Source organism: Amblyraja radiata, chromosome 14 (genome assembly GCF_010909765.2).
Source record: "Amblyraja radiata isolate CabotCenter1 chromosome 14, sAmbRad1.1.pri, whole genome shotgun sequence".
Taxonomy (NCBI): domain Eukaryota; kingdom Metazoa; phylum Chordata; class Chondrichthyes; order Rajiformes; family Rajidae; genus Amblyraja; species Amblyraja radiata.
Genome location: NC_045969.1, coordinates 55,910,573 through 56,026,201, shown reverse-complemented (window position 1 = coordinate 56,026,201; position 115,629 = coordinate 55,910,573). Strand labels below are relative to the sequence as shown.

Below are 115,629 nucleotides of genomic sequence, written 5' to 3'. Positions count from 1 at the left end.
GCCCCTTTTCCGGGGTTACGTCCGTGCCCGGGTGCGGATGGAAAGGGAATACGCCCTGTCTACGGGCACCCTGAGGGAGTTCCGCGACCGCTGGGCACCGAGGGGGGTTGAATGTATCCTTGACAAGGATTGTAATATAGTTGTTTAGCAGTTGCTGACATATTTGTTCATCTTGTATTATGGTGGTGTTTTGTTTTATTGTATTGTAAATACAATTTTAATAATTTAATAAATTTTTTTTAAAAAAAAAAAAAAAAAAAAAAAAAAAAAAAAAAAGCTGGATACGAGGTTTCCTCAACACCCTTCGTCTCCCTCCGAGACGCAGGGAGGCGTGTCCTGTACAGGCTCCTCCTCCACACCCTGCACTTCCTCGCCCTGGTCCACCGTCCGGACACCAAGTGGCGGTCGGTGTTGCCTTCCGGTCGCGAGGGGAGCCCCCGGTGGGGGTCCCTCTACGCAGGGATTCTCCCCCTCTACATTGGGGACCTGGGGTGGAGGGTATTGCGCCGAGGAGTTCCCTGCAACCTGTTTCTCTCGCGGTTCACAGACTCGCCAGCCGCCTGCCACTTTTGCGGGCTGGAAGAGTCTGTGTACCACGTGTACATGGAGTGCGTGAGTCTGCAGCCACTGTTTGAATACCTAAAGGGGCTTCTCCTTGCCTTCTGGCTGCATTTTTCACCCACCATCCTCATCTTTGGACACCGTGTGCGTAGGGGAGAGGGTAGGGCTGAAGATGGTTGGGTTGCTCATGGGCCTGGCCAAGCTGGCCATCCACGAGTCAAGGCACCAGGCGGTGGAGGGCTTTACCCGAGCCGGCTGCCTGCCCCTTTCACGTCCGTGCCCGGGCGCAGTTAGAAAGGGAATATGCCCTGTTCACGGGCACCCTGAGGGAGTTCCGGGACCGCTAGGCTCCGCAGGGTGTTGAATGTATCCTCAATAAGGAATGTATCATAGTTGTATAGTAGCTTATTATGGATATATGTCTGTATTGTATTATGGTGGTGGGTTCTGGCTTGTTTTATTATAGTGTAAATATTATTTTTTGATAATTGAATACATTTTTTGATTATAAAAAAAGCTGGTTACGAAACTCACAGAACTGGGTCCCTGCACATCCCTCTGCAATTGGATCCTCGACTTCCTCAACCACAGACCACAGTCTGTTCAAATTGGCAGAAACACTTCATCCTCAGTCACAATCAGTACGGGAGCACCTCAAGGCTGCGTCCTCAGCCCCCTGCTTTACTCACTCTATACTCATGACTGTGTAGCCGGACATAGTGCAAACTCCATTTTCAAGTTCGCTGACGATACCCACTGTTGAGGGACGAATTACAGATGGTGATGAGTCAGAGTAATAATAATAATAATAATACATTTTATTTATGGGCGCCTTTCAAGAGTCTCAAGGACACCTTACAAAAATTGAGCATGTAGAGGAAAAACATGTAAGGGGAATGAAATAAATAGTAGAGACATGACTAGTACACAAAGTAAAGACAGAATTCAATACAAAACACAGTATGAGGCAATTAATGCACAGATGAAAAGGGACGGGGACGTGGGGCTAAGGATAGGCAGAGGTGAAGAGATGGGTCTTGAGGCGGGACTGGAAGATGGTGAGGGACACGGAATTGCGGATCAGTTAGGGGAGGGAGTTCCAGAGCCTGGGAGCTGTCCTGGAGAAGGCTCTGTCCCCAAAACTGCGGAGGTTGGACTTGTGGATGGAGAGGAGACCGGCTGATGTGGATTCGAGGGACCGTGAGGGTTGGTAGGGGGAGAGGAGGTCAGTGAGATATGGGGGGGCCAGATGGTGGAGGGCTTTGTAGGTGAGGACCAGGATTTTGTAGGTGATCCGGTGGGAGATGGGAAGCCAGTGAAGTTGTTTGAGGACTGGAGTGATGTGATGCCAGGATTTGGAGGTGCTCACAGATGATGGCTCCTCTGTCGCGGATCCAGAGAGGATTAGTGCCTTGGTCAGGTCCTTTTATGGATCCCTGTTCTCCGCAGGTGGATTCAGCGGGGAAGCTCAGCAGGACCTGTGGGAGGGTCTACCGATTGTAGATAGGGAGGTGGCCAATCTTCTTGATGGCCCTTTATCTTTGGAGGAGTTGACTCGTGCATTGCATCAGCTCAGGAGGGGTAAGTCCCCCGGGCTGGATGGGCTGACGGTAGAGTTTGTAAGAGCTTTCTGGGGTATCCTGGGGGGTGATTACATGTTGGTTCTGGGGGAGAGCCTGGCGACCGGGGAGATGCCCCTCTCGTGGCGTAGAGCAGTTGTTGTCCTGCTGCCCAAGAAGGGGGAACTCCGCTTGTTCAAAAACTGGCGACCGGTCTCTCTCGTATGCACAGAGTATAAAGTTTTTGCACGGGCGATGGCAAATCGCCTGGGCTCCGTGCTGTCTCAGTTGATTCACTATGACCAGTCCTACACAGTCCCTGGCCGGTCCATTCAGGATAACATCCACCTGGTTAGGGACCTGATTCATCTAGCACAGGGTACTGGTCAGTCAGCTGCTTTTCTGTCTCTTGATCAGGAGAAGGCTTTTGATAGGGTAGAGCATGAATACCTCTTCGGGACGTTGCAAGCGTTTGGATTTGGACTGCATTTTGTGGCCCGGGTCCGCCTCCTGTATGCTGCAGTGGAGTGCCTTGTGAAGGTTAATGGTGCGTTGTTGGCTCCCTTTCATTTTGGGAGGGGGGTCCGTCAGGGGTGCCCCATGTCAGGTCAGTTGTACTCGGTCTGTGTGGAGCCGTTCCTGTGTCTTCTTCGGAGGAGGTTGACAGGCCTGGCCCTACCGGGCCCGGGGGTGGAGTTGGTTCTTTCGGCGTATGCCGATGATGTACTCCTTATGTTCACCAATCCTGGTGACCTGCGGAGGATGCGTGATTGCCAGAAGATTTTCTCGGCTGCATCTTCTGCCAGGATTAATTGGAGCGAGTGCTCTGGACTTTTACTGGGTCAGTTGCAGGTGGACTCCCTGCCAGAGGAGATGGCAATATTTGCGTGGAGCACCACGCACTTCTATCTGGGAGTGTACCTGAGTCCCACTGAGGATGCTTGGCCGGCAAACTGGCAGGAGTTGGAGACGAAAGTGGTTGCCCGGCTGGGGCGCTGGTCAGGCCTGCTTGGAGTTCTTCCTTTTCAGGGGAGGGTGTTGGTCATAAACCAGCTGGTGGCCTCCATGTTATGGTACCGGCTGGCTACTCTTGTCCCGCCTTCCATTTTTGTAAATGCTTTACAGAAGAAACTGGTGGACTTCTTTTGGGGAAATAGGAAGCACTGGGTTTCCGCAGCGGTCCTGAGTCTCCCGTTAGAGGAGGGCGGCCAGTCCTTGGTATGCGTGCGTACCCAGGTGGCGGCTCTCCGCCTCAGGACTCTGAGGGGGTATATGCATATAGAGAACCCCCCCCCCCGATGGCACGCTTTGGCCACGTATTTTTTCCGACGGGGTCGTTGTCTAAGGGGGGTCTCGCGGCTCCCGGTGGCGGGCATCAGTCGACCCGCCCTAAGGGGCTTGCCTGTTTTCTACCGGGATGTGTTAAGAGTAAGGAATCTGGTTGTTTTCAGCCAGCGTGTTGCTCCACGAGGGGAGGGGGATGTTGCGGCTGCGGGAGTGGCCGGTCCTCACCCAGTCATGGCGGGTGTCGAGGAAAGGCGTGCGCCTAGAGTGGTTTTGAATGAGCTCATACCCGCTCCGTCAGATCTGCTCATCGGGCCTCGGTTCCGGGATATATCTCGGGCACCGGCTCCACACAACCTGAGCCGCCTTTCTGAGATGATTAGCGTGCCGTTTCGTGACGCGAAGAGACGCTCACTGTATAGAATGTTCCTGCACATTCTGCACCTCCTTGCCTACGTTTCCCGTCCCGACACACCATGGCGGACGGTGTTACCACCTGAAGGCGGGGAAGGTCCCCAGTGGGGGTCCCTCTACAAGGGAGTTGTCCCCCTTTACATTGGGGACCTAGGGTGGAGAGTGCTGCACAGAGCGGTGGCATGTAACAAACTTTTGAGTTGGTTCACGGGCTCGTCCGCTGCCTGTATTTTCTGTGGCGAGGAAGAGACCGTGTTCCACGTCTATATGGAGTGTGAGAGGCTACTGCCCCTGTACCAATATCTGAAGGGGTTGTTCCTAAAGTTCTGGTTGCATTTTAGTCCTACGATTCTTGTGTTTGGCAGGGTGTGGGGAGAGCCAAGTGGGGGGGTGGGACTTACCTGTCGGTTTACTCCTGGGCCTGGCCAAGATGGCCATATGCGGGTCCAGGCAGCAGGCGGTTGATGGTCAGGCTAGAGTCGGCTGCCTGCCCCTCTTTCGGGCCTACGTCCGTGCACGTGTGTCCCTGGAGAGGGAACATGCGGTGTTCACGGGGACTTTGGAGGTCTTCCGTGGGCGCTGGTCACCGCGTGGGGTTGAGAGTATTGTGAATAATGATTGTAATGTTGTATTAGAAACATAGAAACATAGAAATTAGGTGCAGGAGTAGGCCATTCGGCCCTTCGAGCCTGCACCGCCATTCAATATGATCATGGCTGATCATCCATCTCATTATCCCGTACCTGCCTTCTCTCCATACCCTCTGATCCCCTTAGCCACAAGGGCCACATCTAACTCCCTCTTAAATATAGCCAATGAACTGGCCTCGACTACCCTCTGTGGCAGGGAGTTCCAGAGATTCACCACTCTCTGTGTGAAAAAAGTTCTTCTCATCTCGGTTTTAAAGGATTTCCCCCTTATCCTTAAGCTGTGACCCCTTGTCCTGGACTTCCCCAACATCGGGAGCAATCTTCCTGCATCTAGCCTGTCCAACCCCTTAAGAATTTTGTAAGTTTCTATAAGATCCCCTCTCAATCTCCTAAATTCTAGAGAGTATAAACCAAGTCTATCCAGTCTTTCTTCATAAGACAGTCCTGACATCCCAGGTATTATAATGACACTTGATATAATGTAATTTCTTTTTTGTTTATGACTTGATCTGTTGTATCATTTGTTGTGTCGAATAAAGTCTTGGAATTAAAAAAAAGAAAAAAGAGAGAGAGTGTGTCATGCCAGAGTCGGCTGCCTGCCCCTCTCCCGGGCCTACGTCCGTGGACTCTGGAGGCCTTCCGTCAACGCTGGTCACCACGTGAGGTTGAGAGCATTGTAGATAATGACTGCATCATTGTATTATAATGATTGCTTGATGTATTGTAACCTCTGAATGTGTTTTTGATGCGATGTACTATGCATTTTTGCTGAATAAAGTCCTCGGAAAAGTGAAGAAAAAGAAAAAGAAAAAAAAAGGGGGGAGAGAGAGTTAGGGGAAAGAGAAGGGAGAGGGGGGGAGAGGGGACGAGAGAGGGGGAGAGTGAGGGTGGAAAGGGGGAAGAGCGGTGCCTATAGGGTGCGTCGATTGTCCAATATGAGTGAGACTTGTATAGAGTCTACTCTCTCGCTTTTGTCTTTCATCTCGCGGTGTTCTTTTCTCTTCTGTATGCGCTATTTTGTTGCTCTCTCTGCGCTGCTTCCTCTCTTTTCTCTTCGTCTTCTTCTCTTTCTTTTCTTTCTTCGCTGCGCTCTTTGTTCGCTCTCTTTCTCTCGTCTTCTCTCTTTTTCTTCTCTCTTTTTTTCTCTGTTTTGGTTTTTTCGGGGATCTAGAGGCGGGCTGCCAACTCCCATGCATTGAGCGTGAGAATCACGCATTTCACCAAATTCTCACGCTGATCACAAATTTCTCTCGCTCTGTTGTGAGAAATTCTGTGATCAACGAAAATTTCAAAACTCATATCAACTGCATGGGCCGCGGGTGTTGGAAGCAGAAGCAGCGGCGGGGACAGATGCGGACGGGGAGCGGGGCTGGAGAGTGTTTGCTGGGCTGGCGAGTCGCTCACTGCAGCTCCGGCCATGAAGCAGCCTCAGTGCAAGAGTCCCGGGCCGTCGGAAGCGTCGAAGTGTTGCGCCGCTGCCGTGAGAGTCTCTGTGACCGGCATGGATCAGGCTGCGGCTCGGTGCATCCTGGAGGACAACCAGTGGCTGCTGGAAGTAAGTACCAAGCACTGGGTAGATACAGTGGAAGATAGTGGACTTCAAATGGTGAAAGCATCCTGCCTCTTTTCACTTACTGTAACTGCAGGAAAAATGTTCCCGATGTTGGGGGCGTTCAGAACCATGGGTCCCAGTTTAAAAATAAAGGGGGGGCAGTTAGGACTGAGATGAGAACAAACTTTCTTCACGCAGAGAGTTGTGAATCTGTGGAATTCTCTGCCACAGAAGGCAGTGCAGGCCAATTCACTGGATGTTTTCAAGAGAGAGTTACATTCAGTTCTTGGGGCTAACGACATCAAGAAATATGGGGAAAAAACAGGAAAGAGGTACTGATTTTAGATGAATAGCCATGATCATATTGAATGGCAGTGCTGGCTCGAAGGGCCGATGGCCTATTCCTGCACCTATTTTCTATGTTTCTATGCTTGAGTATATGGCAATAAAACTCGATCACTTGATTTTGAAGCATTCATGCATGGTGGAGGTATAATGTAGTCATAGAGTGATACAGTGTGAAAACAGGCCCTTCGGCGCAACTTGCCCACACCCGCCAACATGTCCCAGCTACGCTACCTGCTTTTGGTCCATACCTCCAAACCTGTCCTATCCATGTATCAGTCTAACTTTTTCTTAAATGTTGGGATGGTCCCTGCCTCAACTACCTCCTCTAGCAGCTTGTTCCATACACCCATCACCCTTTGTGTGGATAAAGTTACCCCTTAAAATGTTACCTCTTAAAAATACTTCATACAAAAAACATTGAAATCATACTTCTACAGTGCACTAAAACATGATTTTAATACATCAAATTTCAAAAAGTTCCTACCCTGGGAGGGGGGACGCCCTTCTTCCACACCCTCTCCCCACTCGGTTGCTCCACTCCCTCACCGGGTACCCCCAATGCCAGTGATCAGTGATCAGTGATCGCACAGCCTCCCCTCTTTCAAAAACGCTCCGATCCAATTTAAAGCATATATATTGCATTCAAGTGTAAGTTAAAAGACTCGCTACATTATGCACCATAGTGCACAATTTCAAGCTGAAAAATGCAAATGTTCCGTACCATCCTCCTCCCCCCCCCCCCCCCCCCCCCCCCCCCCCGTCGCTATGCTCCCTCAGGCTTGGTCTCACGCAATTTCTCAGTCCCAACTCTCACCCAATGTTGGCAGCCCTGGCAAAACCAAAGAACCAAGAAGGTACAGGAGCCTGAGAACTGTAACATCCAGGAACAGCTTCTTAAATACATCCATCCAGCTAATAAACGCTACAACCTCATAAGCTATGAACAACAATAGACAGATAGATAGATAGATAGATAGATAGATAGATAGATAGATAGATAGATAGATAGATAGATAGATAGATAGATAGATAGATAGATAGATAGATAGATAGATAGATAGATAGATAGATAGATAGATAGATAGATAGAGATAGATAGATAGATAGATAGATAGATAGATAGATAGATAGATCCTTTATTTGTCATTCAGACCTTACGGTCTGAACAAAATGTCGTTACCTGCAGCCATACATACAATAATACAATAATAAACAACAGAACAGACAGTAAACGCAAATTAACATCCACCACAGTGAGTCCACCAAACACATCCTCACTGTAATGGAGGCAAAAATTATTATTATTATTATTATTGCACTATCGTTTGGGTTTTTTTCTGAGTTTTTGTTATATTATTTCTTTTGATTACAGCAGCAAGTATGAATTTCATTGTTCTATCTGGGACATATGACAATAAAACACTCTTGACTTGACTCTTGAGCATTGTAGTGCACCCGTTCCAGAGATAAAGTCCAATATCAGCAATGGAGTAGAGGTAGTACCCTAGCTTATGGAAGGACTGTTCACAAGCCTGATAACAGAGGGGAAGATGCTGTTCCTGAGACTGGCAGTGCGCACTTTCAAGCTTCTGTATCCTTTTGCCCAACAGAAGCATGGGGAAGAAGGAGTGAGGGACATATCTTTGAATATGTCGGCTGTTTATCCGATGCAGCGTGAGATGTAGTGGGAAGTCTGGACTGTGTGATGGACTGGGCTACATCTACAACTCTCTGCGATTTCTTGCAATCTTGGGCAGTGCTACTCCCTAATCAACCTGTGATACAAGCAGTATGCTTTCCATGATGCATCTGGAGAAATATCCACGAGTCATTGGGGACATGTTGGATTTCCTCAGTCTCCTGAGGAATTAGAGGCATTGGTTGTTGCTTCAATGTGGTTGGTCCACGACAGATCGTCAAGGAACATGAAGCACTCAACAACTTCCACTTTGTTACCATCGATGACATTCAAGTAAGTGTTGTGGTTTGCAAAGAAAAGTGAGCTTGCCTATTGTCTTGATGCACCAGCTCTTTACCATCAAAATCCAGGCAATGGCGGTAAAACACTTGTTTCTGGCGAAAGGAGAGATCATTCAGCTATGAGTCAAAGAATCAGACTTAAAGACATGTTACAAAACAGCTCTTGTTGGGGAGCAAGTGGGCCACTTCCATGAGGAGATGATGTTGAGGTGTACTTTGCCAGTAACGTCACACAAGGGGAGAAGGCAGGCACGGGTTATTTATTTGGGATGATCAGCCATGATCGCAATGAATGGCGGTGCTGGCTAGAAGGGCTGAATGGCCTCCTCCTGTACCTATTTTCTATGTTTCTATGTAACATAGAACAGGAACATGTCCTTCGGCTACAAAGTCCATGCTGAACTTGATGCCAAGTTAAACTAATCTCTCCGGCTTGCACGTATGAAAAGCCTCTTAAACACCACTATCGTATCTACCTCCACCACCACCCCTGGCAGCACATCCCAGGAACCCACCTGAATCCATCCACAGGCCTCAACTTCTGTGTCTTTATGCGAATGTTAAAGACTGGGTGGCAAGCTTTAAAACATCATAGATAAATGATGCAACAGTGAAGATTGACGTTTTTAATTGCAGGAACATGTCCGTGGTTATTTGGGAAGAAATTGGCAAATGAACTTTAAATCAAATAGGTGTGAGGTGATACATTTGTGGAGTGCGACAGAATGCACTAATGAGAAGATGCTGAGAGGTGCAGCCATTGTCATGTCTGTCCTCAGATCCTGACAGACTAATTAAGTGCTTCTAAAGGGCTCCTTTTATAATCCAAGGCGGAGAATGTAAGAATGTAAGAACAAGGAGGTTATGCAGGAACTGGCAACACTAATTAGGACACAGCTTGACGACTGCACAATTCATCATATTATAGAAACGATGTGATTGTATTGGGCGAGGGAGCAGACAGACATTTCAGGATGTTGCCAGGAGTTGAAAAATTTAGTGGCAAGGAAAATTGGGCAGGCTGGAATTGTTTTCTCTGGAGGCTAAGGGTAGGCTCAATTGAGCTTGTTAAAGTTATTAAAAATTTTAGTTTTAAGGAAAATTGGACAGTCTGAAGAATGGTTGAAAATTGGACAGTGAAGAATCTGAAGAATCCGAAACATTGTCTATACTATTCCCTCCCACAGATGCTGCCCGGCCCACTGAGTTCCTCCAGTTACAATTACCGAAACCGCACACGGGCCAAACTGGACCAGGTTGCAGATTCCATTTATCAAAGGGCATCTGTGAATCGGATTAGTGTTAGTTTGGTCAGTTATTCAATCCTGATGGCCTTAAAAAACACCTGAAAATGTCACATTGTACTCACTCAAGAGTGGTTTGTCTTGTAACATTGGACATAAATATGGATGGGAATGGTTTTTAGGGATATGGGCCAAAACGCAGGCAGATCGGACTAGCTCAGAATTTGCGCAATGCCATCGGCGCCTTCCACCATTGCTCAGTGTAGCTGCCGCAGTCTGAGCTCGATCCGCTCACCAATACCATCCAAGCTCATCATCAAACTCACGGGACTTGGTGTCAGCACTCATCTCTACAACTGGATCCTCAACCTCCTGACCAACAGACCCCAATCAGTGAGGATAGGGGACAAATCATCCTCAACGATAATCCTCAACACTGGGGCTCCGCAAGGATGTGTTCTCACCCCCTTCTTTACTCCTTGTACACCCACGACTGTGTAGCCATGTACAAATATAATTCAATTTTCAAATTGAGGACTCTCTCGAACCTCTACAGGTGCACAGTAGAGAGCATGCTGACCGGTTGCATCGTGGCTTGGTTCGGCAACTTGAGCGTCCAGGAGCAGAAAAGGCTGCAAAAAGTCGTAAACACTGCCTAGTCCATCACCGGTTCTGACCTCCCTACCATCGAGGGGATCTATTGCAGTTGCTGCCTCAAAAAGGCTGCCAGCATCATCAAGGACCCACACCATCCAGGCCACACACTCATCTCTCCGCTGCCATCGGGTAGAAGGTACAGAAAACTGAAATCTGCAACATCCAGATTCAGAAACAGCTTCTTCCCCACAGCCATCTATTAAACACAACTTCTAACAAACTCTGAATTATACCAACCTACTGCACTTTATCTGTTTACTGATGTGCGTATCTATATTACTAAAAGTCTGATCTTGACCGCTTTTGGCCCACTGTGCTGCGATTTCCGAGAGAACGCTGCCATCTACGGCCGTCATTTTTGGCCACCTCGCTCAGAGCCCACCTTTAGAGTCTGCTTTCCTGGACCAGAGGATTTTTCCCATTGATGAAAAATCAGAGAGATATTAATGGGTTTTTTTTTAATCACCATTCTCTCTGCTGCCCCTGCTGGAGGGAGGGGGAGGGACTATAAAACCAGGTAGTGGTGTACCTCACTCAGTCTCTGCAAGATGGAGGTCACATCTTTCTGAGCTCTGAATAACACTGAACACATGTCTACTCAACTGTGAGTGCCCTTAATGTGGTTTGAAAATGAAAATATGGTTGGTTTGAAGTAAAAAGGCACTGCCTGCAAATGGTTGTTTGGGGGGGTTTGGGTTGAAGTAAAAAGGCGCTCTCCCTCTCTCCCCTCCTCTCTCTCCCCACCTCTCTCTCCCCCACTCTCTCAACCCCCCTCTCCCTCCCCCCTCTCCCCCCCCCCCCCTCCCCCCCCTCCCCTCCCTCTCCTGCCCCCCCTCTCCTCCCCCCCTTTCCTCCCCCCTTTCCTCCCCTCCCCTTTCCTCCCCCTCCCCTCCCCTCCCCCCTCCCCTCCCCCCTCCCTTCCCCCCCCCTCCCCCCTCCCCTCCCTCCCCCTCCCTACTCCCTCTTCCTCCCCCCTCTCTCCCCCTCTCTCTCTCTCCCCCCCTTTTTCCTCCCCCTCCCATCCCCTCCTCCCCTCCCCACCCCTCCCCTAAACCCCCTCCCCTCCACACAAACCCCTACACACCCCCTTCCCTCCACCCCCCTCCCTGCTCACACACACACCTCTCCCTCCTCAACTCACCCCCCTCTAAGCACCCCCTCTCTCTCACCACTCCTCAGCACCCCCCCTCTCCAGCCCCCCCCCCCTCCCTCCTCCCCCCCTATTCCCCCCTCTACCCCCTCTCTCTATCTCCCCTCTTTCTCCTCCCCTCCCTCCCCTCCCAGCACCCTCCCTCCCCTCCACACCCCCTTCCCTTCCTCCACACCCCCTACCCTCTTTTCCCTCCTCCCCCCCCTACCCTGCTCCCACCTCCCCTCACGCCCACCATCTCAGCCCCCCACGTCTCTCCCCCTCACGCTCACCCCCCCTCTCTCCTCCACCTCCCCTCTCTCTCTCTCTCCGCCTCCCCTCCCTCTCTAACCTCCGCCCTCACCTTTCCCCCCTCACCCACCCTCCCTCTTCTCCTCCCCTCCACCCCCCTCTCCCTCTTGCCCCTCTCTCTCTGTCTCTCTCTTTGTCTCTGCCCCTTCTCTCTCTGCCCTCACTCTCTACCTCCGACCCCCCCCTCTCTAGATGTGACTGCAAGTTGGGGGCTATGCGTCAGTAGATCGGGTGGTTATGGGGTAAAAGGAGCAAATTAATAATATTAATATAATATCAAGGGGGGTAATTAGCGTGAGTGCGGGGGGGGGGGTAGTTAGTGTGTGTGATGCTGCATGCCCCCTCCCCCCCACCACAACTGCACGTTGGGGGAACAGACCCAACGGGTCTGCACTTGGTCTAGTATATATATATATTCTATGGTACATGGACACACTGATCTGTTCTGTATTTATGACTACAATATCCTGTTGTGCTGCAGCAATGCAAGAATTTCATTGTCCTATCTGGGACACATGACAATAAACTCTCTTGTCTTGACTTGACTTGAAATTCGCAGACGGCACCACCATTGTGGCCCGGATAATAAATAATGATGGAGTACAGGAAGGAGATTGAGAAACTCGTGTCCTGGTGTTGAGACAACAACCTATCTCTCAATGTCAGCAAGACAAAGGAGATAGTCATCGACTTCAGGAAGTGAAACGGTACACAAACCGTTGTGTACAAAGTCCACAATCAGTTCCCTGGTTTTGCTAGTGTTGAGGGCCAGGTTATTGCGCTGGCACCATATGGACAGTTGCTCGATCTCTCTTCTGCACTCTGACTCATCCCCATCAGTGATACGTCCCACAACAGTGGTGTCGTCAGCGAACTTGATGATGGAGTTCCATTTGCATTGACGTCATGAAGTATAGTTGGTTGAAAACTTCAAATTTTTAGAAGTAAATAACACCAACAACTTCTAGACCACCCATATTGAAGCAACGATCAAGAAAGCACAACAACGCCTCTACTTCCTTAGAAGGCTGAGGAAGTTTGGCATATCCCCTACAACTCTCACCAACTTCTACAGATGCACCGTAGAAAACATTATATTCATGATGCATCACAGCTTGGTTTGGGATTAGCTCCATCCAAGACCGCAAGAAATTGCAGCGAATTGTGGACGCAGCCCAGACCATCACGTAAACCAACCTCCCTTCTATTGACTTCATTTATACCTCACGTTGCCTCGACAAGGCCAGCAACATAATCAAGGACGAGTCACACCCTCGCCACTCCCTCTTACCCCCTCTTTCATTGGGCAAAAGGTATAGAAGTGTGAAAACGCACACCACCAGATTCAGGGACAGGTTCTTCCCAGCTGTTATCATGCAACTGAATCATCCTACCACAACCAGTACTGAACTATCAGTTACCTCATTGGTGACTCTAGGACGAGCCTTGATCGGACTTTGCTGGCTTTACCTTGTACTTAACGATATTCCCTCATCATGTTTCTTATGCTGTCAATGGGCGGATTGTATTTCTGTGTTTGTGTTGGTGATCTGGGCTCTGCGGAATTTGAAGTTTTCAACTGTGCCGTGAATGCAACCTGGGGTATGTGTACTCCAATGGCTGTCTCCCCCAACACCACGACCCGTAACCACTGCAAACGCGTGGTCCGTCGTCTCCACCAATCGCCCCTACGCTTCGGTGCACTCCTCTCACTGTGTCCCACTTACCGAGCAGATTGCAAAGCTTTAAGGCGCATTCACAGCCACCAATTTTCCCCTTCATCTTCCACCACTGCCATTTTGGACAGATTGTTTATGATGCACGGTGCACATACTATTATTTAATCGAGTGAATTTAGCTGCACAATCCACCCCTCTTCTATCCTTAACTTACACCTTTCTACCTTTCAACTCCAGCCTTTGTCTGACCATCTAACTATCAAAAACCCCAACACCTGTATCCACCTATCACTCGCCAGGCTTTGTCCTGCCCCATCTCGTTTCTAGCCTTCTCCCCCGCTACCACATTCAGTCTAAAGAAGGGTCCCAACCAGAAACATCACCTGTCCACGTTATCCAGAGATGGTTTCTGACCCGCTGAGTTTCTCCAGCACTTTGTGGCGTGTTTGTAAACCAGCAACTGCAGTTCCTTGCATCATGAATTTCCTTTCTTCTTGTCCTCCTAAAATGCCACTTTTTGTTATAAGCTTTGTTTTTAGTGACTCATGGGCAGTGCTTATCTTTTATTTCAAACAAAATCACATTCATGTGCGTCCAAAAGTGAAATGAGTCAGATTAGCCAGATCACATGTGCAGCCCACAGTAACATTCCACTGCTTACGGTCTGTGGGCATGTGACGTGAAAGAATATATACAGTGTGCTACCAGTATCATGACCAGAGATTGAAAGCAAGCCTAATTGTATTATAATACATGCAAAAGTCTTGGATTGTACTGCTGATTTGCATTTCATTCCCTGGACATGGTGCTGTGAAGTGAGACTGTGTGAGAGGAATAAAGACTAACTATCCTTGCACTGAATTTTTAATTTGTACTTAGCATAGTGTCACAGCCTCTCTTCTCCAGTGAAACGGGTTCAATCCCCAAAGTGGTGCAGTCTCTGCTGAGCTTTTATATTTTTTCTGTGACCACAACAACAACATTTAAAAATCATTTGGGCAGGTACGTGGATAAGAAAAGTTTAAAGGAGTATGGGGCAAATGCGGGAAATGGGACGAGCTTATATGGGGCATTTTGATCAGCCTGGACAAGTTGGGCCACAGGGTCTGCTTCAATGACCCTATAATCACTTTGTCTTCCTCCGTTTGCTCAGAATTTCTCTCAAATTCAAAGATGTTCTCATTTTTTATGTAATTGAGTGTATGGCACAGTGGTGCAGCTGGTAGAGCTGTTGCATCACAACAGCAGAGACCCAGGTACGATCCCAATCTCATATGCTGTCTGTATGGAGTTTGCACGTTCTCCCTGTGACGGAGTGGGTTTCCTCCAGGTTTCCTCCCACATCCAGAGGACGAGCAGGTTTGTTGGTTATTCTTCTCAAGACCAGATCCCGGGCATTCAGGTCTGGCAATGCAGAGGTCTATAAGAAGTCCAGATACGATCTTGGTAAGGCCATCAAAAAGACCAAAAGGGACTTCTGCTCCAAGCTGGAGGATGAGACGGATGTTCGGCAACTGTGGCGGGGCATGAATGCCATCACCTCCTACAAGGCGAAATCAGGAGGCAGCTCAAATGACAGCGAAGCATCACTCCCTGACGAGCTCAAGGCGTATGATAGGGAGAACACTGATGTGCCTTCCCGAGCCCCCATTCGCCCTGACAGTATTTCAGTCAGTCACAGTGGCTGCCGTCAGAGCCGGTGAACCCTCGAAAAGCACCTGGTCCTGATGGTATACCCGGCCGTGTTCCCAAAAACTGTGCGGACCAACTGGCTGGAGTTTTTGCGGACATTTTCAACCTCTCACTTCTGAGGTCTGAGGCTCCCACCTGCTTTAAGAGGTCATCAATAATATCAGTGCCCAAGAAGAGCAAGGTGACGTGCCTCAACGACTATTGACCAGTGGTACTAACGTCGGTAGTGATGAAGTGCTTTGAAAGGATGATCATGACGCAAATCAACTCCTACCTCAACAAGGACTTCGACCCACTGCAGTTCGCTTTCCGCTACAACAGGTCAACGGTGGATGCGATCTCACTGGCTCTCCACCACGCTCTGGACCAATTGGACAACAAAAACTCGTACATCAGGCTGTTGTTCATGACTACAGCTCGGTGTATAATACCATCATCCCCTCCAAGCTGGTTACCAAGGCCAAGCTAGCCATCCGCGAGTCACGGCGCCAGACGGTGGAGGGCTCTACCCGAGCCGGCTGCCTGCCCCTTTTCCGGGGATACGTCCGTGCCCGGGTGCGGATGGAAAGGGAATACGCCCTGTCTACGGGCACCCTGAGGGAGTTCCGCTACCGCTGGGCACCGAGGGAGGTTGAATGTATCCTTGACAAGGATTGTAATATAGTTGTTTAGCAGTTGATTAGCATAATTGTTGATCTTGCATTATGGTGGTGTTTTGTTTTATTGTATTGTAAATACAATTTTAATATTTGAATAAATATTTTTGATTTATAAAAAAAAAAAAAAAAAAAAAAAAAAAAAAAAAAGCTGGTTACCAAGCTCACGGATTTGGCCTCTGCGCATCCCTCTGCAATTGGATCCTCGACTTCCACAACCACAGATCACAGTCTGTCTGTATTGGTGGAAATATGTCATCCTCGATAACAATCAGCACGGGAGCACCTCAAGGCTGCGTGCGCAACCGCCTGCTGTACTCACTCTATACTCATGACTGTGGAGCCGGACATAGTGCGAACTCCATCACCAGTTTGCCAACGACACCACTGTTGTGGGACACAGATGGTGATGAGCCAGAGTATAGAAGTGAGATCGACCCACTGACCAAATGGTGCCAGCATAATAACCTGGCTCTCAATACCAGCAAAACCAAGGAACTGATTGTGGACTTTGGAAGGGGTAGGATAGAGACCCACAATCCCGTTTATATCAACGGTGGAATGGGTCAATAACTTCAAATTCCTGGGTGTGCATATTTCCGAAGATCTTTCTGGTCCCAGCACACTGATGCAATTATTAAGAAAGCACATCAGTGCCTCTACTTCCTGAGAAGATTACGGAGAGTCGGTATGTCAAGGAGGACTCTCTCGAACATCTACAGGTGTACAGTAGGGAGCATGCTGACCGGTTGCATCGTGGCTTGGTTCGGCAACTTGAGCGTCCCGGAGCGGAAAAGACTGCAGAAAGTTGCGACCACTGCCAGTCCATCACCGGCTCTGACCTCACCACCATCGAAGGGATCTATCCTCAAAAAGGCAGCCATCATTATCAAAGACCTACACCATCCTGGTCACACACTCATCTCTCTGATGCTATCGGGAAGGAGGTACAGGAGCCTGAAATCTGGAATATCCAGGTTCAGAAGCAGCTTCTTCCCCACAGCCATCAGGCTATTAAACACAACAGCAAATAAGCTCTGAACAGTAACAGTCTATTTTTACGATTGCACTTTATCTGTTTATTTATTGCGTATACATGGTCTATAGACACACTGAACTTTGATCTCCCATTCTGTATTATGTTTACATATTCTGTTGTGCTGCAGCAAGTAAGAATGTCATTGTCCTATCTGGGACACATGACAATAAACTCTCTTGTCTCTTGAGTTGGCCTCTGTAAATTGCCCCCTGGTGTGAGGGGAGTGGATGAGAAAGTGGGATAATGGTACAATGGACAATAGTATAATGGTACAACGGTACTTTATTTGTCCCATATATAACTGCACAGTGAAATTCATTTTGTGTACATTACACAAGCTGGCACCGCCATTTTTGGCACCATTATTCAGATAATACACAACTAGTGTGAATGGATTTATTTTGGTGGCGGTTCCTTGAAGGTCAAGATTTTCTACCTTGGGCAGGAAGTTACGGACCTACAAAGCTGGCTCAAGCCTTAGATTACCTTTCTAATTTTTCCTCAATGCAGCTAATCAATATGTGTGCTTTAAATTGAAACACTTTTTTTTTAGCTTTTCTTAGTCATCTACGTCATCAAAGATGAGAAATACGCTATTCACCAGATAATTCACGCTAATTATCCCGTTTTCAAAACTACCTGTAGGAAAGTCATTGCACTGACATTTTAAAGGAGTTCCTGGCATTATTCAAACAACCAATCAGCCTGAAATCAATGAAAAATCAATATAGATGCTGTGGGATTTTAACTTTAATTCATTTCTTTATTCAATTAATTTTCCCAGGATTTCACTTTTATAATTTGATTTCCATTTATAATTTGATGTGCGTTGCCAGATCGACCCTTCAACATCGCCAAGTTAATGGGACTTTATGTGTAGGAAGGAACTGCAGATTAGTTTAATTTAGAGATGCAAGCCCTTCGTCCCTCCAAGTCCATGCTGACCAGCGATCCCCACACATTAACACTATCCTACACACACTTAGGACATTTTTTAAAAACATTTATACCAAGCCAATTAACATAAAGACCTCTACGTCTTTTGAGTGTGGGAGGAAACCAAAGATCTCGGCGAAAACCCAAGCAGGTCATGGGGACAATGTACAAACTCCGTCAGGATTGAACCCGGGCCTCTGGCGCTCTAAGGCAGTAGCTCTACCGCTTCACCACAGTGCCGCCCCAGATGCCAGTTTAAACCGAAGATAGACGAAATAAGATGGAATAATTCAGCGGATCGGACAGCATCTCTGGAGAAAAGGAATAGGTGACGTTTCGGATGGAGACCCTTCTTCAGACTGGGACTTAATGGCCATGTTAAGAACTCCGCACTTATAACTACTTGATCTTGAAAATAACACTAAAACCTGGTGACTCTTGAATACGGTATCAGAGTACTATTCCTATACACTTGCGCATAATCTAAGATTGTGCTTATGTATAATTTAGTTTTGTTTAGAGATACAGCATGGAAACAGGCCCTTCTGCCCACTGAGTTCCAACCAGCGATCCCTACCACACTAACACTATCCTACACACACTAGGAATAATTTGGACTTATACCAAGCTAATTAACCTGCAAACCTGTACGTCTTTGGAGTGTGGGAGGAAACCAAAGATCTTGGAGAAACCCCACGTGGTTATGGGGAGAACGTACAAACTCCGTACAGACAGCTCCCGTCGTCGGGAACAAACCCGGGTCTCTGGCGCTGTAACTGATGTAAGGCAGCAACTCTACCGCTGCGCCTCCGTGCCACCCAAATAATGCTTTGATTTTTAAACAATCATCTTTGTTTTCAAGTATCCCTTTGTCCTCCCTATATTCCTCTCCTCCAGCTTCATTGCTTAAAAACATAGAAACATAGAAAATAGGTGCAGGAATAGGCCGTTCGGCCCTTCGAGCCAGCACCGCAATATGATCATGGCTGATCATCCAAAAATCAGTAACCCGTTCCTGCTGTTGTGGAGATGACCGAGAAAGGCAGGGGTGAATTGAGAGCTATGCTCTTTGGTACACGTGGGTATACACACCAACATCAAACAAAATGTCTTGCAACATACAATGCTCCAGGTTAACAGCAACCCCCAGGTATAAGGGTAAATTATCCCTAGTGTGTGTAGGATAGTGTAATGTGCGGGGATTGCAGGTCGGCGCGGACTCGGTGGGCCGAAGGGCCAGTTTCTGCGGTGTATATCTAAACTAAACTAAACTGATTATTGGATCAGAAACACAAACCAGAGCACTGGATGAGGTCAGTGTATTAGACAACATCTGTGGAGGAAATGGACAGATGACCTTTCGAGTCAGGACTTCATCAGACTGAATCCAGGCACATCAGGGAGCATAGAACAGCACAGCACTAAAACAGGCCCTTTGGCCCACAATGTCTGTGCTGTACATGATACTAAGACCAAGTCGCATCTGTCTACACATAACCCATATTTCTCCATATCCATGAGTGTACCCGAGTCTCTTAAATGCCACAGTCGTGATCTTGTGAAAGTATCCATTTTTGTTCCTAATCCTATTTGTTCCTAATCCTTCTTAGTTACATTGGTTTGAAAAAGAGCTTAGTTTCTCCACTTCTGTTATCAAGACATTTCCACACATCCCCTTGAGTTAATGATTGGTTTAATGTTTGGTGTCTGTGTTAGCATTGAGCAGATTGCATGACATCCACAATTTATGCTCTGTGTAGGATTTTCAACACTCTTTCATGTAGTACAAAGCTTAAAGATTAGAGAGTGGCCCGGAATGGGTGGATCTTTGATACAGCATGGTTGAATTTTACCATAGGTCTGTGCTGTTGAATGGGAAGTTGAATCTTTGTGTTACAGACTGTCTACTGTAGTCAGTGAAATAAAAGACACAACGTTTGTAGGAAGGAATTACATCACTGATTTGGATGAGAACATACATGGCAAGATTAGCAAGTTTGCTGATGATACAAAAGTTAATGGTTTTGCAGATAGTGAAGATGGTTGTGAAAGATTGCAGCAGGATGTGGATCGATTGGCCAGGTGGGCGGAGGAATGGCTGATGGAATTTAATACAGAAAAGTGTGAGGTGTTGCATTTTGGGATGTTGAACAAGGGCAGGTAGGCCTCTGGGTAGTGTTGTAGACGAGAGGGATCGAGGAGTAAAGGTGCATGGTTCCTTGAAGGTTGAGTCGCAGATAGATAAGGTGGTCAAAAAGTATTTTGGCACTTTGGCCTTCATCAGTCAGAGTCTGAAGAAGGGTTTCGGCCCGAAACGTCGCCTATTTCCTTCGCTCCATAGATGCTGCTGCACCCGCTGAGTTTCCCCAGCAATTTTGTGTACCTATTGAGTATAGAAGTTGGGAGGTCATGTTGCAGTTGTATAAGACGTTGGTGAGACCGCATTTAGAATATTGTGTTCAGTTCTGGGCACCATGTTATTGGAAAGATATTGTCAAGCTTGAAAGGGTTCAGAGAAGATTTACGAGGATGTTTCCAGGACTAGAGGGTGTGAGCTATAGGGAGAGGTTGAGTAGGCTGGGTCTCTATTCCATGGTGTGCAGGAGTATGAGGGGGTTATCTTATGGAGGTTTACAAAATCATGAGAGGAATAGATCGAGTAGATGCACAGAGTCTCTTGCCCAGAGTAGGGGAATTGAGGACCAGAGGACATAGGTTCAAGGTAAAGGGGAAAAGATTTAACAGGAATCCAAGGGGTAACTTTTTCACACAAAGGGTGGTGGGTGTATGGAACAAACTGCCAGAGGAGGTTGTTGAGCTGAGACTATCCAATCATTTAAGAAACAATTAGACAGGTGCATTGATAGGGCACGTTTGGAGGAATATGGACCAAACGCAGGCAGGTGGAACTAGTGTAGCTGGGACATTGTTGGCCGATGTAGGCAAGTTGGGCCGAAGGGCCTGTTTCCACACTATACCACTCTATGAATTGCAGATGCTAGTTTACACCAAAGACACAAAGTGCTGGAGTATCTCAGTGGGTCAGGCAGCATCTCAGAAGAACATGGATAAGTGACGTTTTGGGTCAGGACCCTTCCTCAGACTGATTATGGTGGGATGAGGGGAAGAAAGCTGGGGCGGGACAAAGCCTGGCGAGTGATGGGCGGATATTGGTGGGGGGCTATCCACCTATCCCTTGCAAAGCTTTGTACTGCCTCAGCTTTCTTCTCCCCGTCCCACCATAATCATGAAACATCACGTATCCATGTCATGCCTCCCACGAGGCCGCAGCCTCAGAGCCCACAGCCGGTCCCTGGATCAACAGAGGCCGCAGCCGGTCCCTGGATCAACAGAGGCCGCGGCCGGTCCCTGGATCAACAGAGCCCACGGCCAGTCCCTGGGCAATAGAGCCCGCGGCCGGTCCCTGGGTTGGCATTCGGTGTGGACCCGGTGACGATTGTCGAGGAGGTTGGTGCGACGGTCGGCGGTCATTTAAGGTGGTGGTGGCGCCTGAGGACGGGCCACGTTGGAGCTGGAGGAACTATTGCCAGGGACAAAGGAACAACTAGCGTGGGGGCACCGCCTTTGGGGGGGGGGGGCAAAGAACAAAGGTGAATCCGGCTTGGGGGTGGGGAGGGAGAGGGAATGGGTGAAGAGCGAACAATGGAGGATTTGGCGCGGTGCTTTGTCACTTTGTCAGAGCCCTTTATGTGGTGACTATTTGCATACCGTGGGTCATGTGACAATAAAGTATTCATCAGAGAGCTGCCTGACCTGCTGAGTTACTCCAGTAATACTCCAACACTATTTAGTGCAAGTGGCCTGCGATATTTACAGCAGTATTAATTTATATCTTTCCTTATGCCAGTTGAAGCTTGAAAATGCGCACACCACCAGACTCAGGAACAGCTTCTTCCCCTCTGTGATCGGGCTTCTGAACGGTCCTTCCATAAGCTTGAGTACTGTCCGATTCACCTCTACTCCATTGCAGACATGGGACTATGTCTGTGGAACTGATGCGCTACAATGCTGAGAACTATATCCTGCACTCTGTATCTTCCCCTTTGCTCGATCTATTGTACTTGAGTTTGACTTGAATGTATTTATGTGTGGTATTATCTGATCTGATTAGATAGCGTGCAAGACAAAGCTTTTCACTGTACCTCGCTACACATGACAACAATAAACCTATCCCATGTGTCATTCTCGAAGGGCTATCATGACAATCAAGGATGCTGTCTGGGAATAGTAAACTTTAAAACATAAGAAAATGTCACTTTAATATTTAATAACAGAAGTTAAGACAGTTTTAAATTTTGTTGGAAAATTTATTGACATTAAATTCAAAAATGGTGTTTAAGTACAGACAAAACTATAATAAATGAAATCCTATTATGATAGGTAGGTAAGGGGTGTACATATTTTAACTTGTGTCTTCAATAAGTTCAGGACAAGGTAAAAGTCGAAGCCTACAACAATAACAACAATGAAAATAAGAAACACTATGGAACAACGGGCAAGTTAATACTTCGTAATGTTCTAATGCAGATGTTGGTGCTGCAGATTATAAATATCTCTCCTACCGCTCTGATCCTTATTTCTTTGATCAAGTTTGGGGAAGAGATGTTTGCCTGGTTTATATCCAGTCAGGTTAATTAACACAGTGAGTCAGTTCCAGAGGATATGATGAAAAACAAACCAACACAATGAAGACATTATCGCCCAGCAATTGCAATTGGCCATAGTTTGTAAACCCAGATGACTTTCCTCACTTTAAGCATCCTCCTCATTACGGGGCATGGTTCTTTGGGATCACCTCTATAGCTCCTGCATGCAGACATCGATTCTGATCCCCTTACACCTCATTTGTGCTTGAGAATCCTGAATATGGGACTAGCTTAGATGTGGCACGGACAAGTTGGGCTGAAAGGGTTTTTTTTCCCATGGTGTTTGACTCTGAGAATTTTTGGAACTATCTCATTTGTTTGTTTTTTCGGCACTGTGATTTTTGCAGCTCGTTCCATAGGCCCACCACTCTGTGTGCAAAACTATGGCAACTATTCTACGTTGACATGCCCACTGTTACTTAACTCTTTGGATGGAGAGGGGAGGCTCTCGACACTAGAGCAGGGAACAGAGAAGTATAACCTTTTCTTAATAAGATCTTCAATTCTGACATGAAATATATTTGGAATGACTTTGATTCTTATCATGTTAAATATCTCACTGCTTCCCACCAATAATAAAACTTGCATTCATTCAATCTTTTATTCTAATCAGTTTAAGGTTTAATATAATGTGGGGTACTCTCTTCCGAAGTGAATTTGAAAGAACAGCTTTTACAAACATACAATTTTCCTTTTCTAGGTTTATCTGTGGGTGGACTTCAACAGGTGTCAAGCATGTTCATACAACGCGGTTCCATCTAGCTGTAATATCCCTCGCTACTGCCGTCACCAGCTACCATAGGATTTCTATCCAGCCTCTCCTCAGGTAAGCAAACTTCTATGTTCAACATCGCAGAGTTTCTTTCTAACATGTAAGTTTAAATAAAAAATAAGAGTCCAGAGGTTATAAAAAAAGCTGCACATATTAAAATTATATATAAAATAAAATGAAAGAAGGAATGTAGCACCTTTTTGAAATTTCAACAGTACTTGTAAACCTTGCGGGAAAAGTGGGTGCAGTTATGTTTCCTCTGCATGACTTACAGACCGTAGGGAAGATCTAACTCCGAGTAACATCTTCTGTGACACTAACTCTAATGCTGACAATAATGGCAGATGTAAAAGACCAGAACTAGAGAGGTCCCATGTTGCAGTCATGGTCAGGTCATGGCCAGTGTCATATCCAAACTAACTGCTGGTAATGCCAGCCCGTTACTTGTACCATGCTGGTACATTGGGATGGTGGCAGTGTTTGAAATATTGACAAGACCACATGGGGATGGGCCGAGGGGTGATTGATGCCACTCTACACATGAACTAGATGGAGCACGGTGGTCTCTTTAATCTGCAACTGAACTCAGAAACTGACGGTGGCTGGGTTTTCCTCATCTCACTCCGCCCTGTGGCACAGACTAGCTCCTTGAAGGGACAAAACAAGATCGACTTCACTTCAGTTGCTTGAGATAGTGAAGCAATTGTCGGGCAAGAAAAATTCCTTCCCACCGTGATGTTGAAGAACCATAAAAACAAGAAGAAACTGGAAGGGTTCTGAACCACAACCACACAGATGTTGCAATTGTTATCAAGCATATTATAAAGTGTTCTATCTTTCAGGCAATGATTCTTACTGCCAACTCCAAATGTTTTCTTCCTGTTGTCACAATTCTGGGTCTATTGAAACCTTTGGTTATCCAAGAGCACTGAGCAACAATTCCACTCCATTTTTAGCTCCATGTCCCTGAACTGTCCTAGATAAGGATAACCATATATGAAAAATTTGTGCGTTCCCATTTATTTTTGACCATCATTCTATTCAACATCACACACTCGTGACTTTAGACTTGCTGAGAGCTTTAACAACTCTGATCTGGAGCCTCCACTACTGGTTGTACATGCAAGGCAGAGGGACAAGGGTAATTAAAATGCTGAAGGGAAATGTGAGAGTATTTCCCCCCCATCTTCCATCGCAGGACTACATAGCTATTACAACTGAAACCAACAGTATATTAATGTTACAGTACATTTAGAAGAAGTCAGTTTAAATAATACCAAGGACTCCCTCCATCCCCAGCAAAAAATGCAAAAAAATACTGTTTGAAATGTGCGTGTGTGTTTATATATATATATTTAGCAGTGATTCTTGAAGTTCAAAGCAGATTGGTTGGTTGGATGTAGAGAAACATGTTGGGGGAAAAAAATCAACGGAAGTTTCTCCACCGATCTCTGCATCTTTAGATGTCCTTTACATTTGACTTCTTGGTCTTCTCAGCAGTCTCCTAAAACAAAGTGGAAAGATAAGCTAAGCACCATTGTGAGCAGCCGGCTCGGAAATACCAAGAATAAAAAATTATTTTTACATGAAGCAAGCACTTTGCTTCGGGGATACAGTTAGATAATCACATCTAACACATAACAGCGATTGTAAATTTCACAGAGAAACACGAGAACTGCAGAGGTAGACAAAAGTGCTGGAGAAACTCAGCGGGTGAGGCAGCATCTGTGGAGCGAAGGAAATAGGCGACGTTTCCTTGGCGGCGGCGACTCACCCGTTGATTGGCGGCGCGACTCACCCGTTGCAGCGGCCCCTACAGCCTGTCTTTTTTTAATTTTGTGTCTAGTTAAATGTAGTGTTGGTGTTTTTTAATACTGGTTTTAAATGTGTATATGTGGGGGGCGGGGGAAACCGTTTAAAATCTCTTCCCTGTCCGGGAGACCCGACCTTTTCGCTGTCGGGTCTCCGTTGTCGTTGGGGCCTAGCACCGCGGAGCGGCCTCCAGCCTGAACGACCCGGGGGCTCGGGAGACTGCGGAGCTGCGGACTACTCACCATCGTGGGGCTGGCTGGCCTCGGAGCGTGGGGAGCGGTGGTGACTCGCTGCTGCGACTCGACTCCTGGGGCTCGGAGGCTCCAGCAACGCAGCCGCAGGTCCGGTGGACTGGGACATCGGGAGCTCGCGGGTCCGGGGAGAGAGACCGCTTCCCGGAGCTCCCGCAACGCGACTTCTCCAGCCCGTGTCGCGGGGTTGGAACGACCCGGAGCGGGGACGTACATCGCCCGGCGCGGCTTCATGGCCGTGGGACATTACAGCGCCCGTGGGGGCTCCAACATTGTGACTTTTAGACCGGGAGCGGGGACGTAAATCGCCCGGCACGGCTAAAATGGCCGTGGGACTTATCATCGCCCGCCTGGGGCTTGGACATCGGGAGAGACATGGAGAACAGGGGAGAGAAAAGACTTTGCCTTCCATCACAGTGGGTCCACTGTGATGGATGTTTGTGTGAATTAAATTGTGTGTATGTCTGTAGGAAATTGTCTTTGTTTGTATGGCTGTGGAAACGGAGTTCCGTTTGAGCCTCACTGAGGCTCAAATGACAATAAATATATTGTATTGTATTGTATTGTTTCGGGCTGAAACCCTTCTTCAGACGGCAGATGCTGGTTTACAAACAAAGACGCAAAGCGCTGGAGTAACTCAAGGGTCTGTGGAAAACATGGATAGGTGGGAATTAGACAGTGAAGGAAGCTTGAGATTGTACGAGGCACCCTGCTGGGACAGAGGAATCCTTGTACAATGTGGTGGCAATAGCCTGTTGCTAACATTACACCCACGATACGGGGTTGGAGGATTTCACTCATTGTAGGAATAGCTATGTAATTTCTTGAACTGACCTGCACAACCCTTAAAAAAAGACACAACATGTTGGAGTAACTCAGCGGTCAGGCAGTATCTCTGGTGAACATGGACAAGTGACATTTCCTGGTTGGGACCTTCCTTTAGACTGCTGAATGGGCGACTAACATGATCTATATGATATTGTTATTATACCCTGGTTTTTTAAACTTCATACAGTAGCATAATGGAGGTCAACTACAACCAGCGTCTCCCCTAAACAACACCAACTGAAGCTGGCCTCCAGATGTGGAAGAACAGACTAGCCCCCGTCCCTATTTCCATCAAGATGACATGGAAGAAGAAGGAATCACTATTTATCTTATACAGCCAGCGTAGAGTTTGGTGGAGATGTAAACACCATGAATCTCTCCTGATTATCTCACTTCAAACGCACAATACAGGACTGGTTCCATCTTGTATTTGACTCTTGAAAACTGGCCCCATTCAAATTGATGGAAGTGAATTTTGGAAGTCAGCTACATGTGAAGCAGCCACCTCATTGCTTGCTCAGCAGAAAGCAATCGAGAACAAATCACCAGGTGATGCCGTGTGGAGAGCTGAGATTGTCTTTAGTGTCATGCTTTGAAAGCAGGATTGAAATATGTTGAGGGGAAACTATTCCTCCCTGGCTGCATGGACACCATCACTGAGCCGGCCCTTATGCCTCAGACTGACAATATACACAATTATTTATTGTCATTTGAACCTCAAATGAAGTTCAAAGGAAATGTGGTTTCTGCAGTCACACAACAAGAAAAGAACCAAGACACACAACCAACACAATTTACACAAACACCCATCACAGTGAATCTCCTCCTCACTGTGATGGAAGGCAAAGTCATTGTCTCTCCCCTGTTTTCCATTCTTCTCCCGATGTAAAAGCCCCCGGCAGGCGATGGCAAGTCCCACGGCCGGGTGATGTAAGGCCCCGCTCCGGGTCTTAATGTTGGAGCTTCTGGCAGGCGATGGCAAGTCCCACGGCCGTTAAAGCCGCGCCGGGCGATGTAAGGCCCCGCTCCGGATCATTTTCAACCCCGCAACTCGGGCGGGAGAAGTTGCCGTTGCGGGAGCTCCGAAAAGCGATCTCCCACCAGGGACCCGCGGGCTCCCGATGTCACTGTCCACCGGACCTGCGGCTGGAGCCTCCGAATCTCCGGAGTCGGGTCGCAGCCACGCGCCACTACAGCTCTCCACGCTCCGAAGCCGGCCAGCCCCATGATGGTGAGTCCGCAGGCTCAGCGACTGGAGCCCCCAGGTCGTTCCGGTTCGAGGCTGCTCCACGGTGCTAGGCCCCAACGACATCGGTGTCCCGACAGGGAAAAGTTCGAGTCCCCCGTACAGGGAAGAGATTTAAAAGTTTCCCCCCCCCCCCCCCACATATACACAGCTAAAAACAATATAAAAACCACAACAAACTATCCATTCAACGGGACAAAAATTTAAAAAAAGACAGACGGACTGCAGAGGTCGCTGCAACGTTGGTCGCGCTGCCCTAATTCCTTATTACACTCACCTGGTGTTTGTTGAGCTCATGAACATACTTTGTCCATTCCTCTTCAGTCATTTCATCATCTGCATTTGCAAATGCTGGCTCTGCAGGTATGTTCTTGTTGCCTTCAACACAAAAGTGAAAATCACTGCTTACTTGAGATGCAAGAGAAGGAAACGGGGGCAGAGGTAAAGCATTCGTGCAAGAATAAGAAAGACACCCAATTAGTGCAATAACATGGCAATGCAGAGATTAAATACACATTTAGTCAACAAAATAGAGAGAGTACAGAGGAGATTTACTAGAATGTTGCCTGGGTTTCAACAACTAAGTTACAGAGAAAGGTTGAATAAGTTAGGTCTTTATTCTATGGAGCGCAGAAGGTTAAGGGGGGACTTGATAGAGGTTTTTTAAATGATGAGAGGGATAGACAGAGTTGATGTGGACAAGCTTTTCCCTTTGAGAGTAGGGAAGATTCAAACAAGAGGACATGACTTCAGAATTAAGGGACAGAAGTTTATGGGTAACATGAGGGGGAACTTCTTTACTCAGAGAGTGGTAGCGGTGTGGAATGAGCTTCCAGTGGAAGTGGTGGAGGCAGGTTCGTTGGTATCATTTAAAAATAAATTGGATAGGCATATGGATGAGAAGGGAATGGAGGGTTATGGTATGAGTGCAGGCAGGTGGGACTAAGGGGAAATAATTGTTCGGCACGGACTTGTAGGGCCGAGATGGCCTGTTTCCGTGCTGTAATTGTTATATGGTTAGTTTAGTTTAGAGATACAGCGTGGAAAGAGGCCCTTCGGCCCACTGGGTCCGAGCCAACCAGCGATCCCCATATACTAGCACCATCCTACACACTGGGGACAATTTTTAACCAAAGCTAATTAAGCTACAAACTTGTACAACTTTGGATTGTGGGAGGAAACCGAAGCACCTGGAGAATACCCACGCTATCTTGGGGAGAACGTGCAAACTCTATACAGACAGCACCAGTAGTCAGGATAGAACCCGGGTCTCTGGCGCTGTAAGGCAGCAAATCTACTGCTGCGCCACCATGCCGCCCTCATCATAGTTTCTTGATGAAATTGTGCCCCATTACAGGAAAGATGTGGAGGCTTTGGAGAGGGAGCAGAAGAGATTCACCGGAATGCTGCCTGGATTCTGGTGTATTAGCTATAAGGACATGGATTGTTTACTCCGGAGTGTTGGAGGCTGAGGGGAGATGGGCTGGAATATAAAATTACAGGAAGAAAGGTATAAAATGGTAAACAATCAGAAAGCTTTTCCCCTGGAGGTGGAAATGTCAAACACTAGAGGGCACAGCTTAAGGTGAGAGGGGTAAAGTTTAAAGGAAATGTACAGGGCAAGTATTTTACACAGAGTGGTGGGTACCTGGAATGTGCTACTAGAGGTGATGATGGGGACAGATACAATAGTGGCGTGTGAGAGGCTTTTAGATAGGTACATGAATATGCAGGGAATGGAGGGATATGGATCACTGGCAGGCAGAGGAGAGTTTAACTTGGCTTCATGTTCAACACAGATACTGTGGGCCGAAGGGCCTGCTCCTATACTGTACCATTCTCTGTCTTGAAACTACATCATGAGTAGCTCATGACACAACAGCTGGATCGTTGGATGTCTTTTGTTAGATGTTTTTACGCCAATGTTCTCATGTGAAAAAGACTAATGGAAGCATTCTGTGGACCAAATTGTTCTCTTAAACCTCTTGGGTTTTAAGCAGAGTCCTCAACTCTGCTCAGCGCTGGGGAATGTAATTTATTTTGTTCCTGTATCAAGGTCCTGAGAAGCCTTGTTGTTGGAAGGGAATGGATAAGCTCCAGTCCTTGCTTAATATTCCTCTTGAAGTTGTAAGATGTTTTATTTCTCTGGAGTTGTTGTGAAAGTTAATTCTGCCCTTGGCTTTGCGATCATTACTTCTTTGTGAGCACAAGCCTAAACTGAGAACAAGATTACTAACTGCATCCTTACACAAGCCCTCAATACTTGTACAAAGTAAATTAGCTGCTGTATTAACACCATAATATTAACACCACAACATGCAAACCACCATAATGACAAAAGGGCCTGTCCCACTTGTCCCACTCATTTGCGCCTCATATGTAAAATAGGTCGCCGCGTCGTGATGCACGACGTCGCGCACAAATCACGCATCAGCACAGCCGTGGGATGTCGACGCAGTGACGTAACCGTGCGTAACCACGCGATACATGTGAGACGCCGGGACGGCAGCGTGCGACGCCAATGCGTCAGTGTGCGGATGCGATACGTCACGCAGGTGGCGCGCGAGGATCTCGTTACACTACGAAACCCTGCGATACCGTGCGCCATCGCATGCGATTCCACGCTTCACCATGCGCAATGCGTGCGTCACCCACGCGCAGTCACGACGTATCAACCTATTTTACATATGACGCGGAAATGAGGTGCAAATGATGGCCAAGTGGGACAGGCCCTCAATTGTCCCCCTCTCACAACTTGCCTGATCACTGATATTATAACACAAAGAGCTGGAGGAACTTAGCGTGTCAGGCAGCTTCTGGGAGGGGATGGATATGCGATGTTTCAGGTCACGAGCCGTCTTCAGGTCCAAAGAAGGTTCCCAGCCATCAAGATCGTCAGTGCATCCCCTCCCACCGATGCTGCCTGACCCACCGGCTTCCTCCAGCTATTTGGTTTTTTGCTCATGTTACCAGTATCTGCAGGTCCTTGTGTCTCCAGTGATATGTCCTCACTCTGTCTCCAGATTTACATGGAGAGAACGATGGCAACTAAAGACACAAAGTCACAAGGGACTCAGCGGATCAGGCAGCATCACTGGAGAACTTGGGATAGGTGACACTGAAAGTCAGGACACTTCTTCACACTCATTGTGGTGGGGGGGGGAGGAGGGAAAGTTGGAAGTGAGGAGAGGCAGGACAAGTCCTGGCAAGGTGAGATAAGGATAATAGTTGTTAATTCTGAAGCCTAATGGCCCTGTCCCACTGTACGAGTTCATTCAAGAGCTCTCCCGAGTTTGTCCTGATTCGAACTCGGAGATTTACGGTAATGGCCGCTCGTCGGTACTCGGGGCTCTCGCGGACATTTTTCAACATGTTGAAAAATCTTCACGAGTCTTCCCGAGCTTACCGCGTTTCCCGAATACCTGCCGTTAACGTTACCAGCCGCTAAGAGACGTCCCCGAGCTCCGACGTACCCGCTACATTCATTCTACGCGCTTACCACGAGTTTGATTTTTTTTTTAAACTCGGGAGAGCTCTTGAATGAGCTCGTACAGTGGGACAGGCCCATAAGGAAGGAACATAGATGAAAGGGAACGAAAACAGGGAGAAATGGGTTCGAGTCCAGGTGGGAGATGGGAGGAAGGAGGAGAATAGGAAGGGGTTGGTTGGAGGCTAGTTACCCAAAATCGGATAATTCAACGTTCATATCGTTAGGTTGTAAGCTATCCAAGCGGAATATGAGCAGAAAAGATGACAAATTGATTCCTGCCATCTCCTTGTAATTCTCTGTGTGGATGTATCAGTGATATTGTTGGGGCTGTATTTGAACTTACCTTCACAGGTCATGGCAGTACACACCCAGTTGCCACAGGCACACACACATCGGTTACACTCCACTGTGGTTTCAGCTCCATCCTTATAGATCTCATCTTCCAGCGCACATTCTATAACAGATCCAACAACAGTCACTTCATTTCAGTATTATGCCCTGTGACTGATAAATAGTACATCTGTGACGTGAAATTAAACCTGGTTCTGCAACTCGAACGCCCAGGAATGGAGGAGACCGTAGGCAAAGTGGTGATAGACACTGTCCGGTCCCACACAGGTACTGACCACCCCACCATCGAAAGGATCTACAGGAGGCGCTGACTCAAAAAGGCAACCAATGTCATCAAAGATCCACACCACCCTGGCCACACTCTCATCTATCTCACTGCTACCATCGGGAAGAAGGTACAAGAATCTGAAAAATGTGACCTCCAGGTTCAAGAGCCTCTTCCCAGCAACCATCAGCCTCTTGAACACTACAACTATGAACTTCTAAGGACTGTGTCTTTGGTTGCACTGATCGTCCGATCAGCTGAGAAGGTTATTGGCTGCAACCTTCCCCCCCCATTGATGAACTGTACACTGCAAGGGCCAGGAAGCGAGCGGGCAAGATCATCTCTGACCCCTCTCACCCTGGCCACAAACTCTTTGAATCACTTCCCTCTGGAAGGCGACTCCGGACTGTCAAAGCTGCCACAGCCAGACATAAAAACAGCTTTTATCCACGAGTAGTTGCTCTACTCAACAGCCAAAAATCTGTAGCCTCCCTTTGATCTGGTATTTTGTTGGTTCACATGCTTGATCAATGGTGTTTTATCATTGTTTTATTATTATTAATGTTTAGTGTTTTCTGAGTCATTCGTAACTGTCACTGTATGTCATGTTGTTACTTGTGGGCGGAGCACCAAGGCAAATTCCTTGTATGTGAATACTTGGCCAATAAACTTACTTACTATGGACTTTTACGTATTTTTTGCTTGAATATTACAGCTATTAATTTGTTGAATTTCTGGATTATTATATTATCTGTGTGTTGCTGTGTGTACGGGCTTGTTAAGCTGCTGCAAGTAAGAATGTTGTTGCTCCATTGTCAGTACATGTGACAATTAAATACTCTTGCGTCTTTAAACACTGCAAACTCTTTAGGGAAAAAACCTATCAAAGTTGGCATGTGTCCGGACACTATGGCTAGACTCTACGGATCTGTTTGTGGAAACAAGAACCATACACAGTATTCTCCACAAGGTGTTTAAGAAGGAACTGCTGATGCTGGAAAATCGAAGGTACACAAAAATGCTGGAGAAACTCAGCGGGTGCAGCAGCATCTATGGAGCGAAGGAAATAGGCAACGTTTCGGCCCGAAACGTTGCCTATTTCCTTCGCTCCATAGATGCTGCTGCACCCGCTGAGTTTCTCCAGCATTTTTGTGTACCATTCTCCACAAGGTATTCAAGTGATTGCTCCAGGAAATAGAAATAGCAATTTATGGCTAAAATTAAAACCAAAATCTTTGAAGAACTTCTCCCCTCTCTGTCAGGGGTTTTGCAGAAAGAAGGGTCCTGATCCGAAAAGTCACCCATCCATGTTTTCTAGAGATGCTGCCTGACCCGCGGAGTTACTCCAGCACCTTGTTTCTTTTCTTTCACACGAATGATCTGTTTACTGTCAACACGGAGACTGGGCGATGTTGGTTCTGGAGTTGAGTCAGTGTTGGGTGAACAGCTCCCCATTGGTTGTGAAGGATGGGAGTAGCATAGTTGGCACAACGCCGCATGCTGTTTCTCCCTCATGTCCACAACAATATCAGGTTCGATCATCACCTTGAACGTGTTGTGCCAATTGTGCATCCTTGCCCGAGGGTGACTGCACTGCAGAATCAAGGTCACCCTGGCCTCAGTATCGACAGTATGGAATTTACATCTTCTCCTTGTGACCGCGGCAGGGCTTTCCCCCTCCCGGGACAAAGATAGGATTGTTAAGGGCTTGGACACACTAGAGGCAGGAAACATGTTCCCGATGTTGGGGGAGTCCAGAACCAGGGGCCACTGTTTAAGAATAAGGGGTAGGACATTTATAACGGAGTTGAGGAAAAACCCTTTCACCCAGAGAGTTGTGAATCTTTGGAATTCTCTGCCTCGGAAGGCAATGGAGGCTTGCAAAAGAGAGTTAGATAGACCTCTTAAAGATAGCGGAATCAGGGGATATGGTGAGAAGGCAGGAACGGGGTACTGATTGGGGATGATCAGCCATGATCACAGTGAACGGCTGTGCAGGCTCGAAGGGCCGAATGGTCTACTCCTGCACCTATTGCCTACTGACCCATTACAAGAACATAGAAAATAGGTGCAGGAGTAGGCCATTCGGCCCTTCGAGCCTGCACCGCCATTTGATATGATCATGGCTGATCATCCAACTCAGTATCCCATCCCTGCCTTCTCTCCATACCCCCTGATCCCTTTAGCCACAAGGGCCACATCTAACTCCCTCTTAAATATAGCCGATGAACTGGCCTCAACTACCTTCTGTGGCAGAGAATTCCACAGATTCACCACTCTCTGTGTAAAAAATGATTTCCTCATCTCGGTCCTAAAAGTCTTCCCTCTTATCCTTAAACTGTGACCCCTAGTTCTGGACTTCCCCAACATCGGGAATAATCTTCCTGCATCTAGCCTGTCCAACCCCTTGAGAATTTTGTAAGTTTCTATAAGATCCCCCCTCAGTCTTCTGAATTCCAACGTGTACAAGCCGAGTCTATCCAGTCTTTCCTCATATGAAAGTCCTGCCATCCCAGGAATCAGTCTGGTGAACCTTCTCTGTACTCCCTCTATGGCAAGATTGTCTTTCCTCAGATTAGGAGACCAAAATTGTACGCAATACTCCAGGTGTGGTCTCACCAAGACCCTGTACAACTGCAGAAGAACCTCCCTGCTCTTATACTCAAATCCTTTTGCTATGAATGCTAACATACCATTTGCTTTCCTCACTGCCTGCTGCACCTGCATGCCTACTTTCAATGACCGGTGTACCATGACACCCAGGTCTCGTTGCATCTCCCCTTTTCCTAATCGGCCACCATTCAGATAATAACAAATGAATTAGGAGACACAAGGAATTGCAGATGCTGGACTCTTGAGCGAAACACAAAGAGCGAGAGGAACTCAGCGTGTCAGGAAGTATCTGTGGAGGGAATGGATAGACAGCATTTTTGGTCAGGACCCTTCTTCAGACTGATCAAATGAGTTAGGACTAGGATTAGACCATTTGGCCCCTCACTATCTGCTCTCAATAAGATTGTGGCTGAACTTCCACTACAATCACTCTTTTCCCACTTTCTCCCACCTATTCCATCAGTCTGAAGAAAGGTCCCAACCCGAATTGTAGTCTGTCCATTCCCCCCCCGCAGATGCTGCCTGACCCGCTCAATTCCTCCAGCACTTTGTGTTTTACTCAAGATTCCAGCACCTGCAGTTCCTTGTGTCTCCATCGCTGTGTTCCTGCACTATCCCCATAGCCTTTGATTCTCTATATCTCCCAGAAGGAGGAAGGGTGGAAATGGAAAGGCTGGGCAACATCTGCTCGATACGAGTGCAATGACTCAGTCTTTGACACATCAAACCAAAGTTGGCAGAGGCTAAATCGTAGGGGAATCGAGAACCACAGGACATAGGTTTAAGGTGAGGGGGGGGGAAAGATTTAATGAGAATCTGAGAGGCAACGTTTTCAAGCAGAGGGTGGTAGTTGTGTGGAAACTACCTCTGCAGGTTCTCTGGATGCTTTCAATGGTACACATTTTTGTGTACCATTCTCCACAAGGTATTCAAGTGATTGCTCCAGGAAATAGAAATAGCAATTTATGGCTAAAATTAAAACCCAAAATCTTTGAAGAACTTCTCCCCTCTCTGTCGGGGGTTTTGCAGAAAGAAGGGTCCTGATCTGAAAAGTCACCCATCCATGTTTTCTAGAGATGCTGCCTGACCCGCGGAGTTACTCCAGCACCTTGTTTCTTTTCTTTCACACGAATGATCTGTTTACTGTCAACACGGAGACTGGGCGATGTTGGTTCTGGAGTTGAGTCAGTGTTGGGTGAACAGCTCCCCATTGGTTGTGAAGGATGGGAGTAGCATAGTTGGCACAACGCCGCATGCTGTTTCTCCCTCATGTCCACAACAATATCGGGTTCGATCATCACCTTGAACGTGTTGTGCCAATTGTGCATCCTTGCCCGAGGGTGACTGCACTGCAGAATCAAGGTCACCCTGGCCTCAGTATCGACAGTATGGAATTTACATCTTCTCCTTGTGACCGCGGCAGGGCTTTCCCCCTCCCGGGACAAAGATAGGATTGTTAAGGGCTTGGACACACTAGAGGCAGGAAACATGTTCCCGATGTTGGGGGAGTCCAGAACCAGGGGCCACAGTTTAAGAATAAAGAATAAAGAGTAAGCCATTTAGAACAGAGACGAGGAAACACTTTTTCTCACACAGAGTGGTGAGTCTGTGGAATTCTCTGCAGGTTCTCTGGATACTTTCAAGAGAGACCTAGATAGGGCTCTTAAAAATAGCGGAGTCGGGGGATATGGTGAGAAGGCAGGATCGGGGTACTGATTGGGGATGATCAGCCATGAACACAGTGAATGGCTGTGCAGGCTCGAAGGGCCGAATGGCCTACTCCCGCACCTATTGTCTATTGATCCATCACAAGAACAAATGAATTAGGAGACACAAGGAATTGCAGATGCTGGAACCTTGAGCGAAACACAAAGAGCGAGAGGAACTCAGCGTGTCAGGAAGTATCTGTGGAGGGAATGGATGGACAGCATTTTTGGTCAGGACCCTTCTTCAGGCTGATCAAATGAGTTAGGACTAGGATTAGACCATTTGGCCTCTCATTATCTGCTCTCAATAAGATTGTGGCTGAACTTCCACTACAATCACTCTTTTCCCACTTTCTCCCACCTATTCCATCAGTCTGAAGAAAGGTCCCACCCGAATTGTAGTCTGTCCATTCCCCCCCCGCAGATGCTGCCTGACCCGCTCAATTCCTCCAGCACCTGCAGTTCCTCGTGTCTTCATTGCTGTGTTCCTGCACTATCCCCATAGCCTTTGATTCTCTATATCTCCCTGCTGCGGAGGTGCGGGTCCGAGGAGCGAGGGGACCGCCCGGAGCCTAGGCATCGGCGGCGGAGCTGCGGGTGTGAGGACGGCGGTGCAGCGCTGGAACGCCATTGCGGGGCGGGCGGTGCCTTGCCTGAGTCACCGCGCTGGAACTCCGGTGAGCTGGGACCGGCGTTTAAAACATCGCGGAGCTGCGGGCGGCGGCGCTGAACTTTACACCGGGAGCCTGGGATCTCGCGGCGAGATCGCCAGTTGAGCTCCATTCGGCGCGGCCTTGTCGGCTCCGGAAGCCACGGTCTCGAGTAGGGAGGCGGCCGTTCCAGGGTTCCCATGCCGCTGAGAGGACTCTCCCGACGCCGGAACATCATCACCCGGCGAGGACGGCCTGGAACATCGGGCCTCCGTAGAGGCAACTGTGGAGGCCTCAATAGGCCCGACTATGGGTGGACATTGGGGATGGGACTGGACTTTGTGCCTTCCCCCATAATGGGAACCATTGTGGGGGGATGTTTTTTATGTTAAAGCTATTTATTATTGTTATGTTTGTATTCTTTTTTATGTGCTGCATTGGCAAAAGGAATTTCACTACATCTAGGTGTATGTGACAATAAATCAACCTTTGAACCTTTGAACCTTTGAAAGAGAGGAAGGGTGGAAATGGAAAGGCTGGGCAACATCTGCTCGATACGAGTGCAATGACTCAGTCTTTGACACATCAAAACTCTCAAACGTTTCCTGCTGCACACCTCCTTATATCAACATAGGTGGAGCACTTGACGAGGGCCAGCACAACATTAAGAAAACACGCATTTCACTGGGTGATAAAATACTGCAAAGTGAAAAGTTGGCAGAAGCTAAAACGTAGGGGAATCGAGAACCACAGGACATAGGTTTAAGGTGAGGGGGGGGGAACGATTTAATGAGAATCTGAGAGGCAACTTTTTCACGCAGAGGGTGGTAGTTGTGTGGAACGAGCTGCCAGAGGTAGTTGAGGCAGGAACCATTGCAACATTTAGACAGGTACATGGATAGGACAAGTTTATAGGGATATGGGCCAAACGCAGATAGGTGAGACCAGTGTAGATGGGCCTTTTTGGCCAAAGGGCCTGTTTCCACACTGTAAGATTCTATGACTCGCTGAATAACTTCATGAGGCACAGGTAGAAGTATGACTTTCTTTCTTTACGTTTGACAACTGAAATTTCCTACGCAGGGATGTAACTCTTGATGCTGTTGGTCACAGACTGAGTGAATACACTGTACACCAGTACTGAACTATTGAAAAGCTGAACTGATTCTGAGTCATAGTCACACAGAACAGAAACAGGCCCTTCAGCCCTACTCGTCCATGCAGACCAAGATGCCTAATCTATTTGCCCATGTCTTCAAATCTTTCCTATCCATGCACCTGTCCACATGTGTTTTAAATGCTTTTACCGTCCCAGCCTCAACCACCTCCTCTGGCAGCTCGGTCCATATACCCACCACCCTCTGTGTGGAAAATGATTCTACCATCTGAACCCATAGCCTTCTTGCCGTGGATTCACTTGGAGCAGCAATTTGGGGAATATGAAACCATCTACAGCTTATGTGAGTGTCCCCACAGAAGCTGAATGAGTTAGTGTTAAGGGGCTGTCCCATTTGGGCGACCTAATCCGCGAGTTCTGGCGAGTTTGCCCTCGACTCATACTCGCAGCATGGTCGACACGAGGTCGTAGGAGCTCCTTGTAACTCTCCTTCATGCTCGAGAGTGGTCTCCGCATACTCGAGGCCTCAGCTAGGTCGCGGCGTATTTTTCAACATGTTGAAATATGCCCGCGAGTAAAAAAAGGTCACCATGGAAAAAATCGATACTTTTTTTACTCGTAGGTTTAGTCGTAGTAGGTCGGCATGTTAGTCGTAGGTAATCGAGGGTAGTCGAAGGCAGTCGTATATAGTCTTCATCATAGTCCAATTTTCCCGAAGTTGGTCGTAGCTCTTCGAAGCTAGTCTTCTACATAGTCGAAGGAGATCTTCTACATGACATTTTTTCAAACTCTCCTAAACTCGCCAATTAGGTCTCCCAAGTGGGACAGCCCCTTTACTGCTCTTCAACTTCTACAGCCCTCCTTGTTGGATGTGAGGCATGGCATAAGTACAAGACCAGGACCGGTTGTGAGAAGGGATTAGCAATCTCCCACTCGAAGCTTGCACATGAAAATGGCCATCAGGACGAGAGCAGGACGAGACAAGTGACCAAAGGTGGGGTGAGTAGCACGGAAGATCATGACGGAGCAAACACACGCAAGGAGAGAGACGGGGAGAGTATCGAAGACTAGTTGGTGGACTCTGTCCATGAGGTGCAGGGTGGTTCCAGTTTCTACTTACTTTTCTCAGGAGGGACAAGGTTGGGATCCAGGCAGTTGAGGAATTCATTGAAGCTGAGTTTCCAGTCAGCGTTCTCATCGGAGAGCTCAATCAACGCGTCCACACACAGACCCCTACAGAAAAGCACACCTTTTATTACCCCGACTGTCTGACCACGCAAGTAGTAAAAATTGCACACATAAAAACAGCAGCAAAAGAAAGTTCCCATCAATATTAAAACACTGGAGGAACTCAATGGGTCAGGCAGCATCTGCGGTGGGAATGGACAGGCGACGTTTCAGGTTGGGACCCTTCTTCAGACGTGCGTCTCTCCACAGATGCCGCCTGGCCTGCTGAGTTACCACAGTGCTTAGTGTTTTACTCAAGGTTCCAGCAACTGCAGTTCTCATCAGTATTAACTTGAGAAGTCTTACATCTCGCAAATAAACCAAATATTCACCAGCCTTTTATCCCCATAGAAGTGCCAGCGCAACTCATTAGGATTTTCTGCAGTTTGCCCAGTCAGCAAATCTAGTATGAGGAGGGGATTCTCATTTCCTTCTATCTATAACTCCAGTGCCATGATAGTTATGTGATAAACAGTGCCAGTGACAACGGTGGCAGGTATGTGTGCCAAAGGCTTTCACTCAAATAGGTGTTAATAGTCCACTGACAAAATGCCAGCAAAAACATTTGTTTTTTAAACTGCCTTCATCCATGGAATGTAGATAATCTAATTCAACTGGCTAGCATTACTGGTTCACACTAGTTGTCCCACTTTCTCATCCCCTCTCAATCAAAGATCCTATAGTGGAGCAAGATAGTCCACTCGACGAAAAAGACGTAGTACGGTCATGGGCAGATTCATGGGTGATTTTCGGCCCCATTTCCGTAACCGGCTTCCGTCTCCGCACCAAAGATCCCATAGCGGAGCAAAGATAACTGGTGCGGAGACGGAAGCCGGTTACGGAAACATCCTCGTAAAAATAAAAGTTCTTTGGTAAAAATCTTCTCCTCATTTTCAGAATTATAATTTATTAACACAAACTGTTCCCCCGCAACGTTGATTACACTGCGAATCGGGTCGGGTTACTGAAATGGATGACAAAAAGGCCCACGTTCCCTTCCGTTGCGTACTACACGTCAGCCCATTGCATTTAGCAGGAGTGGTCTATCTTGCTCCACTATAGGATCTCTGCTCTCAACACACCAGGGGCAATTTACAGAGGCCACTTAACCCACACGTCTTTAGGATGTGGGAGGAAATTGGAGGACGCGGAGGAAACCCACACGTTCACAGGGGAGAACATGCAAACTCCACACAGACAGCACCTGGGGTCAGGATGAAACCCAGGTCTCTGCAGCTGTGCGACAGCTGTGAAACTGCACCGCCCTTTTCAGTTGCCACGAGGTCCCATAACTCTAGACAAAAGACTACTCCAACACCAAGTCGGAGAGTGAGATTCCTCTTGCTTCACGCCTCACCGAAGGAGCTTGGTTTCATCGTCGTCAGAGCGTGAGGTGATGTTGACAGCGGTCTCATTGTGCTCGATGAATTTCAGGAACTCATTGGAATCCAAGTAGGAGTCGCCATCATCATAATTCTGTCAAGAGTATAATTAAAGATTCTTTCAAAATCAGCCAGGATACATGAATAGGAAAGATTTCAAGGCATATGGACAAGCCACAGGCAAATGGGACAGCTTACAGTACGGGGTGTGCGTGCCATGGATCTGAGGTGGCCTCCCATGTCTCCTTTCATCACAATCTAATTAGTTTTAATCGTCCCTGGCTGAAAAGATTGGCGCTCCTCTCACCCCCCACAGGCTGTTTCCTGTTTCATAGTCATATCGCATTGAAACAGGCCCTTCGGCCCAACTTGCCCACACTGAACAACATGTCCTGTCTGCACTAGTCCCATTGGCCCATATCCCTCTAAACCTATCCTATCCATGTACCTATCCAAATGACTCTTAAATACTATATTAGTTCCTGTCTCAACTACCTCCTCCAGCAGCTCTTCCCATGTACCCACCACCCTTTGTGTAAAATAATTACAGCTCAGGTTCCTATTAAATCTTCCCTCCCCCTCATCTTAAACCTATGTCCTCTGGTCCTCGATTCCCGGACTCTGGGCAAAAGACTGCGTGCATTTGCCCGGTCTATACCTCTCATGATTCTGTACACCTTTATAAGGGCACCTATACCATAAGCTCATCCCTCCTGATCGCTTTTGGCCCAATATCCCTCCGATCTTTTACTTTGCTCCATAGCATTTAAAAATATTGATCATAAATAACATGATAAATGTCCAGGCTTCAAGGGTGAAGGACACACTTACCTTGAAGTATTTGTTGAGAATGTTTGTGTAGTTCTTGCCCTTGGAGAACCAGCCATCGGGAACAATCTCTGTCTCCAGCCATTCCATGACATGATGTCGCAGCTGGTCCCGATCCGACTGATAGCAAACAACTGGAGGGGGGAAGGTTTAACAATCAGTGAAAAGACCAATGATCATCCCAGGTAGACAAAAATGGGAGTGAGATTCTTCAGAAGCCTCTGAAGAAGGGTCTCGACCTGAAACGTCACGTATTCCTTCGCTCCATAGATGCTGCCTCACCCGCTGAGTTTCTCCAGCATTTTGTCTACCTTCGATTTTTCCAGCATCTGCAGTTCTTTCGTAAACAATGATCATCCCAGTGGAGGCACAAGGAAGTGCACACACTGGAAGACACGGATAGGTGACGTTTCCGGTCGGGACCATTCTTCAGACTGATGATGGAGTAAGGGGGAGAAAGCCGGAAAAGAGAGGTGGGAGTGGGACAAAGCCTGGCGATTGATATAGGAAGGAACTGCAGATGCTGGTTTAAACCGAAGATAGACACAAAGAGCTGGAGTAACTCAGCGGGACAGACAGCATCTCCGGAGAGAGGAATGGGTGACGTTTCGGCTCATCTGAAGAAGGGTCTCGACCCGAGACGTCACCCATTCCTTCTCTCCACAGACGCTGCCTGTCCCGCTGAGTTACTCCAGCTTTCTGCCTCTTCCTGGTGAGTGATAGGTGGATACGTGGGGGTGGGGCTGATTGGCTGATTGATGGACAAAGGCTGGAGGTGAAAAGGTGACAAGTGGGGACATGAGGATGCCAGATCAGGCATATTTGGAGTGAACTGCAAAGCCTGAGGGAGGGATATAGGTGGAAGGGGATGGTGGGTGGGAGGAATGGGTGCCACTGGGATAGGGGTGGGCCTCGGGAAAGGGAAGAGGTGTGGTGGAAAAGTGGTGAGGGAGGGGGGGGGGGAGTAACCTAAGGTGGAAGGAGTGTCACCTTAAATTGGACAATTCAATGCTCATACCGTTGAAATAATTACCCCAGTAGAATGTCTAAAATCTCAGACAAATTTAATAAATCAGTCTGATATAGGTAATGTTTATGTGTAGTATTGAACTACAACCCATTGTGTGGAAACAAACTAAATGTATAAAAGGACTGGACAAGCTAGATGCAGGAAAAATGGTCCCAATGTTGGGCGAGTCCAGAACCAGGGGCCACAGTCTTAGAATAAAGGGGAGGTCATTTAAGACTGAGGTGAGAAAAAACGTTTTCACCCAGAGAGTTGTGAATTTGTGGAATTCCCTGCCACAGAGGGCATGGAGGCCAAATCACTGGATGGATTTAAGAGAGTTAGATAGAGCTCTAGGGGCTGGTGGAATCAAGGGATTTGGGGAGAAGGTGAAAGATTTAGTTATTACGCGATTGTTGCCATATTTAAGCTTTCCTGTTGTAAAAGGCCAATTGTAATGCATGATGGGATTTCAACAACTCCCATCGTGACAAGGGTTTTTTGAACGTTGAATAGTTCACAGCTCTCTTACAAGGTTATTTATGTAAGTTGAAGAGGTTAATCAGATAAGAAGGTGCCCAGAGGATGCCATTGGGATGACTGGCTTTTGGCAAAGAGTGAAAAACAACTCCATATATGGAGGTGGATGATGGTTTTTGTACATTACATCATGCAATTGGTTTTATATCTGTAGGTATATAAACTCGCGTTTTCTGGTATTTCTTTGTGTGTGCTGCTGGAGATTCAGACGTGAAACTGTTGCCTCTGGGTCTCTAAGTCCACACCAGTCAAACGTTAAATTAAAGCTTTGTCTGGTCTTAAGAATTTGTACTTTGTCTATCTTTTTAAGTGAACTTTTTCAAAGGCAGGCACGGGTTATTGATTGGGGACGATCAGCCATGATCACAATGAATGGCGGCGCTGGCTCGAAGGGCCGAATGGCCTCCTCTGCACCTATTTTCTATGTTTCTATGTATTCTGAACTCAAAAATCACCAGGAAAAGTTTTTTCATCACCTTGAGATTTCAATCTACAGGCCATAAAGGGCAAAATGCATATTTCTTCATAGCCACCAGAAAGGTTGATCCCATAAAGCCAGCTAACATCAGTGGGTTAAGACAAAGAATAAGCATGATTGTAAAAAAATCCTTTTATACTCAGCAATGGTTTCACAGACGTTTTACATGTCCCTTTCCATATACTGCATCTTAGTAGCTACTCCCATCATGGCAACAACAGCAGTGAAGCATAACTAAGTACTGCAAATGCAACATCATGGCAGTGATACAACACTGAGATTCAAAACAAAGAAGTGGTGCCACATACCGCAAAACACAAAGTGCTGGACTAACTCAGCCGGTCATGCGGCATCTGTGGAGGGAATGAACAGGGGACCCTCCTTGACAGATGCTGCTTGACCCACCGAGTTTCTCCAGTACTTTGTTTTTGCTGAGGATTCCAGCATCTGCAGCTTGTGTCTCCATGGTGCCACGTTTATTTGAGTGACAATAATAATTTCACTTCATTACTTTGTATCCACAACAAACTTCTTCAAGCTGGAAGTCAAAGTCAAAGGAATGCTAAATGTCTATAAGCACGTCAGCTGGGACGTGCTATAATTATAATCTTCCTAAACAGGGCTCTGCAGGAATAAATTCTTCTAATATTCACAGATCGAGTTATCATTTCCATCGAAACCGCCATTGCCTAATCTGCAGCTGTGGTTTAGTTTTGTTTAATTTAGAGTTACAGCGCGGATTCGGCCCACCGAGTCCGTGCCCACCAGCGATCCCTACACACTACTCTATCCTACACACACTAGGAACAATTTACATTTATACCGAGCCAATTAACTTACAAACCTGAGGTACACAAAAAAGCTGGAGAAACTCAGCGGGTGCAGCAGCATCTATGGAGCGAAGGAAATAGGCAACGTTTCGGGTCGAAACCCTTCTTCAGACTGATCGGGGGTGGGAGGGGGGTGCGGGGACAAGAAAGGAAAAAGGAGGAGGAGCCCAAAGGCTGGGGGATGGGAGGAGACAGCAGGGGGACTGAGGAAGGGGAGGAGATAGCAAGGACTAACAAAATTGGGAGAATTCGATGTTCATGCCCCCACAAACCTGTATGTCTTTGGAGTGTGGGAGGAAACCGAAGATCTCGGAGGAAAAACCCCACCTGGGTTGCAGGGAGAACATACAAACTCCGTAGTCGGGGTCGAACTTGGGTCTCTGGCGCTTTAAGGCCGTAACTCTACCACTGCGCCACCGTGCCGCCTATATCTGAGAGCCAACTCTGTTGCATAAAGGTTGGGGAGCCGCGAGAGGTTTCTCTGGAATCTAATGGACATAGCTGGGGAATGGTGGTCAGAGCATGGTCGATGGGCTTGGTACTTATGTCATGCATGTGGTCATTCATTTCCCTCCACTTACACTGGGACATGCGAGCAGTTTCCGACTAATCTGGGGACTGTGATGCTCAGAAATTACAATCAATTTGAATATTAAGGGGAAGGATGCCATGAAGCTGGAAACAGTGTGGAGAAGATATTGAGTGACAATAATAATTTCCAGGACTCGAGAGCCTGAACTGCAGAAAGAGGTTTAGCAGGCTGGGACATTAATCCTTGCAACGCAGGAGGCTGAGAGGTGATTTTACTAAAAGCCCTGTCCCACGGTGCGAGTTCATTCCAAGAACTCTCCCGAGTTTAAAAAAAATCAAACTCGTGATAAGCACGGAGAATGAACGTAGCGGGTACGTCAGAGCTCGGGGACGTCTCTTAGCGGCTCGTAACGTAACGGCAGGTACTCGGGAAGACTCGCTAATGGCAAGTAAGCACGGGAAGACTCGTGAAGATTTTTCAACATTATGAAAAATGTCCACGAGAGCCCCGAGTACCGACGAGTGGCCATTACCGTAAATCTCCGAGTTCGAATCAGGGCAAACTCGGGAGAGCTCTTGGAATGAACTCGTACCGTGGGACAGGGGTTTTAGGTTTATAAAATTATGCGGGCAATGGATAGAGTTAATGTACAGACTCTTTTACCCAGGGTAGAGGCATCAAGAATTAGAGGGCAGAGGTTTAAGGTGAGAGGGACAAGATCTAACAGGAACCCGAGGGGCAACTTTTTCACACAGAGGATGGTGGGTGTATGGAACAAATTGGCAGAGGAGGTAGTTGAGGCAGGTACTATAACAACATTTAAAATAAATTTGGACAGGTACATGGATGGGAAAGGTTTAGAGGGATATGGGCCAAATGCAGACATATGGGACTAGTTTAGATGGGGCAAATTGTTTGGCTTGGATGAGTTGGGTTGAAGGGTCTGTGTTTGGGCTGGTATGTGTCTACGTGACAGAGTTACAGTTAAATGTATGCATGCATCAGACATTGAAATCCCACAGAAAGAGATTTCCCTGATATATCCCTCACCTGGACTGCTGGCCGCTGCTTTGTTATCCTTCTTTTCTGTGAGGGAAACACAAAGGAACAGGTAAGTAAGCTGTCGGAAGGAGGCACCATCAAATATTTTTGTAAAGTAACAATAACCCCTGGTTTACCTTCACAATGCCCGTCATGGGAGACCTGGATCTTCATGCCGGTCAGGCAGGCGTCACGGTGAAGATCGCAGTGGTTACGATAGGTCTTCGCATTGCTGCCGCACACCACCCTCTTGTGATGTTTGCATTCCTGGAGCAAAGAAAGAAAGAGAATGGCCGCGTGAGAATGTAGTGCGGTCATTTCCTCAAAGTCTTTGGTGGTAGAGTTGCTGGTGGGAGATGGTGTGGGAGTAACCTGGGCGAGGAACGGATGTGCCTTTCCCACGGCCCAGAGCGGACAAAACAGTCCAAAGGAAACCCATCAGATTCACTACATTTTTTAGAACATTTGGTGTTGCTCCCAGTATGCCTTTCTACACTCCTCATACAACTAGATTAGAAATAACAGTATTGATTCCATATCGGGAGGAAGGTACAGGAACCTAAAAAATGTCACGGAGTTCAAGAACAGCTTCTTCCCAGCAACCTTCAGCCCCTGGAACTCTACCCAACACTAACCTCAGCAACTATGATCTTTTATAGACTCTGTCTTTGGTCGCACTATGGACTTTGGTTTCACACTGTTACGGTTATCTCATTGGATTATTAATTATAATATATCTATCTGTGTGTTATTGCGTTTACGGACATGTTAAGCTGGAATAAGTAAGAATGTCGTTGTTCCATTGCCTGTACAAATGACAATGAAGCACACACAAAATGCTGGAGTAACGCAGCGGGTGAGGCAGCATCTCTGGAGAGAAGGAATGGCTGATGTTTCGGGTCAAGATCCTTCTTCACATCAGCCTGAAGAAGCGTCACGTCCCGAAACGTCGACAACTCTTTCTCTCGAGAGATGCTGCCTCACCCGCTGAGTTACTCCAGCATTTTGTGTCTACCTGACAATGAGGCACTCTTGACTTGAGTGACTTTGTCCAGTCTTAATTCAATGTCTCGGTCAATGCTGTAATGTCCATCTGATTTCATGCATTTTCTGCTTTAGCCTAGAGACTACTGTCTGGCTTGTAAGGCAATCTCAGTGGCCACATTGTTTTAGTTTCAAGTCACAATATAGCAGAGCAGGTGAGGGCAGTGGGCTACCTTTGCTGAATAGATGGGTTGGTTCATTCTTACCAAAAATGACTTGCTTTCATTAGAATTCCTTGCATTAAATGAATTTAAATGCCACTGCTGTCTTGTGGGATTTGAATTTGTAGTTCTAGATTGTTAGACTGGTGGTTTAGCCACTGTGCTCTTTGTTCCTGTTCACAGCTTACTCTCCCATTACATTACACTCAGTCGTTCATCTGGCTCATCAGTACAAATGTAACTCATAAATACATCAACAATAGGTGCAGGAGTAGGCCATTGGGCCCCTCGAGCCAGCACCGCCATTCAATGTGATCATGGCTGATCCACAATCAGTATCCCGTTCCTGCCCATATCCCATGATTCCGCTAGCCCTAAGAGTTCTATCTACTGTAACTCTTTAACCTGGGATGTCAGGACTTTCATATGAAGAAAGACTGGATAGACTCGGCTTGTACTCGCTAGAATTTAGAAGATTGAGGGAGGATCTTATAGAAGGGGTTGGACAGGCTAGATTCAGGAAGATTGTTCCCGATGTTGGGGAAGTCCAGAACAAGGGGTCACAGTTTAAGGATAAGGGGGAGATCTTTTAGGACTGAGATGAGAAAAACATTTTTCACACAGAGAGTGGTGAATCTGTGGAATTCTCTGCCACTGAAGGTAGTTGAGGCCAGTTCATTGGCTATATTTAAGAGGGAGTTAGATGTGGCCCTTGTGGCTAAAGGGATCAGAGGGTATGGAGAGAAGGCAGGGATGGGATACTGAGTTGGATGATCAGTCATGATCATATTGAACGGCGGTGCAGGCTCGAAGGCCGAATGGCCTACTCCTGCACCTATTTTCTATGTTTCTATGTTTTGAATGCATCCAGTGAATCGGCCCCCACTGCCTTCTGAGGCAGAGAATTCTACAAATTCACAAACTTATTTATCACCCTTCACCTTCTGTCCGTTGGCTAATCCTCCTTCCATGCCACTTTATAATTAGTATTGGTTTATTAGTGTCATATGTACTGAGATGGTGAAAAGCTTATATTTGCGTGCTATCCAGTCAACTCAAATCATACTCCACGAGTAACATCAAGCCACAACGTGTAGTGCACAGAGAGAGAAACACCAGAGTGTAGAATATAGGGTTATAGCGATGTAGCGTTACAGTTACAGAGAAAAAAATCCAATATCTGCAATGAGGTAGGTTGGAAGATTAGACTACACTCTAACTTATGAGAAAACTGTTCAGTCGTCTGATAACAGAGAGGAAGAAGCTGTTCCTTAAGGGGCCGTCCCACTGCGGCGACCTAATCCGCGAGTTCACAAGAGTTTGCCCTCGACTCACACTCGCAGCATGTTCGACACGAGGTCCTAGGAGGTCTTTGTAACTCTCCTTCATGCTCGAGAGTAGTACCCGCGTACTCGAGGCCTCAGCTAGGTCGCGGGGGTATTTTTCAACATGTTGAAAAATGCCCGCGAGTAAAAAAAGGTCGCCATGGAAAAAAATCGATACTTTTTTTACTCGTAAGTTTAGTCGAAGTAGGTCGTAGTAGGTAGGCATGTTAGTCGTAGGTATTCAAGGGTAGTCGAAGGTAGTTGTAGATAGTCTTCAACATAGTCGAAGGGAGGTCGAAGGAGATCGTCTTCACTCTCCACTATTCGGTGTTCAATTTTCCCGAAGCTAGTCGAAGCTAGTCTTCAACATAGTCGAAGGAGGTCTTCAACATGACATTTTTTCTAACTCTCCTACACTCGCGGAGTAGGTCGCTGCAGTGGGACAGCCCCTTTAATCTAGTGGTTCGTGCATACAAGCTTTAGTATCTTGTGGGAAGAGGGGAGTAGAGGGAATTACCAGGGTATGAGTGGTCCTTGATTATGTTATATTATTCTTCTCAACACCAGAACACCCTGTCATGTAGTAGTCTTTTTGTGTGGCATTTTATCAAATGTCTTTCAGAAATTTAAAGCCTTTTTTCTATCGGTTCCCTGCTACTTACAGAATATCTTCTAAGAATTCCAATACATTTAACAAATTAAACCATTGATTCTGCCTTAATAATATTACATTTTAGTATCCTGTAAAGGAGGTGTGTGGGGTAAGTTTTATTTGCACAGAGAGTGGTGAGTGCCTGGAACTCGATGCCAGTAGTGACTGAGGCAAATACAATCGGCATCAGGCCAGAGGCATAGAAGTGTGAAGAAAACGCACACCTCCAGATTCAGGGACAGGGTTTCTTCACAGCAAGTGAACCATCCTCTCACCAACTAGAGAGTGGGTCTGAGATAATACCTACCTCATTGGAGACCCTGGGACTATCTTGAATTGGACTCTTCTGGCCATTATCTTGCCCTGTACGTTATTCCCTTTATCCTGTATCTGTACACTGTGGATGTCTCGTTGTGATCATGTACAGTCTTTCTGCTGACAGGTTAGCACACAACAAAAGCTTTTCACTGTACCTCGGTACACGTGACAGTAAACAAAATAAAAACTAAATAGTGGTGTTTTGGAGGCACCGATAGATAGGCATATGGATATATAAGGACTGTGGAGATATGGATTATGTGCAGGCAGAGGAGATTAGTTTAACGGCATCAGGTTCGGTACAGACATTGTCAAGTCACATTTATTTATATAGCACATTTAAAAAACAACTCTCGTTGGCCAAAGTGCTTTACATTTGTTATAAGAATAGTGTAAACAAACAAACTACATACATATATACATATAGCCGTCGCTCAGTGGACGTCAGGAAAGGCTTGGGAGTATAGATAAGATTTTAGTCTTGACTTAAAGGAGTCGATGGAGGGGGCAGTTCTGATGGGAAGGGGGATGCTGTTCCACAGTCTAGGAGCTGCAACCGCAAAGATCTGGTGGGCGGCGCGACTCACGTCGCAGCGGCCTCTGCAGTCCGTCTGCCTTTTTGTTATTTTTTGTCCCGTTTTAATGCAGTTTTTATTTTTTTTTGATGGGGTATGTGTGTGTGTGTGTGTGGGGGGCGGTGGGTGAAACTTTAAAAATCTTTCCCCTGCACGGAGAACCCGACCTTTTCCCTGTCGGGTCTCCGTTGTCGTTGGGGCTGCAACGTGGAGCGGCCTCCAGCAGGAACGACCTGGGCCTCCAGTCGCGGGGCCTGTGGACTTACGTACCATCACGGAGCTGGCCGAGACCGGAGCGGGTGGAGCTGTGGTGGCGCTCGGCTGCGACTCGGAGATTCGGAGGCTCCAGCCGCAGGTCTGGAGAGACAGTAATATCGGGAGCCCGCGGGTCCCTGCTGGGAGACCGCTTTTCGGGGCTTCCGCAACGGCGACTTCTCCCGCCCAAGTCGTGGGGTCGAGGATGACCTGGAGCGGGGCCTGACATCACCGCCCCGCGCGGCTTCAACGGCTGCGGGACTTTGCTAGCGCCCGCCGGGGGCTCCAACAACAAGACCCGGAGCAGGGCCTTGCATCACCCGGCGCGACGTTAATGGCCGCGGGACAATTGCCATCGCCCACTGGGGGCTTTGACTCTGACATCGGGAGGGGAATGGGGAGTGCAGGGGAGAGATAAGTTTTTTTGCTTTCCATCACAGCGAGGAGGAGATGCGCTGTGATGGATGTCTGTGTAAATTGTGTTGTGTCTTGGGTCTTTTTTTCTTGTGTGTATGACTGCAGAAACAACATTTCATTTGAGCCTCTATGTGGTTCAAGTGACAAATAAATTGTATTGTGTATTGTGTGTATTGTGCCCCTGAGCTTATGCCTAGACATAATTCAGTAGCCCCAAGTCGGCCGATCTGAGGGACCTGGAGGTGGAGTGGTGGGTGAGAAGACTTTTAATGTAGGCGGGGGCAAGCCCATTGAGGGCTTTGTAGACATAGAGGAGGGTCTTGAAATGTATACGGAACCGCACAGGGAGCCAGTGGAGAGAGGCCAGGATCGGGGTGATGTGGTCCCTTTTTCGGGTGCCCGTCAGGAGTCTCGCAGCGGCGTTTTGGACCAGTTGCAGGTGGGACAGGGAAGATTGGCTGATGCCAGTGTAAAGAGTTGCAGTAATCTAGGCGGGAGGAGATGAATGTGTGGATGATCTTTTCGAGGTCATCAAAGTGGAGGAATTGTTTTATTTTAGCTATCGGCCGATGCTGAAAGAAGCTAGCTTTTACCACGGCATTGACTTGTTGGTCAAATTTCAATGCTGAGTGAAATATCACGCCGAGGTTTTTGACGTGAGGTTTGAGTAATGGGGTAAGGCTACCAAGGCTGCCTGCTATCGTTTTGATTGAGTCCGAGGGGCCGAGAAGGATGACCTCAGACTTACTCTCATTTAGTTGGAGGAAGTTCTGGGCCATCCAGCACTTTATATCCTTGAGGCAGCGAGTAAGGTTAAGTAGATTGTGGGCTGAATGGCCTGTTCCTGTGCTGTCCTGTTCTATGTTCTGTGATCTAAATAAGCAGAGTACTTCCATGCAAACCCACTGCGCTGCAATGATTTCTGGTCCACATCAGACTTACCGCCAATGTTTTTTTCATAACGCGTTTGTTGCAATCACACCAGGCTCACCATTAAATCAGTAAAATGAACCTTTAAATAATATGTAATCTGTCAGGCAGATATATAGACTGGGTAATATAGACCTTATTTGTTTCCTTCTGTTGCCTAATCTGATCATTACTTGTTCAATCCTTTGAAGCGTTGGTAAATGGAATTTTAATAAACCCCTCCGCGGGACATAATGATCTACAAAAAGCATGAGTCATCAGTTTGGTCCCTCAGGGACTTGATAAGGGTTGTCATGCAGAATACTTATCAACACATTTCTGTTACACTTCATGAAAGGAGCTGTGTGTGCTTCTGAATGTACTCTGAAAATAAAACAGTTTAAAATACCATTTTTATTTCTCATTCATTCACAATATTGAATGGTGTTACTTCAATATTACTGTTTGGAAGCATGAGCGTGTTGGCTTTGCCAAGGACTAAGGAGGTTTAACAGATTTTTAACAGTCTGAAGAAGGGTTTCGACCCGAAACGTTGCCTATTTCCTTCGCTCCATAGATGGTCTCCTAATCTGAGGAAAGACATTCTTGCCATAGAGGGAGTACAGAGACGGTTCACCAGACTGATTCCTGGGATGGCAGGACTTTCATATGAAGAAAGACTGGATAGACTCGGCTTGTACTCGCTAGAATTTAGAAGATTGAGGGAGGATCTTATAGAAACTTACAAAATTCTTAAGGGGTTGGACAGGCTAGATGCAAGAAGATTGTTCCCGATGTTGGGGAAATCCAGAACAAGGGTCACAGTTTAAGGATAAGGGGGAAGTCTTTTAGGACCGGGATGAGAAAAAAAAAATTCACACAGAGAGTGGTGAATCTGTGGAATTAGTTGAGGCCAGTTCATTGGCTATATTTAAGAGGGAGTTAGATGTGGCCCTTGTGGCTAAAGGGATCAGGGGGTATGGAGAGAAGGACAGGATACTGAGTTGGATGATCAGCTATGATCATATTGAATGGAGGTGCAGGCTCGAAGGGCCGAATGGGCCAAACTCCTGCACCTATTTTCTATGTTTCTATGCTGCCTCACCCGCTGAGTTTCTCCAGCATTTTTGACTACCTTCGATTTTCCAGCATCTGCAGTTCCTTCTTTAACAGATTTTTATTTCTTTTTCTATCTTATATTGGTTTCATTTCTGAACAAGAGGTTGTACAATCAAAGAACATGCACACGACAGCACAGGGACAGGTTCTTCCGCCCACAATATCCGTGCCGTACATGATGTCAAGTTAAACTTATCTCCTCTGCCAGCTTATCTCCCTCCATTCCCTGCATATCCCTGTGCCTGTCTAAAAGCCTCTTAAACATGACTGTCGTATCTGCCTCCACCTCCACCCCTGGCAGGCACTCACTAGTGTGCGTGTGTGTGTGTGCATGCGTGCGTGCGTGCGTGTGTGTGTGCATGCGTGCGCGCGTGCGTGTGTGTGTGCGTGCGTGCGCGGGTGTGTGTGTGTGCGTGCGTGCGTGCGTAAAAAACCTGTCCCATACAACTCTTTAAACTTTGGCCCATTTCATCTTAAATCTATGACCTCCAGTCTTTGACATTTCCACTCTTAGAAAAAAAGTTCTGACAGTCAACCCTATTTATGCCTCTCATAACTTTATATACTTCTATTAGTCTCCCCTGCATTCTAGAGAAAACAATTGAAGTCTGTCTAACCTCTCCCAGTAGCTAATGCCCGCTAGTACCACAAGAGGGTACCAGTGAGCCAACTACTGCTCCACACACACGACTCAAGCCTCTGTCAGAAACATTGTCTTCAGACAACATATTCAACTCACTAAAGCGTACACAAAAAAATCCTTTTGTTACCTGTTCAACTACATCTCATCAGAAAAAAAGAAACAGGCTTCCTCAGCTTGAAGAAGGGTCCCAGTGTGAAATGTCCCCTTTTCATGTTCTCCAGAGATGCTGCACTGCCTGACCTGCTGGATTACTCCAGCACTTTTGTGTATTTTTTGTAGACCAATACCTGCAGTTCCTTGTGTCTACATCTATCACAGTATAGGTGAATAATTAAATAATCATAACCATATTTTATTAGCCAAGTGTGTTTAGGAACATACGAGGAATTTGATTTGGCTCCTCCACATTCCTCACTGTGATGGAAGGCAAAATAAAGTTCAATCTCTCCATTCTTTATCTTCCAGCGGTCGGGGGCATCTAACCTTCCGTTGACGGGACGATCCTACTCCCGTAGCCGGTCTCTGCAGTAAGGGCTGGAGACGGGAAGATGTGGCTAGTGGTGGGATCCCGTTGGAGGTGGCGAAAACGCCGGAGAATTATGTGCTGTATGCAACGGCTGATGGGGTGAAAGGTGAGGACAAGGGGGTCTCTGTCCCTATTGCGACTAGGGGGAGGGGGAGCGGAGCTGCGGGATATCAAGGAGAGTTGTATGAGGGCATCATCTATGATTACACCAGGGCTCCAGACAACCAGGAAGTAATTTTACATTCAGCAGATGTAAGACAGTTGTAAAATAATGGGACTTACAGCAATGCACAAGCAGCTGGGCTCCCCTTTCTCTGTCACGGAGCACTCCCGCCCTGCACCGCAGAACACATTGGCACAAACCTTGGACTTGCTTCTCAGTTCCTGTAATTTAAAAAAAGTAAACAACCAACTTGTGAGCTACAGTAACTCGGCAAACATCACATTTTAATAGATTTTCACCACACTGTGTATTACAAAATAGTCGCTCTTGAAAATGGGCACCAAAAGGCTAATGTGGGGAGAGCTCTAGAATGCCACACATCAAGTTTGCTTCTGATAGAAACATAGAAAATAGGTGCAGCAGGAGGCCATTTGTCCCTTCGAGCAAACACCACCATTCAATGTGATCATGGCTGATCATCCACAATCAGTAACCTGTGCCTGCCTTCTCCCCATATCCCTTGATTCCATCAGCCTCTAGAGCTCTATCTAACTCAATGGAAATGGTATCAATGGAAAACATTGCAACAACTGATGAATTAGAGTTACATATTTAATGATATTTTGTGGATTAGCTCATTTTTTCATCCATTGGAATAGTCATTGAATAAAAATCCGTCCTTCTGGCGTTAGATGTCACCCTTCCTCTTCTCTCCTAATCTGACACCCTTTTGTCTCCTTTTCATCTCCAGCCCTTGTCACTTACTCCACCCATCTGCCAATGACTTCCCTCCCTCACCTGTATCCACCTATCACTTGCCAGGCTTTGTTCCACCCCCACCTCTCTCTTTTCCAGCTATCTCTCCCCCCACCTCCATCAGCCTGAAGAAGGGTCCCGACTCCAAACGCCGCCTGCCCATTCCCCTCCACAGAAGCTGCCTGACCCGCTGAGTTCCTCCAGTACTTTGTCTTTTGCTCAAGATTCCAGCATCTGCAGTTTCATGTGTATACAAAATGCCTTGCATTTGTGCAGCATCTTTACCAAGGTCAGATTGTCACAACGAACTTTATCGGCAATCAAATATTTTGTAAGTGTAATAGTTATTAAGTGTAAGTTAAATAGATAAAGAGTGTGTAGGAAAGAACTGCAGATGCAGCTTTAAATCAAATGCAGACACAAAATGCTTGAGTTAAGGGCCTGTCCCACTATACGAGGTAATTCAAGAGTTCTCCCGAGTTTCCCCTGATTCGAACTCAGAGAATTACGGTAATGGCCGCTCGTAGGTACTCGGGGCTCTCATGGACATTTTTCAACATGTTGAAAAAACTTCCCGGTTATTAAGTTATTAAGTTATTAAGTTATTAAATCTATCTTTTAAATTGGTAGCAATAATAATCCAGGAAGTTACAAAGCAGTGTTTAATCTATTGTGAATCACGATATGGAAGCAACTTTTACAAGCTAGATCATGAAGTTTACAGATAAATATAACATTAAAGACAGCCAACAAAGTTTTATAAAGGAGATTTTTATCTATCTAAGGTAGACACAAAATGCTGGAGTAACTCAGTGGGATAGGCAGCATCTCTGGAGAGAAGGAATCGGTAACGTTTTGGGTCGAGACCCTTCTTCAGACTGATCAGTATGAAGAAGGGTCTCGACCCAAAACGTTACCGATTCCTTCTCTCCAGAGATGCTGCCTGTCCTGCTGACTTAAGGGCCTGTCCCACTATACAAGTTCACCCAAGAGCTCTCCCGAGTTTAAAAAAAACCCAAACTCGTGGTAAGTACGTAGAATGTACGTAGCGGGTACGTCGGAGCTCGGGACGTCTCTTAGCGGCTCGTAATGCTAACGGCAGGTACTCGGGAAATGCGGTAAGCTCGGGAAGTTTTTTCAACATGTTGAAAAATGTCCACGAGAGCCCCGAGTACCTGCGAGTTGCCATTACCGTAATTCTCCGAGTTCGAATCAGGGGAAACTCGGGAGAACTCTTGAATTACCTCGTATAGTGGGACAGGCCCTTAACTCAAGCATTTTGTGTCTGCATTTGATTTAAAGCTGCATCTGCAGTTCTTTCCTACACACTCTTTATCTATTTAACTTCCTTTATTGGTGGATGGGCTAGGCAGGACGGGTGGCATATCTGAGGTGAGTCAGACTTTGAAACAATTCCTCTGGAAGAATAGTTTTTAAAATTGTGCTGGAAGGAGTAAAATAAATGTCTATTTTGAATACTGATAGAACCAAGAGATTTATTTACAGAAATTTGGCAATGTAATATTACTGGGCTTCCCAACTTTAACCTGTTGGATGGGAAGTGTTTCGACGGCTCTGGGCCAAATGAAGGCCAATGGGCCTAGCCCAGAGTGTTGATTTGGTCAACATGCACACCGTGGGCTGAAGGGACTGCTTCCATGCTGATTAATGATACGATTTGAAGTTTATCTGCATTCAAGTATGTGACATCTGTGAGTTATTGATCATTTGTGTGAGGGTGGCCCTGCGGGTAGAGCTGCTGCCTCACAGTGCCAGAGGTCCGGGTTCGATCCTGACCTCAGGTGCTGTCTGTGTGGAGTTTGCACATTCTCCCTGTGACTACATGGGTTTCATCGGGGTGCTCTGGTGTCCTCCGACATCCAATAGATGTTTGTAGGTTAATTGGCCGCCTGTAAATCGTCCCTAGTGTGTAGAGAGTGGAGGAGAAAGTGGGATAACATAGAACTAGTGTGAACGGGTGATGGATGGGTGGTCGGCGTGGACTCTTCTATGCTGGATCTCTCTGTAAACACCTCTGCTCCTGACATATCGTGCAACTGTGAGATGGCAGAATGTGAACAAGCATAACCTTCATTTCACTTCCAAGAAACAGGACTCTGGTGTATCCGAAGAAACGTCAGATGCATGATGTGGAGGCAAGTGGACAGCAGCAGTGTACCAAACCTGTCACTGTAGGACAGGGTGTCATCTAATCCTGTTCTCTGGCCGTGGGGTATCAGTATCTGATTGCATGCATCAGTCCAGTAAACCTGATGATCAATATTGAGGGTGAGGTACAAGGCAAGCTCTTTGTAACAAGTGAATGAAAGCAGTCAACAGGAATGTTTGTATTTATTCCATGTTCAGTCAACCTCTATCTCCTGAACTGTCATTCAAAGTCAGAATGTAAGGGGGGTAGAAATGTGAGCAAACAGTGACACCTAGAGTTCTTGAAGCACGGCAAATGCTGAATGTATGGCTGCCATTCATGTCAATTAAGCTGCCAGCTCAAACAACGTGAGCTGTTCTGTCACAGACACCATTCTCCAGATAACTGAAGCATGTTATGTTATAACGGATGCGTCACAGCTCGGTTTGGGAACAGCTCCATGCAAAACCACAAGAAATTGCAGCGAATCGTGGACCATCACACAAACCAACCTCCCTTCCATTCACTCCATTTATACCTCACACTGCCTTGGCAAGGCCAGCAGCATAATCAAGGATAGTCACACCCTGGCCACTCCCTCTTCCACTAATTGTGATCGGACTTTACTGGCTTTATTTTACACTAAACGTTATTCCTTTATCATGTATCTGTACACTGTAATGGCTCGATTGTAATCATGTATAATCATGTGTTGTCTTTCCGCTGACTGGTTAGCACTCAACAAAGGTTTTTCACTGTAGCTTGATGCATGTGACAATAAACTAAACTGAACACTGTATGCCTGCAAAGTGTGGTGTGGTAACATTAGCATTATATGGAGTGGAAGATTAATTTCATTGTAATTCCAGCAAAGTTAGAAACATAGAAAAATAGGTGTAGGAGTAGGCCATTCAGCCCTTCGAGGCAGCACTGCCATCCAATATGATCATGGCTGATCATCTAAAATCAGTACCCCGTTCCTGCTTTTTCCCCATATCCCTTGATTCCGTTAGCCCTCAGAGCTAAATCTAATAGAAGAATGTTCCACCTATGAATTTGGAACTAGAGAATAGGGCAAGAATAATAAGGACATGTTTTGATCTTTATCACATGGTCACCTCAAGCAAGTGTTTTGCAAATTTGTCTTTAATGTATTATTACGTGATGTCATCGGTGCAAGTAATTAAAAAAATCAGTTTTAGATTTAGGTTTCTTATTGGCCTGTGTACTGAGGTACAGTGAAAAGCTTTGTCTTGCCTGCTATCAATCAGATTCTTTAGTCAGAGGGGGGCAAATTCGTTGAAATTAATTGCCACAGGTGGTGGTGGAGGCCAAGTCATTGGGTATTTTTAAGGCGGAGATTGACAGATGCATGATCAGTACGGGTGTTAGGGGTTATGGGGAGAAGGCAGGAGAATGGGGTTGAGAAAGAAAAATAGATCAGCCATGATTGAATGACGGCGTAGACTTGATGGGCAGAATGGCCTAATTCTGCTACTATAACATGAACATAACATCCGAAAATACTATACATAAATAGTTTAGCCTGGAGCTTATAAGCACACAAGACAGTACAGCACAAGAACTGGCCCTTCGGCCCACAATGTCCATACCCAACATAATGTCAAGACCATCTCTTACCTGATGTGCATCATCATTACCATCCCTCCATATCCAAAAGCCTCTTAAACACCACTATCATATCTGCCTCCACCCACCACCCCCAGCAGCACGTTCCAGGCACCCAGCACTCTCTGTGAAAAAATCTTGCCCTGCACATCTCCTTTAAACTTTGTCTCTCTCTCTCCTTAAAGCTATTCCCTCCGGTAAGTTGTATCTAGGCAGAGCATACATCCAACTGCGCACTTTACAACCATGCTCTATAAATGTGGACTTTAGATCATTTTAAGACCATCTGCCACTACACAGCAGGCTGTGCACTTTGACTCACTTTATGATGCTCACATTTCATTGTGAGATGTGTGGATGTTGGCAGCAATAACAGCAGCAAATAGTTTGGATCCAATATAAGTGGCACCTGTACTATTTCAATTCCTGGCCAAAAGAGTGGTGTGTAAAGATTAAAACTGGAATATAACTGGGTACAGCCAACAAAATGGTGCAATCTCCAAATGCAGGTACTCAGTTGTGTAAAGAATACTGCTCTGAGTGATAAAAAACACAATGTGCTGGAGTCATTCAGCGGGTCAGGCAGCATCTCTAGAGAACATGAATAAACATTGTTTTGGGTTGGGACCCTTCTTCAGATGGATTTTAGTGAACACTGAAATATTCCTTTAAAAGTGCCGCAAGAGATGTGAATATCTTATTATTTCTCACCACCGTGGTCTAAATACCTTCATGATGGTGACTGCCTGAGTTGAGAACATCTGAAGTAGTATTAGGTACTGTCAATTAGTTTGCATTCTATCACAAAGTTTAAAGGAGATGTGCAGGGCAAGATTTTTTCACAGAGGGTGGAGGGTGCCTGGAACGCGCTGCCAGAGGTGGTGGGTGGAGGCGGATACGATAGTGGTGTTTAAGAGGCTTTTGTGTCGGCACATGGATATGCAGGATAAAGATTGTGTGCAGGTAGATAAGAGATGGTCTTGGCATTATGTATGGCATGGACATTGTGGGCCGAAGGACCAGTTCTTGTTCTATGTATCTATCAGTTCCAGGCTAAACTAGTTATGTATAGTATTTTCTGAACTGATTGATAGCGTGCAAAACAAGGCTTTTCGCCGTACCTTGGTAAATGTGGCAGTAATCAACTTAAATCTCAACCTTCAAATGGTCATTCCTTGTACCAGTGGTATCACCTCACAGTTCCAGGATGTTCCACCACACGGATAGTGGGCAGTGAGGAGTTGTGTGTTCCTGCTCTCAGCCACATTGGAGAGCCATGTCGGAGTGCAAGATGACCTCCACACCACTTACTGTCACACTCATGCCAGCTCTCTCTTTGCTACCTAGTTTGTCAAATAGTGTGAAAATGCACACCCCCAGATTCAGGGACAGTTTCTTCCCAGCTGTTATCAGGCAACTGAACCACCCAACCGCAAATAGAGAGCTGTGCTGAGGTACTATCTACCTCATTGGTAGCCCTCGGACGCACTAAACACTATTCCCTTCTCATGTAACTGTACAGTGTGAATGGCTCGATTGTAACTAATCACGTATTGTCTTTCCGCTGACTGGTTAGCACGCAACAAAAACCTTTCACTGTACCTGTACACGTGACAGTAAACTAACTGGATTGAACTGAATAATAGCTGCAATCAGGTCACGTACAGTTCCAGGTAAACCAGTGAACTTTATATCCACCTTAATGTGAATTATGCTATATTATCTATCCATGATCAAAAAAGATGTTTAGATAGTATACTTTCATTTGTTTTCCCCCCCAAGTTTCAGTTTGATGATGACTACATGTGCAAATATATTTGAGTAATTCTTAAAGTACAAAGAATGAAACAGCATGGAAACATGCCCTTTGTTCCAACACGTCCGTGCCGAGCAAGATGCCCATCTAAAGGGCCTGTCCCACTTTCACAACCTCTGCCGGGTTTGCCCTTGACTCATACTCGCAGCATGGTCGGTAGGAGGTCGTAGGCAGGCAGTGATGCTAGTCGTAGGTACTCGTGGCATCAAGTAAGTCGGGGCGTTTTTTTCAACATGATGAAAAATGTCCATGAGTAAAAAAGGTCGTGAATTACAATACAATACACAATTCAATTTATTGTCATTTGGACCCCTTGAGGTCCAAACGAAATGCCGTTTCTGCAGCCATACATTACAAACAAATAGACCCAAGACACAACATAATTTACATAAACATCCATCACATTGCTGTGATGGAAGGCCAAAAAAACTTTTCTCTCCACTGCACTCTCCCCCCCCGATGTCAGAGTCAAAGTCAAAGCCCCCGGCGGGCGATGGCGAATTGTCCCGCGGCCATTAAAGCCACGCCGGGTGATGCAAGGTTGCGCACCGGGTCTTGTTGTTAGAGCCCCCGGCGGGCGCTCGCAGAGTCCCGCAGCCATTCCAAGCCGCGCGGGGCGATGCTGTAAGGCCCCGCTCCAGGAGCTCTTCAACCCCGCAACTCGGGCGGGAGAAGTCGCCGTTGCGGAAGCCCTGAAAAGCGGTCTCCCTCCAGGGACCCGCGGGCTCCCGGTGCCGCCGTCCGCCAGACCCACAGTTGCAGCCTCCGAAACACCGGGGGTCGGGTCGCAGCAGCGTCCACCACAGCTCCACCCGCTCCGGACTCGGCCAGCTCCGCGACGGTGAGGTGAGTAGTCGGCACCACAGCCCCCGGTCTTCCTGTTGGAGGCCGCTCCTCGTTGCAGCCCCAACGACAACGGAGACACGACAAAGAAAAGGTCGGGTCTCCCGTGCAGGGAGAGATTTAAAAGTTACCCCCTCCCCCCACACACCACCCCCACCCCCCCCCCCCCCACACACACATACCCCAACAAAAAATAACAAAAACTACATAAAAACATAGACATAAAATAATAAAAACGCAGACGGACTGCAGAGGCCGCTGCTGACGAAAGTAGCGCCGCCCACCGAATTAGGTGGTGAAAATGGGACAGGCCCTTAAGCTATTCCCATTTCCCCGTATTTGGCCGTATCTGCTTAACAATCCTTGATCTTTACATTTGTGAATAGATTTGGTTTACAGACGGTTTATCAATCAAAGCTGATTAGTGGAGTGATAATGGGTAAAAAATGTTACAAAGAAGTTCCATTTGCTACAGGAGAGCTTGGAAGTTGATGAAGTTAGCTCGACAAACAACAGACATTGGAAATCACTTCAATGTCTTCACTAATTTAACCAGATCAGCATAATTCCACAAATTGCAAATGCAGGAATACAACATGCAGGTAAGGGAACAACTGTTCTACAAGGGAGACTCTGATCCTTGCTCTAGACATCACTATTGTCATCACTATTCCAGGACCATGACTGAACACTGCTGCATCCTAGCCATCCAAATCACCAACAACCCGCCCTGTCCCTTCACACTGATGCTGTGATCAAGAAAGTGCATCAGTGTTTTTACTGTCTGAGGAGTCCGAGAAGATGTGGCATGTCGATGAGGGTTCCCCTAAACTTCTCCAGATGTACTGTAGAAGGTATTCCAGTGGGACGCATCCCATCTTGGTAATGGGAACTGCTCTGCTCCTGATCCCCTGCCCAGGGTGGTGAGCACGGCCCAGTCGGTCACAGGCTTGTCTCTTCCTCCCATCTTCACAGTGTGTTGCACCAGGAAGACTGGAAGTATCGCCAACGACATCTGCCATCCTGACCACTCCCTTTCCTCTCTTCTACCTTCTGGGAGACGTTACGGGAGCTGGATTGTTCAGATGTCCAGACTTAAGAACAGCTTCTTCCCCACTGCTATCAGCTTCCTGAACCAAACACCCCCTTCCCAGAGGGGCTGCCACATACTCTTGCTCATATTATTGTTTGTTTGTTTGTGTTTTTATTTACTGAACTTCCTTTTTATTGTTTATGATGGTGTTCACTGAGTAAAGTTTACATTTCTGTTGTGCCGCTCAAAGTAGGAATTTCATTGTTCCGTTTCAGGACATATGACAATAAAACTCTCTTGAACTCTCCTTCATTGGATATTCCGTCATTATCATTTAATGTTCTTTTGCATGATTCAGATTTTGCACTGTACCATTCTACTGCTTTGCACCCGTCACTGTGTTCATCATTATTGTACGTGTCGAATCATCGGGCATGGAAACAGGCCCTTTGGTCCAACTTGCCCATGCCGCCCAAGATGCCCCATCTACGCAAGGCCCACCTGCCAGTGTTTGGACCAAACCACTCCTTACCTTTTCTATCCATGTATACTCTCTAGCAGGAAGCGAGCGGGCAAGATCATCTCTGACCCCTCTCACCCTGGCCACAAACTCTTTGAATCACTTCCCTCTGGAAGGCGACTCCGGACTGTCAAAGCTGCCACAGCCAGACATAAAAACTGTTTTTATCCACGAATAGTTGCTCTACTCAAGTCAAAACTCTGTAGCCTCCCTTTGATCTGGTATTTTGTTGGTTCACATGCTTGATCAATGGTGTTTTATCATTAATCATTATTATTAATGTTTAGTGTTTTCTGAGTCATTCATAACTGTCACTGTATGTCATGTTGTTACCGGTGGGCGGAGCACCAAGGCAAATTCCTTGTATGTGAATACTTGGCCAATAAACTTACTTACTTACTTACTACACTGTGAGCGCCATGTGAACAAGGAATTTCTTGGCACGCTGGTGCATGTGTGGATAATCCTCATCATGTGTCTGTGATGTATTACAGTGAAGAGCAAGCACTATACTGGTGGTGAGATGTGGATCGTTTCCCTCCCCCATGTGTGAGCAAATGTGTAGCGTTGCCAGTGATTGAAGGGTCCGGAGGGAAGCAAGACCTCCAAGCACAATCTGCAATCACGGTGTTGTACAAAGGCAGGGACTGAAAGCCTTTGGTCAAAAGAACCAGTGTCTTCAATGTCACACAGTCTCCTACACTGTAATTTAGGCCCCAAAGCTTGAATTAATAGCCAGTTCTGGGCCTGTTAATGAGGACCTGCAAAATATAGGGCGTATTCGGTTTGTTTTATGTGGGGGGAGGGGGGAGGGGATCGGGGGAACCTTTTTTTCAAGTTCCTACCTTCCTGGAGATGTGATAAATTTTTCGGGTCACATTCTCCGGACTCTGCGGCCTACCACCGTGAGCCCCATCGAGCATCGACTGAACATCGGAGCGGATCCCTTGCCTGGTCAATGCGGACTTACCATCAAGGGCTCGCAGTCTCAGGAGAGGCCGAGTCGGGAGGTCCAACGCCGCAGAAGGTTCGACCAGCCCCGACACGAGGTTCGATCGCCCGGAGCGGGGGAGCTGACAACCCCCCGATGCGGGAGCTGAACGCCTCGACGCGGAGGGCCCAAACGGCGCCGGCTACGGGACTCAAGACCGTCCCGTCAATGGGGGGCTCGAGGCCCCTGACCGAGGAAGAACAAAAGGAAGGACTTGAACTTTATTTTGCCTTCCATCACAGTGAGGAATGTGTAGGAGTCACTGTGGTGGATGTTTATGTTAAAATCTGTTTTTGAATCTGTTGCTTTTAATTGTATGACTGACCGGGCCAATGAAATTCCTCGTAAGTTGCAAAACATACTTGGCGAATAAAGTGTGATTCTGATTCTGATTCTATAATTAAATGAAGAATGGATGGACAATGTTAATCCTGTTTATTTTACATATTATTCCATTCGATTTACAATCGCTGAAATAGAGCACCTATACTTCCGTGAATCTGAGGCACTTTTTCTACTGATTCAGAAGACAAACCATTTGGAACATGACATCAAAATGATCATGAGTCTTCCTTGCTGTTCTCATTTTTTGTCATTTCAAAAGTCAAGGCTCAAGAGTGTTTGATTGTCAGATGCACCGACAACGGAAGAATTAAATTCTTATTTACAACAGCATCATTGGCCTCTAAACACATTGCTTGTAGGTAATATATAATAAACAAGATAATTCAATAAATTAATAACCCCAATACTGGTGCAACTGAAGACAGCCCATAGTATATTGTTTAGTTAGTGTTGTACTGTGTTCAAGAGCCAGATGACTTGGGAACAAGCTGTTCTTGAACATGGAGGTCATGGTTTTCAAGCTCCTGTACCTTCTTCCTGATGGTAGCAGTGAGATGAGAGCATGTCCAGGGTGGTGTGGGCATCTGGTGATACTGGCTGCCTTATTGAGGCAGCGCCTCCTGTAGATCCCTTCGATGCTGGGGAGGTCAGTACCTGTGATGGACCAGGCAGTGTCTCAGATATCTCCCAACACATGTTATTCCATCACTCAAGACTTGCTTTGTTACCTTTGTCATAGAGTCATTCAACAGCACTATATCCATGCCGATCTTTTGAACCATATCCTTCTAATTGCCTCACCATGCGGTAATCATAATCATCATAATCACACTTTATCAAACGTCGGTCTCAACCCAAGGCTGCGAGCTCCTTGATGTTAAAGTCCGCAGGCCTGCAGTTGGAGCGTCGATCCCAGGCCATGGATCGGCTCAAATGGTAAGTCCACGCCCCGTGGTGGGGCTCAAAGTCAGTCCCGAGCAAGGCCTCCAGCTCCTCGATGTTAGGCCGCAGAACGACCGGAGATACGATCCAGAAAACAATCGTGTCTCCGGCAAGGTACGTGATCGAAAAAAAGTCCCCCCCCCCCCACATAAAACAAACCAGAGAACATTAACACAAACTTTTTAAACACTAAAAATAACCCCAAAAAAAGACAAAAACAGACAAACTGAGGCTGCCATGGAAGCACCACCTGGTGGAACAATAGTGTCCAATTTGTCATTCAATGATATTAATAATCTGATGTATCACATTTTAATTTACAATAGGGTAATGACCAAGGCCATTCAAACTACTCAATTTTAGAGAAACTTTTAAGATTATATTTGGTGGAAATCTGATTAGATTAGTATTATCTGATCTAATTGGACAACAATAAGCATAGGCCTAAAGCAGATCAAGTGCGCGGGGCAGGTAGCGAGGCAGATGGCGCTGTTATGCTCCTTCAGCAGATTTGAGAGTCTTCTTCAGATAGACAGGCAGGTGGCAGTGCAGGTTTAAACAGCGTTCACATCACTCCCTGTTCACACACAGCTCACACAGTCCAACGGGCAAACCCCCATTTCACCTTCGCCAACAGTATAAAGATAGCCTGGAAATGGCCATAGGTGGTCCACAGTTCAATTAGTTACTGCTTCATTTCTCACCTTCCACAACACTTTGCATTGATACCAAAACCACTTCCCCTTGTTTCCCAAATATGTGGTTTAACACAAAACACATCCCAGAGGTGTATAAAATCATGAGAGGAACAGCTAGGGTGAATGCACAGTCTTTTCCCCAGGGTAGCGGAATCAAGAAACAGAGGGCATCGCATCAAGGAGAGCGAAAAGATTTAATAGGAACCTGAGGGGCAACCTTTTCACTCATGGGTGGTGGGTATATGGAACGAGTTGCCAGAGGAGGTAGTTGAGGTAGGAACAATAACATTTAAAAGACACATGGACAGGTACATGGACCGTACATGGACACCACCCATCAATCACCCGTTCATCACTAGTTCTATGTTGTCTCACTTTCACATCTACTTCCCACACACGAGGGGCAGTTTACAGAGGCCAGCTAACCTACAAAACTGCAGACATTTGGGTAAGAATGTCATTGTTCCGTTTCGGGACATATGCCAATAAAACACTATAAACTTGACTCTTGACAACGTGCACACTCCCCACAGACAGCACCCAAAGTCCTGGGTCTCCATCGTTGTGAGTTAGGGACTCTACCTGTGCAGACACAGTGGTTCACGGTCAGAGAATATTACCTGAAGATAAAACATCACTTTGTGAAAGAAGTCATTCTTTTTATCCGCTGCATTGAGATATAGTTTTCCACAGAGACTCTGGGCGCTGTTCAATGCAGTAATGGAATGGAATATCTTGTGTTGATCTCACCAGCGCCCCGCCAAGCAAATATACAACAGATGCCAAGGTTTAATCCTCGTTCAGTTCAGTAAGGAATTGAATCATGCAGAACAGAATGGCCCCTGATTCACAAAGTGATCTAAGTCGAGTTATAAATCACATCTGGGGCACTTTAGACGTGCTGGTGTTCTCCTCCTGTGAAAGCCTTTTGTCTCATTACCACCAACGCTGTGGACTATGAGAAACATTCGCACTGGGCCGTCTCAGCTGAGCATAGAAACATGCTTGGGTGCACTGCCTCGCCACTGAAGCGCCTGCTCACATCCACCGTCAACTCCAGACACAAAGAACACTCCAGCATGAGTTACTCTTCAGGAAAGGAAGAACATTAAGGCCAAGAATAAGGTCACTGAAATCTATTCCACCGAGTGCCCCATTTTTATACATTTTGGTTTCACCATGGAGAAATTACAGCTGTGTTTATACATAGTTCCCCCATTTCAGGGCACCATAATGTTTGGGACACATGGCTTCACAGGCGTTTGTAATTGCTCAGGTGTGTTTAATTGCCTCCTTAATGCAGGTATAAGAGAGCTCAGAAAAACAAGGATAAACTACGTATGTATAATTCATTCATCATACAGGAATACATTGACAGATACTACAGCTTTGTCCAAATTTATACAGATGCATCAAAAGATTCAGTAGATAAAGTAGGAGTAGCATTTATTGTACAGGTGCACAACCTTTTATCCGAAATTCCGGAAACCGGAAAGCTCCGAAAACCGGAAATTTTTTCCAGGATGTCGTCTGCACACCAAAGCTCGCGTTTGGCGCCAAACTTGACCCGAAACGACGCACGGTCAACCCAGGTCCGTACTACTGTAGCGGCTGCCTCCTCCCCGGAGACCGGGGAGACACTTACACATCTGTAAATCATTGCTTAAATGTTAGTCAGTTAGTTTGGAGGGCTTTTATGTGGTGGTGGGGGGGGGGTGGGGGGGTGAAGGGGGAAACTTTAATTCTTAGTCCCCTACCTGGTCGGAGAGGCGGGGAGCGGGCAATGCCTTACCGGGTCGCCGTGCAGTAAGCTCCGGAGCGCTGTGGCCGCCGACTCCCAACACCGCGGAGCTGGGGCTGCGGGCGTCCGGCCGCGAGCGGCGCCGTTTGGAGCTCGGACCCTGGCGAAATCGATCCCTGGCTCCGCGGCACTCCAAATCTAGCACGGCCCGCGGTCGGACGCCCGAAGCCCCAGCTCCGCGATGTTGGGAGTCGGCGGCCACAGCGCTCCGGAGCTTACCGCACGGCGACCCGGAAAGGCATTGCCCGCTCCCCGCTGGTATCCCAGCGCTGCGACGCCGCCGACTCCCAACATCGCGGAGCTGGGGCTGCGGGGCCAGGGATCGATTTCGCCGGGGACCGAGCTCCAACCGGCGCCGCTCGCGGCCGGACGCCCGCAGCCCCAGCTCCGCGATGTTGTGAGTCGGCGGCCACAGCGCTCCAGAGCTTACGGCACGGCGACCTGGAAAGGCATTGCCCGCTCCCCGCCTCTCCGACCAGGTAGGGGACTAAGAATTAAAGTTTTCCCCTTCACCCCCCACCCCCCCCCCTTCACCACATAAAATCCCTCCAAACTAACTGACTAACATTTAAGCAATGATTTACAATGATTCCCCGGTCTCCGGGGAGGAGGCAGCCGCTCCAGACTTTCCAAGCCGCCCGCGCTTCCTACCTAATCTACGCTAAAAATCTTCCATTCCGACATCCGAAAAATTCCGAAATCCGAGAAGTGTCTGGTCCCAAGGCTTTCGGATAAAAGGTTGTGCACCTGTACCAGAATTTCACATCAAAGTAGGGAAGAGGATCAATAATGAGGTCTCAGTATACACAGGTGAAATGATTGCAATATTGTTAGCGGTACAGTGGGTCGAGGATACTAGGCCTTTAAGGACAGTTATTTGTTCAGATTCAAGTTTAGCAATAAAGAGTTTACAGCACAGCCATTCAGACAGTAGACCAGACATTTTGATTGAAATACAACAAACACTATTCAGAATTCAAATGATGGGGCTTACAGTCATATTTTTATGGGTACCAGCACACATTGGCATTAGAGGAAACGAAATGGCAGATAAGGTAGCAAAAGAGGTAACAAAAAGAAGTAAGATTGATTTAAGTATTAACATAGGTAAAACTGAAATCAAAGACATTATTAAGCAAAGACTGAAGGAAAGATGGCAAAAGCAATGGGAGGAAGAGCGGAAAGGACGGTGGTTCTACAGAGTCCAGAGGAAAGTGGGAGAAATGAGATGTGCAGGAAAAAACAGAAAAGAGGAGACAGTAATTTCAAGAATCAGATTTGGACACACTGGTCTGAACAGTACACTTTTTATAATAGGCAAACATAATACAGGCAGATGTGAATACTGTGGGCAAGACGAGACAATAGAGCATGTCATTGTACATTGTGAGAGGTATAAGGAAGAAAGAAGACAAATGAGTGAACGATTCAGAAAAGAAAAAGTACAATTTGATTTAATAGATATTTTACAAAATAATTCATATAAGTGCTATCAAATCCTAATGCTTTTTCTCAGGGTAACCAATTTGTTTGGAAAGATATAGGTTATTAGTATATAAGTTATAATGTTATTTGATCCACACTCCATACCAGTTGGTGGCGGTAATGCACTAAAAAGTTGTTTGTCAACCGCCAAAAAAAACTACATAGAAGAAGCAGAAGTATAAGAGAGCTCTCAGCACCTAGTCTTTCCTCCAGTCTTTCCATCAACGTTGGAAACTTTTATTGCTGTTTATCAACATGAGGACCAAAGTTGTGCCAATGAAAGTCTAAGAAGTTATTATGTGACTGAGAAACAAGAATAAAACTGTTAGAAATATCAGCCAAACTGTGGGCTTACCAAAACCAACTGGTTGGAACATCATTAAGAAGAGAGCACTGGTGAGCTTACTAATCGCAAAGGGACTGGCAGGCCAAGGAAGACCTCCACAGCTGATGACAGAAGAATGTCAGTCTTTTAGATGGGCACATTGACATGTAGGGAATGGAGGGATGTGGATTATGTTCAGGCTGATAAGAGTTGGTCTAGGCATCATGTTCGGCACAAGCATTGTGACTCAAGGGGCCTCTTCCTCTGCTGTGCTGCTCATTGTTCCATGCTTTCTGAGCCACAATTTAGTCTCCATTTGACATTTGCTTCATTAATTCACTATAAAGTTATACTTATACGGAACTAATTAACTTCATTATAAGTTATACTACACCAGAAAGTACAACATGTAATGCAGGACTGAATATTGTGCCATCAGCCGTAATCCTTTCTCAAGCCTTGCAAATGCAAACATACAAATGAACAAATACATTCCTCTTCTACATTGCATCAGGCTATGGCACTCTGGTGAACAGCTGCACAAATATACTCTTAAAACACCTACAGCGTGGCCACTTTTAAATAATTTACTGTGCAGTGTTCAGTCACTTGAACAACAGTGAAAGAAAATTGTGGAGCAGATGCATCGATGTCTAAAAGATGGGGTGGTGAAGAAGGCTTTTGGCACACTGGCCTTCAGTCTGGGAATGGCGTACAGAGATTGGGGTGTTGCGTTACAGTTGTACGTCAGTTGGACGTTGGTGAGGCTACACTCGTTGGTGAGTATGGTTAACGTCACCTATTCCCTCGCTCCATAAATGCTGCCTCACCCGCTGAGTTTCTCCAGCATTTTTATCTACACTTGGAGTATGGTGTTCAGTTTTGGTCATCCTGCTATCGAAAAGATGCCATTAAGCTGGAATGAGTGCCGAGAAGATTTATGAGGATGTTGCCACAACTGGAGGGCCTGAGCTACAGGGAGCGGTTGAGGAGGCTAGGAGTTTATTCTGTAGAGTGCAGGAGGTTGAGGGGTGATCTGGGGTGGAAGATTGCAACCTTCACGTGGTCCGCCCTGTTTCGACTAATGCAATCAACTCGACGTGCACAAACGGAAGATCAAAGAGAACAAGTTGTCCAACAACTTTAGGCAGTGCACGCCACATGAAAGAAGAAGGGGTGATCTTGTTGAGGTGTACAAAATCAACGGGGCCTGGGGGGGGGGGGGGGGGGGAGAACAGATGTGAACAAGACTGCTGGTAAAGGTCCCAACTTTGAAATACATTTTTTTTTAATGTTTGGACAACTTTCTTGAGTGTTATTTCAAAATAAGTATTTCACAGGCCAAAAAGGGAAACAAAAACTTCAACTAAAATGTTGCTGTCAGTGCCTCGGATGTCCCTACAGTTCTCAAGCATACCAATGGTGGCAGTCTGCTCCCTCCCCACCATTGTTTTGTCCTCCAGAGTCCAGCATTGATTTTATTCTCTCCCCTCCTCCCAGTGACAACCCACTCTCCAGTCTCCAACATTCTTCAAGTCTGAGATCGCAAAACGTTGTCTTTCCATTCCCTCCACTTCCTGACCCGCTGAGTTCCTCCAGCACTTTATGTTTTGCATTGTGATATATTTTGCTTGCTGCCATACACCTCTTGCCTGATCTCATCTCCAGGTGTGGGAGCCATATCTCCAACATCACTGACACAAGCCTCTCGCCCAACATCAACTGGAGGCTTCAGGCCCTGGTTTCCCAGAGGATTGGGAGGAGGAGATTGTAATTGGATAATTCATTCACTCATTGTTGAAAACATTAGCGCCGCAGTGGTGCTGGTTTCCGACTGGAACGGTCACAGACGCACCACACATCTCTGTCCTCCAGTTCCTGCGGACTTCCGCCACTGGAACTACAGGATTTGGTGTGCCTTTATCATCATTCCTTACAATGCTGTGTACAACAGTGATCGCAACTTCTACTGAAGTGTGGATGGCCGTTGGATCGCTAGAAGCTCATCCGCCCTTTGACGGGTCTTGTTTTTGGTCCTGCTGGGGGTCCACAGCCCCCTCCTCATCTGGCAAACCAGGTGGGGGAGACAGTTTAGTCGCCGACTATCCGACCATGGAGCAGGTAGCGCGGGATTACATGGTACTCTTGGCAGGGGGGGAACTCTCCCCGACCTGCCCCAAAATTGGATACAAGATGGTGTATTTGTAATCAACCAAGCAGAGTGAAGTGGACCCAGTTTACTTCTTAGTAATCACCACCCTGCCTTCACACTGCTGGCCGACTTGCGCTCCGAGAGTTTTGAGCAAGTATAGCTTTCAAGCATTGCTCAGAAGTGTATCATTTACATCAACCTTCATTACAACTAGTCATCGTTTACTGGAGACACGATGAACTGCACTTGCTGGAATCCTGCATTAAAAAAACCAGGTCAGGCAGCATCTGTGGAGGGAATGTGGATAGATGACGATTTGGGTCGGGATCCTTCTTCAGACCGACTCTTGAAATACCTTGAGGAAACACATGCAGTCATGTGTAGAACCTGGGTCTCTGGCGCTGTCGGGCAGCGGCTCTACCGGCTCCGCCACTGTGCCGCAACAATATATTTAAAGGGACCACAAGAAACGGGCCGCCCGTGAGTTAAAGGGGTCACTGGAAATGTGGTCCTAGTGAGGTTGAAGGGAGAGCAGGAAAAGGGGTCTGAATGTGTTTAAAGAGCAAGGGAAATAGTCACGGTGTGTTTATAAGGAGCAGGAAAACACCACCCAGTCAGGCTGGAGGTCATTGAAATTTATGAACAATTAAATTATCACAGGTTTACTTTAACTCTACAATTCCTACCATATTTAAGAACAGACCATATTTCACACAGAAGGTGGAGGATGTATGGAACGAGCTGCCAGAGGAGGTAGTTGAGGCAGGTAAAATAACAACATTTAAAATACATTTGGACGGGTGCATGGATAGGAAAGATCAGAGTAAAGCAGGCTGGTGGGACTAACGTAGATGGGGCATCTTGGTCAGCATGGGCAAGTTAGGCTGATAAGCCTGCTTGCTTGCTGTACCACTCTATAACTGGAACCTTCATTATCATTTAGGAAGAACTTGCATGATTGTGGATTCAATGTTGAAAACCAGTTTCTGAAATGGTTCTGAACCAACTTCTGATTGCCTAGTCTTTCATTTCATTGCTCCAACTACTCATTCATGCTCCCCTGTAATAGGTCCATAGTATTAGTTCCTACTACTGCCAGCCATTCACACTTGTAATTAATGTGAAACATACCTAACCTGGAGCCCTGGGTAATGATTGTACCACCACACCCACCCTCTCTACTGAGACTTATTTTAAAGATGTTGAAGAGGTATATTCCTGACTGAAACATTACTTCTGGTCTGCAGTAGCTAGGGTTCCCAACTTTCTCACTCCCAAATAAGGGACAAAAGGTCAAAATAAGGGACAAATTCCCGATAAGCAATTCGTTGACCGACTCGGCCGTGGCTGGGTGAATGATGAGTTGGCCCGGGTGCTAGACTACACACAAAGCCCAGCCGGCGGGCCAGCTGAGGAGTTTTGGCCCGGGCGCAACGTCGCGCTCAAAGTCCGGCGCCCCATCCAACTCATGAACTGATGATGGAGGTGGTGGTGTCGGCGGTAAGTGACGGTCGGACAGCTGGCCGGGCTGCCGACCGACGGGGCCACGGGCGAGGTGCTGCTGCTGCACTCCATGGGCTGTACTACGTCGGGACAGGTCAGGCGGGGACGGACACGGTGCTCTGACCCGACAGTCCCATTGATCCGAGTCGTAGCAGTCATGTATGGGACAAGGGCGGTCCCGTATGGGACAAACCGATTTAGCCCAATATTCTGGATGTCCCGGCTAATACGGGACAGTTGGCAACCCTAGATGTAATGCTGAGTGACAGTAACACGCAGGACCTCGAAAAGGTTGTAACAGTACATATATGCTCAGTAAATATTTTAGTGAATGCTATTTTAAAAATAGGTTTACATTTTAATATGTGTAGATTTTGTACCTTTTGGATATTAGTTTATTAAATTGTAAGTTTATTAATCACAAAATAATAGAACATTTCCAGTGATTCCTTTAACTCATAGGAACCTTGTTTCTTGTGCTATCTTTACATATGTATATACACATATATATATACACACATACCAGTGGCGCAGCGGGTAGAGCTGCTGCCTCACAGCGCCCGAGAGCCGGGATTGATCCTGACCTTGGCTGCTGTCTGTGTGGAGTTTGCACGTTCTCCCTGTGACCATGTGGGTTTCTTCCGGACGCTCCGGTTTCCTTCCACATCCCAAAGACGTGCGTGTTTGTAGGTTAATTGGCCGTCTGTAAATTTCCAAAAGTGTGTAGGGAGTGGATGAGAAAGTGGGATAATATAGAACTAGTGTGAATGCGTGATGGATGGTGGGCATGGACTCAATGGGCCGAAGGGCCTGTTTCCATGCTGTATCTTTAAACTAAATTGTATCCATTGGGATTGAATGTGCTGAAAGCACAAAATATGCGAGCCTTATTTCCACAGCTGAGTGTTAAATGGACTGCAATAAGTATCAGATCCAACCAAAACCAAATGTAAACAAACAGAATGGAAAAGAAATGCCATTTGGCAAACTAAAACATTTAGTGTTGAGCCTACCCTTACTGTGAGATGCTGGCAATGTTGGGAGTGTTGGTGGATGCAGCACTGACACAAGTGATACAGGAAGGCATTAACGTGGAGCTTAGAGTGACCTACACTTTGTTCCCAAGTCTCAGTGATCTTCATAAATGATCACAGGACCCCCAGTAATGTTTAGACAGAGCCACATAGCAATGGAAACTGCCTCTCCAGCCCAATCTGTCCACGATGAACAATATACCTCATGTAATAGTCCCATTTGCCCACCTTTGGGCCATATTCTGCTAAATCTTTCCTATCCGTGTAGCTGTTCATGCTATTACAGTACCTGCCTTATCTACTTCCTCTTGCAGCTCGTTCTATATAACCACTACGATCTAATGAAAACGTTGCCCCTCAGGTTCCTATTAAATCTTTCCCCTCTCACCTGAAACCTATGTCCCCTGGATCTTGATTCCCCTACACTGGGTAGAAGACTCGGTGCATTCACCCTATCTATTCCCAGGGTGCATTCACCCTATCTATTCCCAGGGGGGGGAATGCATTCCCCCCCCCCCCCCATCACCATCAGTCTGAAGAGGTAACCCGACCCGATACGTCACCTGTCCATGTTCTCTGGAGATACTGCCAGACGCACTGAGTTACTCCAGCACCTTGTGTCCTTTTTTGGTAAACCAGCATCAGCAGTTCCTTGTGTCTCCGTTACATGGATGTAATAAGGTCAAAAGTGATAGGAGAAGAATTAGGCCATTCGGCCCATCAAGTCTACTCTGCCATTCAACCATGGCTGATTTATCTCTCCCTCCTAACCCCATTCTCCTGCCTTCTCCCCATAACTTCTGTCGCCTGTACTAATCAAGAATCTATCTACCTCTGCCTTAAGAATATCCACTAACTTGGCCTCCACAGCCTTCTGTGGCACAGAATTCCACATCGACTAAAGAATTTTCTCCTCGTCTCCTTCCTAAACGAACGTCCTTTAATTCTAAAGCCATGACTTCTCGCCTTTCACTATCCTGTACATTTTAACAAGGTCCCCCCTCATTCTTCTGTACTCCAGCGAGTACAGGCCCAGTGCCGACAAACGCTAATCATAGGTTAACCTACTCATTCCTGGAGTAATATGCTTCTGGAGATGAGATTATTACAAAAAAAACATTTGTTGCAATCGAGATCTTTCGTTCTAAATCCCCACACAGTACAAGCCATTGAAATGGAGAGTGTTAACAATGACATGTGCAATAGTCTAAGTCATTGCTTGCCAGTACACCCAGCCGGTTACTATGACAACTGAAAGAAAAACCGTGCGAACATACTTAAGCTGGGAAGTGCCAGGAATTGTTTACTAATGATAAATTCTTTGAACTTGCAGTCATATGTTTTTGATCACTTCCCTCTACAACAAGTTAATTTGTCCTCCGCAGCACCTCTGACCTTGTGCCTGTTTCCAGGGCAACATAATTAACATCGAACGAGGCGCAATAATTAAACCAGGTTTCTTCCCCAACCACAAGATTCTTCTTAAAGGGCAACTTGAAGCTGCATCCATTTTATTGGGAAGCTCGTGATTCAAACATTTAAATTCTTTCTCACTGTCAAAGCTAAAATGAGTGATTGTTCAGATTCACATCGGGCTGAATGCCGAGACTCAAGGGGGAATTTGAATGTTTTCTGTCTAGTGAAGTAAAGTGGGGGAGCAGTTACAATCACCAGAAATACCGACACACACACAGTTCTGAAAGCATTAAACCTCCCCTACTCTTCTGTCACCCCAATGATCACCCCATGTCAGTCATGTCCTTCTCAAGTCAGGCTGGACTTGGGAGTATTTAATGTGTTCTGTTTTGGAATGATGCCGTCAAGCTGGAAAGAGTGCAGGGAAGGTTTGCGAGGATGTTGCCAGGACTCTAGGGCCTGAGCTACAGGGAGAGGTTGGGCAGGCTCTCTGGAGTTTATTCCCTGGAGCGCAGGAGGATGCGGGGTGGTCTTACAGAGGCGTAAAATATCATGAGGGGAATAGATGGGGTGAATGTACACAGTCTTTTACCCAGATGAGGGGAGTCAAGAACAAGAGGAGTTTGGTTTTAGGGGAAAGATTTAGTAGGAACCAGAGGGGCAGCTTGCATAGAACATGGTGGGTTTATGTAACGAGCTGCCAGAGGAGATAATTCAGGCAGTTAATATTACAACAATTAAAAGGCATTTGGACAGGTACATGGATAGGGAATGTACGAGGGATATGGGCCAAATGCAGGCAAGTAGGATTAGTGTAAATTGGGCACCTTGGCCGGCATGGACAAGTTGGGCCAAAATACTTGTTTACGTACTGTATGACTCCAGTATAATGCAGGAACAAGCCTTTCAGCCCTACAATGTCCATGTTAAACATGATGCCAAGTTAAACTAATCTCCCCTGCGTGCACATGATCCATATCCCTCCATTCCCTGCATATCCATGTGCCTATCTAAAAGTATCTTAAATGCTACTATCACTGCCTCCACCACCACCCCTGGGCACCACCTTAAAACTTTGCTCCTCTTATCAAGTCTCTGACATTTCCACCCTGGGGAAAAGGTTCTGACTGTCTACCCTATCTATGCCTCTCATCATTTTATATACTTCTACCAGGTCTTCCCTCAACCTCCAATGCTCCAGTGAAAACAATCCAAGTCTGTCCAACCTCTCTTTATAGTTAATACCCTGTAAACCTGCCCGCATTTAGGTCAATCTATTCTGTGCCCTTTCCTCATCCTTCCTGCGATGGGGCGGCATGGTGGCAAAGAGGTACATTTGCTGCCTTACCGCCACCAGAGTCCCGGGTTTGGCAGCAAATGACTCACCTGGACAGACAGGGCACGTACGTGAGGATGCTCTTCATTGACTATAGCTCTGCATTCAATACGGTCATCCCCACCAAGCTCACCACCAAACTCCACCAGCTAGGCCTCAGCTCGCCGATATGCGATTGGATCCTGAACTTTCTGACGGAGCGACCGCAGGCAGTGAGACTGGGCCCGCACCTGTCCTCCACTATCACCCTGAGCACCGGCACACCACAGGGCTGTGTACTAAGCCCCATGCTCTACTCCCTCTTCACTCACGACTGTGTTCCTACATTCGACACCAACACCATCGTGAAGTTTGCAGACGACACAACAGTGATTGGGCTGATCACCAACGGTGATGAAACAAAATACAGAGCGGAGGTGCAGAACCTGGCGGACTGGTGTGCACGTAACAACTTGTCCCTAAACACCTCCAAGACCAAGGAGCTGATTATTGACTTCAGGAGGTCCCACAATGGAGAATACGTCCCAATCTCCATTTACGGGGAAAGTGTGGAGAGAGTGTCCAGCTTTATGTTTCTGGGCACTCACATTTCAGAGGACCTCACATGGTCCACTAACTGGTCAAGAAGGCACAGCAACGACTGTTCTTCCTGAGGACATTAAAAAAAGACTGGTCTGCCCCAACAGCTGCTGACAACCTTCTACCGCTGCACCACAGAGAGCATATTAACGTATGGCATCTCTGTGTGGTATCTCAGCTGCACGGAGGCGGAGAGGAGAGCTCTTCAGCGCGTCGTCCACAGAGCGCAGAGGATCATTGGGACACAGCTACCAGCCTTGGAGGGCATCTACCACACACGGTGCCTCAGGAAGGCCGTCAGCATCCATAAAGACTCCTCACACCCTTGTAATGGACTGTTTGAACTACTTCCCTCTGGCAGACGTTACAAGGCCTTCTACGCCCAAACCTCCAGACTCAGAAACAGCTTTATTCCCAGAGCTATAGCGGCTCTGAACCGGCCCTGCTGAGTGCCCCCCACCCCCCCTGGACTGTCTCCCTCGGATGGTCACGTCACACAGCTTATTTATTTATTTTACTCTTCTTTTACATCGGTTGGAAGCTGCATACTAAATCTCGTTGCACTGACGTGCAATGACAATAAAAGATATTATTATTATTATTATTTAATCCTGTCTACAGGTGCTGTCTCTATGGAGTTTGTATGTTCTCCTCGTGACCTGCGCGGGTTTTCTCCGGGAAGTTTCCTCACACACTCCAAAGACGTGCAGGTTTGTAGGTTAATTGGCTTGGTATGTGTGTGTAGGATAGTGTTAGTGCGCGTGGATCGCTGGTCGGTGCGGACACGGTGGGCCGAAGGGCCTTTTTCTGCGCTGTGTCTATAAACTAAACTAAACTAAACGCAATACTGTCCCTTCGATGTGGAGCCAAGGGAATGATCTTGCTGTGAGCTTTGTAAAGAAAGCAAAGGCTTCTCTTTCACAAACCTGCCCTCTGCCCCAGTCCAGTTGCTCAATGGTCAGATGACTAAAGACACAATATTTTTACAACACCTACTCAGACAAGGAAGGAGGAATTTGAAATGCAGGGAAAGTTTCCCTCAAACTGGCTATCAAAATGTCGCCCCTTCTAATTTGTGTAATCCACCTTCATAATACTGATCACATAGCCTGTTCCCAAAGAGCCCGTTTTAGTTATGTATATATGTTTCTTCCTCAGACCACCATTGAGTACTTTGAGATAACCGCATCCTGTGAACTTTGGCTGTTGCACAAGGCCACACTGGCTATGATAGACCAAGCTAAATATTGTGTGATTTTTTTTGCTCATATCAGTTCATTTTCATTTCAAGTTCACTTATGGGCAGCAGAGTGGCGCAGCTGGTAGAGCTGAGGGAACTTGAGTATGAAGAAGTTTCCCCTCCTGAACAAGTTCCCCGGAAAAGTTACCTATCCATGTTCTCCAGAGATGTTGCCTGACCCTAACTGAGTTACCCCAGTACTTATTTTGTTGCTCAAGATCCCAACTGCATTTCCTTGTGTCTGCAAATAAGAATTTCGCTGCTCCCATGCAGTACATTAAATAATGAAAGTCTTGGAATCTCAAAGGTATAACAGGGAGTGAGAGACAGACAGACAGAGGCAGCGAAAGGGAGAGGGTAAGAAAATAATAATCAGCGTTAATATTCCTGGGTTGATTTTTATGTGTAACCTCCCCCCTCACCCCCAAATAGAAACAGATCTTTTCTATCTTGAATATATATTTTCTTTGCACGACACAAAGCTTTCAGTTTGCAAGGATGCAGCTGTAGTCTCGACATTGGAGACTCTTGTTTGGAGACTAAATATTCCAGGTAGTGTGGGCAATGAGGTGGAAAGGCAGCCCAGGGGCTGTCCAATGGGAAGGTGCCAAGTCTGCTGCTGAAAGAGGCCCTGCTTCAGTGTGAGTCTAAACCCAGACCGCAGCACAGGAAACTCCCGAGGAAACACTCCCACACCCCAGGGCCGGGGGGAGGCTCTGTGTTACAGTGACGCCTGTACACCCTCCACCACAGCACCAGTATTGTATGCAGGCAGCAACATTGGATCTGTTACCACTTACACATGATGTCATGTTCAGAAACGGTTCCTTTATGTGTGAATAATTTAAAAAAACACTCATAGACCAGGACGACATCATTATTTATACTTATCAGGCACCTTTCCTGCAAGCACTATGTCAAGGTGCTGCATTGATGAGTGTGCGTGGATACAAGTGTGTGTTTGTGTCAATGAGTGTGCGCGAGTGAGTATGCGTGACTGTCAAGATGCTGCATTGATGTCTATGTGATTTGGTGTGAGCGTGTGCGAGTACGTGTGTGCACGGGCAAGTGTGTGTGAGTGCAAGTGTGAGTGAGTGTGAGCATGTGTTTGCGAGTGTGCGCAAGGGGGTGATAAATTTGCTCCTGAGGTTCTTCATAAATCTCTCTCCACTCACCTTAACCTTATGCCAGGAACGGGGATTCACCTCCTCCACCATAGATGAGGCTCGCATCAGGGTCTCTTCCATACCCCGCAACACTGCTCTCTCTCCCCATCCCCGCACTCGCAACAAGGACAGAGTCCCCCTAGTCCTCACCTTTCACCCCGTCACATACAACAAATAATCGTACGTCATTTCCGCCACCTCCAACGTGACCCCACCACTCGCCACATCTTCCCATCACCCCCCATGCCTGCTTTCCGCAAAGACCGCTCCCTCCGCAACTCCCTTGTCAATTCTTCCCTTCCCTCCCGTGCCACCCCCTCCCCGGGCACTTTCCGTTGCAACCGCAAGAAATGCAACACTTGTCCCTTTACTTCCCCCCTCGACTCCATGCAAGGACCCAAGCAGTCGTTCCAGGTGCGACAGAGGTTCACCTGTATCTCCTCCAACCTCATCTATTGCATCCGCTGCTCTAGATGTCAGCTGATCTACATCGGTGAGACTAAGCGGAGGTTGGGCGATCGTTTCGCCGAACACCTCCGCTCGGTCCGCAAGAACCTACCTGACCTCCCGGTGGCTCAGCACTTCAACTCCCCCTCCCATTCCCAATCCGACCTCTGTCCTGGGTCTCCTCCATTGCCAGAGTGAGCAACACCGGAAATTGGAGGAACAGCACCTCATATTCCGCTTGGGGAGCCTGCATCCGGCGGGCATGAACATTGAATTCTCCCAATTTTGTTAGCCCTTGCTGTCTCCTCCCCTTCCTTAGCCCTCGAGCTGTCTCCTCCCATCCCCCAGCCCTCGGGCTCCTCCTCCTCCCTTTTTCCTTCCTTCTCCCCGCCACCCCCTATCAGTCTGAAGAAGGGTTTCGGCCCGAAACGTTACCTATCTCCTTCGCTCCATAGATGCTGCTGCACCCGCTGAGTTTCTCCAGCATTTTTGTGTACCTTCGATTTTCCAGCATCTGCAGTTCCTTCTTGAACCCCTTAACCTTATGCCATCTAGTTTTAGAATCCGCTACCCTGGGAAAAAGACTGTAAGCTTTCACTTTATCCGTGCCCCTCATGAGCTTGTACACCTCAATAGGGTCACCCCTCAGCCTCCTGCGCTCCAAAGAAAAATGTCCCAGCCTATCCAACCTTTCCCTACATCTCTATTAAAGCAGATCTGAATTTGATTGGTGGATGTTTTTGAAAATGCTTTGGTAAGTATTCCTCTTTCAATTATTCTTTTGAAAAAACAGTGGTTACTGCTCACAGCTCCACTCCAGCTCAGCTGGTTATGGGAACTAAACAAATACTGAAGAAGGGTCTCGACCAGAAACGTCGACTATTTCCTTCACTCCATAGATGCTGCCGCACCCACTGAGTTTCTCTAGCATTTTTGTCCATCTTATGATATTCCAGCATCTGCAGTTCCTTCTTAAACTAATACACAGATGTGAGTTCTTACCATTCCATTATGACGCTCTATACATTGGTGGCCATTGCATCCAATGTCTTGAGAAATCTTTCTTGCATTTGTTATTAGCCACCATGTAGCAATCCTCTCCTTATGGAAAGAGACTTAGAATCATACAGCACGGAAACAGGCCCTTCGGCCCAACTCGTCCATGGCCACCATGATGCCCCATCTACGCTAGTCCCATTTGATTTAATTGTGTATGAAGTAACCGCAGATTGCTGGTTTATACCCAAGATGCTGGAGTAACTCAGCGAGTCAGGCAGCATCTCTGGAGGAAAGGAATGGGTGACATTTCTGGTCGGAAGTGCTCCCTCCGAATCCTTTTCTCCAGAGATGCTGCCTGACTCGCTGTGTTACTCCAGCATTTTGTGTCTTTCTTCCCATGAGATTTAATTCCATTATTAAAAAAATACAATGGATTTCAAAGATGACAGCCTCCATTTAGACCAGCCCACCTCAGTTGGAAGATCTGATCCTACATTTTGATATGGTTGTAACAACATGAAATGAATCAACGCCAGCACCTGAAGGTGTTCTGGAGAAGCTAAATGTAAAGAATGCACGTTATCTCTCAGCCTCTTGCCCAGCTAAAGGATCTGCGCATCATTGGCACAGCTATAAATAAATAATTCCCTACACAAATCCGTTGCGGGTAACGCCATTCTGACTATGAAACTTGAGAATCACTGAGACATGAATTTATCTGAAGCCAAGCTCATTAAATCCTGCTGTTACACCAGCGATTCAAAGAGGAATTAAATCAGGTGTTTGGTGTGGGATTCGGTGAAGTCTGTCAAATGTGTGCCGTGGGCAGCTGTGTTTTATCTCCCTTTGTGGAGCTCAATGCAAAGCTGTTTCCTATTCTGCAGTAAGCACACATTAGTAGAAGATAAAACACAACGTGCTGGAGGAAGTTAGCGGGCCAGGCAGCATCTGTAGAGGGAATGGACAGATGATGTTTCAGGTGTAGAGAGGAAGCTGTTAATGATACGCATTGATGTGGTGGCTATGACAAAGATTTTAGTATAGTGTAGGAACTGCCGAGTTTAACCGAAGATAGACACAAAATGCTGGAGTAACTCAGCGGGACAAGCAGCATCTCTGGAGAGAAGGAATGGGCGACGTTTCGGGTCGAGACCTTCAGACTGAGAATCAGAAGAGAGGGAGACATACAGATATGAAAGGGTAAGGTGTGAAAACGACAGATCAAAGGAGATGAAGTTCAAGGAAAATGTAGAATGGATCATTGTTCGGTCGGTGGGAGCGCTGCAAGCGCACAGCCCTGCTAGCAGAGTGTTAGTTCTTTCTACTTTTTTTGTTTTTTTTTAGTGTGTTTTAATCTACGTTTTTAATGTCTCTCTGTGTGTCTTGTGTGGGGGGTGGTGTGGGGGGTAAGGGGGAAACCGCTTTAGTCGCTTCCTCCACGGAGAGGCAACTTTTTCCATGCCGCCTCCCCCGTGGCCTAACAGCGAGGATTGGTGCAGCCTTTCCCGGAGAAGCGCCTGGGGCTTCAGCTCTCGTCACGGAGCGGGCGAGCCCTCGCCGGGGGTCGCCGGAGGTGAGCGCTCCGTTCGCTGGCCCACGGCAGCCTGAAGCCGTTGTCTGCGGAGCTCCAGCTGATGTGGTGTCCGGAGCCTGGGATCCCTCGTTGGGGAACCAGGAGGGGAAGAGCTCCGACCGCCGGCCTGCGGCCAACTTCTACCGTGGGCTCAGCGGGGACTTACCATCCGGAGTGGGGTCCCTCGCCGGGGACCCCCGACTGCCGGCCCTGCGGTCTGCGGTGCTTCCGACTGCAGCGCGGCGGGAACTTTAGATCTTCGACCGCCGGCCTGCGGCCTACACCAACCTGAAGCCGCGGTCTCCGGTGGGGAGGCACCGATTCCGGACTTACCTGGACTTTACCTTGTCTGCACATCGGGCCCGCAGCGACGACTGCGGAGGGTTGAGGTCCCGACCACGGGGGAAATGGAGGAGGACTGGCCAAATTTTGTGCCTTCCACCACAGTGATGAATGCTGTGGTGGATGTTTGTGTTACATTTTTATTGTGCTTTTGGGTGTTCTTTCTTCATTGTACCGCTGCTGACAAATTCATTTCACTTGCACTTTATGTGCAAGTGACGAATAAAACTGATTGATTGTGATTGTTAGCTGAGGGAAGGTGAGAACGAGGCATACAATCAGCAATATTTAATCAGGAGGACATTGAAACTAGTCAGAGGACTAAGGTGGGGGAGGGAGGGACTGAGAGAGAGAGAGAGAGAGGGAAAGCAAGGGTTACTTGAAGTTTGAGATGTCAATATTCATGCCGCTGGGGCGTAAGTTGCCCAAGCGAAATATAAGCTGTTGTCAGTCAAGGATAAAAAAGATGTAAGGTCTCAGCTATCTGAGGTCAAATTCCTCTTGGCTGCCTGTATGGATCTGATGAGAAATAAACTCAATTTGTACGTGGGAAGACATCCGTAAACCATTCGGAAATGGTTTGAAATATGGACAGTGACAGGTTGAAATATTTTTTCTTACCTTAATCTCAAAAGTGCATGTGTTGTCTCAGGAGTAGGGGAATGTGTTATCGACCGGTTTCCCTTGGCTCTTAGTGGGGGAGGAAGATATTGAATTTCTTTCATTTTCAAATTTTATATCCCATCCTCCCCCTTCAAAGGTGGGACCGGCAACCTTCAAGTATTCTTCCCATATCAGAATGGTTGTAGTTTAAAGATACATCATGGAGACAGGCCCCTCAGCCCACCCCGACCATCGATCACCGTTCACACTAGTTCTATGTTAGCCCACTTTCATATTCACTCCCTACCCACTAGGGGCGATTGACAGAGGCCAATTTGCCTACAAACCTTTGGGATGCAGGAGGAAACCCGGAGCACCCGGGGGAAACGTGTTCATAGGGAGAACATGCCAACTCCACACAGACAGCAGTCGAGGTCAGGATCGAACCCGGGTGTCTGAAACTGCGAGGCAACAGCTCCACCCGCTGCGCCACTGGTACGTGTCACCCGTTAATTGAGAAAAGTAGATGCCAGCAAAATTATTCTGATTTGCAGAAGGTGAGAAAGATTCTGCCCTGGTTGGCTGGTTTGCCTTGCATATGCTGCACCCGCTGAGTTTCTCCAGCATTTTTGTGTACCTAAAGATTCTGCCCTGTTGGTTTAGACATGTCCCACACTTTCCCAGTGCATGACATTGCGGCTAATTTTAAAATGAAAACAGAGGGATATGGGCCAGCAGCGGACGAGTCTGTACGGAGTTTGTACGTTCTTCCCGTGACCTGCGTGGGTTTTCTCTGAGATCCTCGCTTTCCTTCCACACTCCAAAGACGTACAGGTTTGTAGGTTAATTGGCTTGGTAAATGTAAAAATTGTCCCTAGTGGGTGTAGGATAGTGTTAATGTGCGGGGATCGCTGGTCGGCGCGGGCCAAAGGGACTGTTTCCGCACTGTATCTCTAAACTAAACTAAATAACGACATGCTTGGATGGGGCATCTTGGTCAGCATGGATGAGTTGGGTCGAAGGGCCTGTTTCCGTGCTGTGTGATTCTATGACATATTTTGGGTCGGATGGTGGATGGACCAAGCTTGTTTTCTCCCTGAAAGAAGCAGCTGAAGCTTGAATCATTCTGCAAGCAATTCTCATTTAAATTCTTAAGATTCTCCATTCCTAACTTCTCCAAAAACTTAAAGTTTTTGGAGAAGTTAGGAATGGAAAATATTACAGCTGAAAGTCCCCAATGACTTGTACAACTGTGACATGAAGCAAGCGTTCAATGGTACTTTATTGTCTCATTTACCTAGATACAGTGAGGTTCATTGCTTTGTGTACAATCTTTGCCTTGTATATGATCCAGCATAGATAGTCACATTATACATTGGCACAATCGTACCCAGGTACAGGGTGCAATGATTGTAGTGTAAGAATAGTAGACTTAACTGAGGCACTTCACAAACAGTCGCCGCAAACAGTTTCTGGTCTCATCTTGTACATTACTGGGAAAAAGGCTGCGAGCATACATTTTATCCGTGCCCCTCATGATCTTGTACACCTCAATAAGGTCACCCCTCAGCCTCCTACACTCCAAAGAAAATTTTCAAGTTCTTAAAAATGAGTTGGATGATCAGCCATGATCATATTGAATGGCGGTGCAAGCTCGAAGGGCCGAATGGTCTACTCCTGCAACTATTGTCTATGTTTCTATGTTTCTAGTCTTCTCTTATCCTTCTTGGCCTGTGTCCTATTTGCCTACTTTGCCACACTGTCTATGCATGTTACCATTTCCAGTACCCCCTTGAACCCCGATAATAAATGAAGGAATCACTTACTTGTACTCCCCAGGACCCTGTCATTCACTGAAACATCAACTTATCATATAGTACAAAGTCTTCAAAGAAAGACCACAGGATATATTTACAGTGCAGATGAGCATTTTTTGATATGGCTTTGAGGGGAGAGGAGAATTAATCTCGGTAGACTCTCACCTGGGGAGAGGAATCCAAAACTAGCCCCCTGGGTACAAAGCACGAGTTATTACCTGAACTCTACCTTTTAGTCCTGAGGTGATCTATTGCAAATGCTGCAGATTTTATTAAATTGCTTTTTGGTCTTGATAGTTCCCACGGGAGCTGAAGTTTATATGTACACTAAGACTGGGGTTGCCAACTTTCTCACTCCCAAATAAGGGACAAAAGGTCAAAATAAGGGATAAATTCCCAACGGCAATTCATTGACCAATCAGCCGTGGCTGGGTGAATGATGAGTTGGCCCGGGTGCTGGACTACACACAAAGCCCAGCCGGCGGGCCAGCTGAGGAGTTTTGGCCCGGGCCACGCGACGTTGCACGCATAGTACGGCACCCCATCCAACACATGAACCGATGATTGGCCATGAGAAGGAGGGGTGGTGGTGGTGTCGGCGGTAAGCGAAGGTCGGACAGCTGGCCGGGCTGCCGACCGACGGGGCCACGGGTGAGGCACTTCTGCTGCACTCCATGGGCTGCACTATACGTCGGGTCGGGTGAGGCGGGGCCGGACGAGGCGCTCCGACCCGACAGTCCCCTCGACCCGAGTAGTAGCCGTCAAATACGGGACAAGGGCAGACAGATATGGGATAAACTAATTTAGCCCAATATACGGGATGTCCCGGCTAATACGGGACAGTTGGCAACACTAACTAAGACTCTGTTCTCACCACCAGCTCAGGAAAGCAAGTCAAAATTTTAGAAATCGCAGTCATACAGTGTGGAAACAGGCCCTTCGGCCCAACTCGCCCTTACTGATCGACATGTCCCACCTATCCTGGTCCCACCTGCCAGCTTTCGGCCTACATCCCTCTAAACCTGTCCTATCGATAATCCTGTCTAACTGTTTCTTAAACAGTTGCGATAGTCCCAGCCTCGACTACCTCCTTTGGCAGCTCATTCCATACACCCACCACCCTTTGTGTGAAAAAGCCACCCCTCATATTCATATTAAATCTCTCTTCCTTCAAGAGGGTTTAATTGTTTATATGTATCAAAAAACAGAACAATCAAATTCGTACTTGCAGCATCTTAACATGCCCGTAAACTGAATACTCACAACAACAAAAATTACTAAATTAAAATGCACCAACATTAGTGTTAAAAATCCAAAAGTGCATAGTGCAACCAAGGCAGTTTGTAGTTGATAGTTTAAAGAAGAAAGTGACAGGGGGCACTATTGATGTTTTATGTCCATCTGGTCTATACTAGCGGGCTGGGTCCACATTCCACAATCCCCCTCCTTACTACTCAACAGCAGGCCACAGTGTTGAGGCTGTGATTTTCTGGGGGGGGGGTGGGGGTGGGGGGGTAATCTGCCCGTGTTATCCAGCCGGCCTGATGGGAAACAGATGGAGAGTGTAAGAGCACATTCCAATGTAATGACAATGAGCTCGCGTTACATACACTGCATTGCAAACACGCACGCTCGTTTGCAACTCTTCACAAGACAAACATTTCAGCTCCCAGCAAAGTGTGTGCCTGCTGGATGGAATGCCTGTGCGAGGGCCCATGACGTGTACACGAGAAACTAGACTGCAGACTACACGGGGTGATTATCCGAGCAGCATCCACATATGCAGCGCACAGCAAGAAGCTGCTCTACATACTGGCCTTCACTTACATGGAGCACCAGACTGCCCCCATCAACGTTCACCACTCCCCACACCAGCCGTCACCTCATTGTGAATCCCATAAACAAGGCTATCTTACAACAAATTATTGCATTTGTCTACAATTATCCCCAGGTTATAGCCTTTTCCTGACATTTCCTGCAGGCCTATCCACAGAGTGTCAAAGCCTTTTTGTTCCCACTATTCATTACTTCTTTCCACTTCACTTGCTTTCTCCTGAAGGCGGGAACTTATACCATTAGGCAAATCCCAAAGTGCTGGAGGAACTCAGCGGGTTCAGCGGAAGGAAAGGGAAAGACATTTTGGGCCGCGACCCTTCTTCAGATCGGTCAGAAGAATGGCCCCGACCTGAAACATCGTCACCTCTCCATTCCCTCCACGGATGCTGCCTGACCCACTGAGTTCATCCAGCACATAGAAACAAAGAACCGCAGATGCTGGTTAATACACAACAAGACACAACGTACTGGAGTAACTCAACAAGTCAGGCAGTATCTCTGGAGAAAAACATGGATAGGCGATGTTTCAGATCGAGACCCTTCTGCAGACACTTTGTGCTTTGCTCAGGATTCCAGCACCTGCAGGTCATTGTGTCTTCAACGGAGAGTTCTTAAACCTTCAAGCTCTTCTTTATAATGTCAAAACTTGAATCATTGTTATTGACTTTTAGACTATGTCATTTACTTATTCCCTATAAATGAACCTGCGTATTCTAAACAGAGGATTATTTCTGAAAACAGCTTTCATTCCTAGTGGCAGGTAATAATCTTCATACATAAATCCTTCATTTATTATAGATATAAACTAAGACTCCTAATGACCAACTGCATGGTGAAGTGAGCACAGTGGGCAAGACTGTGGGCCTCGATAGTTTAAATGATTGGAGATTATATACTTCCAACATTGCAGTGAGCTTTCGATTAATGTATGCCTCTCTAGTCAATGAGTGAGATCACTGAGCAGCCAAACCAAAGGGAAGGACATCTGTACAAAGAGACAGGATTTATTTGTGAATCACTTCAAAGTACTCTCTAACTTCAAGCATCAGGCCCACAGTCCCACTGAGTAACAGGTACCAAGGGCCCCTCGTAAATAGGACACCTTAATTAGAACAAAGCTCCGAAAACATTCTTCAACACATCACATAGAACATTGAACAGTAGGGCAGAGGAACAGGCCCTTCAGCCCACAATGTCTGTGCTGAACATGATGCCAAGACCATATCCCTCCATATCCAATAGCCTCTTCAATGCCACTATCGTATCTGCCTCCACCACCACCCCCGGCATTAAAGGTGAGCCTTCCAGACACTCACCACATTCTCTGTTAACAAAAACTTGCCCCGCACATCTCCATTATACTTTGTCCCTCTCATCTTAAAACTATGCCCTCCAGTATTTGATATTTCCATCCTGGAAAAAAAGGTTCTGACTGTCTACCCTATCTATGTCTCTCTTGATTTTATATACCTATCAGGTCTCCCTTCCAGAGAAAACAACCCAAGCCTGTCCAATCTCTCTACAGCCAATACCTTCTAATCCAGGCATCATTCTGGTAAACTCTTTCCCAAGCCTCCACATCTTTCTTGTAATGGGGCAACCAGAACTGCACTCAATACTCTAAATGTGCCCCAAGTTTTAATGAAGCTGCTTCATCTGACATGTTTGGGTATGTTCAACGGCTGGTAATTGGGAGAGAGGTATGAGCTTTATCATACAACATCTAATATCTAAATCAGTTACAATTGATTCATCCCCATCACGTGCAAAGACCCAACCCTGTTGCTATTTAGATACCTGTTCACTAGAATGGTTCCTGTCCCACGCACACAATGAAGATTCAACTCCATCTCCAAGCTCACAGTAAATGCATGGGAAAAATCATTTCTCTTAGATCATCCCAGTCAGAGCAACCAATAATACCCCAGTCACTCTCTTTATTAGTTTCAGTTCCAGAGTTCAAGTTCAATCGCTCAATAGAAAGAGAATTTCCTGACATTGGGTCTTAGAGAAAAGACTTTGCCTTCCATCACGGTGAGGAGGAGATTCACTGTGATGGATGTTTGTGTAAATTGAATTGTTTGTATTTCTTGTAGGAATTGTCTTTGTTTATATGGCTGTGGAAATGGAGTTTCGTTTGAGCCTCACTGAGGTTCAAATGACATGTAATAAATATTGTATATTATTGTATTGTATTAGTTCATTTTTGGAATACACAGTGGCGCATCGGTAGAGCTACTGCCTTACACGCCAGAGACCCCGGTTCAATCCTGACTACGGGTGCTGTCTGTACGGAGTTTGTACATTCTCCCCGTGACCTGCGTGGGTTTTCTCCGAGGTCTTCGGTTTCCTCCCACACTCCAAAGACGTATAGGTTAATTGGCTTGGTATAAATGTAAATTATCCCTAGTGCGTGTAGGATTGTGTTAAGTGGGCGGGGATCGCTGGTCAGTACATATTCGGTGGGCCGAAGGGCCTGTGTCCTCGCTGTATCTCTACACTTGCTACCTCTTGTACTACGGATTAATTTGTATTGAAAATGTGGAAAAAATCAAGTCATGTTGGCTGCTTATTCTTGGAGGATATTAAAAAAAAACAATTAAAGTGAAAACTGCAGAGATTGCCGATTATCTCCCCATCTCTACTTGATCTGCACTAAATAATCAGCACTACCCCTGTCTGGGGGTTCTACTGATAGACAATTCCATAGATCCCTCCTTTACTGCAGTCATTGAGTATGGAAACAGGCCTTTCGGCCCACCTTGTCCATGCTGACCAAGTTGGCATACCATGCTAGTCCGATTTGCCTGCACTTGGCCCACATCCCTCTAAGCCCTCCCTATCCACCCGCCATCAACACCATTTCACACAAGGACTGGGGTCATTGGTTTCTGCTCAATTGATAAGGAGTCTCCGAGTTTGTAAACTGGTAGTCTGCAGAATTTCACACAAGATGGGGGAAGTGCAATTTAGCATTGTGCCCGTTAAGTGAAACTATTTGGTCCTTTCCTGCAAGAATGCAGAGCTAAGCAGGGCTGTCTAGACAACTAACATTTCGCCAAGGCTGTGTAACGGCACAGGAAGCATTCCCAGTTGACGTGCAGTAACACAAATACGAGTTGCATTTCTTTCTGCCAATTCTTTAACAATCTGGGAGCAGGCCAATTCCATGATATTGATCTTGGCTCATTTTCTCACAGTGTACGTCACGCACTGACTGTTCAAAATTCACCAGTGCTTGGGACCATGGAAAATATTACAGCTCCTCATTAACTCAACCCCCCACCCCCTCCCCCCTCAAACTTTATTCAACATGCACCCTGGGAGTGCTAGCAAATTCTGTATTCTGTCACAATTTGGAAGCAGAATGCTTTGTGTTATGTACTTGGCTCAATTCCACGTCTGTTCTGATGTAACTGACATCCAATTAACACCCCATCGGTATGAACATTGACTTCTCCAATTTCAGGCAGTCCTTGCTTTCTCCCTCCTTCCCCTCCCCTTCCCAGCTCCCCCACAGCCCACTGTCTCCCCCTCTTCCTTTCTTCTTCCCGCTCCCCCACCCCCACATCAGTCTGAAGGATGGTCTCGACCCGAAATGTCACCTATTCCTTCACTCCATAGATGCCAAACTCATCCGCTGAGTTTCTCCAGCATTTTTGTCTACCTCCAATTAACTGGTGGTCATTTATGGTACCACAGCGGTTTTAGCAGCGCAGCTGGTAGAGCTGTTGCTTCATGGTGCTCGAGATCCCGGGTTCGATCCTGACCTCGGGTACTGTCTTTAGACTTCAGACTTTAGAGCTACTGAGCGGAAACAGGCCCTTCGGCCCACCGAGTCCGTGCCGACCGCAAGCACTCCCTGTACCACTACCCTACACAATTTTACCGAAGCCAATTAACCTGTGAAGCTGCATGTCTTTGAGCACCCATAGAAAACCCACGCGGTCCCAGGGAGAACGTACAAACTCTGTGCAGACAGCACCCATAGTAAGGATCAAACCTCAGTCTCTGGCTCTGCGCCAATGTGCCACCCCTAATGTGTCTATGTGGAGTTTGCACGTGCTCCCTGTAACTGCGTGGGTTTCCCCTGGGTGCTCTGGTTTCCTCCTACATCCCAAAGATGTGCGGGTTTGTAGGTAAATTGGCCTCTGTAAATTCCCCTAGTGTGCAGGGAGTGGATGAGAAAGTGTGAATAGCATAGAACTAGTGTGAACGGGTGATCGATCGATGGTCAGTGTAGACTTGGGCCAAAGGGCCTGTTTCCATGCTATATCTTTCAATCAGCCAATCTCAGCCAAAGGAAGAGATCAATGTGCCACTTACTTATCCAAAGCCACCAAGCACAAATGGCCTCAGTTATGAATGACATTATTGCTTATTGCTTAAGAAGGAACTGCAGATGCTGGAAAATCGAAGGTAGACAAAAATGCTGGCGAAACTCAGCGGGTGAGGCAGCATTAATGGAGCGAAGGAAACAGGCGGCGTCTCGGGTCGAGACTCTTCTTCAGACTGATGTGAGGGTGGGGGCAGGAAGAAGACAGGAAGGGGCGGAGACAGTGGGCTAAGGGAGAGCTGGGAAGGGGAGGAGAAAGCAGGGACTACCTGAAATTGGAGAAGGCAATGTTCATACCACTGGGATGTAAACTGCCCAAGCGAAATATGAGGTGCTGCACCTCCATGGTTTTTTTGAAATCCAAGAATATTATGTCCACCATATACCTAGCTCATGACATGCTCAAAGAACTCTAAAAATGAGTCAAACAGCATTTCTCTTTTGTAAAACAATGTTGACTCTGACTGTATCATGATTTTATAAATGCCTTACCACAATTTCCTTAATAATTGATTCCAGCATTTAATGTCATAAAAAAATGGCAAGACTAACTGGCCAATACTTTACAGCCTTTTTACCTCCCTCCTTTCTTGAAAAGTTTTCAAACTCTCCAGAGAACTTTTGCAAAATATTGGTCATTTTGGAAAATCACCAGTAATACATTTTTTTTTTGCCACTTCTTTGAAGATTCTGGATTCGCCCTGGAGTCATAGAGTGATACAGTGTGGAAACAGGACCAACTCGCCCACACCAGCCAACAATGTCCCAGCTACACTAGTCCCACTTGCCTGCGCTTGGTCCATATCCCTCCAAACCTGTCCTATTCCATGTCTAACCGTTTCTTAAACGATGGGATAGTTCCAGCCTCATCTACCTCCTCTGGCAGCTTGTTCCACCCACCCACCACCCTTTGTGTGAAAATTTCACCAACCGGAGATTTCTATTATATATTTTCCCTTCACCTTAAACCTATGTCCTCTGGTCCTCAATTCCCTACCCTACTTCTACCACCCTACAAAAAAGACTGTGCATCTACCCGATCTATTCCTCTCATGATCTTATACACCTCTACAAGATCTCCCCTCATCCTCCTGCGCTCCATGGAATAGAGGCCCAGCCTACTCTACCTCTCCCTATAGCTCACATCCTCTAGTCCTGGCAACATCCTCGTAAATCTTTTCTGAACCCTTTCAAGCTTGACAATATCCTTCCTATAACATGGTGCCCAGAACTGAACACAATATTCTAAATGCAGTCTCACCAACGTCTTATACAACTGCAACATGCCCTCCCAACTTCTATATTCAATACTCTGACTGATGAAGGCCAAAGTGCCAAAAGCCTTTTTGACCACCTTATCAACCTGCGACTCGACCTTCAAGGAACCATGCACCTGTATTCATAGATCCCTCTGCTCTGCAACACTACCTAGAGCCCCATTAGTTTTTGGGCCTATTAGTTTGCCTGGTACTTGGTCCCCTGGTGATACATTGTTTTAATATCATTGCTCCTTTTTGCTTACCGATTTTCCACCATGTTGACAAGTTTTTCAAATTTGACTGAACAAATATTTTATATCCAATTCTCCAATAATTCCAGAAACAATCATCTGGTCACACCCATTTTCAGAGGGGAAAAAGTTAAATGTTTCACTGAGTACTGTGTTGAGTGTCACCAACACTGAACTGGATTTATACCATACAAGTATGTAAAGCAGCAGAGTCCGCTAGCTGTACAGCATGGATATAGACCCTTTGGCCCAACTTGTCCGCATTGACCAAGTATGCCAAAGTGGGCCGAAGGGCCTGTTTTAGACCCAGTTGATCTGTTCTACTAATGGGAGTTCACTGTTGTTGTTCAAATATTTTTTAATAAAGAAACCAAATTTCACTTGGGCGCTGGAAAAAATAATTTTTGATTCCCCTGTGCACTAAAAATAGACACGGCAGATAGTCAGGGTCTTTATCCCAGGTTGAAAATATACGCCAACTTGGTCAGTATGGACAAGATGGGCCGAAGGGCTGTGTTAAACTCAGCTAATCTGTTTTGTTAATGGGAGCTGACTGCTGCTGTTCAAATAGATTTTCAGAAACAAATTTCAAACCATATTTTATCTATCAAATACTTTTTTTTTAAGTATTTCAGTGTGAAAGACAATTTTGATTATAATTAAATAATGTGTATGTATTTAGCATACTTTCCAAACATTATTTTGCTGAAATACAAACACATTGTGAGGAGGAGGGCGAAAGCACATCCTTTTTTTAATGTTGAAAGTAGCTGAGAGGTTTTGCCTGTGTTATATTGATGGAGAAGGGCAAGGTAAACGACACAACGTGGACGTTCGAATGGCTAAACACTTATCATAGAAATGCTTTCTTTACCTCACATCACCTTCCCAAAGCAAGCAAGCAATTGAATTGTGAAGTGCTTTACTTCTGCCCAGCTGTGTCTTATTGACAAGACAGTTAATTCAATTACTGACAGCTGAGGGGGTGAATGGTCAGAGTGCCTTCAGGATCCACAGATGTGTGGAGAGATTGAGTCAAAGTGTGAACAAAGTCATAGCGAAGGCCGCAGGACACAGTTCTAAGGGGGTCGATAATGAGATGGTGATAGAGAATAAGGAGAATGCAGTGAGACAGGTGTTGCATTTTTTTTTAAAGTTAAGCCTAAATAGTCTAATGAAGGATCTCAACCTGAAATGTCACCTATTCCTTTTCTCTAGAGATGCTGTCTGGCCCACTGAGTTATTTCCAGCTTTTTATATCTATCTTCTTGAATAGTTAAGGTAAGTCAGTCACCCCATTCTCTAACCCGCCACATAGAAAACTGATTGGTTATTGGTTTAATATAAAATAGTGGATGGAATTTGTTGGCTGTTTTAGTAACTTTCTGATACTCAGTAATCTATATTATCCCTGTGTGACTGCAGAACAAAATATGAAATTTAATAAACTCCACAGGTCTCCCATCTTGCTCAAGTCTAATCTGCCTTCATTTTAACTGCTCTGGCTACATATCTGCCTCCGAGCTAGTTTTTTGCAATTTTGTTTTTTGCACTTTTTTGCAGTCTTGTTTAAACTTATTTTTATTTTGTGTTGAAGTCCTTGTTCAGAGGTGGCATTTATCATTATTGGCTGGTAGTTAATTGAGACTATTTTGTACTGCACACTGTTTTATTTCCCTCTGCTTTGATAAAGTACACGTGGGGTTACGATAATGACTTCAGACTTGATGCAACCCTGTGTCTTGCATTTGGCGATGACCAAGTTCACTTTTATTTCTAGTCAGTTTTGATCCAGGTCTGTAGGATGTGACTGCTGACGTGAATGACGCCAAAGTTCGCCTACACAGGACTTCAAAGTATACAAACATTTATTTAACTCTGTTCTGTTGATGCTGATATAAACTTGCCAAATTCTACTCATAGACAGCAGCATTAATGGTGGGAAGAATGGATTTGTAAGATGGGTATAGTGTTATGCAACTTAGCAATGGGCCCTTTGGCCCGTTTTGTCCATGTCAACCATGTTAGCACACTGGCCCTTCCCACTCTACACCCTTCCTATTCATATCTGTCCCAATGTATTTTAAAAGTCATAATTTTACCACTTTAACTTCCTCTGGCAGCCCATTCCATATACAGACTACCCTCTGAGTGAAATACTTGCCTCTGAGGACCCTCTTAAATCTCTCTCCTTTTACCTTAAGCCCATGTCCTCCAGCGTTACCCTGGAAAAAGACTGAGCATTCGCTTTATCCATGCTCCTGGTGATCTTGGACACCTCAGTGAGGTCACCTCTCAGCCTCCTATGCTCCAGAGAAGGAGGTTCCAACCTCTCCCTACAACTGACCCCAGGTAAGGTGTGGATTTCAGTCTACAGATTAGTTGTCCTCATCTTGCCAACTGCACTGCTGGAATGTTAAAGGGGCTGTCCCACTTGCGCAACCTAATTGGCGAGTTTAGAAGAGTTTTGAAAAAATGACATGTTGAAGACCTCCTTCGACTATGTTGAAGACTAGCTACAACTAACTTCGGGAAAATTGGACACCGAAAAGTGGCGAGTGAAGACTATTTCCTTCGACCTCCCTTCGACTATGATGAAGACTATCTACGACTACCTTCAACTACCCTCGATTACCTACGAATAACATGCCGACCTACGAAGACTAAACCTACGAGTAAAAAAAGTATCGTTTTTTTTTCCCATGGTGACCTTTTATTACTCGTGGGCATTTTTTAACATATCGAAAAAAACGCCGCGACCTAGCTGAGGCCTCGAGTACGTGAAGACCACTCTCGAGCATGAAGGAGAGTTGCGAAGACCTCCTACGACCTCGTGTCGACCGTGCTGTGAGTATGAGTCGAGGGCAAACTCACAGAACTCGCGGATTAGGTTGCCCAAGTGGGACGGGCCCTTTAAGCATCTACAATATTACCTGATTTCTTGTGAAACAATAATGAAAGCGGCAGTGTGGGGTTGGAAACAGTGGATTTTTAAAGTATTTGTATCTTGGCGGCTACTGATTTGATAGGACCGCTATTTAGAGATCTGGAATATACCCATTCTGATCCTTGCCTAATATCTTGTTAATTTGATGATATTAAATCATATTACAAGCGTATTTTCATCCCTTGTGAGTAAGTAAATTCTGTGTACCGTAGTCCTTGATTTAACTGGTACAAAACAAAAAAATGTTGTCTGCCTGATGAAAGAGTTATGAACTTTAAAATGGAAGATGTATTGTGAAATAAATTGGCCTTGAGAAATGAATTGCCCTAAAGCATGCTGAGAGAAAGCCAGCATGGATAGTTTGAGGCAATGTATGTCCAACAATGAAGGAAATGTGGTTGAATTTTCTGTGTGTGGATTTTGAGAAGCATTTAGTTAGGTGCCACAGTGCAGTAAGCTATGTAGATTGAAAGGGGCCTTAGCAAATGGCTAAATAAGGGGAATAAAGAGTACTAGAAGACTGTTTGCCAGGGTGTGAGGAAGTGAACAGCAGAATTTCCTCTGACCAGTACTCTGCTTAATTAGTCGTATAGCACGGAAACGGGATCTTCGGCCCAGCTTGTCCATGACCATCAAGATGCCCCCATCTACGCTCGCCCGACCTGCCTTTGTTTAGCCCTTATCCCTCTAAACGTTTCCTATCCATGTACCTGGTAGAGTTAGACTAATTTACGCTGGGCATTATTTAAAGCTTGTAGATGGTACAAAGCATGGATGAGAGTCAGCAGTAAGGAGCAGAGTCATTGATTTCAAGGTGATGTAGATGGGGGGGTAAATCTAGTTGCCCTCCTCCATCAAGCTGCTGAGATGTTACTTTAAGTGTTCAAGAAGGAACTGCAGATGCTGGAAAACGAAGGTACACAAAAAAGCTGGAGAAACTCAGCAGGTGCAGCAGCATCTATGATGCTGCTGCACCCGCTGAGTTTCTCCAGCTTTTTTGTGTACCTGAGATGTTACTTTAATCTGGCTTTCAACCCTCGGTTATGTGTTGTTCTTTCACATATTGGCATCTAGCCTATGGGTGTGAACCCAGACACTGAGCTCTTCAAATTACATGGTTGGGGGCTTAGAGTGACCAGTATTACCCATGGCAACATGAGGGACAATCAGATGTTTGCTCTAGTTTTGAGATCTACACTTGCCCATGTCCTGTTTTGACAATTCAACTGTAGCAATGGACCAGCTGTGGCCAGCTGTGGCGAACATTGCAAAGATGTGGCTGCAAACATCTGTTCTAAATCATCATGGAATCTATCCACAATGATTCCTGACACAACACAACTAAAATAGATCTTGTTACTATGCAAACTTTCCCCTGGCAGAGTTTCTTTAGAACAGAGAAAATGGTGTTCCATTGTTTTACTTGCTCCCCAAAATCTGTCAGCCACGAGTCCATGCTGGATTTTGTGTTCATTTTAATTTTATAGATACAGCATGGAAACGGGCCCTTCGGCCCACTGAGTTAACACCATCCATTGATCGCCCATTCACACAAGTTCCACGTTGCCCACTTTCTCATCCACTCTCTACACACTGGGGGCCAATTTACAGAGGTCACCTATGAACCTGCCTGTCTTTTGGACGAGGCGGAAACCAGGGCACCCGGAGGAAACCCACGCAGTCACAGGGAAAATGTACAAATTCCACACAAACAGCATCCAAGGTCAGGATCCAACCCAGGTCTCTTGCACTAAGAGGCAGTGGCTCTCCCAGCTGTGGCATCCTTGTGTTATTAGTTAGTCAAGAATGTTTAATTGTTATATGTACCGTCAAGGTTACAATGAAATTCTTAGGGTGGCACGGTGGCGCAGCAGTAGAGTTGCTGCCTTGCAGCACCAGAGACCCAGGTTTGATCCTGACTATGGCGATTGTCTGTAAGTTCTCTCTGTGCCCATTTCCCTCACGAGCTCCCGTTTCCTCCCACACTCAATACACATTCTCCAGCGATGTTGCCGGACCCGCTCAGTTTCTCCAGCACTTTGTCTTGTGTTAAGTTGTGAGAATTAGTTCATTACAACATCTACTGAATTAATGCATGCATGCAAACTACTGCAGAAATAGTAATTCAGAAAATATCCCAATATCTCACCATTGATGTACGGTAAAATGGAGGATGTAAGTGCTTTTCTATATTTATTCCAAACTTGCTGTTTGTCAAACTGTACAAGGTCTGCAGCAATATGAAGGAGCACGTGTAGATATTGAAGGAAGTGTTAAGTATTCTGGGGAGCAACATGTCGGCCCCTGTGACCAGGCCTCGTGCTAAAGCAGTCCATTCCCATTCCATTAGGAATTTACTTTCAACTTTCATTTTTCAAGAAAAAGTTAATGAATTCTCTCCTGGTTGATTCTTTGTTTTTGACAAATGAGCCACTTCATTTTAATAGGTTCTGGCTCAGGGCTGAAATAAGCGCAAGCTGATTATTATGTACATGAGAGGCTGATTTAGCCTTGAATCCAGCACCGTCTAGACATGAGGTCATTCTTAATTTGTGGACCCTGGAAGAAAGTTTAGCAACATGGCTGGGTTAGCAAATGCAAGCTTTTAGACCAAGAAATTCAAAATGTAAATCCTCACTCACTGAACCCATTCTGTTTATTAATGATAATACATGATGCACCAATCATGAAATCCAGTGGGGTTAATTAGTAAACCAATGGATTAGAAAATACGTATTGGATTGGGAATTCGGTCTCTCAAAACGCAAAGTGCTGGGGGAATTTGGTGGCGCATCTGTGGAAACAATGAACAGATGATGTGTTGGGTCGGGAACCCTTCAGAAACTGGAACATTGCCTGTCCACTCCCTCCACGTGTGCTGCCTGGCCCACTGAGATCACCCAGAACTTTATTTTGCTCAAGATGTGTCTCCGTGTTCTAACCAACAACTACATAATTGTTGGAATTGTCAACAGTTCAAACATCCTCAACCAGTGGGAAGAATGAAATCCAGGTTCCCGTGGTCTTTAGACTTTAGAGATACAGTGCAGAAACAGGCCCTTCGGCCCACCAAGTTTGCACCAGCGAGCGATCGTTCCCCCCGCACACTAGTACTATCTCACACACTAGGGACAGTTTACGGAAGCCAATTAACCTGAAAACCTGTGCATCTCGGTGCGGGAAGAAACCCGAGCACCCGGAGAAAAACCCGCTGAGTCACTGGGAGAACGTACACACTCCGAAGACAGACACAAAATACTGAAGTAACTCAGCGGGACAGGCAGCATCTCTGGAGAGAAAGAATGGGTGACGTTTCGGGTCGAGACCCTTCTTCAGACTGATACAGACAACACCCAGAATCGAACCCTTGCACTGTAACGCAGCAACTCTACCGCTGTGCTGCCCTGGGTCATCTGTGCCTCAAAAATACCTCCCTTATTTCATTTAGCACTTTTATTCATACACATTCAATATACATAACTGATTTCCCCAACTAACAGTCAGTCCACAGGCCAAATCAGTAGACGAGTTCTAATGGATGGGATTTATATAGCGCCTTTCTAATACTCAAGGCGCTTTACATCGCATTATTCATTCACTCCTCAGTCACACTCGGTGGTGGTAAGCTACTTCTGTAGCCACAGCTGCCCTGGGGCAGACTGACGGAAGCGTGGCTGCCAATCTGCGCCTACGGCCCCTCCGACCACCACCAATCACTCACACACATTCACACACAGGCAAAGGTGGGTGAAGTGTCTTGCCCAAGGACACAATGACAGTATGCACTCCAAGCGGGATTCGAACCGGCTACCTTCCGGTTGCCAGCCGAACACTTAGCCCATTGTGCCATCTGTGCTGCGCTTTTCTATCCCTCGAGCTTGTAAATTGACAATTCGGTAGTTGCATGATTCTAATTCCAGATTTGTATTTAAAATTCTCTTCCATCCTTGGTGGAATATGAACTCCAGTCTCTGGATCAGTGACCCAGGCCTCTGTATGCTTGTCCATAACCTATGGTGCTAGTGTGCCCCTTACTATATAATGACTTTTAAAAATATATTTGGACTTGTATATGGATGGGTAGGGTTTAGAGGGATATGGGCCAAATGCAGGCAAATGAGACTAGCCCAATATGCCAACTTGGTCAGCATGGACACTGTGGGCCGAATGGCCTGTTTTGTGCTATACATCTCCAGGACCAACTTTCTGTACCTTCATCCCAGCCACAATAAGTAAGTAAGTTTATTGGCCAAGTATTCACATACAAGGAATTTGCCTTGGTGCTCCGCCCACAAGTAACAACATGACATACAATGACAGTTACGAATGACTCAGAAAACACTAAACATTAATAATAATAAAACATCAATGATAAAACACCATGATCAAGCATGTGAACCAACAAAATACCAGATCAAAGGGAGGCTACATATTTTTGGCTGTTGAGTAGAGCAACTACTCGTGGATAAAAACTGTTTTTATGTCTGGCTTTGGCAGCGTTGACAGTCCGAAGTCGCCTTCCAGACAAAGGGAAGTGATTCAAAGTGTTTGTGGCCAGTTAATAATGAAGTGGATCATTAGTGATAGGAGTAGAATGAGGCCATTCAGCCCATCAAGTCTACTCCGCCATTCAATCATGGCTGATCTATCCCTCCCTCCTAACCCCAATTTCCTGCCTTTCCCCCCCATAACCTCTGACACCCGTACTAATCAAGAATCTTCTTTGCCTTAAATATATCCACTGACTTTGCCTCCAAACTTCTGTGGCAAAGAATTCCACAGATTCACCACCCTCTGACTAAAGATGCCCAGACATCTTGTAAACGGCAACTATCATATCCACTACAGAGTGGGGAGACACAGAAGAGATAGACCCCTTTCATCCTCGTTACTATCTCACTTCATTCCATTCACGTATAGTATCACAAGATGCAATTACATAGAAGCAATTATAAAGACCAAATAAATGTTAACGGGGATTATATATTAATATTCAACTACTGTGGGAATTTTTAATTTCCAATGCAAATGAAATGTTTTTATAAAACTAGAGTAGAATTTGAGACGGTCTACTGATGAAAATAATAATTATGGTAATAAGATTTTACACTTGGGTTAATCAGCAATCCCTTTTGCACTACATTTTCTCAAACAGAAAGACTGTCAGTGTTGATTTAACCTGTGCTGGTAGCTACAAATCCAGGCAACATGTCTGCGCAAAACCGCAGGAAACTGCACAGTTGTGGATGTAGCCCAGTCCATCACACAGACCAGACTCCTCACCATTGACTCCATCTACACTTCACGCTGCCTAGAATATCGTCAAAGACTTGTCGCACCCCGGTCATTCCCCCATGTCCTCGCATCCATCCAGCAGAAGGTACAGAAGCTTGAAAGCGCACACCACCAGACTCGGGAACAGCTTCTTCCCCTGTGAAACTGTCTTCCCTTAAACTATTTGTTTAAGAAAGAACTGCAGATGCTGGAAAATCGAAGGTAGACAAAAATGTTGGAGAAACTCAGCGGGTGAGGCAGCATCTATGGAGCGAAGGAATAGGCAATGTTTCGGACCGAAACCCTTCGCTCCATAGATGCTGCCTCACCCGCTGAGTTTCTCCAGCACTTTTGTCTATTTTCCCTTAAACTATAGTGTGATTCCAATCTTCCAACCTAGAAATTGGACCTTTTCTCAGGAACTATAGCACTATATTCTGCTCTCAGGTATTTCCCCCCTGTTGTACTTGTGTATGAGCTTGTAGATTTAACACAAAGCTTTTCACCGTGTCTCAGTACAATAATAAACCAATACTAAATGAAGGGTCAATTGATTAACTTGTTGGAAAGCTGAATTTGATGTATTTAATAACAAACTCTGGGTGGCAGTCAGCATTTGAAAGATCAGTCTGAAGGAGGATCTCGACTCGAAACGTCACCCGTTCCTTCTCTCCAGAGGTGCTGCCTGTCCCGCTAAGTTAACCCAGCATTTTGTGTCTATCTTCGATTTAAACCAGCATCTGCAGTTCTTTCCTAAGCATTTGAAATACTTGTGTGGTGAAACTGAACATTTATTTTGTACAGTATCCATCAGCAAAGTGCCAGGTCGATGTTAACTGTGAATATGAAGCTGGGACAGGGTGGGGAAGGTATGGGAATCATTGCCTCTTGTTAACTGGGTGGGGGAGGGTTCGTTCTCCAACTGCGCCGAACAGACAGATTGTGGGATATTATCCTTGTGTTCTTTAAGACCCAGTCGATGTGTACTTGGAAGTTTCCAGTAAATCGTGTGTGCGTTAAATTCCTAGCTGCTGGTGGCAGGTCATGTTCTCTCTCTATTGTCGATATCTCTCATCCACCCACAAATCTATTTGCCAGCTTTTGACTGCTTCCTCGATTATTTCTTCTCCCCTCTTCTAAAAAATATTTAACTCGCCACAAAACCCCATCTTGCAACGAGCCCCTGGTGATTTACAATAAGCAACTAGCAACGGAAATCCCCCCCACCCCACCCCATATCACAAAGAGCCCGAACCACCCACCTCCCTCCCTCCCTCCCTCCCTGCAGCACCGGCAAATAACTGTCCACAAAGTCCCGCAAGACCAACACATGCAGGATCGGGTTACACAGACAAAGCCTCGGCCCGAGAACCAGCCAGCAGCGCTCCTCAATCTCCCGTCCAGCCCAGCCCAGCCCAAGGCAGGGGGAGAGGGGCCGGTACACAGTGGGAATGGGACGGGTAGAGAGATGAGATGGAGGGGATGGAGAGGGGAAGGAGGCCATGGAGGGAGGGAGGGAGGTGATGGAGGGGGAGTTGAGTGGGGAGGGAGGGATAGAGAGGGGACATGAGTGAACAGGGAGTTAGAGGGGGGAGATTGGGCAGGGAAGTGGGGGTTGAGTGAGTGGACAGAGGGGGTATTGAAAGGGGAAGGGAAGAGTGAGGGGGGGAGGAGGATGAGTGGGTGACAGAGAGAAGATCTTACTTACTTCAGCGTTGATCAGGGCGACGGCCAGGAGCACAAAGAACGGGGCACTTCTGCAGACCTGTGTGAGAGAGCACGGATGGCAGCGGTTAGTTGAGTGTGTGTGTCTGTGTGTGTGGGTCTGTGTGTGTGTGAGAGAGTGTGTGTGTGGGTCTGTGTGTGTGTGGGGGTCTGTGTGTGTGTGGGTCTGTGTGTGTGTGGGTCTGTGTGAGCGGGGAGGCAGCGGGGACGACGCTCACCATGTTGGCGGTGCGGGAGCGCGGTGAGGAATGCGGCGCCGGGCGGCCGGGGGCTGGGCAGAGGGGCTGCAGCAGGCGGGAGGGAGGGAGGCGGCTCTCGGCTCTGCCCCTCCTAGCGCCGGCGCCGGGGGAGGGGGAGGGACTGGTGTAGTTCTGCACAGACCCCTAGGTCTGGACAACACAGACACAGCCCGGCTTCAGGTCGCACCCCGCCCCATTGTTTTTCTTCTTTCTCTCCCCCCCCCTCACCCTTGTTCCTGACCCCAGCGCTCAAACATTCCCCTCGCTCTCTCCTCCCCTCCCTCTCCCTCCCCTCCTTCTCCCCCCACACTCCCACTTCACTTCCACCCCACTATTTCGCTCTCCCTTCTCACCCACTTTCCCACCCCCCCCTCACTTCCTTGCCTATCCCCCACTACCCCACTTTTCCCTGTCTAAATTCATCCCCTTCCAGCTCCTCTACCCCCTTCTCCACTCTTGCTTCCTCCCCTTTCCCACTCCTCTAACATAGAAACATAGAAATTAGGTGCAGGAGTAGGCCATTCGGCCCTTCGAGCTTGCACCGCCATTCAATATGATCATGGCTGATCATCCAACTCAGTATCCACACTCTATCCCTCCCCTGTGCTCTCCAACTATCCTATTCCCCTTCCTCCACTATCCCACTACAATATCTGCCCCCCCTCCCCCTCCATCTATCCATCCCAACGGCTTCACATATCACTCCCCCTTCCCAAGCTCTAACTTGGATGGAGCATCGTGGATAGCACGGATGGGTTGGGCTGAAGGGCCTGTTTACATCCTCTATGCCTCTGACCTCTCCTGTGGCGATAATTATGGTGTTGATAAAGATTGGAAGACACAGAATGGAAACAGGCCCTTCGGCCCACTGAGTCCACGCTGACCATTGCTCCCCCGTTCACACTAGTTCTATGTTATCCCTCTTTCTCACTCACTCCCGACACACTCAGCCTCATTAACCTACAAACCTGCACATCTTTGAGATGTAGGAGGAAAACCGAGCACCGGGAGGAAACCATGTGGTCCCAGGGAGAACGTGCAAACTCCACACAGACAGCATCGTGGCATCTTTAATAGTTTGTTCCCTGAACATTTGAGTGGGACATGATTGGAGGGTCAGGAACACTAGGAATGGTCTGTCTTGGTTCCGCCTCTCAAGTATTCAGAGTTAGAAGTTGTATCCTTGGGTGACCTGTAATTCAATGCATTTGATTGCTTCATTTTAGAAAGGAAAATAATGATTTTCTTTGTTATTTCTTCCTATTTTCGCCGATTCAGTGTCATACACCCCAGAGTCCAATAAAATTCCTTGTTCACACGAAGCTCGCAGAGTGAGCAGTCTACAAAACAGTAATGATAAATATGACAATAGATATGGGTGCAGAACAACAAGATTAGTTTTAGTTTATTGTCACGGGAACCGAGGTACAGTGAAAAGCTTTTGTTGCGTGCTAACCAGTCAGCGGAAAGACAATACATGATTACAATCGAGCCATTTGCAGTGTATAGATGGATGGTTAGGAAATAATGTTTAGTGCAAGGTCAAGCCAGCAAAGTCCGATGGAGGATAAAGGGAATAACAAAGTCCGAGTAGGAAATGCTGCAGTTGGAGTAGAGGCTTGAGTGGAACAATTGTAATAAATTCTAGCAATGCAGAACAAATGAATCACAGTCAATGACGAGGTAGAGTTAAGAGTAGAAATGAGGAAATGCAAATGCTGGTTTATACCAAAGTTAGACAAAGTGCTGGAGTAGCTCAGCAGCTCCGAACAAGGGTCCTGACATGCAACGTCACCCATCCTTTTTCGCCACTGAGTTGCTCCAGCACTTTGTCTATCAATCGGAATCAGAATCACACTTAATTCGCCAAGTATATTTTGCAACATACGAGGAATTTCATTGGCCAGGAATTTAATTGGCCAGAATTAAGGGTACATGGCAGCCCCTCCGGGAATAGACAACAAACAATAGACAATAGGTGCAGGAGTAGGCCATTTGGCCCTTCGAGCCAGCACCGCCAATCAATGTGATCATGGCTGATCATCCACAATCAGTACCCCGTTCCTGCCTTCTCCCCATATCCCCTGACCCCGCTATTTTTAAGAGCCCTATCTAGCTCTCTCTTGAAAGCATCCAGAGAACCTGCCTCCACTGCCCTCTGAGGCAGAGAATTCCACAGACTCACAACTCTCTGTGAGAAAAAGTGTTTCCTCGTCTCCGTTCTAAATGGCTTACTCCTTATTCTTAAACTGTAGCCCCTGGTTCTGGACTCCCCCAAAGGGAAGGGGGTGTTTGGTTCAGAAATCTGACAGCAGGTTTTCTTAAGTCTGGACGTCTGAACAATCGAGCTCTTGTAACTACTCCCAGAAGGTAGAAGATAAGGGAGTGGGTCAGCATGGCAGATATCCTTGGCGATACTTCCAGTCTTCCTGATGCAACAAACTGTAAAGATGGGAGGAAGAGACAAGCCTGTGACAGACTGGGCTGTGTTCACCACCCTGGGCAGTTTCAAGCGGTGGAGAGCTGAGATGCTGCAACCCTTCAGAATACATTGTGTAGGCATGAATACAAGGGACGACAGATGGCACAATGGGCTAAGTGTTCGACTGGCAACCGGAAGGTAGCTGGTTCGAATCCCGCTTGGAGTGCATACTGTCGTTGTGTCCTTGGGCAAGACACTTCACCCACCTTTGCCTGTGTGTGTCCTTGGGCAAGACACTTCACCCACCTTTGCCTGTGTGTGTGGATGTAATTATGTGAAGCACTTTGGGGTCAATGCACGTTGACTAAAAATGTGCTATATAAATAAAGAAATTTAATTTAATTTAATTTTAATTTAGGCACATCTGGGGAAGTGTGAGAGACTCCTGGTTGACATGCCGCATCTTCTCAGATGCTAAAGAAAGTAAATGGGCAGTGGTATGGGGGTCGGCTTGGCCCATCATGGCTCCTTCCACCGCCACTCCATGCAGCTGCTGCAGAGCGATCCAGTGGCTCGCCCGCCCGGCTGCCGGAGAGGGCCTCCCCCGGCCATCTCCGCCAGCACCACCCGTGACAAACGCACTGCCCGTCACCTCCAGCAGCCGCCTCTCAGCTTCTGAACACCCGAGGTTGCCGTGTTCCGCTTCCCAAGCCCATCGCGGAACTTTAGGGCGAAGGTGCGGGAAGTGAGTTCACAGACCGATCATCGCCCCTGGCCTTCCCCTTCCCCTTCACATTCCACCACCATCTTGGAAGAAGAATTTTGACAACACGCTGCCTAAATATGGTACATAATTTACAGCATTTGCATTATATCTGAGGAATTTTCCCTTTTACCACAATTCTGACAGAGATTTCATGGAAAGTCAACATCTTGCTAATGAATTGTAATCACCCCCCCAGAGCAAATCATTTTTTTGGCTTTGAATAGACGTCGTATCCAAGCAGAGTCGTGGCAAGAATCCTTTCAAGAACTGCCCTGCGTTGTTTGGAACAATGAATGAAGTCCAACTCTCCAGTCAATAAAAACATCATAAAAATATATTTCCAAGGACAAGGTCTCAATTATTTGCCACGATTCCTCTCTGCTCTCACATTTAATAGGAAAGCTTCCACATGCACAACACCCTTTTTCATTTTATTTAGTAGCGTCAGCAGAATGGTAAATAGAATCAAAAGATAAATGGGTTATATGCACAAAAACAACGATTTCTCCTTTGTAAATAGATTGCAGCTTATTTGTGCTCTAGCATTTGCCACCAGTAATATGGATACAGTTTTCCCCCACAGCAGGGTAGGAGGGTCCAGAATGGAGGGTATAGGTTTAAGATGAGAGGGGAAAGATTTAATAGGAACCCGAGGGGTAAGTTTTTCGAGGGTGGTGGGTGTATGCGACGAGCTGCCAGAGGAGGTAGTTGAGGCAGGTATTATAACAGCATTTAAAAGACAATTGGGCAGGTACATGTGGATAGGAAAAGTTTTTAGAGGTATGTTTAAGAAGGAACTGCAGATGCTGGAAAATCGAAGGTAGACAAAAGTGCTGGAGAAACTCAGCGGGTGCAGCAGCATCTATGGAGCGAAGGAAATGGGCAACGTTTCAGGCCGAAACCCTTCTTCAGACTGATGTGGGGGGGGGGGGGTGGGGGAGAAGAAAGGAAGTGGTGGAGCCCAAGGGCTGAGAGAGAGCTGAGAAGGTGAGGAGACTCACTCTGGCCATGGAGGAGACCCAGGTCAGAGAGGTCGGATTCGGAATGGGAGGGAGAGTTGAAGTGGCTATTAGAGGGATTTTTAGAGGGATATCGGGCAGGTGGGGCAAGTGTAGATGGGTCATCTTGATCAACATGGGTGAGTTAGGCTGAAGGGTCTGTTTCTGTGCTGTATGACTAATATCTCGGCTATTTCAGTTGCATCTGTTTTGTTGAAATGTTTGCGGAAGTAATGTGGGTTTGCCTGGACTGAACGTGTAACGGTTTAGACAGGACTCTTTGGGCTGTGACCCCCTTCAGCACGGTAATGGTTCTGAAGATGAGTGATCATGGTTGCTGACTCTGGTACAGTTGGAGCATCGCATCAGGCAAGCCGCCATTCTGACATGGACGTTTCGTTGCAGAGCTGAGTCCTGACAGGAGACTGACTACATGACCTGGAATTTACCTACTGACTCTCTCACCATTGAAGGGATCTATGTGAGGCACTGCCCCAAAGTATCAAGCATCATCGAGGACTCTCACCACCCTGGCCACACTCTCATCTCCTGCTACCATCAGGAAGAAAGTACAGGAGCATGAAAACCATGACCCTAGTTTCAAGAACAGCTTCTTCCCAGCAACTATCAGGTTCTTGAACACTAATCACATCCCTACCTCAGCAACTAGATCTTTGGACTTGTATGGAGCATTTTTGGTTGCATTACAGACTTTGGTTTTTGCACTGTTATTGTTATCTAAGATTACTATTTTTTTATTAATGTATTTCTGAATATTATACATTTATCTATGTGTTATTGCGTTAAAGGGCCAGTTAAGCTGCAGCAAGTAAAAATTTAATTGTTCCATTACTGATGCCCGTGGCAAATAAACGCTCTTGTCTCCATTAGATGACATAAATCTTCCTCTGGCATCCTGCCATCAGCTGGGCACTTTGAGAATGGAATGGAGAAAATCCTAGATCAAAGGAAGACTATCTTTATCCTGTGACTTATTACTGCCTTTACAAAGCACCTCTCTCATCCAGTGTAGGAAGGAACTGCAGATGCTGGTTTACACTGAGGATAGACACAAAAGGCTGGAGTAACTCGGCGGGACAGGCAGCATCGCTGGAGATAGGCTGTGGGCCGAGGAGCTTTTTCGTTCAGGTTTGTGACCCAACTCACGGAACTACCTGAATTTTTTAACATATTGTGTAAAAATATTATATAAATCATACCTGAAACTCGTCAAGACCAAAACTCGCACATCTTGTTTAAATATGATAAAAACTTCCAATTTTCCGAGTAGTAATTGTCCAATCAATGCACGTTTAACATTGGTCAATTTGTGTCCGACCTCAATCCCGTGCTTTGTTTTATGGTCGCTAGGCAACGAGGACCCTGGGATCATGGCTGACTCATTACATCAATAGCAAGGTTTCCTTCTTCTTCTTGCGTATGGTGTGCACAGCCTAAAGTTGTAGGACAACTTGTTCTATTTGATCTTATTTGATTGTGCACGCCGGGTTGATTGCATTCGTCGAAACAGGCGGACCACGTGAAGGTTGCAATCTCCCACCCCAGCAAGGTTTCCAAGGATAAAGGTGATGCTAACCTTGTTGATCATTTTGTTTTTCAATTGATTTATCTTTATAAAGTTATGATGTGAACTGTTAAATAAAAATGATAAATAACAAATGTACATCTAGGGTCTGGGTCAGTCAGTTGGTTGGGCTGTCGGTCTGCCGGTGGATGGTGAGAGTGGTCGGATGGCCGGTGAGTGCTGCGAGGGGTTGGTCGGGCTGTCGGTAAGTCGGTGTTGCAGCAAGCGAGTGAGCGGGCGGACTGACGGAGCCAGCGCTATGGGGGTGCTGAAGGTGGCCCGGGCGGTGTACAGGGCGGTGCTGCTCCCCACCATCATCACCATGACGATCCAGAAGGGCATGCTGGCCGAAGTGGACTCGCTGAGCAGCCACACGTACGGAGCCTGCAGCCGCTCCAGCTCCAGCCGTGCGCAGCTCTGGAAGGGGGGCGAGTTAGGGTTAGGGATTTTCCTCTCAGTGGAAGATGCCTTAGCCTTCCCCCAGCCTGGCACTGCCCCAGTCCCACTATGGCCGTGACCCCCACTCTGCACACTGGCAGTCAGTGGGGTTCAGTAAACGGGGGAACCCACAGGAACTGCCCTCACTCATTAATTAGGCTGGATCAAGAGCCGGACCTCTGCGGCAGTCTCATTCAAAAAACACTCACAATTATATTAAATACTAGACTAAGTGGGACCCGTTGGGTCCCAGCATCACACAGGAGGGCTAGTCATCCAACGCAATATTCCACCTCTCCACCAATTCTAATATTGGTGGCCAGTTGGGGGGGGGGGCTTTCTGGAGCGCTAGTATGGGTGTTGTGGGCTGAAGGGACTGGTTTCCAGAGGGCTAGTATGCAAATTGTGCGCCAAATGGATTCTTGGGCTGGCGTCTCAGTCAATCAAGCCTGTTGTGCTGGCAACTCACTCACTCACGGCTGGTGGGCTGGTAGTTGACTCACGGCTAATCCTTGAAATTCTATTTCAAGCAGGGTATAAGGCCACCTAATTCAAGTGCAGTTTCTTACCACTTCTAGCAGGGTGCAAGGCCACCAAATTCAAGTGCAGTTTCATACCATTTGAAGTAGGGTGCAAAGCCACTAAAGACAGCGAGTCGTGACGTCTCCCTCCTCCATCTTGCAGAGACTGAGCCACACCCACATTTCCGGGTTTTATAACTCTTCCCCCCCCCCACCGGAAAAGGTGTGGCTTTCATGGAGTGATTGACAGGAGAGAGATTCTCAACATTTAAAAAAAAACTAATAACACTTTTATTTTTCATTGATGGGAAGAATTCTCTGCACCTGCTCAGCGGAGGGGGGACTGAGTAAGATGGCCAAAAATCACAGCCGTAAGTGGTAGCGTTTTATCTAAAATCAATATACAGTGCAAACAGGAAGTAAGTGCATTTACAGTAGTGCCTTTCAACTTCAAGCCAATGCACCCAAGCCACCATTTGCAGTAAGTAATGCCTTTCAACTTCAAGTCAAAGCTCCCAAGCCACCATTTGCAGTAAGTAATGCCTTTCAACTTCATGCCACCATTTGCAGTAAGTAGTGCCTTTCAACTTAATGCCAAAGCACCCAAGCCACCATTTGCAGTAAGTAGTGCCTTTCAACCTCAAGCCACAATTTGCAGTAAGTAGTGCCTTTCAACTTAATGCCAATGCACCCACGCCTCCATTTGCAGTAAGTAATGCATTTTAACTTCAAGCCATTGCACCCAAGCCACCATCTGCAGTAAGTAGAGCCTTTCAACTTCAAGCCACACCCAAGCCATCATTTGCAGTAAGTAGTGCCTTTCAACTTCAAGCCACACCCAAGCCATCATTTGCAGTAAGTAGTGCCTTTCAACTTCAAGTCAAAGCTCCCAAGCCACCATTTGCAGGAAGTAGTGCCTTTCAACTTCAAGCCAAAGCAACCAAGCCACCATTCGCAGTAATAGTGCCTTTCAACTTCAAGCCAAAGTTCCCAAGCCTCCATTTGCAGTAAGTAGTGCCTTTCAACTTAAGCCACCATTTGCAGTAAGTGGTGTCTTTCAACTTCAAGCCAAAGCTCCCAAGCCACCATTTGCAGTAAGTGGTGTCTTTCAACTTCAAGCCACACCCAAGCCACCATTTGCAGTAAGTAGTGCTTTCAACTTCAAGCCAAAGCACCCAAGCCGCCATTTGCAGTAAGTAGTGCCTTTCAGCTTCAAGCCAAAGCAACCAAGCCACCATTAGCAGTAATAGTACCTTTCAATTTCAAGCCAAAGCTCCCAAGCCACCATTTGCAGTAAGTAGTGCCTTTCAACTTCAAGCCAAAGCAACCAATCCACCATTTGCAGTTAGTGCCTTTCAACTTCATGCCACCATTTGCAGTAAGTGGTGTCTTTCAACTTCAAGCCACACCCAAGCCACCATTTGCAGTAAGTAGTGTCTTTCAATTTCAAGACACACCCAAGCCAAGCCAACCGGTGGGGGACGGGGAGGGCTTTCTGGAGCGCTAGTATGAACCATTTTAGAACCAATAGACATTTTTTTGCAAGCTTTAGAACCAATAGACATTTTTTTTGCAAGCTTTAGAACCAATAGAGACACCTTTTGCAAGCTTTAGAACCAATAGAGACACTTTTTGCAAGCTTTAGAACCAATGGACATTTTTTTGCAAGCTTTAGAACCAATGGACATTTTTTTGCAAGCTTTAGAACCAATAGACATTTTTTTTGCAAGCTTTAGAACCAATAGACATTTTTTTTGCAAGCTTTAGAACCAATAGAGACACCTTTTGCAAGCTTTAGAACCAATAGAGCCACTTTTTGCAAGCTTTAGAACCAATGGACATTTTTTTGCAAGCTTTAGAACCAATGGACATTTTTTTGCAAGCTTTAGAACCAATAGACATTTTTTTTGCAAGCTTTAGAACCAATAGACATTTTTTTTGCAAGCTTTAGAACCAATAGACATTTTTTTGCAAGCTTTAGAACCAATAGACATTTTTTTGCAAGCTTTAGAACCAATAGACATTTTTTGCAAGCTTTAGAACCAATGGACACTTTTTTTGCAAGCTTTAGAACCAATGGACACTTTTTTTGCAAGCTTTGGAACCAATCGAGACACATTTTGCAAGCTTTAGAACCAATAGACATTTTTTTTGCAAGCTTTAGAACCAATAGACACTTTTTTTGCAAGCTTTAGAACCAATAGACACATTCTGCAAGCATTTTAGAACCACTAAGGGCACTTACATTTGAGTAGACATGTGTTCAGTGTTATTCACAGCTCAGAGAAACGTGACCCTCTGCCTTCCTCCATCTTGAAGAGACTGTGTGGCACACCACTTCCTGGTTTTATAGTCCCTCCCCCCTGCCGCCAGCGGGGGCAGCAGAGAGAATGGGGAATTTTGTAAAAACATTAATATCTCTGTCATTTTTAATCGACGGGAAATATCCTCGGCACACATGCGGCGGAGGGGCGTTCTGAGCAAGGTGGCCAAAAATGACGGCCGTAGGTGGCGGCGTTCTCTCGGAAATCGCAGCACAGATGGCCAAAACCGGTCAAGAACAGACTTTTAGTAATATAGATATTATTTCTATAATATAATTATACATAATTATATATGATTACAGTCTTTTTCACAAGTCATATATGTATGTGTATATATACATGTATATGTGTGTGTGTGTTCATGCGTGTGTGTGTGTATATATATGTGTGTATATGTATATATTTATATAATTTAAATAGACTGCAACACAGAGCTAGGCTCCCCATGGTGTAATATGGGCATTGGACACTAGATGGCGCTTACTTTTTCGATCTCATTTTCTAATTAGTTTAATTCATTAATGTGCAACTTTTGGCGCTGACGAGTTATGACTTCCTTCTCAATTATATTTTATCTAAATCTGTGCTAAGTTTCATGTAGTTCTGAGACATGGGTCACAAAAGTAGATTTCTAGACACATTTGTGATGCTCGGCCCACAGCCTAGGAGAAGAAATGGGTGACGTTCCTGGCCGAGACCCTTCTTCCTGTCTGTCCTGCTGTGTTACTCCATTTTGTGTCTATCTCCCATCCAGTGCCAGTTTTAACGCGAGTCTGAAGAAGGGTCCTGACCCAAAACATCACCCTCCCATGTTCGAAACAAAAAGCTGGAGTAACTCAGCGGGACTGGCAGCATCTCTGGAGAGAAGGAGTGTGTGACGTTTTGGGTCAAGATCCTTCTTCAGACTCTTCCTAATATTGAAACATTTTCTTCAGAATCTGAAGAAGGGTCTCGACCTGAAACTTCACCCATTCCTTCTCTCCAGAGATGCTGAGCTACTCCAGCATTGTGCTTCAATCTGTTTAAACCAGCATCTGCAGTTCCTTCCTACACCTATCCATGTTCTCCAGGGATGCTGCCGGACCTGCCGAGTTACTCCAGCACTTTGTTCTTTGGTGTAAACCAGCATGTGCAGTTCCTGGTTTCTACATTCTCTAGTTTTAACATTACATTTGTAAACGGTGAGCAATGCCTGCGTGGTTCATGAGTGTTGCAGCGCCAGGTCCCTCCCTCAAGGGACGTTCTGTGTCAAGTGACTGCTGGAGTTGCCGTTTCTGTCGGGTGTGATTATTGGGAATGTCACGAGGGCAGGAACTCTGAGATGAGAGCGTGGCCAGGGTGGTGTGGGGCTTTTTGAGGAGTGCTTCGTACATTTGGCTAATGTTTGAATAACTTCCGGGGAGATAGCTGGCAACTGTTAAAGCACTTTCCTCTTTGCTTGTATGGGTGTGTATCTCCGAGTTGAGTGTGAAATCTCCAGGAGCAGGAGAAGCCAGGGACCAAACCCTCTGAGTGATTCTCTCTATCAGTTCCCTACCCTTTGTTTCAATGTACACATTACTTCATGACGATGTATGTGGCTGCAATTAACCTCATTGTTTAGCTTTACCTGGGCTGCCTGATCAAACAAGGCCATTAATTTTGATACATTGGGGTTCTTTGAGGCCGTTGCCGATTGTTAAGGACCAGGAACAGTCCCTGCACTTTGGTCACTGTCTTAAGAGGGGTCCCGACCCGCAACATCACCCATCCTTCTCTCCAGAGATGCTGCCTGAGCCTCTGAGTTACTCCAACACTTTGTGTCTGTGTTTGGTCACTGACGTTCGCACGCCCCCAACCCCAAACACGCACCCCCACCCCTCCATACACGCACCCCCACCCCTCCACACACGCACCACCACCGCCCTCGCACACACACGCACCACCACCGCCCACACACACACGCGCACCACCACCGCCCTCGCACACACACGCACCACCACCGCCCTCGCACCACGGACACGCGCACTACCACCGCCCACACACACACACGCACCACCACTGCCCACACACACACGCACCACGCACACGCACCACCACCGCCCACGCACCACCACCGCCCACACACACACACGCACCACCACTGCCCACGCACACACACGCACCACCACCGCCCACACACACACACGCACCACCACTGCCCACACACACACACGCACCATCACCGCCCACGCACACGCACCCACACGCACCACGCACAAGCACCACACACACGCACCACCACCGCCCACGCACACCCACCCACACGCACCACGCACACGCACCACACACGCACCACCACTGCCCACACACACACACGCACCACCACCGCCCACGCACACACACGCACCACCACCGCCCACGCACACACACGCACACCCACCACGCCCAACACTCACTACCACGGCACCCCGCACACACACCACGCACCACCCGAACCACCACCTGCATCCACGCACACACACGCACCCACACATACGCCCACCACACATACCACGCCACCACCACACGCCCACCACACACACACACGCACCACCACCGCCCCACACACACGCACCACCACACGCCCACACACACACGCACCACCACCGCCCACACACACACACGCACCACCACCGCCCACACACATACATGCACCACCACCGCCCTCGCACACACACGCACCACCACCGCCCACGCACACACACGCACACGCACCACCACCGCCCACGCACACACACGCACCACCACCGCCCACACACACACACGCACCACGCACACGCACCACGCACACGCACCACGGACACGTGCACAAGCACACGCACCCCACACACACAACCCCACCCCCTATGCACACGCAGTCCCCCCCGCACACGCACCCACGCACCAACCCCCATACATACCCACACCCCTTGTTTCCCATGGCCAGGGGCGAGTGTTGTGCAGCTCCCCGGTGATGTGGCACTGTCTTTGGCTGCAGCCTGCTGCCTGTCACACTCTTGCACATGAGTCAGATGTGCAGCTGTAGTGCAGCCACAGGCAGTGAACGTGAGGTGCAGGTGAATGCCCTGAAGCAATCGGCATCTTCATTCTCTTCCCTGTCCAGCCACGTCTTGAATTGATTTTTCACGACTCATTGCTTCATGTGGCCACAGTGCACTGGATGAGGTGCAGTTTGTTCCAAGTATCAGTCTCCACGCTGCTCCCTAATGAACAGTCGCTTCCCACACCGAGGCTGGTGGATATGCTGAACTATATTATAACAACATTTAAAAGACATTTGGACAGGTACATGGATAGGAAAGGTGTGGAGGGATATCAGACTAGTTTAGGTGGATCATCTTGGTTGGCATGGACCAGTTGTGCAGAAGGGCCTGTCTCTGTGACTGGCATGCACTTGATGAGGGAAATGACTCCTGTCGATATTGATTTTGTGATCTTAAACTACATGAAATGGTCATTTAACACTGAAAGGAGCAAATAATTACTTTGACACTTGCACATGCACAGGTTCACTACAAAATGTGATCCCTATGCCTGCATTTAGATTAGTTTACCGTCATGTACACTGAGAATCAGAGAAGGCTGTTCTGGGTGTTATCCAGTTACGATGAGTACAATGATGCACAAGTTAGAGTGAAGTGTGTGTAGTGCACAATACTTGATCCTCTTCTGGGGCTGCACGCAGTCTCCACATCCAGTGCCATCTTGCAACTTTTGGGTAATAACCCCAGAAAAGC

General features: G+C 46.8%; 1 protein-coding gene and 1 long non-coding RNA gene across 2 annotated transcripts; one reads left to right on the top strand and one right to left on the bottom strand.

Annotated features, from left to right (window-relative positions):
* Positions 1-22,649: 22,649 nt before the first annotated feature.
* LOC116980812 lies at positions 22,650-37,060 on the top strand. Its single transcript, XR_004414069.1, has 4 exons — positions 22,650-22,758; positions 28,887-28,891; positions 34,481-34,483; positions 37,051-37,060. It is a non-coding gene; the product is annotated as an uncharacterized LOC116980812 (long non-coding RNA).
* fstl1 (follistatin like 1) lies at positions 22,684-102,962 on the bottom strand. The gene is made up of 11 exons (XM_033033411.1): positions 102,818-102,962; positions 102,583-102,639; positions 53,551-53,652; positions 45,462-45,591; positions 45,334-45,369; positions 40,901-41,031; positions 40,045-40,163; positions 38,581-38,693; positions 31,102-31,212; positions 27,546-27,646; positions 22,684-24,635 (listed from the first exon to the last, which is right to left on the bottom strand). Exons 1-11 carry the CDS (start codon positions 102,818-102,820, stop codon positions 24,591-24,593), a joined length of 948 nt encoding a protein of 315 aa, XP_032889302.1. The 5' UTR covers positions 102,821-102,962; the 3' UTR covers positions 22,684-24,590.
* Between the last annotated feature and the right edge of the window lie 12,667 nt (positions 102,963-115,629).

What these genes read in the sequence shown, in the direction of transcription:
- fstl1 (XM_033033411.1), bottom strand. An exon ending in CCAGCTGCTTGTGCATTGCT is followed by an intron (nt 45,592 to 53,550) that starts GTAAGTCCCATT and finishes TCTTTGCTCCAG; the next exon opens with GAATGCAAACATCACAAGAG. An exon ending in AGCAGCGGCCAGCAGTCCAG is followed by an intron (nt 41,032 to 45,333) that starts GTGAGGGATATA and finishes TCCCCCCTCCAG; the next exon opens with TTGTTTGCTATCAGTCGGAT.